At 44.4% G+C, this 144179-nt stretch overlaps 2 pseudogenes; both read left to right on the top strand.

The window, feature by feature from the left end:
• Nucleotides 1–4163: 4163 nt before the first annotated feature.
• Nucleotides 4164–5621, top strand: LOC147706175 (solute carrier family 2, facilitated glucose transporter member 10-like; annotated as a pseudogene).
• Nucleotides 5622–68949: 63328 nt separating this feature from the next.
• On the top strand, nt 68950–142779 carry LOC147706174 (solute carrier family 2, facilitated glucose transporter member 10-like; annotated as a pseudogene).
• The last annotated feature ends 1400 nt before the right edge of the window (nt 142780–144179 follow it).

Raw genomic sequence — 144179 nt, 5'->3', positions numbered from 1 at the left:
TGAGAAGAACCCTGTGATGTCACTGTGCATACCATACGTATTTGCAACTTGTGAACTAAAACTTCAAAGTTGGTTTGTTTCATATATCAGACTTGGAGCATCCGACGCATCTATGCACAAACCAGTCAACGATTCCTAGCAATGTATTGAGGAACTTTCAGCCAGACTTCTATTTTTCATCAAATTATTTAAATCAGAAGAAGACTTTCAATAAGTCACTGAATAAAAAATGGGTGAGTGATTTCTTTTGTTTATTTCAAGTTTATAGCTAAGTTTTAATTGCATTAAAATTTGCCACATTACAATTTAATAGCTGACTTTGGAATTGTAGCTGCCACTTGTTCAGATAACAACTTTGATGGTATAGGGTCAATCATATTACAATATCATGTGTGCTGGTGACCTTTTTCTACTCATGCAGTTCTTGGAAGAGAGGTCTCAGGGCAGGGGTGTTGAATTATTGTCTATTGGCAAAGGTCTAGAGACAGACAAGGTTGAATACGAGCAAGCCCTGTAAATGATCCACTTTGGCCAAAAGTTAACATTTTGGGAACACAGTCCTTCAAGATGGCTGTATGTCTAGAAGAAGACTTATACAATGTTTTATTTGTTATGGGGATGGATTTATTCCTTCAATCCACCTTGTAAAATTATCAGTCATCAAAAATTAATGAACTCTAATATGTTAATCAAGATACTTCAGGAGATTTTGTTTCTGGAAGGTATTGCCTTGGTTTGTTGGGAATTAAGATATTTGCCACAATTCATTTGTGCCATCTGATTGGTGTTCCATTCTTTTTTAGTCTTTCTATCCCAGTAATATAGAGTAATTGCTGAAGGCTGCTTTGCCTCTAAGTTTCTCTTCTCTTGCTGTCCCCTCTTCTCCTTCTGAAGCGAGTGTTGTTTTTGTAACTTATTAATGCAGCTTATGCGTTGTCCTGGTCCTTCCCATATCAAAATTGAATCTTTAAATTCTGTGAACCTGAGAGGTGCATACACTTCACTGTACATGTATTGTATTCTCAGTATAGGTGATGGATGGATAGATGTGAGTTCTCTTTATGAGCACAAGGCAAAAGAGACTAACGTTCAGGTGCAATAGATACAGAAAGTTTGTATGCAAGTTATTCTACAGTCAATCCATTACTAAAATGTCCAAACACTTAAAAATCTAATTTTGTTCAATTCCAAATTCTCCACTAATCATAAAAATATGTTTTTCATTGTTTCTAAGCAGTGCTGACCTTTGTATTGACAAATTCCTTAATTAAACAAAGCAGATTTTAGATTTTAGCACCAACGTCGGACATACTTACAACTCTTAATGTCTAGTAGGGGATGCTGTTGTTTTATGACAGAGTGCAGTTGGCAAATGTCAGTTGGCTATGAGGTGACTTAAGGGCCATGAATCATGGTATCTATCCGGGGAGCCTCATATTGGCTTGACATTTTTTTGACTAGCAATGACTTGGAGACCTGAACAGGAACAAATATCAGGATAGCCTTCAGCAATAGGCTCTCTACATTGTATGGTATACGAAGGAGTCACACGCCCCTTCCATTCTGTTTCCAATATTCATTTATGTATCATCTGGGATTATTGAGTGCTGTAATCTGCATTTTTTGATTTAAGCAGCTAGTACCCTGCTTTATTGGCATTCATACTGAGGAGTGATGCTCTATCATCCTCAAGCAGGCAGCCAGTAGGCACCATAGATGACCTAAATGACATACTGCCCAGTCATGGATTGAAAACCAATTTTCCGACCCTGAATGTAAGACTCAAAGCTCACCAAATGTTTCCCTACATTGTATCTAGATCTCAGGGCCCTGCTTTCACGCACCTTAGCTTCCTGAAGAATTAGTTGAAATTGTAAATTCAGTTAATGTCTACAATATGGACTTATAAGAAATAGCACATTACCGTGACCTCAAAAATTATTGGAGCCTCACAAGAACGTTGGTGCAATTATAAATTGAAGATTGTAATGCCACATTTCTTGAATTTTTGAACCTGATAATGAAGATAGTAATATTGAAATATGGGCAAAGACACTGCTTAGATATTTCATTAGCTAGGACACAGTGGGTACCAATACCATGAAGGGTTGAGGTTTAAAACTTAACTCACAAACAAAGTTTTTTTTTGCAACAATAAAAAAACCAAAAACCTCACAGAATTTAGAAAGGAACTTCTCGGAATGAGGGTAATGCCCTTGGCCATTCCTGAGGAATGGCTCTGCTTGTTCCTCTTCAGCATTTGACACTGTGATCCACAATGCACCAATTTACTGACCTGATGAAGTAGTGACATTGAATGGACTGGTGCTGAAATGCATGTGAAACTTGCATCACTTATCTTCCCTTCTAGCAACAGCATTATTCACCTATGCTGAGCATATTCTAAATATATAAAGTTAAGCAGACCGTACTTAGGTATGGACGAGGGCTCAAATGTATTTGACATCCCTTTTTATTCTGCCATCTTTTAACGTTTGTGCATTGAAAAAATCCTTACACTGATTCAGCTTTTCTCTCTTACTAATTATTTATTTATTTTATGTAATGTCTTTACGACAACAATTCTAATGATCCATGCAGATTTAATTTTTAACCAGTGCATTTCAGAGTTATTTGAACTCCTTCATCAGGGCAAGTACCTCTAGCAGTCACTTGACACCATATGAATGAAGTACACAATTATTCTAAATCTGTACACCTGAGTGTCGCAGGATGCCAACATCACCCAGGTACTCCTTAAAGTTCAAGAGGCTATTGGGGGTGGTCCTAAAATTTTGCCTTGTCTAACACATGTTCAGACATGATGCAAGACTCCTTTTGCTGCTGCTATTTATCAAAGAACCCACAGGGCTGTGAATCCTTTGCCCCTCTCTTGGATGTCCAGCTGACCTGGTCATTGCATACATACTGATACAAAATCTCCTGAAAATCAAATGGTCTAGGACTACCATATCGCCTCTTCAATCCCTTCACTGGATCGCCATCAAACAGTCCATCGATTTATAACCTCGTCTGAAAGACTAGCTCACAAATCTCTACAAGGCAACATGCTTGCCATGTGACTACTATAGTTGTGTCCAGAAGTAGAACTAAGAGGATAGGATCCAGCCAGATGGTATGACTAATCGCTGATTATGTATTCATTACTTACATTACATTACATTGAATATATATAGGGATTTCCAGAAATTGTAGAAAGGGTGCTTCCCTTCTGGATGTATGTTGAACACCCCTTCTCTGGGGAGCTTCAACCCTTTCTACTGAGCAGACTAATAGATTCCCCCTCTTGAAACCTGCTGTCCTCAAATCATGTAAGATAGAAGACCCCTGCCCCAGCCAGGCGTAAAACTTTCGAACCACCGTCCCTGCATCTCCTGTCAGTTTTATGGTAAAAGCAACTTTATAAAGTTCTGAAGAGCACCAAAACCTACCTGTTCCTCCCAGCATAGTAACCATTAACCCATAACTTTCCACTCCAGTGTAAAGGAGCCTTTCAGTGAATGATGTCACACTAGTCCACACAGAACAACCCGGCATTATTAAAGGGACATTACAAAGCCCTTTTGTTGATGATTGTTCATGTGTCAGGGGTAAGAGGACAAGCTTTCTTTTCTTTTCATTAAATAGCCACTTTAATATATTTGCTCTCCGACTCATCTTTTCTGCATTTCCTCCTCTCAAAAGCAATCAAAAGCAGTGACGTGAGGGTTATAAAAAATTGTAAGTAAATGAAAATCAATTAATAATTTGTAAATCTGATGACAGCTGATGACTTTTGAAGGTATTACAAAATCAATGTTGTAACCTGCTCTCCTTTTTAATTTGTCTTTTAGATCCTCAAATGGGATTGCTATTGTCCATTGTCGTGTATCTGCTCGTTATCTGGATTTGTGCATACATGTATGTCATGGTCTTACGAGACTGGCCTCTATTTCAGATAAACAACAACTACCTCCTGTTTTTGATAGGAAAGATCCTCGCACCTGCTTTGTCAATTGAAGGTGGCCTGCAATGGTTTTGTGGAAAATTCGTCTTTCATCGTCTGTTGTCCATTGTCATGTGTCTGGTCCTTGCCCGCATCATGGGAGACCAGATTATGAGGATTGGAGATGCCCATGTGTGGCATGCGAGAGAGATCTACCCTGAGTTGTGGCTAGACAACGTCGTCTTACCTGTTACAGCAATTGAATTTGCTGTGCTAGGTGCTTCTGGAATATTCGGCCCTCGTCCTTGGTTGTTCTTGGTTGTGCGTGCACTCCTTGGGTTCTCCTTGGCACACCTGTATACGATAACTGTAGACGTCCTGCGCCAGTCTCAGATAAATGTCCGCCTACTCGTGTTCATACAAGGGATCGTAAACTGTGCTTTCGTATTAGGCATTCTCAGTACATGGGTTTGGGTAAGACTCATCACTTATTTCCTGCAACTAGAACCACAGGCCACACCATCAGAGTGGAACCTTTTGGAGGAATTCTGCTCGTAAATTTGTTTGCTCTGTTCTTATGGCGGGCGCCTGGGGCGTCATTGTAGGGTTTGCCATATCCATCTCATGCACGTCATGCTGTTTCTCTGTCTCTGAGATGGTGGGTCCTCGTCAAAGAGGCATGCCAGGCCACATCATGAGACTGGCATTCCAATGAATGATATATTACACCTATGCATTGAAATTATTTCTTATGTGATGTAAAGGAGGGCTGGAAGTATGTTTATATTGGCTATTGGGGCAATCTCAGCCTTTCGGTATTCTGTTTCTCCCATCTCATCCACCAAAATGAAACATGCCGCACAAAGAAACCCATGAGGACCTTATTCCATTAGAGAACACTGAAGAAAGCAAGGAACCTCACCCTGAACTCAATTGTGAGCGCCAATATTCATGCATTGACCTCTTCCATTCTAAGGACAACATGAGGATGAGAACTTTGGTTGACATTGGTCTAGTCATCGTTCAGCAGCTAACTAGTCAGCTCTATACCCTACATTGCTATGCATCAGTGATATTTAGCTCCATGGGCTCCTAACCATTTTGGCCCCCGTTGGGCTTGGAGTGGAGAAGGCTGTTTCCACATTGGTCGCCAAGGGCAGGGCTGAGAAAGCTGGAAGGAGAGTCCTACTGCTTGCAGTTTGTGCTGTGATGTCGATATCAGTCACTGGAATTGGGTTAGCAAGATTCAGAATTTTACTGGAGTCCCACAACAGTTGCATCAGCATCACACAATCAAACCTTTCACTGTATATGGTGAGTGCTTCTGCCACACTAGTATCCAGGGACTCCGATTGCAGACCACAACTCACCGTCTGGAGGTCTGGAGAGACTTCATCAATCTGACTGTTGCAGTAACTTGATTTCATGCCCCTAACATAGATTTCATCAGCACTACAAGCTTGAGGTTGCTTAAAAACTTTTTTACGTTCAGAATGTGGAAAACCTCATCCAGTCAAAGGAAATAATGCTACAAAGGAAGCCTAAGTCATTCAATAGCACAGGATTCAATGAATATACAGCTCTGAACTAGATCACTTTATTAAGCAATATGGCAGTTGCGAGCCAGTTTTCAGTTAGATTTCGACCAAGTAAGTTCAAAGATTGCACACCTTGAGCTTTTTTTCTCTCGCAAATGGCCTGATTCGCTGAATAGGGCTGTTCGAGATCAAAAAAAGCTTTCTTCCATGTGCAAACTCTATTTTATGATTCGGTAACCTATTACTGAATCGCAAAATGGGTTAGTGATTTCGTATTAGGAAGTGGTGTGCTAAGGGCGTCCCTTCCTAATACCGACTTACAGTGCTATGTACGAATGTTTTGTGACCTAAATGCGGACGCCAAACATTTGCTTTTCAACACCAATTTCAATTTGGTGCTAGCGTATTCGCGAACAGAAAAAGGTCCCAAGGGACCCTTTCCCCTTTGTGAATTCATATGAAAAGTTTATGGGTGAGCAAGCAGTGGTCCCATGGACCACTGCCTATCCTTAAGCATTTAAAAGAATACTTTTCATTTTATATTTTTGAAATGCATCTCATTTTTCTTTAAGGGAAACGGGTTTCATTTAAAAAAAACTTTTCTTTATTCAAAAGCAAACACAGATATGGTGGTATGCTGTTCCCAGCAGGCCACCATCCCATGCTTTTTAGCGATTTCTAATGGATCGCAAATTGGGAACTATCTCATGAATATTAATGTGTTAGGTACTTTGAGATCCACTGAGAATCAAAGGCAGTGTTAAACACACTGTAGCACATAGTTGTTTGCGAATTTCTAATAGCAAATCTCAAGAATTCACTAATATGATATTGCAAATCCAAAACTACGTACATGTGGCCCCTTTTATGTGGCTAAATTCTATATAGTTACAAGGCTGTCTAGACCACAATTCTCATGCATTGCAAAGTTTTTGCCCTTTGAGTGTTTGTGTACAAATCATCATGATCATGAGAACTAGAAAGCCGCCTTTTTGTTTACTGTTCAGAACATTGATAAGAATGCGTGCAATTATTGTTACTGTATGTGAAAATCTCAATATTGGGGTGCTCACCTCATTGGGTCTTTCTAAGAGGCAGGACACATTGGCAGCACACATTGTCTGGTTACGAGAGACCTATTGTGGGCTTACTAACAACTTACAGTGGGCTTAAAGCTTTCCCATTGCTTGTGATTGGTTGGTTTTATTTTTACTCCTATTTGCTTGCGTCTAACTCAGTGGATTTCCTGGCCCCTTTTTGTCTGACTTGTGTGTTTCCCTTCCCTATAGCGTTACCACTTTGCTTGGCTGCCTTCTATCCTTCCATTGCTTGCTTTTAGAGGACTCCATTTTACTTTGTGGTTAGACACCGCATGGAAGCGCATATGCTTCCTTATAAATCACATGACACAGTGCTACATGTTGCTCTTTATTTCATGTGCTCCTCATGCCAATGCTGCTCTCTTCCACATGTGTATCTCTCACCGGAAAACACTCCATAATCCATGTTGCCCACTCCCTGGTATGTTTTTTCCATGCAGAACATCCAAGCCACTGTGCTCTGTGTTGCTTGAGCCCTGGTGGGCTTCTCCTGGCAAATCCCACAATCAGTGTTACTTTCTCTATTTTGTGCTTCTCCCCATGAAATCCACCCCATCCCACAAATAAAAAATGGGGTTAAGTGGTGCTTATTCCGATCCCTTCCTCACTTTCTTCAGTCGGTCAACATGTTTCAGTGATTCCTATAATGTACATCTGCGGGCTTTCTTCAGGAACAGAAGACCCCTAAACTATCACTATCTTTACTATTTACCAGGTGGAAAAAAGCAAAGCTTAAATAACCTGTCTACGTTGACCATAGGATAAAAGCAGGTAAATAGCATTGTATATTATAGACTGGAATAGCATATGACATATAGGCTCAGATTCACAAAGGTGTCACGCAGGCAGTACAGTACCCAAAGAGGCTGCCATGTGTTGCATGACATGGTAAGAGCAGAGAGAGCACCATATTTACAGAGATATGACACTCTCCTCCCCCTAGTGACGCCACTGATTTGGGCTGCCATGCGCCAGGCACACTCCTTAGCGCCATAGTGCTAGGGTGCGTGCCTGAGTTTACTCTGGGTTTTGTACAGAAAGGGTACTCTTCCTGTACAAAATCCTATTGCTAGACAATTTTAAACCCTTTTCTTACCTTGTAAGTGCAGCACACATGCAAAGCAAGGAGGAATGAAAACATTTCTCCTTTTAACACCTGCTTTTCAGCTGCGTTAGATTTTGGCACTAAACCATGTCAACTAAAGTTAGTAGATAGGGTTTGCATCAAACAGCATGGGTTGTTGCATGGGAATGTCTATGTAACACAAATGTAACACCCTCCTGACACACGGTAATGCAAAGCAGCCCTTTGTATTGGTTGGTTAATACCCAAACAGGTTTAACGTTGGGTGTGTGTTAAAAAAGTAACACTACCCCAATGCTAAACTTTTGTGAATCTGGGCCAAAGTGTTATCTGCAGCTTATCTGTCTCCTGGTGACAGAATAGTATACCTTGATAATCCTGTGCGATATATTCCTCACTATTTTAATTTAAGATCACAGGCACCTGTGGATCTGCTCAATACAGTGATGTGGTCCCTTTTCCCTATCCACAGATCTTGGCGAATCAAGATGTGAGGTCAGTCAGGTTTTAACACAGTTCATGCCTCGGGCTTAATGCGATACACAAGTAAGGGGCCATCCAGTGTCACCAAAAAAAACAATCAAGAGTTTCCTACATACTGAATTAAGCAAAGAGGTGCATGCATTTGATCATTACTTTTTCCCTTGAAAGTAAAAGTAAATGTCACGTTAAGAGGTGGTGATTGTGTTATTACATCCAGTAGAATATTTTAATGTTGTACATTGTCACGTGCAGAATTTCTACACACTAAGGGGCCGATTCCGATTTGGTAAAATCCCGTACGAATAGCTGTACGAAGCATTTTTCTCAAACGAATCGTATCCTCGAACGTCCCCGTAGTACGATGTAGTACGATGCGTACCCAAAGCAGTTCTCCATCCGGATCGTACCAAAGCACGTACGACTCAATAATCCATACGAATCGCATTCAGAACGCGCAGTACACGATGTCCGTATGGATCGAAGCATCATTTTCCGACCCAGCAAGTACAATTCGTCCAGTCAACATTCCATACAACTCTTTTTTTATGAGAGCTCAAAACGTCCGGAAGAGCAGAATTTGACTCGAAATGCGTGCGAAATGGACCCCGTACGGTGCGTACACCCCATGATCATAGGGGTACGGTTAGTACACTTACGATCATGGCGTGTGCGAACCGTACCCCTACGATCATGGGGTGTACTACGATCATGGGGTGTATGAACCGTACCCCTACGATCATGGGGTGTACGAACCGTACTCCTACGATCATGGGGTGTATGAACCGTACCCCTATGATCAAGGGGTGTATGAACCATACCCCTACGATCATGGGGTGTACGAACTGTACCCCTACGATCATGAGGTGTACGAACCATACCCCTACGGTGTAAGAACCATACCCTATGTGATTGTGTGGCTCTCCGTACAAATTGCTCATACGCGACGTTTACTTACGAATCGCATACTCATTCCCCGGTCCGGATTGTACTTGTCGGGTTGTACGGCATGTTTATGATTCGTACGGGTCGCTTTCAGGGTCCGTATCGTATGGATTTTCCCTTCCTTTTCGTACGGTTCGCAACGAATCAGACGTATTTTTTTACTACGGATCGTACTATCAATCAATCAATCACAGCATTTATATAGCGCACTACTCACCCAGAGGGTCTCAAGGCGCTAGGGGGGGGGGGTCCGCTACTGCTCGAACAGCCAGGTCTTGAGTTGCTTCCTGAAGGTGAGGTGGTCCTGGGTCAGGCGGAGGTGGGTCGGGAGGGAGTTCTAAGTCTTGGCGGCGAGGTAGGAGAAGGACCGTCCCCCTGTGGTGGTTCTTCGGATGCGGGGGACGGTGGCGAGGGCGTGGCCGGTCGATCGAAGCAGGCGCTTGGGAACGTAGAAGTTGAGGCGGCTGTTGAGGTATCTTGGGCCTTGGTTATGTAGGGCTTTGTGTGCGTGGGTGAGGAGACGGAAGGTGATTCTCTTGTTGACCGGGAGCCAGTGCAGGTCTCTCAGGTGTCCGGAGATGTGGCTGCGACGGGGGATGTCCAGGATGAGACGTGCTGAGGCGTTCTGGATCCGCTGGAGTATCTTCTGGAGTTTGGCAGTGGTTCCGGCGTAGAGGGAGTTGCCGTAGTCCAGACGGCTGGTGACGAGGGCCTGGGTGACCGTCTTCCTGGTCTCTGTGGGGATCCACCGGAAGATCTTACGTAGCATGCGCAGGATGTTGAAGCATGACGAGGAGACGGCGTTGACCTGTCTGGTCATGGAGAGGGAGGAGTCCAGGATGAAGCCCAGGTTGCGTGCGTGGTCTGTTGGTTTGGGTGCGTTGCCTAGGGCGGGGGGCCACCAGAAGTCGTCCCAGGCGTAGGGTGAAGATTCCAGGATGAGGACTTCCGTCTTGTCCGAGTTCAGTTTCAGGCGGCTGTTCTTCATCCATTCGGCTACCTCTTTTATCCCTTCGTGGAGGTTGGCTCTGGCGGTGGCGGGGTCGTTGGTGAGGGAGAGGATCAGCTGGGTGTCGTCGGCGTAGGAGATGATGTTGAGGTTGTGCTGGCGTGCGATGTCTGCGAGGGGGCTCATGTAGATGTTGAAGAGGGTCGGACTGAGCGAGGAGCCTTGAGGAACGCCGCAGATGACTTTGGTGGCTTCTGATCTGAACGGGGGGAGGCGGACTCTCTGTGTCCTTCCGGTGAGGAAGGAGATGATCCATTCCAGTGCCTTCTCCTGGATTCCGACGTTGCTGAGTCACTGCACTAGTGTACGGTGGTAGACAGTGTCGAAGGCCGCGGAGAGGTCTAGGAGGATGAGGGCTGCTGTTTCTCCGTTGTCAAGCAGGGCTCGGATGTCATCGGTGGCTGCGATCAGGGCGGTCTCGGTGCTGTGGTTGGCCCGAAAGCCAGACTGCGAGAGGTCGAGGGATCCGTTCTTCTCGAGGAAGGCGGCCAGCTGCTTGTTGACGGTCTTCTCGATGACTTTTGCAGGGAACGGGAGCAGCGAGATGGGGCGGTAGTTCTTGAGGTCGGTGAGGTCGGCTGATGGCTTCTTTAGTAGAGCGCTGAGTTCGGCGTGCTTCCAGCTCTCCGGGAAGGTGGCGGTGTTGAAGGAGGTGTTGATGATGTCCCGCAGGTGGGGTGCGATGACAGCGTCGGCCTTGTTGAAGACGTGGTGAGGGCAGGGGTCGGTCGGAGATCCGGAGTGGATGGAGTTCATAGTGAGGACGGTGTCTTCGGTGCTGATCGGGGTCCAGGCGCGGAGGGTGGTGGTGGGGGGCGGTGGTTCGGTCATGGCGTGCGTCGGTTGAGTGCTGAAGCTGTTGTGTATGTCCGCGATCTTGTTGTGGAAGAAGGAGGCGAGGGAGTTGAAGAGGTCTTGTGACTGAGTGATGTTGTTGTTTCCGGCGTTGGGGTTGGAGAGCTCTTTAACGATGTTGAAGACTTCCTTGCTGTTGTGTGCGTTGTTGTCCAGTCGTTCCTTGAATGCAGTTTTCTTGGTGGCGTGGATCAGTTGGTGGTGTTTTCGGGTGGCGAGCTTGAGGGCAGTCATGTTGTCCGGTGTTGGGACTCTGCGCCAGGCTCTCTCGAGGGCTCGGCAGTTCTTCTTGGAGCTCTTGAGTTTGTCGTTGAACCATGGGGCCGTCTTGCTGCCGGGTCTGCTGGGCGGGGTCCTCAGAGGGGCGAGGTCGTCTGCGCAGTCGCTGATCCACTTCGTGAGGTTGGTGGCCGCTTGGCTGGGGTTCGCTGCGCTGGTGGGTGGGTTCTTGCTCAGGGAGGTCGCGAGCTGGTCGGCTGTGATCTCGCTCCAGCTTCTGCGTGCAACTACACGATTCGGACGGATTTGTACGATTCGTACGGAAAAGGCTACGAATTTGAATCCTCGTACGGATTTGTTTCCCGAATCGGAATGGACCCCTTAATATAGAATCCCTTTTTGCTTCTCAAAAGCCCCCAGGACACTATTTTCTATTGTTCCAAACATGAAGATAAAAAACATAGCTACAGTCTATGCATTACCATTTTTTATTCTTGACAAAGTTTAACGAAGCCATAATTTTTTGGGATCTGAAACTATAATTCTGTGAAGGTTTGAAAATACTGCACACTTCCCAGAAATCCTCAAAGGCATTTCTGGCAGTAGTTTACTTCCGGGGGACCTTTTCAGTAATAATCGGTAGAAACAATGTTCCTTCCAGGTATTTCTCAAACCTCTGTAAAGTGCATGTCTTAAAATAGCTGCTGGTGATTATAGGGGCAGCTCTGTGCTCCTTTAAGTCTGTGTGAGCCATGCTAATAAAGGGACACAGGCATGCGGGGATGTCTGAGCTCTCTGGTGCATGGCTCGATAGGTGAAAGGATGGTAGGGCCAGGGCAGGTGCTGTCATGCATCTTCCTCACAAAGGCACACTCCTGACATCATGTGACTGACTCCCCCAGACTGACATTCAATAGCCTCAGCTTTAACAAAAGACTGACTCTTCCACAGCTATACTTGCCTTTCACAGGCACAAGCGTGACGGGATGTCACCCCCTCATCCACCATAATCCCAGCCTCTCATAAGCACCAATGTAACATGTGACCAACTCTGCCCATCCCCATCGTCCTTCCAAAGGCAGCAGCTTCACTTGACACACTCTACTCTGGTCTTAATACACCTTTGGAGGTCCCGGCCTGATTTGTGACCCACATTTCTTCAAACCTCTGAGCGATTCATTGGTATCAGACTGACAGAACACTGGCTCTGCCCCAACCCTATGGGCCCGATTCACAGAATGAACTTAAGACTCAATCCTAAACTTTCTACTATTTTGGTATTCACAGAATGCACTTAATACTTTTGGTATTCACAGAATGAATTTACTACTTTTGGGATTCACAGAAGTTAGGATTTTGTCTTAAGTTTGTCTTAAGACAACTTTAAGACAGACTTAAGACAGACTTAAGTTAGAATTTTGTCTTAAGTCTGTCTTAAGTCTGTCTTAAGTTTGACTTAAGACAAACTTAAGACAAAATCCTAACTTCTGTGAATACCAAAAGTAGTAAGTTCATTCTGTGAATGCCAAAAGTAGTAAGTGCATTCTGTGAATACCAAAATAGTAGTAAGTTTAGGATTGAGTCTCAAGTTCATTCTGTGAATCGGGCCCTTAGTATCCTTTCTGGGAAAGAGCTGGACATGTGACAGATTGCCCAGTCTTATATATGTCTTTCACGGACACTCTCCTGATGTTCGACTAACTCTACACTAGACCCAGAGGTCTCTCTAACAAACGGTTTACTTTTCACTATCCCTGCCTACTTTGTGCTGGCTCCAGCTGGGCATGATACTCTCTCCATAGCTGACTGGAATTTTATGACAACTACAATGAGATCGACTGACTCTACCCCTAACCTACATTGCGTCCACAGGTACGACTATGACCTTGAAATGTGACTGACTAAGCAGTGCAACCAACATGTCTCTCATTGTCACAAGAATGAGCTGCAACTGAACTGACCTTCCCCAACCTTAAAGGCTTTTCACTGAGACGGTCTCTGCAAGTGAGTACTTCTCTCCTAGCCTTCTGCTCCTTTCAGAGGAACCAACAGGTCATCACTTACTTGGCACCAGTCCTACCGACTTTAACAGGCTTAGGCCCAGATTCTGAAAACTGTCACAGAACACAGCGCAGCCCCAAAAGAGGCATGGAAGGGAGAGAGAGCAGGAAGGGAGAGAGAGCATGAGAGTGCCATGTTCACGTCCCCTCTCCCTACCATCTTTGCTGATTTACGCTGCTGCGCCCAAGCACACCTTAGCGCCAAAGTGATAGGGTGCATGCCTGGATCTAGTACAGGTTTTTAACAGGAAGGGTACCCTTCCAGTACAAAATACAATGCATAGACACCCTTAAAAGCTTTTCCTACATTGTATGTGTGCTGCACAATGCAGTACACATGCAAAACTGGAAAATAAAGGCGAAATGAAAACATTTCTCCTTTTAACGCCTGCTAAGCAGCAGCATTAAGTTTTGGCACTAAACCCTGTCTACTGATGTTAGTAAATAGAGCTTAGTGTAAAAAAGCATGGGTGGTTTCATGGGAATGCCCATGTAGCCCCCATGTAATGCCTTCATGATGCGAAGTTTTGCAAAGCAGCGTTTCACACTGTTTTGCATTACTTTTCCATACAAACCAACACTAATACCATTTAGCATTGGTTTCTTAATCCCCAAATAGGTTTAGCGTCAGGTTAGCATTACAAAAGTAACGCTAACCCAATGCTAAACCTTAGTGAAACTGGGCCCATTCTGTTGACATCTACCCATCTTTCTGCACCCCCTAAGGTCATGTGCCCCACACTGGTTCTGAGCAATTGAGTCAATCTTCAGGCCCAGAAGGCAAATTGCAGAAACTCTCTCTTACCCTATACCTTGAGTCACAGGCTCTTCAAAACACCATTCTGGGAAGGTGGCTGCCACCTCACCTCACTTGCCAGGAAACCAACACCCTGAGGTGCATGGCTTGGTGAGGCGTTGCAACCTGAAGGCCATCAACGTTTTGAACTGGTGCAGCACCACGGCTGAGAATGCTCACAGACTGATATACAAGCATTTGAAACCTTTTTGAGAAGGTTGACTCCTGTGTGCCTGTCTAGAGCATAGTGACGTAGACTTGGGCGAGGCTGTGCCAAATAGCCATGACTAGGTTACTGCAAATTCTCAATAGATGGACAAACCAAAGACCCAGTAAAAACATGTATCGTAGTGGCAGCAGCAGGCTTGTCAGGGTGCTGATGTGAGATGTCATCTAAGTAAGAATAGTGTCACAACTCGCATATTCATTAACTCATCCACCTAAACCTATAACCATTTCTCAGCCCCTTTGTTTTTAATCATCCGGTAGAAAGATCACACTAAAAACATTTTTAGCTCACCCACATAAAATTTTAATATAGATCTGACAGTTTAACAAAGGGAGTACATAAATGTCGGCATAAGTGGGGTGACCTCACTCAAACAAGGAAACGTAGGAGTAAGAGGCTGTACAACCAGTGTTTGTTAATACTCTTAAATGCTTCCCAGTGCATGATAAGGAACCCACTGATAAAACATACCATGTTTGGTAAGTGAGCATTCATCATCCTATATGATTACATGACTGTATGGTAGGTCTAGAACAGGTCTGGCTAGTTCTAGCTGCAGTTTTTTACTTCTTGGATGTTTGTCTGTTCACAAAAAAATATACAGCAGTCCTTTTATGCCTCTCACCCACTCAAGTGCGTTAGCTATGTGTGTTGTACCTGTCCTGTATGTGTGAGAGAATTGTGTGATGTTTTTTTCTGCTGCTGTCACCTGTCCTTAACTTATTTTTTGTGTTAGGGAAGGTTGCACTCCAAATGTTCATGTTTTACCTTTATTGGGTTGTGAACCTCGTTATAAAACTTTCCACTCCACATAAGAAAAAAGCAATTCACATTGCCAATGCTTGTATTAATGCATGATATGAGTGAAATAGTGAACCGTGACAAAATATGTGGGCAGAATGTACTTTTTATTTTATGCATGAAACAAGCAGTTTTTTAAATGACGTAGGTGATTGTAAAATTTTAAAACAGCTGACAAGTGTCCCCATGTCATTTATAACACCTATAGTTAATTGTTAGCATTTTAGAGAACAGCACTGTGCATGGTGGTATTAACTCATAATGAAACTGTTAAAAGAAAAACTACAAGCTCCGCAATGCAACATGTATTTGGCATAAAAAACATTGATGATTGTATCTTAAATTGTGAAATGCAAAATAAAATGTAGTTCCTGCCTTTCTGCTTTTTTTCCTTGCATGGGTCACCAGGGGTCCTCGCTTAGCCTCAGCTTGTTTAATTTCTATGTCATCCGCTTAGCAGAAGTAATGAGATTACATGGTGTCTCCCTCACATCTTATGCTGATGATACTCAAATCATCATCTCTTTGGCCAGGGACGAAAATGAGACAGGATCCAGATTCCATGACTGCATGGTGGCTGTGAGCACCTGGATGAGAAGGAACTGTTTGAAATTGAATGCCAAAAAAACTGAGGTTTTGCTATTTGGCTCTCATACGTCCTTTAGGGCCCCTAGTTGGTGGCTGCAGGATTTAAGAGCACTTTATCACCGGTTACTAAGTCCCGAAATTTAGGGGTAGTACTTGTTAGAACTGGGGGTCTCTAGTTGGCAGAGGTAGGTACCTTTGACCAAATAAGAACCCTTGTTTCTAGTCAGGGTAAGAGGGAAACACGCAGTTGATAACCTCTGCTCACCCCCTTTGTAGCTTGGCACGAGCAGACAGGCTTATTCCCAACGCAATGTGTAAAGTATTTGTACCAACACTCACTGTAACAGTGAAAACACCACAAATGGACACTACACCAGTTTAGAAAAATAAAATATCTTCATCTAAACTCAACAAGACCAAAAAGACAAAAATCCAACATACCGAACTCATGAAAATGTCTTTAAGAAGGTTGTTGCAAAAAATAAACTTGTAGAAATCAAACATCACCAACTGGGGCTATCACGACGTCAGGACTGTACCAAAATCCAAAGCACGACACCGCCTGCAAGGATCGCGGCGTCGGGCGCGGAGTCACAAAGATCCCTGAATAACAGTACCTTAAAAATGATGTCGGTGACGATGCACGGCATCGAAGAAGAACAATGTCATCTCCGGTGATGATGCAACATCAGCGGTTCTTGCAAGTCACCCTCAGCGGTTATCGGCACCGCACTAACAGGAGGCCGGCACTTGGCGAAGACACAGGGTCGATGCAAGCTGGCCTCGGTCGCGAACGATCACTGCCGGTGTCGGCGAGTGTCATATTGCGTCGGAGATGCAGAGCATGCCGGGTGCAGTGTTGTCACTTCACGAGTGGCTTCCCCGGGCCTCGATGAAGGTGGCGGCGTTGGAAAAAAGGATTTCTTCTTCTTCTTACTCTTGTTAAGCTCCCCACAGCAGAAAGGCCTCACACACAGTTTGAGGCACACTGGAACTCTCAGCAATGAAGTTCAGGGAAAGCTTGGGTGAAGTCATTGTGTGCCTGGGACTTCAGAAACAGGAGGCCAGCTTTTCTCAGGCCCTTGGTGACTTTCCTCAGATGGACACAGCACTCAGCAAAGTCCTTTCTTCAAGCAGGGGACACAGCACACAGCAAATTTCTTTAGGTTTCTCCTAAATAGAAACAGCAAACTGCAGGCCAGCCCTAGACACACTTGGGCAGTCCTTCTCCTCAGTCTCTTCAGTTGATCTCCATTGGCCGGGATTCCTCATGATCAGGAAGTAATAGTCTTGGAAACTTTGATATCATTGATTTCCACAACAGGAGGCAAGCTCTGCTCAGGCCCCCGGAGACTTTCCTTCCAGGACAAAGCACACAGCACAATCCTTTCTTCAAGCAAGGGACACAGCACACGGTAAAGTCCTTCTTCCTTTGGCAGAAATAGCAACTGCCGGCCAACCCTAGACACACTCAGGCAGTATTTCTCCTCCAGCTCTTCAGCTTTTCTCCTCAGCAAAGGTTCCTCCTTGATTCAAAAGTAGTCTAAAGTTCAGGGATTTCAGCTCTAGTACTTATACCCCAAAAGTCTTTGTTCTCCATGTGTGAGGGATCCTGTACCCAGTCCAAGCCAGTTCAGGGTGTATTCTGCCAGTGCACCTTTCTCTCCTTTGTGAGTGTGGGGCAGGGCCATCAGACACACCTCAGGAGCTGGAGTCAGCATTGTGGAGGGCAAGCACAGCCCTATTCAAACCCAGGTGCAACTCCTCCCACCACTCCAAATGCAGATAGGTCTATTCAGCCTAGTGCTGACTCACCCAGCCTCCTGCAGCCATCCCCAGCCCCTGTTACTCACAAACCAGACAGTCAATACACAACCAGACAGAGGCACGCTGAAAGGTTGAACAAGAAAATAGCCACTTTCTAAAAGTGCTATTTTCAAACACAGAATTTCAAAAACCATCCTCCCTAAAAGATGTGTTATTAATTTATGAGTTCAGGGATACCAGATTTTGATTTTCTATCTTGCTCCTATGGGAAGATATGCAGGTAAACATTATACAATGCATTCCCCTTTTTAGCCTATTGGCAAGATGGCCTTTCAACAGTGAAAAACGAAAATGGCTGTATTTCACTACCAGGACATGTTACCCACACTAGTACATGCCATGATTTCACCTTACAATGCACACTGCCCAGGGGGGTACCTTGGGTCTACCATAGGGGTGTCTAATGTGCAAGAAAAGGGAAGGGTCAGGCCTGGCTACTGTGTACACTGGCCAGGACAACATGGCAGTTAGCAACTGCACACAGGCACTGCGGTGGCAGGCCTGAGACACCATCTTAGGGCTACTCCTGTGGGTGGCACAATCAGTTCTGCAGGCCCACTAGTAGCATTTGAATCACCATCCCTGGCACACTCAGTGCACTTTACTAGGGACCTACTGGTAAAACAAATCTGCCAATCATGGATAATCAATCACAATTACAATTTACAGAGCATATGCACTTTAGCATTGATCAGCAGTGATAAAGTGCCCAGAGGCCTATAGCCAACAACCACAGGTCAGGAGAAATAAAGGAGTAGGGGCCATATGTATCAAGCCTTTTGCGATCCGTTAAGGCCAAAATTCGCAGAATTTCGGCCTTAGAGAATGGCAAACGGCCTTTTTTCCGATTTTCAAATGTATGAAAAATTAGCAAAATAAGGAATCGCAAAAAATTGTGATTCCATATTTTGCTTAAGCATTTAAGGAATCGCAATTTTGCGATTCCTTAAATGCTATGTATGAAGCTTTTCAAAATTGCGAATTCAGGTTTAGAAATTGCAAATTACCACCAACATGTAGTTGGTGGTAATTTGCGATTTCTTGTAAAAATGCACAATTGTGCATTTGTGAGGGTGGCATATGACGCACATACATGCCCATTGGGCATGTATGTGCGCCATATGCACACACATGTCATTTTTAGGGAAGCAGCAGGGTGTCCTTGAGACACCCCTGCACCCTTGAAATAATTCTCAAAATGCGATTAGCAAATTGCGAATTAGCAAATTGAGAATTATTTCACAGTCATTTCTATGGGCCTCCTGGCCCATAGAAATAAATGAGAAATTATTCCTTATTTGCGAATTCGCAAATTGCGAATTCGCAAATAAGGAATAATTGGAAATCGCTAAAAAATAGCGATTTTCTACATACATACCATTTTGCGATTTCTAAATAGCGATTCCTTAAAATTTGCTATTTAGAAATCGTAAATGGTGATGATGATACATATGGCCCTATGAATCAAAAAGTTTGGGGATAACCCTGCCTGCAAAAACGGACATTTCCAACAGTAATTGATAACAACTTCACTTTGACAGTTCTAATTAAAGCAGTGACATCCTCTTCTTGTCATAAATTAAGAACCATAAAATAGATCCTACTTTCTATCCCTTCAGATTGAGAGAATACGGTAGTACTAGTACGTATTAAAATAGACTACTGCAATGAACTGTATCTAAACCTGCATCAGCGCTTACTGAACAGGCTGCAGATCCTTCAAAACGCTGCAGCACAACTATTATTGAAGATTCCAAAAGATAATTCAGTGTCTAAATCTATCAGGAAATTACATTGGCTGCAAGTAAGACAGATATTTACTATCAAAGATCTATGTACGGCCTATAAAGCATTACACAACCAAGGTCTTAAAAACTGTTTTCGCTGGTGCTTCCCAGGTAGAACACTACGCTCCACAACAGCCAAATGTGCTGGAGTCTCCAGGTTTAAAAGATCTTCTTGGGGTGGAAGAAGTTTTGTAATTGGAGCAGCAAAGGCTTGGCACTCTCTCCCCTTGCAAATGAGTCATGCCCAATCTGTTTATGTTTGGGAAGGCTTTGAAAACCTTGTTGTTTAATGGAGAATGAGCTTCAATCCTCCTTGTGTCTCGGTTTCTTCTCGATAGCATCAAAGCTAGCACCAAGACTCCTCTGGGCAATTGAGCGCTCTCTTACATTTGATTAACATAACATAACATAACATGGGTGACCACAGATTGTGCTTTAGCTGGAAGTTACAGCATCTTCTTCTAATAGGCGAACGTTACCGCCCTATGCAAAACCAGCGTAATGAAAGGACCTATTTGCCAGAGCAATGCAAGCATCTACAATGGGTCTAGAGACACAGAGAAAAAAAATAACAACCTTTCACCCCCTCTTCTCTAGCCCATTCTCGGGCAGTTTGTATGATTTAGGTGGCATGCTCACAACACCGCTCTGATACACCCTGCCTCAAACAAGTGCGTCACAGGCTGCTGGTGCTGACACACGAGGGCCACCATTGATGGGACATAGATGAGGCCATGGGTTCCTGAGTACTCTTCAACCTATCCAACCATCTGCAATCTTCAGGAAACACAAACACGATTCAACCGCAACTCTGTTCATAAATATACTACAGTCATAAATTGTTTTCAGATTGTATTGCTACAACAATTTGTTGTATCTTGGCACAGTAAACTGCACTTCATAAGGAGACAAATTATATGGGTATATGTTGAGAATGAACTTCTTAAATCTTTTATTTATTTATTTATTTTTAACATTTGTTAAGCGCGAACAATTGCCCGCAGGCATCCAATTATTCTGCAACCTTCACCTCATGTTAGTGTGTGAGAACTATTACAAGTACATGTGTGTGCAGTAGGTGCAATAACACCCTGATCTATCCCATTACGTTTGGAATCTGTGACTAGTATGATACTTATGAATCTTTGCAGCAAGGACATAACACACTGATCCGTTTTAGTTATGTTTTGAATCTGTAACAAATATGTTGTGATCAAATCTTCTGCAGTAGTCTTATTTACATGCTAAGCTTTCACACTGGAGTTAAAATCTGTGACATAAAGCACATATCTCAGCAGTAACTGCATTTTCCACAGTTTTCTTTCTGAGATCAGAACATGCAACCAGAAAACTACACACAGATCTCTGCAGTTGGCATATTAACCCACTGAACTATCTCACAAAAATGATACCAGTGACTTATAGCAGATTACACATATAATGCTACAATAGGTATACCAAGCCCGATCCCGTAAAAATAGCATTTTAACACCTTTCACGTTAAACCTTTTCCCCCTAGAATGCTAAGCCACTTTTTTTGCTATTTGGGGTACTCCATAAATGTTATTTCCACATAAGGTATTCATGTCAAATTGCATCCCTTTTCCTCAACATTATAGGAATTCTAGGGGGCACAGGTTTTGTGTATTTCCCTGGAGGGGAAGAAGAAAATAGACAAAATGTATACAAATTTAGTTTTTCTTAGTAAAATTGGATAAAAACTGCTGCCCAAGAAAGAATATAGTTTTTTTCACTGACAATGGCATCACCAAAAGGCTTTCAGGAACAAGCAGAGCTGTATAAAAATATATTCTTTTACATAGTTGTGGTATTTTACTAAGCGGTAGGCCATTCTTTCCAAATTTTTGTGTCCACAGTGGTGTGACTTGTGTGGATCGCATCAGGTTGTTTTCCCCTAAACCCCTACAAACCTCAAACTTTGGCTAAAAACACACATTTTCTTCACATTTCAGTGAGTTTAACTTCAGGAATCAGTGAGAAGCCACACATTTCATACAAATCAGTGTACCCTCAAATCTCTTGATAAAAATGCTACATCACATGTGTGGGTGATCCTTGTGCCTGTAATAGGAAAGGTCCCAAAACACAACATAGACACATCAAATCTTTCTACTGAAAACAATATTTTTTTATTAATTTGAGTAGCTGAAGATTTTGGCCCTAGCTCAGCCGACACCAAAGAAAACCTACTAAACCTGCACATTTCTGAAAATTAGACACCCAGGGGAGTCCAAGGTAGTGTGACTTTTGCATCAGGTTGCTTTGCCCAGAAACCTTCGCAGACCTCAAACTTTGACTTAAAACACACCTTTTCCTCACATTTCTGTACAGAAAACTTCAGGAATCAGCAGGAATCCACTAATTTCCTGCCAATCAGCGAAACCCCTAAGTCTCTTGATAAAAATGGTACATCACATGTGTGATTAGCCTAGGCCCACAAAAGGAAAGGGCCCAACATGCAACATGTACACATACATTTTTTCCACTGCAAACAGATCCTTTTTTTTCCAATTTGGGTAGCTGTAGATTTTGGGCCCTAGCTCAGCCAGCACTTAGGTAAACTTATCAAAAATGCACCCAGGGCATGTTGCAGGATGGCATGACTTGCATGACTCTCACCAAGTTGTGTTACCCTGAAGCTCTTGCAAACTACTAGCCAACGTCAGTTCACACACATGCCAGCCAAATGCCAGTCCAGATATACTGCTGGTCAAACACCACTAAAACATCAACATAAAAAAACTCCCTGAATGAACAGATTAGACAAACACATCACATAGAGAAAAAAATAAAACATCCAACTAAAAGCAGCACCTTTTTTTCAAATTTAAAATAACCTACCTTTTGGTAAAACCAAATCCAGAGCTCTGCACTCGGAAGTCAGCTGCCCTGGCCGCTGCACAACACTTCACCTCTATCTAGAATATGAAAAAACATTTAGGATTGCATGTACAACAGGTGTAACTAAGCACAACAAACTATTGGCAACCTGCTGTCTAAACAGAAAATATATATCAATACAGGCCATAGTCATTTGACATTTACTCTGATGGTTGTTCCCAATATTTGAGTTGTTTATAGTACAGTTTAAAACATGTGGACAAACATGAACCAGGATCAGAATTTGTACTCCTTTTCGGACACAGACTCTACATCTCCGACAAAGAAAGTATTTTAGTTGCTGTTGGCGGAATGTATTCAGGAAAGTGGCAGTATTTTAATCTTGCCATCTCTTCAACCACTCTGTTTCTAGCAAAACTTGGTTGCTCTATTGCAGCAAGGCTGCCTACTAAGGAAAACAGCATAAACATTAAAGGATGCTAAATGAAAGAAACGAAAATTAATCTCTGGTACCAGATGTATGACTTTTGAGCAGCTTTGTAAGGCTCCAAACTTTTATCTCCTGTATCTACCCCTTCCATGTGCTTCTTGAAGTCTAGAATGCACTCTGGTTTGTACACATCTGCTACCTGACCCCACACAGTCATAGGTGCAGTACTTTCATCATGAATATGTTTGAGGAAGTGGATATCTCTTCTGTCTGAAAAATTCAACATGAGTAGCTCATTAAGATGCACAGCACTGCTCTCTCCCACTTTGAAGTTTCTTTCACAGAAGCTTTTTTTGATAACCTTCATAGAACTGCAATATTAAAATGTCTCAACCCGAATGACCCACAGCTTAATCTCTTATAATACAACTTTCAATCCACTGTGAGGAAGTATCAAAACATGGCTAGTGGCCATGCACAACAGCATTTTTGAAACTTTTGCTGTGTATCCTTTTCATCATCCTACACACTGTATAACGTACCTACTTTGCATACCCTGCGCATTTATGAACACAGATTAACTGTTATTTAGCAACATTATTTCTTTAGACAAGAGGAAGCATCATAACACGATTATGAGCGTAGCACAACTGAACTTTAGCGACTCCATCACACGTCCTTCTCTTCCATTATCCTATCTATTGCAAACCTACTTAAATTCCATATGCTTTAACTGAATGGTTATGGCACTGTTGCAACTTGAATTTTTTGTTGTTGTTATTTAATTAGGATTTTGCAAATGCATTACCCAGCCACATGAAAACACATGTTGAACTGAATAAAATAATACATGAGGCATATGACATATGAAAAATGTACATTAGAAGGATAAAAAAGAAAGGATAGGAAGAAAGAGAAGAAGAAAGAAGGATGAGAAGGAAAGAAAAGAAAAGGAAAGAAGAAGGAAAAAGAAAAAGAGGCAAGTCATGTATAAGGGGAATAGTTGCAAGAAAGGAAGAGACAAAGTCATCTGACGGGAGGCTTTAGAAGAAAGGTAGGTAGTAAAGGGAAGCCAAAGGAGGTCAGATTTAATTTTTAAAGTAACAGAAGAAGAGGAAGCAGCAGCAATCCTGTGTTCATCACAAATAACATTCCACCAGGTAAGTAAAGACAGTTTGGAGTTATCCTTCCAAGAGGATACAATAACTTTAAAAGCTAGAGCAATGAAAAGATCAAGTAATCTTGCATTAGAGGGTAAGATATCTAAATCAGATGATAAAGAACCTAAAAAAACAAAACATTCAATAGTGATAGTGAAGTAGTACAATTAAACATTGTCATACAAATATTCCAAACAGAGTTCCAAAAGGATAGAACAGATTAACATTCGTATAATTGATGCTTAAGCTGCCCGTTTCATTAGAACAAGACCAACAAAGTGGGGAAGAGGTGGGTGAGAACTTACAAATACTAACAGGAGTAATAATAGCTCTGTGATAAATAAAAAACAAAGATTGAGTAATACGGGCAGCAGCAGAAACTTTAAACAATTTAGACCATAGTCTATCCCATGTTAGAACAGATAGGGAAACGGACAAGTCAGTTTCCCAAGCAATCTCAATAGCTGACTTAGAAAGAACAATAACATTAGATAACAGCAATTTATATACAAGGGCAGCTTTAGGTTGTTGAGTCGAAAATAAAGGATATAGTGGAGTAGTGGGAGGGAGAGATGGTAAAGTAGAGGGTAGTGAAAATGTAGACAAATGAGTTTGTATGGCAGCAGTAATGATGGCATATTCATGTAGGAAGGAGTCAGGTAATTGATAAGTGGTTTGTAAGTCATGAAAAGGAATGACAGAATAGTTAAAAAGAAATTGATGGGCAAACGAGATATCCTTCTCCTTCCAGTACTATAGTAAAAAAATTTGCCTTTGTATTTCAGAAATTTGTTATACCACACAATAGAAGATAAAAAGCATTGGAGAGGAGTAAAATCCTTAGAGAATGCGTTATAAAGCAATGTTTGGGAGTGTTTCAAGATAGGAACCATGACCAAAAAAGAACAGTTCAACATAAAAACAATATGTTGAAAAGAAAAATCCTTTAACAGTGAGCGATCAAAAAGGACCCATCTGGGAACAGAGTTTTCCAAAAAGTCATAGGCTACAGAAAAGGATTGTTTAATCAAAAAAGCAGAATGATAAGTTTTAAAGTCAGGGAAGCGAACACACCTTCATTCTTGGGACGATAAAGTTTACTTAGAGCAATACAAGGGTGTTTATTATTCCATAGTAATTTGGTGCAAACAGAGTTTAAACGGGAAAAATATGCAATAGGAATTTTTGTGGAAGCATAGAAACAGTGTATAACACATGGGGAGCAATCATCATTTTGATAGTATCTAGTCTACCCCACCAGGAAAGATATAAGGGGGACCAAATTTGGAGAAGGGATTGAAGTTTTTTGCAAAAGGGAGTTGAAGGTAAATTTAAGCGTATCCGCTAGGGATGAGGAAAACCAAATACCAAGGTGCTTAATTTTGGAGGGACACCAAGAAAAATCATCAGTATTATTTAACATATATTGATAACAAATAGAATTTAAGGGTAAAACTTCTGTTTTGGATAAGTTAAGCTTATAACCCAAAATAGAGGAGTATAAACAAACCTCACCCAGAAAATGAGGAAGAGATTCAACTGGGTTAGCCATATAAAACAATATATCCCCTGCGTATGCAGACATTTTTGTTTCAACAGAGGACAACTTAAAGCCAGAAATCCGAGAGTTAGCTCTAATGCGCTCTAAAAAAGGTTCAAGGCAAAGAATAAACAATAAAGGGGAAAGAGGACAACCTTGTCTTGTGCCTCTAGACAATGAAAAAAACCTAGAGAATTGGTTATTGACAAAAATACTAGCTCGGTCGAAGAATATAAAAGTTTGATAAATGAAATAAAGGAGGGGCCACAACCAAACCATTTGAGAGTTTCAAACATTAATTGCCAAATAATACGGACAAAAGATTTCTCAGCATCTAAAGATAGGGCTTCAAGAGGAGCTTTAAATTGTTTACCATGGCAAATAATATTGGAAAACATACGAGCATTATCAGAGGCTAATCTGCCTTTCACGAAACCAACTTGATCAGTTTTAATTAATAGAGGGACAATAGAATCAAGACAGGATGCAAGAATTTTAGCGAAAATTTTACAGTCATAATTAATTAATGATATAGGACGATAATTTTTGCAATGGGAATGGTCTTTGTCAGGTTTGGGAATATTGACAATCAATGCATCCATAAAGGACCCAGAGGCCCTAGCATCAGCAATAAATGAATTAAAAAGTTGCAACAGTTTAGAAGCAAAAATTGAATGGAATGTAGAATAAAATTCAACAGGTATTCCATCAGGGCCTGGAGCCTTCGATTTTTTCAAAGAGTTAATGGCTTTAAGGACTTCTTGTAAAGTAATATCTTTCTCTAATTGGTCAAATTCATCAGGAAGCAATGGTGGTGATGGGAGACCAGCGAAAAAAGAAGTTAAGTTCTGGGTGGAGGGATGTGTATCATCAATGTAAAGAGATTGATAATAATCATGGAAGACCTCGGCAATTTCTTCATCTGATGAGACTAGTTTATTAATGGCTTCATTGAAAATAGGGCCAACATTTTTACGCTCAGATTTGATTTTTAAATAGTTTGCTAGCATTTTACCCGCTTTATTTTGACCCCCATGGAAATTAGACTTTATCTTGAGTAGGGTATTACATGCTTCAATAGTGGCAATGTTATTAAGCTCAGTTTTTGCTACAATTAGATCATGAAGAGCAACATTGGATTTAGAGGTAAAGTATGTATGTTCTAGACCATTGATTTTCTGTAGTTGATCCTCATATTTAGTTCTATTTGGTTTCTTTTTGTTCGAGACATAAGAAATAGTAAAGGCGCGAAAGGCAGCTTTAAAAGCGTCCCAGTTGTTAGGAATAGAGGTGTCTGATGGGTTATTGAAAGTAAAAAATTCATTAATAAAAATAGTAACTTCCTTTATTAAATCCTTATCAGACAAAAGAAAGGAATTACATTTCCACCGGCTAAAATTAGAGGAGGTATGGGAAAGGTCCAGGACAGCAGAGACAGGTGTATGATCTGAAATAAAATAGAACCAATTTCGGATTTCTGAATAGAGGGGAGGAGAGACTTACTAACCAAAATGTAATCAATCCTAGAGCGGGAATGATGTACATTGGAGAAAAAAGTGTATTCAAGAGAATCGGGGTTACAGGTTTTCCAAACATCATATAAAGGACGAGAGGTAATGGCAGATTGAAAAGATTTATGAGATTTATCTGGTTGAAATTTGGGGGACAATTGGGGTTGATATACTGCAAAAAGACAACTACAAAAAAAAACACAATAGACATAAATATTACATGTAGACAAATTACCCAAAACATGCATATTATTAGAATACATTACTCCTAAAACTGTAATAAAGGACAACAAGAAATATAGAAACCAAAAGAAACAAAAAAGAGATCGTTCAGGAAAAGAACAGAAGAAAAATACATGGACATTGAAATAGGACCAGAAGGAGAAAGAGTAGAGAAGAAAAGAGGAAGAAAGGAAAGAGATGAAAAGAGAAAGGAAGAAATAAGTGGACAGATCAAGGCATAAGAGCCAGGTCTGAGGAAAGATGGAAAACCAACGCAGCGTGAGAGTAATGACGCCAAAGAGGAAACAGACTCCAGCGATCGGTGAAAAAGAAGAAGATAAAACAGAACCTCTAGAGAGGAGAGGAGACACTTAATAGAAAATTACAAAGGAGACATAAGGATTACAAGTAAAGGAACAATCCCAGCAAGGATAAAGATAAATATCAAATGTTAGTACCCATGCCAGATGGAGAAATATTCTGCAGGTAAGAATGGAGCTTCTGTGGATCATCAAAAGAGCGAGTACACCCATTGTGTGTAATCTTACAAAAACATGGGTGAAGAATGCCATATTGGATATTTAACTGTCTCATTTGTGGACGGAGATTCAAAAATTCTTTACGCCGGGCATTCATTGCGTTAGAGAGATCTTGAGAAATAAAGATATTATGTCCAGACCATATGAGACGTTGTTTGAGCTTAGCAGCCTTCAACACAGTCATTAACTCTGTAAATTCAAGAAAGAGCATAATGATGCCACAAGGCTTAGTGGCATTGGGATTAACCCCTTCCATGCTCATGACGAGCTGAGCTCGTCATGAGGCACAGTTGAGCTGTGCTGATGACGAGCTGAGCTCGTCATGAATATAGCAGAATGGCAATTTCCAGCACAGGGGAAAAATAACCACAGCAGCGATGTGGTTAAGACGCCCTAAACGATGAGCTCTTTGAATGTTGAGAGGATGTGATGCAGGTTGAAGCTCCAAAAGTTCAGGCAGAAATTTCTGTAGGAATGATAACATGTCAGACCCCTCAATATTTTCTGGAAGGCCATAAAGGCGTAGGTTATTTCTTCGAATACGATTTTCAAGGTCCCCGGCATGAAGCTTCAGCTTGTGAATTTCTTGTTCCAATAAGGGAATCTTGGAGGAGGCATCTTGAATATCACTGACACGTTGTTCCAAATTCAAAACTTTACCTTCCATGACCACCCACTTTTCTTCGATTTGATTAAGTTTTTCATTGGTCGCAATCATAAAGGTTGTAGACCACGCACTTCTTCCAGGATGGAGTCCAAAACAGGATTTGGAGATGAGAGAATAGGAGAAGGTGGGTCATTTTTCGGTCTCTTTGATTTTGTTCCAGATACAGAAGATTTTGTATTAGTTGAGTCATGAGCCATGCTAAAAGCGTGAAAAGAGGCACTTGGGACAAAATTGGAAATGCTTCTCCAAGGTGTAGAAATGCAAAGAAATACAAATAGGAGAGCTCAAAATTATGCAGCATATATCAGTTCCAAAATGAGAGGTATGTATACTATGGCATGTAGAAAAGAGACCATTCCTTGAGGTAAGAAATCAGAGTCAGTCAAAGAAAAAAGAGTCTCCAAACAGAAAAAGAGTATAAAAAGCTTTCAAGGTATATAAGGCTTCTGTAGAAAAAACAAAGCCATTTCTGGGACACAATATTTTAGATGCCAATAAATATCATGACAGTATTGGCAATGCATCAAAAACGGGCTGTCAGCCATTTTTTCTTTAAATGGCGGCCGTTTAATTTATATTAACAGAGAGGCAGAAGCTGTTGACAAAAGCAGTAGCAGAAAATCGAATAAAAACATTGCGTTTTACACCACACTTGAATAGTTGAAGGAAACGAGGTGGATACGCAATATAATTACAGGCTGAGGAGGCAGCATACCAGCAACACACGCTGAGCTGAGAGCGACGCGGACGCAGCGGCACAAAATGGCGGCCGCCCACGTCCACAGCAAAGAAAAATTACCGGCAGCTGTAAATGGTGAGAAGCGCGTAGGTATCAACAAACGAAGCTTCCCTCATACGCAGCCCATCTTCCGACGACGGTAGGACTTCAATGCGGCTCTTCAGGGTGGCGAAGAGGTCTATAATGCACCGTGGAGACCCGCAGCACTGCGGAGCTCACAAGGAAGCCGCCATCTCCTCTCGGCGTGCAAGCCACGCCCCCCGCAACTTGAATTTTTTAATATGCATATTTTTGTCTATACTTTAATGGTGTTATGTATTTAGATTCATTGGTATATTATTATGGGTTTAATTAACTAATCAATAAATTCTGATTCTGATTCTTTATGGTTAGAGCAGACTGTTCACATGCCACAGTGCTCACTTAAAAAAATTATTTAAATAATTGAACTCCTGTTATAGGAATTGTCCACGTATAACTGTTACTTTTGTAAAAAAATTGTTTTACAAGTTCCTTCACAATTTTTCCACTGACTGCAAGAGTCGAAAGAGAGTAAGGGTGGTCAATTAAAGAATCCCTTACTGGTCTATAGCCTGAAATAAGATTGTGGCAATCTTTGTTTACAATATATTAGCTGCTGATTATCCCCAAAAACTCCTAAAATATTGTAATGCGTCATACATGCCATAAGCTGCGTGACTCCTCATTAATTGAGTATGCACTTTCCAGCCCTTCTTGAAGGAGACGGTGAGTTTACTTGTAATGACCCATATGGAGTGTCCATACTCCAGGAAACATGCTAGAGGGGGTCTATATTTTGTCGTGGGTTTGGAGATATTTGTAGCATCAATTATCCCTCGCTATGGCTTTTTTGAAAACTGCACATACAATTTCATTTTTTCCAGGTTTTATGTAAGTTTGAATCTGGCCGACATTTTTATGAGAGCTGTCATCCTAAAATTAGATCTCCTTTGTCTTTGCATGTAGGGTGTGATGGAATCTTATGTGCATTAGCACAATGTATGTATTAATATGCTCAAACCCAGACTTGGAGCATTGTTGCTTAAACCTGCCTCTTGTGGGTAGGTGAAACTGGATAAATTAGATCTGGAGTTGACGCCGTCTTTCTGTAAAGACTAGGAAATGAGTAAAAACAAAATTGGGGGCATATTTATCATTATATCACTTTGCTGCACTGCACTGAGTGATAGGGAAAGGGCAGGAATATGCTGTACTTAACACTATATAGCACATTCCAGGCTTTGTCTGGCACTGGGCCATAATGTGCTGTCTAGCACCAATGCATGCACCCTTGCACCATGATGCAAGGGTGCCTGTGTTGTCAGCAGGATTGCTTTTGTACAGGAAGAGACACCTTCCTGCACAAAAACAATTCATCAAGGCTATTTCCTCTCTCTATGTGTGCTGCAGAATGCAGTACACATTGAGAGAGAAAGTAACTGTTGTATTTTGTGCTTCATTGTGTTAAAATTGTTTACTCTGTACTTGTTCCCGCTCTGCCGCCTGCCCCGCTCTCCGCTTCCCGCTGCCGCCGTTCTCGCGGCCACGCCCCCTTTTTCCGTGTCCTCCCCACTCCCGCCTCCCAGCTGCTCCTCCCTCCCACTTGTCCATAAATGGGGATCGCGCGGCGCAGGTGAGTGTGACCTGTTCTCAGGACACCCCCGTGCCGCACAGCCCCCAGCTGTGTGTGTGCCCCCTCGTGTGCCCTAGCTGCTGCTCGCAGCCTCATTCTGCCGTCTGCCTGCCTCCCTAGCTGCCGCCTCACCGTTCTGTCCCCCAGCTGTATCGATTTTTTCTGCGTTCAAACTGTTGTATTTTGTACTACCATCAATACCTGGGTTCAGCTTAACCCATGGATCCACTAAGGAATTATTTGACACCATATCTGACAGTGCTCTATGGGTTCTCTTTTTTCTCCCTGCATATACCCTCCCTGTCTGTACAAATGAGCTACTGGGATCATGAATATTAAAGTCTCCACAGCATATGATTGGCTCGGGCCATAGTGCCAACTCAGTATCTAAAAATTGGAAAAGATCTGGTTCATCTTCTGTCGAGCCATACACAGAAACTATGGTACATTTTTCTCCCTTAAATTTTATTTCCAATATTACCCACCTTCCCCATTGGTCCTCCGATTTCCTTATTACCTCTACGTCAGCAGGTCTTCCTAGTACCACCACCCCTCTATGCTTCGTCCATTGCTTAGTATTTGCCAGTACAGAGAACCCTAATTGGTCCATAAGATAACCCTTAGAAGCTTCAACATGCGTTTCTTGGAGGCAAACCAAATCCAACTTAAGTGTCCTAAGCAATGCCGCCACTCTCAATCTTTTACCCGAGTCATTGAGGCAGCAGATGTTAATAGTTGCAATCCTACAAGTCATTAAAATATATCATAAGTTTTGTCCAACTCTGTATACCATACCCGATCTAACACTTTGCTTTGATAACGAATCCAATAGTTATCGTGTATCCTCATCCTTCTGGCTAGTACATACTGAAAAGTGTGAATTCCCTGTGCTCTGAAATGTGCTTTCCTGTGCTGCTTCTTACATCCTCCCACACTTTTTTTTGCGTTTTTAACCCTCTTTTTACCCCCCATTCCCCCTGCTGCCATCCCTACCCCCCTCTGGCTCCCTCCCCCCTACCCCCCTTTACTGGCAAATAGGTCCATAAGACCTATGTGTAGCCACAGTAGCTTGTGGGGATCGCTCCTCTCCCCCCCTTCACCCATCACCCTGTATAATGTATACCCCCCCTCTATGTATTCCCCTTATGTATTTCGCTATTTTGCGTGTGCTGTCCCCTTAACCATAATTCAAACAACGGTATATCAAGGTCTAGCATCTCCCTCTAGCCATGCTTACCCCCCGCATGTACTCCTTGAGAGAGAAAGTAACTGTTGATTTTTGTGCTTCATTGTGTTAAAAATGTTTACTCTGTACTTGTTCCCGCTCTGCCGCCTGCCCCGCTCTCCGCTTCCCGCCGCCGCTGTTCTCGCGGCCACGCCCCCTTTTTCCGTGTCCTCCCCGCTCCCGCCTCCTAGCTGCTCCTCCCTCCCACTTAGCCATAAATGGCGACCGCACGGACGCGCAGCGGTCACGCGCAGCAGGCGCGCCGATTGTGCGCCAAAGGCGCGCCAAAGGCGCGCCAAAGGAAAGCCCGTCTGCGCTCGTCTGCGTCTGGACCGCGCCCAGCACCAGAACCCCTGGCCCCTGAAGACGCCTGCCCACACGATGGACCTACGACGCCGCCACCCTCAACGCACTCAACGCCGGCCGAACCCCCGCCTGCTGCCGAGCCACCCCGAAACGCACCCACAGACCCTTCACCTGCCAAGCCTGCAAGTTCACCTGCATCCGGACCTGCACCGCACCCGCCAAGCCGAGCATCCGCGGCAACCACCTAAAGTGCATCCTGCTCAACACCCGCTACGTCCACAGACACGCCATCGAACTCTGGAACCTGCTCGACACCACATCACCAGGTGTCGCCTTCCTCACGGAAACCTGGATGAACGCCTCCTCAGCGCCCGACATCGCCATCGCCATCCCGGACGGATACAAGATCATCCGGAGAGACCGCGTGAACCATACTGGAGGAGGCATCGCCATCATACACAAGAACACCATCCGCATCACGACCGACTCCAGCGACGCCTTCCCCGCCGCCAAGCACCTCCACTTCCAGATTCACACCGACCCGAAGACAACACTCAGAGACACCCTCGTCTACAGACCCCCGGGACCACGCACACAATTCAGCGAAGACATCACAGACTTCATCAGCCTGCACGCACTCCCCTCCACGGACTACATCCTCCTAGGGGACCTCAACTTCCACCTGGAGAACAACAAGGACCACAACACCGCCGCCCTGCTGGACAACCTCGCAAACCTCGGACTCAAGCAACTGGTCAACACCCCCACTCACTACGCAGGGCACACGCTTAATCCCGTCTTCTCATCCAGCAAGCACATCACCTTCAGCCACTCTACCGACCACAGCTGCGTTCACTTCAGCTTCAGAAGAACAACGACCCACCACCACCCGCAACAGGATCCTCATAGGAGCTGGAGCAAGATCACCACCGAGCAGCTCACCACCTCCCTCAGCCAAAACCCGCCCACAAGCACAACGGACCCCAACGAAGCAGCCCGCAACTTCACACAATGACTGACCGACTGCGCAGATGAACTTGCACCACTGAAGAACCCTCCCAGCAGACCCAGAAGCAAGAGAGCCACCTGGTTCACCGACGAACTCAAGGACTCCAAGAAGAACTGCCGCACCCTTGAGAAAGCCTGGCTCCTCAACCAGAACAAAGACAACATGACCACCCTCAAACAAGCCACCCGCAAGCACCACCAGCTCGTCCGCACTACCAAGAAGAAAACACTGAAGGAACGACTAGACAACAACGCCCACCACAGCAAGGAACTCTTCAGCATCGTCAAGGAGTTCTCCAACCCCAGCACAGGCAACAACGACATCACCCCTTCTCAAGACCTCTGCGACTCTCTCGCCTCGTTCTTTCACCGCAAGATCGCCGACATCCACAACAGCTTCAGCGCACCATCCACGCACCCTACCATCGAACCAACGCCCCCCACCGCCACCCTCCACACCTGGACCACGGTGACCACCAAAGACACAGCCCGCACGATGAACACCATCCACTCCGGATCTCCGACCGACCCCTGCCCCCACCACGTCTTCAACAAGGCCGACTCCATCATCGCACCCCAACTGCGGGACATCATCAACATCTCCCTCGACACCGCCACCTTCCCGGAGAGTTGGAAGCACGCCGAGCTCAGCGCCCTACTGAAGAAACCAACAGCGGACCCCACCGACCTCAAAAACTTTCGCCCCATCTTGCTCCTCCCTTTTCCTGCAAAAGTCATCGAGAAGACCATCCACAGACAGCTTGCCGCCTTCCTCGAGGCGAACGGATCCCTTGACCCCTCGCAGTCCGGCTTCCAAGCCAACCACAGCACCGAGACCGCCCTCATCGCTGCCACCGACGACATCAGAACACTGTTCGACAACGGGGAAATAGCGGCCCTCATCCTCCTGGATCTCTCCGCAGCGTTCAACACGGTCTGCCACCGCACCCTAGTCCAACGCCTGAGCAACACAGGTATCCAAGAGAAGGCTCTGGAATGGATCATCTCGTTCCTAGCCGGAAGAACACAGAGAGTCCGCCTCCCCCCGTTTTGAGCCGAGGCCACCGAAGTCATCTGCGGCGTTCCGCAAGGATCATCACGCAGCCCCACCCTCTTCAACGTCTACATGAGACCCCTTGCAGCCATCGCACGCCAACACAACCTCAAAATCATCTCCTACGCTGACGACACCCAACTGATCCTCTCCCTCACCAGTGACCCCGCCAACGCCAGAACTAGCCTACACGAAGGGATGAAAGACGTCGCCGAGTGGATGAAGAACAGCCGCCTGAAACTGAACTCAGACAAGACGGAAGTCCTCATCCTGGGACCATCGCCCTCCGCCTGGGACGACACCTGGTGGCCCCCGGCCCTAGGCAGCGCACCCAAGCCAAGAGACCATGCACGCAACCCGGGCTTCATCCTTGACTCCTCCCTCTCGATGACCAGACAAGTCAACGCCGTCTCCTCATCATGCTTCAACACCCTACGCATGCTCCGTAAGATCTTCCGATGGATTCTGACCGAAACCAGGAAAACGGTCACCCAGGCACTCGTCACAAGCCGACTGGACTACGGAAACACCCTCTACACTGGAACCACAGCCAAGCTACAGAAAAGACTCCAACGCATCCAGAACGCCTCCGCCCGATTCATCCTGGACATCCCCCGACGCAGCCACATCTCCGGACACCTGAGGGACCTGCACTGGCTCCCCGTCAGCAAGAGAATCACGTTCAGACTCCTCACCCATGCACACAAGTCCCTCCACGACCTGGGCCCCAAGTACCTCAACGACCGCTTGACCTTCTATACGCCCACCCGCCAGCTACGTTCGACAAGCCTCGCCCTCGCCGCCGTACCACGCATCCAAAGAGCCACCGCCGGAGGTAGATCCTTCTCCTACCTGGCGGCCAAGACATGGAACTCCCTCCCCACCCACCTCCGGCTGACCCAGGACCATCTCGCCTTCAGGAGACAACACAAGACCTGGCTGTTCGAGCAATAGCAGTCCCCCCTTCCCCCAAGCGCCTTGAGACCCTCCGGGTGAGTAGTGCGCTATACAAATGCTATGATTGATTGATTGATTGATTAACAAGTAGAAATAAATGTATTTCTCCTTGTTACTCCTCACTTGGGGAGGTGTAGAATATGGTGCATTCCCAGGTTTACCAGTAATGATAAATCTGGGAGTGCACCAAAATCTATGGGTGGATGTGTGGGAACACCCACGTTCCAACCATGAAACACCTTCCCATGGCAGAGAAACACAGCGCAGCGATTTGAGCTGAATTGCAGTACTATAGATTTATCAAGCCAAGCAAAACCATGCAAATGGCCTTGCCTGGCTTGTAAATCTAATTTAAGAGTTGCGTCAGTCTTGCAGCACATGGCGTGGTGAAAGAGCGATGCAACTCTATGATAAATATCATCCCTGATTTATTCATTTGGCGAGTGGAATCTTTCATTTTTACCTTATCCTTGCTGAGTTTATTGTAGGCACACCAGCAGCCATGTCAGTAACATACTTGTGTTATCGATTTCACAATCCATCATTTTTAAATCACTCAACCCCATTCACCTCTGAGATTTTCAGACAAATTTTCCCTTTGACTGTGTACTCATCTCTTACGTATTCAATTATTTACATAATGTCTAATAGTGCTGGGCTGGTCTTACCGGGTGTCCATGTCCACAATTTCCATACAGATTCCGATGTTGGGGCAGATATCTGTAGTAAGGACTAGTTAAAGTCTCAATTTCAGTGCAATAATTGGACATCTTGTAATCTTAACCTATACTGCCATGGTGGGCCTTATACTACATGCAGGCATTGGGCCTACTGTACTAGTCATGGGTTCCAGCCAGCAATAAACAAAAAAATAAAACAAGAACCAGAAAAAAACATTTTATTATATTAGGAGCAGGAGCAGCAACAGTAACAGTAATGACTAGCCCACCAGGTACCTCCTGTAAGTGCCAGGAATCTGCGTTGCGGAGAGGTGGTCCAAGGCCACGTCCCCTTTTTACACCCCTCAGCAATGCAGCTCTGTGACGCTTACTGGTGCTAGCTGGTTGGCTAGTTGGCCCTCAGGGACCCTCAGGACACAAGGGTATTCAATCCCCCAATTTACAACGCACCAGGGGCCGCGTTTGCACAGCGGTGCAGGGAGGGGGCTTGGCCTGATGTGACAAGTGTGAAAATGCACGCGGTGGCACGTTTTAAGTTGGGGGATTAAGTCCCCTTGAATCCTGAGGGTCCCTGGGGGCCAACAAGCCCACCAGGTACCTCCAGTAAGCAACAGGGAGCTGTGTTGAAGAGAGGTTGTCCAAGGCCACGACCCCTTTTTACACCACTCTGCAATGCAACTCTGTGGTGCTTACTGGAGGGCTAATTGGCCCCCAGGGACCCTCAGGACTCAAGGGAACTTAATCCACCAATTTACAGAGCAGCAGGGGGTGTGTTTGCACAGTGGTGCAGGGAGGGGGCGTGACCTGATAGGACAAGTGTGCAAACACGCCCTGTGGCACGTTTTAAGTAGAGGGATTAAGTCTCCTTGAATCCTGAGGGTCCCTGGGGCCAACTAGCCCACCTGGTACGTCCAGTAAGCGCCACAGAGTTGCTTTGTAGAGAGATGTAGAAAGGGGCGTACCTGGGGGGCTAGTTGGCCCCCAGGGACTCTCAGGGTTCAAGGGGAATTAATCCCCCAGATTAAAACCTGCCAGTGGACGCGTTTGCACAGGGGTGAAGGGAGGGGGCGGGGCCTGATGTGACATGTGTGTACTTTTCCAATCACTCCGCCAAACCACAAGCACTTATAAATTCACCATGCACTCTGCTTGTAGCCCGCTAATCATCCAGTCACTATCCATACACTGATGCAATGACCCATGCACTAACTGATGCACTGCTACAATACCCTGAGCACTACCCATGCAGTCCAGCCATCGCCCTGTCACTACCCATGCACTCTCCTTGCAGTACTGTAATCATCCAATCAGTACCCATGTAGACATGCAATGACCTAGGCACTAACCCATGCACTGCTACAATCCTCTGAGCACTACTGATGCAGTCCAGCCATCTCCTTGTCACTAGCCATGCACTCCTTCAATCACGCAGCTGGCACCATGTACTTATCCAATCACTCCGCCAAAAACCAAGCACTTAGATATTCACCATGCACTCTCCTACTCTACACATCCAGTCACTACCCATGTACTCATGCAATGACCCAGGCCCTAACACATGCAGGGGTACAATCACCTGTGCACTGCCCGTGCAGTCTTCCAATCACCAAGCCAGCACCATGTACTTATCCAATCAGTCCACCAAAACCCAAGCACTTATAAATTCACCATGCACCCTCCTTGCAGTACTCTCTTCATTCACTCAATACCTGTGTACTTATGCAATGACCCAGGCACTAACACATACAGTGCTACCATCCCCTGTGCACTACCCATGCAGACCTCTAACCACCTACGCAGTACTGATTCATTACAATTCAATTCAATTCCTTTATTCGGTTTTCATAGAGGTGCAAAAACCATAAAAGTACAATTTAAAAACATTGAGAAAAATAATAAAAATGTCATACTCTACTTATAATAAATAGTTAAAAAGCTTTACAAAACAAAAAATGAGGATACATACCACCAATACTAAATGCCAAAATACCAGATCAATGTTAGAGGACGTTGAATACATAATCAAAGTGCAAAAGTGAAAAGACCTGTATTCTAACATGAAATATGCCGCACCAATCCTATTCTAAATGTGTCCTAAATCTAACACAGAGCCTCAAAAAAGGTGCTATATTTTTTGCAAAGCACTCTACTTCCAAAAATTGCATCGCAAGATAAGCTGGGCGGCATTGTCGCAATCCCAGAATTTTTAATATTGGTGTTACCCATTGTTTTCTCAGTTCCTTATAACATTTGCAAAACCAAACAACATGCATTGATGATTGCATTGATACATCATCACAAGGACAGGTTGATAGCGTTTTAGATCAATCATTCATTTTAGAAAAACTTATCAGATGGTGAAATATATTCATCCTAAATTGTACCAAAACAAATCTGTCATAACCACTCAAGTTAAACGTTAGATAGGGCTGTATGGTTAAAGTAGTTTGAATCATTAAAATATGTTGAACTGAACATTTGTTTGCCTCCTTAGTTAATCTGAGCCCTTCCAGATGAGTCAAGCACTGTTTTTTAAACCTTTTTCTGGGGATCTCTGATATCTGTGGGGGATTATGATAATACCTTATCAATCCTAAATCATCCAAAAAGTTTTTCACGTATGAGAGCCAACCAATCTTGTGTGCGTTTTCGAGGATGAGACAGTTGTTCAAAAGCCCCCGGTTGAGTAGGGTTTTGGGGGATGACCATATACGATGCCATAGCAGGATCGGTTGTAATTTGTACTTATTCAATCACTGGGCAGCGGTCTGCATTCGAAGTACTGAGATAATCCTGCGGGGTTCGATCATTGAAGAAGTTCTGGTATCTTACCCTCCACACGGATTGATATAATTGTGAAGCTGTGGGATGTTGAGACGGGTGCAAGATTTATAAAACCAATCTGTGAAAGAAATGAAATTACTATTGGATATCAGTCGTTGAGGAAATTACTTATTGTTGGATACAGCTCGAGGGAGACCAGACATAGACATTTTTGCCCTGACGAAGTTCCTCTCAGAACGAAACGCGTTGGCTGATGTCCACAAACATTTTAACTTGAAGACTTAATAAAGAATATATTTTGGATTACATCTGAGAATTTCTGACTTCATTCTGGTGCACCGTTCTTCCATTCTTGAATCTTCTTATCTGGTATCCAGTGGACAATTATTTGATTTGGCTTACTTGTGAAACTGAGGTGCAGAACCATGGTCAGCTGCATTGTGGTTTGCTGTATTGTGTCACTTATAAATTCACCATGCACACTCCTTGCAGTACTCTCTTCATCCATTCAATATCCGTGTACTTATGCAATGACCCAGGAACTAACACATGCACTGCTACAATCCCCTGTCCACTACCCATAGAGACCTCTAACCAGCTACACAGTACTGATTCACTCCTGCAATTTCCCAGGTAGTACCCATGCAGTCCATCCACCACCCTGTCACTACCCATACACTCCTCCAATCACCCAGTCGGCACCATGTACTTATTCAATCACTCTGCCAAAATCCAAGCACTTATAAAATCACCATACACTCTCATTGTAGCACTCTAATCACCCAGCCATTACTCATGCACTCATGCAATGACCCAGGCATTAACTAATGGCAAATACAGAGAAGAGGTCATGTTAATCAGAGGGGTACCCCAACTCATAGTGTTCCCTAGTGTATGTAGGTGTTTTCACTGTATTCTAAGTGTCTTTTAGCATAGCACTGGCTCTTGGCCGGGTTAGTCAGGGTCAGTTACCACCAGTACCGGTCAGCAAAAAGTTGGGGGCATAGGAGGACTTTCTGCTCCTCTGCTGGTTCTTTTTACACATCTCTTGCTTCTTCCTACCCTTTTCTTCATATTTCTGGATTCTGTAGCCTCTTTCTGCATTTGTCTTGCTTCTTTCTGCGCATTTCTTCCTTTTTCTTCACTTGTCCTACCTTTGTAGGCATAGTTAGAAATTAGCATTTAAAAACCCTTTGAAATTCACAGAAAAAACCATAGGGTTCAGGGCGATTATATGTAGAAATTAGCATTTGAAAAGCCTTTGAAATTCACAGAAAAAAACATAGGTTTCAGGGACATTATAGTTCAAAATTAGCATTGAAAAAACCTTTGAAATTCCCTGAAAAAAACACAGAATTCAGGAACGTTATAGTTAGTTGGACATTTCACTCGTACAAAACCAGAGAACTTCGTCCGTTATAGTTAGTTCAGCTAACTATAGCTCGCGCCTCCGCAATGCACTTCTGATGACATCACATATTACATCATTCATGACATGGTCAGTGACATCACTGATGACAGCACTGACATCTCAAATGACATCACTGATGACATCATCCAGTGACTGTGTGTTTCTGTAAAGTTTAAATATGTTTTATATATATGCCAAGATGTATTGAAGAATGAGCGGGTGAATAAATGTCTGGATAGATGATGTAGGAGGTACGTGACTGACTGTATAATGAGTGTTTAAATGTGTCTTACTGAATGCATGGGTTAGTGACTGATACAGACAGTCACACAGTTTAGTTTAGCAGTTGGTGTGTAAGCGGTTGCATGGGTTGGTGTGTAGCTGAATGAAGATCTATATGGGTTATTGATTGGTTGTCTGAGTATCTGTAAGGGTGCCAAAGTGTCTGTGTCAGTATGTGGGGGGGATGTGACTCTGCATAGATGTGCGAGTGGATGACCCCCTGGATGCATTAGTTCAAGAGTGCATCTGTGAAGGGCTGTATGGGTGAGTGAGTATGTGTATGGGTGACAGGTGTAAGAATGGATACAGGACAGCATCCTCTTTTTACTCTCCTGAATTTCAAAAAAACCAAACGCTGAGGAGACCCTACCTGGGACGCTGCTGAGGAGACCCTGCTTGGGACGCTGTTGCCGTTTTCCCTCTACCACCGCGTCAACGACTTGCAGCACCCGCTTCGCGGGCGCTGCTGCGCGGCTTGCTGACTGCCGCTATCTGGACACCAGCTGATCTGTGCCTGGGGCTGAGGAGACATCACATCAGGGGCGGTGCGCTGCAGGGACTCCATTTCCCAGGAGTCCCTGCCTGACCTGGGTCATCTGGTATGCGCCCCCTGGTAGCCACGCCCCCCAGACGGCACTATCTACAAATCCCCCAGCACTTCCTGAAACAGGCGGGAACCTAATTTAAAAAAAAACAAACGCTGAGGAGACCCTACCTGGGACGCTGCTGAGGAGACCCTGCTTGGGACGCTGTTGCCGTTTTCCCTCTACCACCGCGTCAACGACTTGCAGCACCCGCTTCGCGGGCGCTGCTGCGCGGCTTGCTGACTGCCGCTATCTGGACACCAGCTGATCTGTGCCTGGGGCTGAGGAGACATCACATCAGGGGCGGTGCGCTGCAGGGACTCCATTTCCCTGGAGTCCCTGCCTGACCTGGGTCATCTGGTATGCGCCCCCTGGTAGCCATGCCCCCCGGACGGCACTATCTACAAATCCCCCAGCACTTCCTGAAACAGGCGGGAACCTAATTTAAAAAAAAACAAACGCTGAGGAGACCCTACCTGGGACGCTGCTGAGGAGACCCTGCTTGGGACGCTGTTGCCGTTTTCCCTCTACCACCGCGTCAACGACTTGCAGCACCCGCTTCGCGGGCGCTGCTGCGCGGCTTGCTGACTGCCGCTATCTGGACACCAGCTGATCTGTGCCTGGGGCTGAGGAGACATCACATCAGGGGCGGTGCGCTGCAGGGACTCCATTTCCCAGGAGTCCCTGCCTGACCTGGGTCATCTGGTCTGCGCCCCCTGGTAGCCACGCCCCCAGGTCGCCTTAGTTAACAACAATAAAAGGACCAAATACACGCTCCGCGGGAGCGCCCGGGGCTAAGCCCGGGCAAAGGGCGGGCCCTCTACGGCCCTCATCGGCCAGAAGAGGCTGGGCTGGGCAACTCCCCTAAAGACATCCAAGACGTCGCGCTAACAAGGTAACTGGTTGTGTATTACAGCATCTGGCTTATTTAAGCTATTGACACTATATCCCTTTTGCCATACTATGAGGAAGCCAGTCAAAAAGTCAAAGATGCCCACACTTAGATCTAGTACAAAATTGAAATCGGCCCCACCGCAACCACTACCAACTTTAACTGCCATCGATAAGATGTTGAAACAAACAATAGGGGCGGTATCTAATGCCATCGCAAACACGGAGAGAAGGATGTCTCTACCACCAGTGACTATCATCCAAGACACGCAGGAAGCACCCATTAACCTATCAGTAGTCACTTTTGACCCCGTAGAAGACCCTGACATTAGTCTGGCTAGCACTCCTTCCTCCTTTGTTGAACTCCCGTGTGCCCAGGCTCCCACCGAAACTAGGAGGGAGCAAACGGCCTCACACAAAAAAAGAGGAAAACAAACACTATGGCAAATAAAGGGCCCAGGGAAGATCTGAATGGCGAAAAAAAGAAAAGCCAAAGTAAAAACACACATCACAACCTGGTGACACCTATAAACCCACCCACAGCGGGAATACCTTGCTGGATCACCAACATGGTGGCTGATCTAAAAACGGACCTTGAACATACCATCACCCCACTGATTAAACCTCTTATGGCCAAAATCGGCAGGCTAACATCGTTGTTAAATAATAAAGGTGTTGGCCTCAAAGGTCAACCAGCTCAAGATGGAGTACCAACAACAGTAAAACAGGATGGGGGCCTAACCAAAAAACCAACAAAAGATAAGGCTACCCCTACAACGGAACCAGCATCAAACAACCCCCCTAGGGCACCACAAATGAACCTAAAAGACGCACAAAATGATATCACAACATCGAAGATTGGCAAGACCAATAGTCAAATAACCCCCCAAACAAATAAAACATGTCAAGGACCCGCCCAAACAAAAGCTGGAACTATCGATCAAACCACAAAAGTCAACCCCAAGACAATTCCGACCTCACCAGTAAAGGCTACGGACAAAAAAACATCAACTCGCTTCAGGACAATCAACCTGCCCCCTGAAGCTTTGCCTTTTGTAGTAGTGCTGACAGGAGTCCCCCCATTAAGAGAAGGCAAAAGGGAAACACAAGTGGAGCTAAAAAACAAATGTGCACAGTGGTTACAAATACACAGACCACTACCCCCCAACATTTACGGAGAAATTCTGTCAGTAAGAAGGGGTGAGTGGATTGGTAGTGGAATAAAAACTATAGCAGGGGATATAATTACAGTGAATTTTAGAGATATTGCAGCAGTTAACTTCATTTGCAACGCACCCCCCAGTAGTGCCCACTCACAAATCCACCCTGTACATTTATCTTACTTTTATCCCTATGCAACTCAAAGACCTGTGCAGAGAAACAGACCCCCGACAAATAGGACCTATCAAATGGAACCCCAATATAGACCGGTCCAGTGGCAAATGCCATTTCATGTGACCCCAAATCATGATCCCTTTCTAATGCAGTATGCACACTGGAACAGGTTTAGTGCACTCGAAGAGGTCGATTGACATGTACGGGGACATTCCCCTGGCATACCAATAAGACCAAGGGAGGAAGGACACTCGATAATAGGAATGGGGGACCAGCAGCAGCGCACCTACCTGCCGCCGACGCCGCCGTGAGGGAAACGGCTGAGGACATCACTGCACCCCTTGCAGCGCCGTGAAAGCAACGGCCAAAACTACATTTCCCAGGTGCCCCGGGGATCACCGGCGCACCGGTGACGATAGAGGCAGCGCCCGGGGGCGCTATTAAACACGAGTGCGCCGAGCACTCTGTGGGGACCAGCAGCAGCGCACCTACCTGCCGCCGACGCCGCCGTGAGGGAAACGGCTGAGGACATCACTGCACCCCTTGCAGCGCCGTGAGGGCAACGGCCAAAACTACATTTCCCAGGTGCCCCGGGGATCACTGGCGCACCGGTGACGATAGAGGCAGCGCCCGGGGGCGCTATTAAACACGAGTGCGCCGAGCACTCAGTGGGGACCAGCAGCAGCGCACCTACCTGCCGCCGACGCCGTCGTGAGGGAAACGGCTGAGGACATCACTGCACCCCTTGCAGCGCCATGAGGGCAACGGCCAAAACTACATTTCCCAGGTGCCCCGGGGATCACCGGCGCACCGGTGACGATAGAGGCAGCGCCCGGGGGCGCTATTAAACACGAGTGCGCCGAGCACTCAGTGGGGACCAGCAGCAGCGCACCTACCTGCCGCCGACGCCGCCGTGAGGGAAACGGCTGAGGACATCACTGCACCCCTTGCAGCGCCGTGAGGGCAACGGCCAAAACTACATTTCCCAGGTGCCCCGGGGATCACCGGCGCACCGGTGACGATAGAGGCAGCGCCCGGGGGCGCTATTAAACACGAGTGCGCCGAGCACTTAGTGGGGACCAGCAGCAGCGCACCTACCTGCCGCCGACGCCGCCGTGAGGGAAACGGCTGAGGACATCACTGCACCCTTTGCAGCGCCGTGAGGGCAACGGCCAAAACTACATTTCCCAGGTGCCCCGGGGATCACCGGCGCACCGGTGACGATAGAGGCAGCGCCCGGGGGCGCTATTAAACACGAGTACGCCTCCCTGCACTGGACAGTGGACGGGCGGGCCACCCCTCTAACATTTCTCTCAAAGGTGAGCACTGCACTTAGATAACAAAATGGGTGATTGTACGGCTACCAGTAACAATATTGAAGTATTAACCCAGGGTGTTGATACCTCCGTCTCCCTCATCACATCCTTTGAGACTCTGATAGAAACTGCTTTTAATGAGATTGTGGAGACTGAGAGGAGGTTCTCCATGGGTTCACTTACCACCAATAACAAATCGAGTGTAACAAGTGGTATAAGTTGTACAAACGGAAATACACATATAACCCCTGAAGTCATCGTGGTTAGACCATTGCATCCTCCTGTTAATGTGCCCATTATTTTGGATGACGAAAATACCGTCACTTATGTAGCACCTGACCCCGCCTCTTCAGCACCAGCTGTTGTCATCTCCAAGCCGGTACTGATTAACACCCCCAGCATCCCTGCTGACAGAAAGCGTTTCTACTATCACAATAGCTTCCCAGGATGTTGCCCTTACCCTGGATAGTATTGATCCTAGTAGCAATAAACCGGGAGGGGAAAAACGCAAAAGAGGCACAACTAAGCAAAGTGCTAATAAAAGGAAACAACCTTTAATCCACAAGAATCAGCCTACTCCCCAAAGTATGTGGAACAAAAATAAATCTTCGGGGGCACAAATTGTTCTTACGGAAGACAATGATTCAGGGGACTTAGACAGTATTTCTGCCACAACTACTACTCAATCTAGTGGGAACTCTAATACTATATGGACCCAAACAACCTTAATGGGAGACAATTATAATCTCTCAAGACAGAATGGGAACCTCATTGAAACCATAGTGGATACTATTTTTAACCGTCTTGAAAAGCAAATGATCAATCAGTTTAATAATGTTTTTAAAAGACTGGATAGATTAGATAACCTGGTCAAAAATGGAGAAATAAAAAGGAAGGGGTCTGTCATCCTGGACCAAATCAGAGCTGACCGCCTCCTAAAAGAATTGGAATCTGTAAATAACACACTGTCATCAAAGAAACAGGAAACTACTACTTCCTTGGATGGGGTTTTGAGTAAGCCTGGAACATTATCCCCGCCAACTGCACCACCTACAATTCAACCACGATCCACCAATGGAGGGTCAAAAGTGACAAAAACTAATCTACCTACTAAACCGACCCCCACACCAGCCCCCAGAAAAACTACCATCCCCCCTATTATCAACAATCCTGCGTCTAAACGCAACAACGGTTCAACCCAGCCCACAACAGCATCAAGACCAACTGCTGCTAACAACAATGAGGGTACTGGCCTACTAGGGACAAGTAAACCTTTCAAACATCAAGGGCCCGCCTTACATTTACCACCAGATGCTTGTCCTTTTGTCCTGGTCCTTGCGGGTGTACCGCCGTTGAGGGAGGACCAGGGGAAATCAGGGGTGCAATTGCGGAACAAATGCATAGACTGGCTGACTAAGCACAAAGGTGTTGGATTTGATATTTCAAGAGAGATTTTATCGGCCCGCAGAGTATCGTGGGTTGGGCCCTTACTCAAAGATAAGGAAGGCGATTGCATAGTTCTTAATTTCAAAAACCCAGGGACTGTAAGAAACCTCCTTAACAGAAACAGCAACTGCTCTACCATTTCCACAGTTGCAACTATGTTACCTTTGAGTTATTTCTACAGACAAATGGCAATACAACCTCGTCCTCCCTTTATGCAATTCCAACCACCATTAATGCATTTCCAACCACCATCTATGCATTTCCGGCCTCCGCCTATGCAATTCCAACCTCCCCCATTCCCATTTAAGATGTTCAACAGATTTGCACCCTTGTCGGATCTGGACATGCAAGATTGACCATCTCTGACTAACTCTGTTGAATCATCTTTGACACCAATCTCCGATCCCCAGATCGTTTCACAAACTTTGCCTCGGACTGTTTTGATTCAAAAACCCCCGACACATAGTCAATTGCCTCTGGACTCCGGATTATCTCTTGTTAGCTGGAATATAGCAGGATTAAAATCCAAATTGAAAATTAAAGAATGGCTAAATTGGGTTGATAATAACTGCGATATATTGATGCTACAAGAAACTTGGTGTATAACGTCACCATCAATGGAGGGTTTTTGTTGTTATAATCTAAAGGCTTCCCCCTCTCATATGGGACGGCCCAGTGGGGGTCTATCTATTTGGACCAAAATAAAATCCGGGGTGCAAACTAAATTGATCCCTACACCGGGTAATTGTTTTATGGCTATGACGTACACTAACAGAATGAAATTATGCATTATTAATTTTTATAATAATGATTTTGTTACCCGTCCTAATGGTAATTTTATGTTATTGTTTACTTTTATTGATGAAATTATGGAAGGGCAAAAGTATGGGCCCTTTGATGGCATTTGCATTGGAGGGGACTTTAACGCACACATGTATCGCAACAGCCCACTATGTAAAAATGGTGAGGAGTTGAAAAACCATCTAGCCTCCCGAGATCTAGTAAATGTAATGGAAATTGCAGGTACTAGTGCAAATAATATTACAACTCCTACCTTCATAGGTCAGGGCTGTGCTTCTACGATAGATTATATGTTTACATGCCCAACTTTAATTGATATAATTTTAAAAGCAGAAGTCATCTGTTCCGCCTACAGTGACCACTATCCACTTAGAATATATTTACACAATCCACAGACCATGAAGGGTGCAGCAAAGTTAGAGCTTGGGCCAACAAATCTGGCATTATCTACTGATAGATTAAGACTAGTATGGAAAGGAGTGGACAATAAAGACATCCTAGCCAGAGTAATTACAAAACATCCTAAGACAGTAGAGATTTGCCTGTCATATACAAGTCCTGGTAGTGATGTGGTTGATGCCTTTGGCAATCTATGTGGGGCCATTAAAATAGAATCCTCCAAACCAGCTAGGCAGAACATATCTCATGGTCCCCGTTGGTTTGACTCCTCTTGCTCTAAGGCAAATAGGGACCTGAGGGCTGCCTTAAATACCAACCCAAGGGATGCTCCACTAGTGAGAGAACTAAGAGCAAAATATAAAATTGCCCTACGAACTAGATCTGAAGCCTTAGTGATTAATCACTGGGAATCTCTCTCGCGCACCACCACACTAAAGGACACAACAGGTTTCTGGAGAGAAGTTAAGTCCTTAAGATCTTTTGGTTCTAACATCAGTCCAATTAACAGTAATATAACGGGTGAGGCGTGGGTAGAGCATTTCTCCCAAATTTATGCTATATCAGCCACTCCCCCAGATACTGTTTCTTTATTTAATAGCGCTGAACCCCTGACCTTTTCACTATTGGAGGTCGAGGATGCTATAACTGAGAGCGCTAGCAATAAAGCTCCTGGCCCGGACGGTCTTTCAATTGACAAGATTAAATCAGAAATTAATTTTTGGGCCCCTCTATTATGCAACTTGTTTAACAACCTGAGCGACAGCTCAATTCCCGAATCCTGGTCGAACAGTGTCATCGTACCGATATTCAAAAAAGGTGACAGGTCGGACCCCGCCTGTTACCGTCCGATCTCACTGATCGATAATACGTTAAAGGTTCTTGGAAGGGTAATCTTTAAACGGATAAGGAATTGGGCCAAGGACAACAATGTTCTTCATTGTAGCCAACTGGGATTCAGAAGCCAAGTAGGCACTGTCGAACAATGTTTGAATTTAAATTTGATCATGGCCAAATACATCACTGTTAAAAAATCCCCTCTTTACTTAGGTTTTATGGATCTGAGTTCCGCATTTGATTTTGTTAATCGTTCTAGGTTGTGGTCACTTTTGCTTAATTATGGCTTGGATGACTCACTGGTGTATTTTCTTTCTTATTTACATAGGGATTTAAAAGCGAGAGTACGAATTAATAATGATGGTGATTTATCTAATGATGTTCATATTAGCAGAGGAGTTAGACAGGGCTGCGTACTTGCCCCACTGCTTTTTATCTTATATATCAATGGGTTAAGTAGCACTTTGAGCAAGATCACTAAGGATGTCCCAATTATAAATGGTTCCCCCATTACTACCCTACTATATGCGGACGACGCAGTATTAATGGGGCGTACCCCAAATGCTTTACGTATTTTAATCTCTGGGTTTGTTACTTTTATGTCCGACCTTGGTTTAAATATCAATTAAAAAAAATCTTTTATCATGAACTGTGGACCAAAAAAGTTTAATATTACATCAATTAAATCTGGTAACAACACTTTAAATTGCACCAGCACTTTCCCCTACTTAGGGTTGTTATTCTCCAACTCAGGCTCATGGCAGCCACATGCCGCCTATGCGAGAAATAAAATTGGCAAGTCAATCAATTCAATTTTATCTCTCCGACAACCCAAACTGGCTGATGTGGTTACCCTCCTGCTCAACATCTATCGTACTCAATGCCAGCCAACTGGGACATATGGAGCCGAAGTGTGGGGTTACTGTAACAGCACGGCTCTCCAGTTGGAGGAAAATAGATTTTGCAGGAGGGTGTTGGGGGGAGTTCCTTGTGCCCCTACATTTATTTGTCACAATGAACTCAGGCTGCCATACATTGTTGATTTTATCAGGTCTAGGCCTGCGCTTTTCTGGGTTAAAATATGGTTAAATCCTGCAGCATCCGCAACGCGCAGCATAATATCTGACTGTTTGTTAAGTGATAGATCCCACCACATACCCTGGTTAAATGCAGTCAAGCATAGTCTGCAGAGCGTGGGCCAAGGCTCTTTATTTAGTTCCCCCAATTCTATTGTACCCGCTCATAAGAATATTATTAAACGGGCATTGCTTGACTCATATAAAGAGGATCGGATGAGATCTGAATCTATCAAACCTGTTGTTACTAGATATATGCGTATTAGTGTCCCAGGCAGTGATAATTTGAATAATCTTTCAAGATATCTGACAATCCCATTAGGAAGATGGAATCGGAGCCTTTTATTCAGGTTTCGGGATGGAAGTATAGTCAATTTGCTCAGCTTCCCCCTTGGCTATAACAAAAAACTAGAAGAGTTGGAATGTCCCTGTTCTCAGGGCGGAAAACAGAGTTTACTGCACTATCTCTTCTTCTGTGGCCATTCCAAATTGTATACCTGTCAATATTTAAGGCCGATTCTCCGCAAATACAATCTCAGAGACTTCAATCTTGCATTAAAATTTTTGCAAATGTTGCACATAGATGAAGTTATATACACTGTAAGCTGCTTCATAAAAGTTTGTGTGAGATCGAGGGCTAGTATGGAACATGGATAATGGACAATAGTTCTACGTTATCTTATGTATCCTGTGTACTTTATCACTCTGTTACAAATTTATTACAGATTTAATTGTATAGGTGTTTTGATATAAACAATCACTTCACGAGTATATGAATTGAATTCTGTATTTAAGCACATTAACAGATTAATGTTTTTCCCTCTACTATGTATTTTGCACTTTACACTATGTACATTGCACTTTACGTTATATATGCTGCTTAAACCAAACTGGAAAATCAGTTTTTAATCTTTCATACATGTTTTTATTCTGTTTTTAATGTCTTTTCATTCTGTATGTACTTTTATGGATGCACTAAAAATCCGAATAAAGATCATTTGAACTTGAACTTTGAATAGGAATGGGAATAGGGGCTGTGAATAGCATAGGATCCGCAGACAGCAAGGGAAGTCACAAAAAGACCGCAGAAACTAGGAAGGAAAGATGCGATCTGACAGAACCCCCAGAGCATAGGATAATTAATGAACAAAGCAGACTTGACACTAATAGCAGCCCACAACCCCGTACTGATACATTAACCATAGAAGTAGATCAGGCAGTGCATCTATGGAGTGGAATAACAGAACAACACAGGGTGGACAATTACGAAAATTTACGAATTGTATCCTGGAATATAGCAGGATTAGCGGCCAAATTTGAATCCCAAGAATGGCTTAACTATATAAATAAATTTCAAATTATATGCCTGCAGGAAACTTGGGCTGCTGAGCCAAATGACTATAGCCTAGAAGGATACAAATGTTTTTTCGTACCGGCTAGAAAGGCATCATCAGGGAGAGCTAGCGGGGGATTAGTAATATATGTTAATTTACACATCCAGGGTACATGGGCAAATCTTAGCTGGGACTCACACAATTTACAAGTAATAAGGTTTCGTTTTAAAAGACTAAACCTTTTTTTGGTTAACTGGTACAATGCCACTGGTACAATGGCAAAGGGTGCAGCAGTTAATGAGCTGGACTCATGTTTAGAAAAATTGATTATTTCGAACAAGACACCAAACCCCCCAAGTTTAATACTCTTGGGGGATTTTAACTGTCACCTTTGTGACAAACTAAAACCATTTAATAAAGACTGGTCAGGCTGCACCACAGTGAAAGGGCCGCATTTTGCTCACGTAAAAGAGGGATGGGACCTTGAGAGATTAACTAAAAGGTATAATTTGGTCCACACCTTGGATCTTGTTGAGCTGGGTGAAAATGGAGACCTCAACCCAACATTTAGAGGTAGAGGTTGCCAGTCTTATATAGATTTTATCTTAGTCTCGCCCCCACTAAAAAGAAACATTAGTAAAATTATAATTGATGCAAGTATCTTTAGTGATCACAACCTGCTGATACTTACCATTAAAGGGTTTGATTTTAAAATAGGCCCAAAGAGAACGGACGTGATAGAAAAGGCAGTGGATCAAGGAAGGAGAATTAAGTGGGCCAGGACTGATGGGGATCAATTCTATAAAAAATTGATATCAGAGGGTCTAAAGGCAATAAACATATGCCTTGACCCCAGAGTGGAAGGAGCTTTAGTGGTCAGGGCATTTGAAGAAATTGCATGCCACGTAAATAATCTCCTGACGACCTCTAAATCTGGCAAAGTGTCCTCCACCCCTCGCTGGTTCGATTCCCTCTGTACCAAGGCGCATAAAAAGCTGAAACTCAGCCTTCATGCCAAACCAAGAGATAAATCTATAATAGCACAGAATAGATCAGAATATAAAAAAACACTAAACACTCGCAAAAAGAGCCTACAAACTCAAGCCTGGGAGGACTCAAGGGACGCCACAGAAAGGCGAGATACATCAGGTTTTTGGAAGATCATCAACACCCCATGCTTCCAGGACCAAGGAGCACCAAAAATAACGAACACTATCCTACCAGAACAATGGCAGAATCATTTTCAGGGCCTTTATAGCCATACAGGACATCCAACCCAGGGTGATGAACCAAGGTTAAGACAGCCCAGAAAACTGGATTTTTCCCTGAAAGAAGTCGAAATGGGAATAACAGGGCTTAGCAAAAACAAAGCACCTGGCCCGGACGGAATACCACCGGACCTCTTCCTAAGCAAAATCGAACTATGGGCCCCGTTGCTAACAAGGGTACTGAATGAGGCAGTGGTGGCAGGACTGCCTCGTTCCTGGTCAACAGCAACCATAGTACCGATTTATAAAAAGGGGAACCGTGACGACCCTCAATGCTACCGCCCCATCTCCCTCATCGATGTGACAGCGAAAGTACTGGGGCGAGTCATCTTACACAGTCTGCAGGAATGGGCAGTGGAGCACCAGGTTTTCTCAGACATCCAATATGGCTTTAGGGAGGGCAGATCCACCACAGACCAATGTCTGAACCTATATCTTCTGGCAGCAAAATATACCATCGCTGGCAAAGGGTCCATTTTCATGGGGTTCATGGACCTTTCCGCGGCCTTTGACCGTGTAAACAGAAGAAAACTCTGGTCACTACTGATAGAGTTAGGAGTGGATCAACCCCTTGTGGATACCCTACAATCCCTTCACTGGAATACATCGGCAAGCGTGAGGTATAACCAAGAGGGAAACAAGACCGACCCCTTTGCTTGCACCAGTGGAGTGAGGCAGGGCTGTATCCTAGCGCCTTTCCTTTTTTCCATTTATATCAACTCCCTGGAAAAAGAACTCCTCAAATTAAAGGTGGATTCGCCCCAAATTGGCTACCGTGCAGTGTCGGTACTACTTTATGCCGACGACGCGGTACTACTAGCCAGAACCCCCCTAGGTCTACAAAAGCTGATTGACGGTTTTGTCGAGTTTATGGATAAACTGGCTTTATCGACAAACCTGGAAAAATCCTATATCATGTCAACAGGGCCAAAGAAAAAGGGGAATTTTATTTACCATATTGGATCACATAAGATTGACCAGGTCAAAACCTTTACATATTTGGGTGTACTGTTCGACAGCCTTCTTAACTTTAAACCTTTGGCGGAGAAACACGCAACAAAACTGGCGGCCTCAACAGGAGCCATCATGGGGTACGGCCAAAGACTAGGAAGGTGGTCTCCTGAACAAATACTAAACTTGTATAGATCAATTTGCTGTGCAAAGGTAACCTACGGTGCAGAAATTTGGGGTTTTATCGATAACAAAATACAGCAAATACAGATAGAAGAAAATAAATTCCTGAGAAGAATCCTGAAAGTGCCACAGAGTGTCCCGGCCTATGTCGTTCACGAGGAAGTCGGAGAGCCATTTATAGAAGATGGTATTAAAGTCAAACCTCTATTGGCTTGGGTCAAAATATGGACCAACCCTGAGGCGGCTCTAACTAGACAAATCATTAAGGACAGCCTCAAACGTGATAAAGGACATAACATCCCTTGGCTAAAGTATGTTAAGGACTCTCTAGAAGAAATCGATTGTATAAACTTTTTCACATCCCCAGAAGCCCTAACTGTTGAAAGCAAAACAATGGTAAAAAAACTTTTTCCAGAACGGTTACGGATGATCAGGACAGAGAGAGAAAGGTATAAACCTACTGTTTTTTCTTACTGTCAACTCACTGCGAAGCAGGGAATGGAACCATACCTGAGGGTCATGTATAACGCTCAGGACCACTATCATATGACTCGTTTCAGACTCAACATGCTCCATCACCTATTTGCGGTTCCTCCTGGATTCACTCACACCGTGGCAGAGAAGGGTACCTGCGGCTGCGACAACAGGTCTCCGCAGGATACCCTTCACTTTGTTTTATTGTGTTCCTTTTACTCAGTTCCAAGACGCAAGTTTTTAGTGGGGATTCTTAAAGAATCAAAGTTAAGACAAGCAAAATTGGCTGTGAAGTTCCTACAAGAAGCAGAAGATGCCCACACTCTATTTTGTATTATAAATTTTATTCGGGTAGCACTTCGCCTAAGAAATACCAGAGAAATTGGACTCTAACATTATCAGATCCCCGAAAAATTAATTCTTTTTCCCCACCAGTCTAAATTGTAATACAGTTCTAGCTAATTTTTAACATTTATTCTCTTTTTAATAGAAATTGTTTTTATTAATGTGTGTATAATGTACATGTGCTTTTATGGTGTCTTTTTAAGCATCGAATAAAGATTATGAATTGAATTGAATTGTATGGGTGTGTTGGTGAGTGAATCGATGCCTCAGTGGTACTTGTGTGAGTAACTGTATATGTGAAAGGCAGTATATGTGAGTGTTGGAGTGTATACATGACTATGTGAGAGTGAGTGATTGTGAGAGTGGCTGTATGGATCAGTATGTGCTTGTATTAGTTATTTTATAAGAGTGTAAGTATGTGTTAGTATATGTTTGAATAAGTGAGGTGGTGTGTGTATAACTTTATAGGTGACTAAATGGGTGTGTGATTGATTCTTTGCATGAATGATAGGTGTGTGAGTAACTCTATGGATGAGTGGCGGTGTGTGAGTGTCTGTATAGATATGTGAGTGCATATGAAAATGCTGTATTGATGGTTGACTGCATGGGTGAATGAGTGGATGTGTGTGTAGACCTAGGAGTTAGTGAGTGGGTACGTACTAACTAGTATTGGTGTGCCTATGGTTTCGAAAATGGTAGTCTGTATTTTAGGCAACACAGCCGAAACGTGTCATGCTGAGATGACTGAAATTGCAATAAAGCACTTTATTTGAATTTGCACATTGGTGGTCCGTACCTGTGTTTGTGTTACCGGACGAAGAGGTAATCCAGGATTTCGTGGTTATATACATATAAGGGGGCAACCTTCTTTGAATGGATGTTAAGCAGCTGTGCCCAGCCGCGGAAGAAGCCTGCCACGCAGCGGACCTGTAATGAGGCCACACGGTGTCATTACTCATGGGAGGTTAGTTTCCTTAATGACATCAGGCATTCAAGCAGGACTCAAAATCTAACCCATTTGGGCTTAATCGTTTTTTATTTTCTGCATGTCAAGACGGACTCACTGGAGAAAAACGTCGTAGCACTACAAGGTCCAGAAGGCTGTGAATACAGCCACGCCCACTGAGGCAGACTCTTTGAAATGCACAGTGCACGAGGGAAAACCGCCATTGACACACAGAACGCCATTGAGGAAGGGAAAGGATTCCCGAAACCAGTCTGACGAAGTGAACTCTGATGCTTGTTTCCTTGCGCTCACCTGTATGCAGCTGCCTTTGAATAAATTGTGGAACATCTCTACTCACCTCGTGGTTTCTTCCAAGGGGGCAACCTTTTTTGAATGGATATTAAGCGGCTGTGCCCAGCCGCGGATGAAGCCTGCCGCGCAGCGGACCTGTAATGAGGTCACACAGTGTCATTATTCATGGGAGGTTAGTTTCCTAAAGACAGCTGATAATGACATCAGGCGTTCAAGCAGGACTCAAAATCTAACCCACTTGGGCTTAGTCGTTTTTTATTTTCTACATGTCAAGACGGACTCACTGGATAAAAACATTGTTGCACTACAGGTCCAGAAGTCTGTGAATACAGCCACGCCCACTGAGGCAGGCTCTTTGAAATGCACAGTGCACAAGGGAAAACCGCCGTTGACACACAGAACGCCATTGAGGAAGGGAAAGGATTCCCGAAACCGGTCTGGCGAAATGAACTCTGATGCTTGTTTCCTTGCGCTCACCTGTATGCAGCTGCCTTTGAATAAATTGTGGAACATCTCTACTCACCTTGTGGTTTCTTCCAAGGGGGCATCCTTTTTTGAATGGATATTAAGCGGCTGTGCCCAGCCGCGGATGAAGCCTGCCGCGCAGCGGACCTGTAATGAGGCCACACAGTGTCATTACTCATGGGAGGTTAGTTTCCTAAAGACAGCTGATAATGACATCAGGCATTCAAGCAGGACTCAAAATCTAACCCACTTGGGCTTTATCATTTTTTATTTTCTGCATGTCAAGACGGACTCACTGGAGAAAAACATCGTTGCACTACAAGGTCCAGAAGGCTGTGAATACAGCCACACCCACTGAGGCAGGCTCTTTGAAATGCACAGGCTCTTTGAAATGCACAGTGCACGAGGGAAAACCGCCGTTGACACACAGAACGCCATTGAGGAAGGGAAAGGATTCCCAAAACCAATCTGGCGAAGTGAAGTCTGATGCTTGTTTCCTTGCGCTCACCTAATAATGATAATCTTTATTTAGATATAAAACAAATATATTTAAAAGGGAAATTTCCGGTTCATGTTGTTTACAAATATTAAAAACAATACAGACAGTCAAACACACAGCAGAAATATAAATATTCATCTTCCTCGGTCTCTTAGTTACAAATATTATTAAAACTGCTCCCCTAATCTGTGATTACATACATAAGAACCATGATCATATAAACTGTTTAGCTATTCTTGTCTATAATTACCTAATGGTTTGGGATTTTTTATTTTAAAAGCGTTGAATAATTTAAAAAAAGGATAGGGGAAAGATGTAACTTGGTCACTTTTGTTTAAAATTGCGATATGCCTGCTGGATCAAGTTTGTCAGTCCTATGTTTAGATCTGTGTTGTCTGGCTCAAAGCCGCAATGATAGCTTGCCTGCAGGACCGGACACCCAGCCGATTCCATTCCCCCCTCAGTTAAACCTACGTTGGAGATCAAAGGCTGGACAAATGCAAACCACATGCAGTAGCGTTTCTGCTGCTTCGCCGCACCCTCTACATATTGTATCTTCCTCCGTACGACGCCAGGGGGGTACATTTTCCAAAAATCGCCAGTCACATATTCTAATTGTTATGAAACTACGTTTTAAGTACAGTGAATAAGGGCTGGAGAAGTAGGAGGCAGGGGTTAGGCGATTATAAGAATTAATAACCGCCCATGAATGACTTCGTTTTGCAAACAGTGCTTTGTCACTAATAAGTGATCGCGTTCTTACACATTTTTTAATTGCAAGCTTAAACGCTGACTGACTGGGGTTAAGGGCCCAGAGGCCGTCTGCTGACATTTGTTGAATGTAGTCCTTGAAAAGATGGCCAAATGTTCCTCCTTGGTTTTTCACACTTAATTCTTGCCAGACTAGGGACTCTAGTGTACCTGAGTTAGATTGTCTTAGTTTGTGGCAAAGGTTAAGAAATACCCCAATACTGGAAGCATCATAATTCAGTAACCCCATCTCTAGTCTAATCTGTGGAGGGGAAGCAGAGTATGGCAACTGAAGGACCTTTTTTATAAATTTTGGTTGTGTGCTGATTTAGAACGGTGTTCAGTTTGCCCTTAAATATTCCTATGCCATACGACAGAGTAGGGGCTATTTTCGCTTTCAGGACTTCCAGAAGGGGTGACAGAGTAGGACCTGACAGATTTTTTGAGAGCTTAGTCAATGACACCGCGAGCGTCGTTGCTTTGACCGCGATCTCATCACGCTGCTTTTTGAGGTCCCCTAGAGTCTAAATGAGTTCCCTAGAGTCTAAATGAATCCCCAGATGTTTATATGACTTGCCTGTGGCTAGGCCATTGTTATTAAATGACCATCCGCCACCGACTTATCGCTTCTTCCCAAACGGAACTACCTGGGTTTTCTTCATGTTGACTTCTAATTGGTTCTTAATCGTATATTGCAGCAGTGTGTCAAGGAGCCTTTGCAACCCCACCCTTGTGAGGCTGAACAGCACCAGGTCATCGGCATATAAGAGATTACTTAATGCCGTGCCCCCTACCTTTGGTGGGTGGCTTTTAATGTCATCCAGGGTGCTGGATAAGTCGGCCAGGAACAGGTTGAAAAGGAGAGGGGCCAGCAGGCATCCCTGCTTAACGCCTCTCGTTGTTGAAATTTTTCGCGAGAGATGCGTGCCGGTCCCTAACTTTACTCGAACCCAGGTACGTGAGTGCAGTTCAATAATTGCATTCAATAGTTTGTCTGGTATTCCCCACTTCCTCAGCTTTTCCCAGAGGGCCTCCCTGGGGACCCTATCGAAGGCGGCTTTGAAGTCGACAAAGCAACAAAACACAAACCTAGATGTGGAGAGGGCGTTGTCGACAATGGAAGACACCACTAATAAATTGGTCATGGTCCCTGAGTTGGCAGTGAACCCGGTTTGGTTCATTGGCACCCGATTATGATCTTTTGCCCAATACCTCAGGTCCTCCAAGAGAAGTCCTGCGTAGTGTTTTGCCTCAATATCCAGAAGGGCTATAAGTCTGTAATTATTGGGGACAGCATGCGAACCAGATTTATAAATAGGGTGAATTATTGCACCCCACCATGAGTCTGGGATTGTAGCAGTTCTCAGTGCATAGTTAAAAAGGTTTGTTAACAATCAAGACCAAAAGATTATGTCCGATTTAAAAAGGTTTGTTGGGATGCCGTTAGGCCGGGATGCTCCGTCTTGTCTGGCCTTTGTCACTGCGGTGATGACCCTGTCTTCGGTCACCTGATAAGCCTCGTCAGACAGGTGTTGTGGCTCGGTAGGGGTACACCCTTTGGGGCCGAGACCGGTGCCCGTTTCTCCTTGCGGTCTATGTCCTGCGGAGTCTAGTTGAGCTTGTGACTTGAAGTGGTCTGTGAGTTAATTAACCCATTCTGCTTCTTCAATCGCCGTCTCTAAGGCCTTTTGGGTTCTGTGATATGTGTTTAGGATCTCGCTGTTCCCAGGGAATGTAACGAGTAGCCGTAGCACGTTGTTTCTTGCTTTTTTAAGCGATTTTGTTTTTAAAGATACTACAAACTTACGAGACTGAGTTCGGCTATGACCCTGCGTTTTAGATGGAAAACTGCTGGTCAGATGGGAGCAGTGCCTCGTCCATGTAACGGTCGGTGAGGCGTCAAAGTTGTTACCGCCATTTATAAAATCCATGCTCACTTGTAGAATTTTGGGGCTGATGTCATCGCTCCACTTCAGTCCCTTTAGATTTTCAGTATATATTCCCTGACAGGTTGGAGGTGCTGGTTTGTGAGACTCTGGCCTTGTATTGAGGGAAATAACTTGAGGCCTTTGATCGCTTTCGATACGTGGGAGGATGCTAAAGGTATCTAGGTAGTAGAGGAGGTCAGTGTTGCAGATAGTATAGTCTAGATGGGAATATTTGCTGCCATTTGACCAAGACCAATTTGACGGAGTGTCACCTGTGGACCTGCCGTTCATTACCAGGAAGCCTGCACTATAGAGTCTCGACACACAGAGTTCTCCCAGTTGACTATGGGCTTGGTTAGGTGGTCTGGTTTGGGTTACGGCCTCTGTGATGTTGAAGAGAAGGTGCTCATCGGTTTCTGCAGTTTTCCCTAAAATAGGTTGGTGTTGAATCCCCCGTAGCGATGCAATCAGAGTTTGGATGCTCAGCTGCTATGTTGCTCATAATTTCTATTAGGCGGGCCAGATGGACTTTTTTGGTACGGGAGTTTGGATTGATATACACATTTAAAAGAAATTGGGAACCCAGAGGTCGCCACCGATTGATTTTTACCCCTAGTATCCAATCTTCTTTCATGGGTAGTTGTTTAATTGTACCTTTTAAATTGGTGGATATGTAAGTTGATAGGCCACCTTTTGCTTGGCCGTAGGGGCTGTCCCTAAGAGCTGGATTCCAGAATTCAATAAATGCAATAATAGGGTGGCCGTCAGTTGTCCAGGTTTCCTGCAGGGCTATTGCTGTGTGCTCACATAGGAAAGATGAGGTTTCTTGGTTCTCGATTTTTTGGTGAAGCCCGCTGATGTTCCAGGAGCACATTGAGAATGTAGCATATCTTTGATGTTCATCAATGATGGGAAAAACTAAAGGCCGTGTTGGTACGCCCAGAGGTTTGTTTGTCGTGGGTGGATTCCCTGCTACTGGGATTCATTCTGGCCTTTAGATGACAAGATGCCTGGAAGCCACCACCAGCCCTGACTAGGATCGACCTCATGGACCTCTGTTTGCAGAGTATTACAATGATCTAATGGCCCTAATGCGTTTTTTAAAATCGAATATGGTCTAACTTTTGCAGACTGTCTAGTGCTGGCGCCTTGCTGGGGCAACAGCGATTGAGGAAGCAAGGAGGTGGAATAGCCAGGGGTGGAGTATGAATAGACTCTGATACCCCAATTTCGCAAGGTAGACTTGTGTTCCAGGAAGGCTCCCACCCATCTGGCCAGCGTAAATGACACCAAGGTTACCTCAGATGGTTGGGTGCCTCTGGGGGGGGAGGAACTCTATGGATTCAATGTCCTCCGAGGTCAGCCCTTCAAGCCCCGGGATGCCTACCACTAATTTCAATATGTTTGATCTATTAAGAATATCTTGGCGGCCCTTTGATTTGTATTCCGGGGCCAGTAGGAGCTGATGATGTGGCGTATCGTTGTTTGTCTTGTGCTCAGACGTGTTTATTTCATTGGGTGGCTGCCCTACATCTATTTCATGCTTCTGGTCGGTCTGCCGATAGGGGGTCTTCCACGTTTGTTGTGCGGGGCTAGGCTGCTTCACATGATCGTTGTGTATTGTTTTTTTGTAGGTCATTCTTGGTGTAACATTGTTCACTCCAGAGAGGGTTGGGGCCGGCGCTAGATTGTTTTTTTCTTGTTTCGTCATCGGCCTCATTGGCTTAGCCTCGTTGGTTTCGTTGATTTTTAACCTTAAGATTTCTGTGGCTATACTGGACTTGTCTGTTGCTATCTGTATTGCTGGTTTGCTTGGGGCGGGTGCACTCGTCATGCCCTGTTGGGTGGCGGGCCCAGTCAATTCTTCTTGACGATTCGTTGGGGGTGGCGAGGCACCCGTCTCACTTGGGGTCCTGTTGTTTGCTGTTTTCTCAAAAATGGGGAAAAACTGCCGATGGACAGTGTGGGTGGGGGCCCTGATTTTGTTTCTATTTTTTCTTAGGCGTTTGCGCTCTCTCTTGCTGCGGGGTGGAGGGAGAGCTGATAGTTCTTCCCGTGTGGACCCATTCAAAGAACCTGGACTGTCCTTCAGCCCTGTGGCTAAATGCTCCGGGTTGATTGTGTGCCTGCACGAAGCACCGCCTTTTTCGATCGTCGGTTTGGCACTTTTTGGTAGGGTTACTGATTGCCCGCTATTTACCTGCCCATTGTGTTGGATTGTGCATGGGGCTGTTCCATCCAATAACTCTGTTTCTTCATTTATGGTGGGCCAAGGGTTGGCGGGGTATTGGAGTGGGGCAGACTGGTTTTGATGTTGCTGGCTGGAGTTTGTGGGTGGATCGGCTCCCTTCATGCACTTAACTTCCTTCATGATGCTGGATAGAAGCTCTGGAAGCAAGGAAAGAGAGTCGATGATTAGGGAGCAACAACAAATTGATTGAACGAGCTTTGTGGATGCTTGCGCCCCTAATATTAAGTTATTTAATTTATCGAGTTTGTTGTCGATCCCAGACGTAAAAAGTGCTAAAGTGTTTAAAAGGTCAACCTGGACCTCCCGTTTTTCCGAATGGTAATTTAGAGCAGTGACTAAGCATGGGCGGAAAATCCGTTCCACTCGCAAATTTTGCGGATTTTCAGTAAATTCGCAATCCGCGAGATTCACGAATTTCCCGCAAAATCCACAAATTAGCACGCAGCGGATTTTTTTTCTTGGTGATGCAATTTTGCGGCGTGCGGCGTTCACTTACCGTCATTCAGTGTTTGCCGAGTTGTTTTTCTCGATATTTTTGCGAGTGCTGCGCCATTTTGGATCTTGCTGCGGGATCCCGCGGGAGTTTGGCGACGCATCGCGAGAGTTCGCAATTGCGAACATGTAGGTGCGGCGGGCAGCAACAATCTCGCACTCACGAAATTACAAAATTTGCAGTTCTGCACAAGAAATCCACTAGCAAGCAGCATAGACCTTCTGAAAATGATGATTGTTATCAGAATAACTCCTCAGGTTGACATTTGCCTGCACTTTTTTAGATTTGAGGCCTTTTGACTCTCTTTGGATCACTTTTGGATTAGAAATCAACTTTCATAAGTAAGTTTGTTTGGGGCATTACAGTTGCTGTTCTGCAGAAAGCACTCAGCAGGTGCAACAGTTCACTCATCATTAGTAACCATTACCTGTAGTACTTCCTGAGGGCCCCCTCCAGAGTTCAGTTGCCTATGTTTGTTTGGGGCATTACAGTTGCTGTTCTGCAGAAAAACGAATTTTCAAAAATGAAAGTACTCAGCAGGTGCAAAAGTTCAAACTCATCATTAGTAATAGTAACCATTTCCTGTAGTGCTTCCTGACTGGGGCCCCTCCAGAGTTCAGTTGCTAGTTGCAACAATTGTATGACCCTGCTCTGACCCTCACAGTAGGCTCATAGAATAGCTACAAGTAGGCCACAAAGGTCCTGGAAAAAAAAAGTTGCACTGCAACAGAAAGCAAATTACAGATAAGGAAGCAGGTGCCAGACTGGAATTTAAAAACAGTGACACATTAATAAACCAACCCCAAATTAATTCATGTCAGTTGAAGCAGGGCAGGTGTGCTTGCTTTCCCCCCCCCATAATCTACAGTGATGATGAACCAGAGGGTGGCATTGATGTACCAGAGGGTGGCATGGGTGAAACAGAGGGTGGCAGTGGTGAAACAGAGGGTGCTGGAAATCTGTGATGATGAACCAGCTGTATAAACAACATAGTCGTGACCGTTGCGAGCCGACAAGTAAGTTCGCAATTGCGAACTTGTACCAAACCCTCGCGAACTGGCAGAAACCCTTGCGAACACAAAAAAAAAATCCGCAAATTCGCGAGATTTCGTGGATTTTGCGGATTGCGAGTTCGCAAATACGCAAATTTGCAAACGCCAGATTCGCAAAATTCGCCCATGCTTAGCAGTGACTGTGTGTTCGAAATTCTGAAGATGTTGTGGCCAGACACTGCTTGCTACATACTCTTCTTTGTGAGGATTTTTATTAAGCGCTGAATTAGGTGTTGAATTGGGAGAGTTTTTGGTGTTTTTGAAAAAGATTGATAAATCCGCTAAAAGCTGCTCGCGTGGGTCAGGCGTTTTTAACTGTTTTTGTGGTGATAAAATAATGGCTCCAGGTGAAGAAAATGAAATATGCTCGGAGAGTTGTGCAGCTGTCTGCTCCATGTCCACCGCGGAAGGCTTAGGCAACTGACCCAGTGGCGGCTGGGCTTGATGTTTTATGATAAGATTCTGGTTAAGAGTTGCATCTCCTCCGTGGTCCCTGGGCTGAACGCTGGGTGAAGATCCAAAGATATAGACTCCAGAGGGTTGGGCCAACTTTTTGATTTCAAAAGACGAAGGTTGGGAAGAGGACGAGTGCTGAGAGAATGCACTTGGTTCAGCTGGTTCGGTCGGGGCTCCAAGCCTCCTTCCGTCCGAAAGTTGGGACTGCCGCTGAAGAGATGAGTTGCTGGTTGTTGGATCTTTTTTTAAAATAATTCAGCAAACTCGAGGATTTTAAGACTCTTGACCTGTCTGCGATACTGTCTTTGTGTAGGTTTATACCATAGGGCGATGGTGGTTTTGCCGCTTTTGCTATTTCTTGTGGGGTTCTGGGCGGTTTTTGACTGTCCAGGTGGGGCTTCTCTGCCAGAACAGGCTGTTTGGATCTCCTCCGTTTAGGGGCCGCTACAGCCTTCCTTACTTTTCCTGATCTCATAGTTCCTGGTTAAAAGGAGTAGCTGGAGCTGTGCAAATTCCAAATTTCGAATTCTGAATTCCAAATACGGGGCACGGAGCCCTGCCAGGGGGATAGAGTTTAAATTTGTCCTATCCCCAGCAGACTGAGTAACAAACTAGTAGGTGAACTCGCTTCCCCTTGGAGAGCTGGAGGAGTTCAGCAGTGTGGCGTAGCTTTTTCCCCACCCGCGCCACTGTGGGTGCCAATGGAGGTACTAGGTCTAAAGGCGCACCCCCGCTCAGCTATACCCTCCCTCCCAGAGCACTGACCTGCAGCGGCCCTCACACGCCGCTCCCCTCACGCCCTATCCGGAGCCAACCAACGACCACACAATTGAGTAGCATGACCAGGCTGACTCACAGGATGGGCAGAGGGGGCAGCGGAGCTGGACACCACTGGACCGGGCTTGAGCAGGGCACAAGGTAAGAAGGCAGGGGGAGCAGCCCCAGAGCTGGAGGCGACGGCCAGACGGCAGGGCTGGCTGGCTGGCAGACCAAACTACCAAGCCAATTCTTCACCAGAAAGGAGACAAGCCTCCGGGGACCGGTTTCTGGCATTTCAGCCGTCGTCGGCCCGGCTTGCTTGAACCCTGATGGTGCAGTGAGCAAGGGACTCATGTCTGAGTATACCCTGCCACACCTATATGCCAGAAACCGGTCCCCGGAAGCTTGTTTCCTTCCCAGTGTAAGAATTGGCTTGGTAGTTTGGTTTGCCCTGTTCCCATCATGCACTGGGACAGGAACAGACTAATTTGCATATAGCCAGGTTCTGAGCTGGGATGGTGCAGTGAGCTAAAAAACGGTGTTGGATCTAGCCCTGATCTCTTGACTGGGTGAGAGTATTCTGCTTAATTCAGAAACTCTGTCCATCACCACCCCTTGTTGTTAAATATTTTGTCACCATAAGCGTGGAAGGGTATACTCAGATGTGAGTCCCTTGCTCATTGCACCATCAGGATTCAAGCAAGCCGGGCCGACGACGGCTGAAATGCCAGAAACCGGTCCCAGGAAGCTTGTTTCCTTCCCAGTGTAAGAATTGGCTTGGTAGTTTGGTTTGCCCGGTTCCCATCATGCACTGGGACAGGAACAGACTAATTTGCATATAGCCAGGTTCTGAGCTGGGATGGTGCAGTGAGCTAAAAAATGGTGTTGGATCTAGCCCTGATCTCTTGACTGGGTGAGAGTATTCTGCTTAATTCAGAAACTCTGTCCATCACCACCCCTTGTTGTTAGATAATGACATCAGGCATTCAAGGAGGACTCAAAATCTAACCCACTTGGGCTTTATCGTTTTTTATTTTCTGCATGTCAAGACGGACACACTGGAGAAAAACATTGTTGCACTACAAGGTCCAGAAGGCTGTGAATACAGCGATGCCCACGGAGGCAGGCTCTTTGAAATGCACAGTGCACGAGGGAAAACCGCCATTGACACACAGAACGCCATTGAGGAAGGGAAAGGATTCCCGAAAACTGGTCTGGCGAAGTGATCTCTGATGCTTGTTTCCTTGCTCTCACCTGTATGCAGCTGCCTTTGAATAAATTGTGGAACATCTCTACTCACCTCGTGGTTTCTTCCAAGGGGGCAACCTTTTTTGAATGTGTATATATATATATATATATATATATATATATATATATATATATATATATATATATATATATTTTTATCTCCTCGCATCTATATGTAATTCAGAAAATGATTGTTTATACAATTTCTTTTAGTTTTCACTCTTTCTTTTAGCACTAATTTGCACTGATTTATGATCGACTGAGTGATTTTTACGCAGGGTATTTAGTGATTGACGTACTACTTTACAATGGCCCACTTGAGTTATAGTATAACAATATATGTGCGCACTACAAAACATTGCACTCAATGGACTATATACCAGGATGGCAAACATACTGAATGTTAGTGGGTATTTTTAGCTATTTATAGATCCATTGGATTATTGTATAAGATTTTAAATGCCATGCGTCATCCTGTGTGCAATTGATATTGACTCTCTTTATTTTAAAGATGATTTTCCATTGCTGCTATGAGTTATTTAACAAATTTGATTTTATATACTTTGTGTATACTTTTAGCATTTGTGAGCATATTTATATATTTATATATTTATTGTCTTATTTATCTTGAAATGCGTAAAGTTTTGCACAGACATCGATAACTCACACTGCTCTCAGTAACTCTTCAGTTACTAAGCACTTGCACTTTGACTCAATGATGTAATTTCCTGCTTGTATCACTTTCAATGTCGTTCAGACTTTAAGCAACGTGTCATGTGATCAAGACTCGAGTTGGGGTTGAAACACGTAATGGCGGACTTGCTGGGCACGAAATAAAAGTCACTTGACGGGCACAAAGAACCTTGGGTCTGCTCTTCGTGTTTTCTCTGCAAGAGGCAGCTGTTGGTGGCGAATTTTGCTCATATACATATATATATATATATATATATATATCACATTATCCCCTCGCTTTTGCCAGGTATTACAGCGTGCACCAAGCAAGAACTTCGCCAATGCACTTACCACTCAGGTGCATGATGGGAGTTGTGGTCTATGGCACTCTGACTGCAGCTGCCAGTAATTTGGCGTGGTCAGCTGACTCTCCCTTGTTTAGGGGAGGAGCGCAGGAGGACAAAAGGAGGAGTTTGGTAGTGTTTCCTGTTTGCTACAGCGTCTGAAGAAGGCTTGAAATGCCGAAATGCATTACGCTTTGCATCCTGTTATTAAAGTTTCCTCCAACAGTTCCCCGCAGTGGCCTCTGATCTCTTACAATTAAGTGGCCCATTGGAAACAATATATATATATATATCGACTCCAAGCTTCCCCAGTGCTTTTGGTGCACAAAACAGAAACACGGACTCAAGAATTAGCCGAAATCAGATTTCTTTATTCATATTATATAGGTGGAACGGTGCATGCCTCAGACGCGTTTCGAACACGAGGATGTGTCCTTGCTCACTAGACAAACAAGGAGGCTAAACAGTGAATTTAAAACACCCAATTGGCGCCAATACACAGTAGGATATAGACATAAAAAGCGGACAAAACCTGTTATGCTGTTTTACATATAGGTGTGGCCATCTTGTAATGCCTGTCCTTCTCCTCATTAAATATAACACCGTATGCACTTTATACAATTATGCAGAACTCAGATATCAAATGGAAAATACCGTAATTTGCCCTTTATAACAATAATTTAAGCAGCACTATATACAATACATATTTCCCAAATAGTTATATAAATAGATGGTATTAAAGTGCAAAGTGCTTGTATGTATATGAAAAAAACAGTGCATATATGCAATGATAAAAACGCAACTGCTTGTATAAATACATTTCATATATAATACACAAATGTTAAAAAGGCAACTGCTAGCCCTCTAAAATGTTAATGATGTACTAAAAAACATTTGATTAACGGGCAAATAACAATAAATAATACCCTTGATAGTGCAAAATGCAGTGCAAAATAGAGCAAAATTAACGATGTTGGACAAACATGTTGCTACCACTGTACTCGTGCAAATACGCCATTAGACATACGTAATGGATATCCCCTCATTCGTTAATATTTAAACATGTTGAAATATTGATCCAACAGTAATATGTGCAAATACGCTAAAATATAATATCCCATATCTGTAGACATGTCTGTACAAATACATGGAGAGACATGGGATTTCATGGCCTAAATAAAGAAAAATACAGGGGAAAATGTATATCATCTGATGTACGAATGCTTAGCTAGATTGCTCACATCATAATCTCCTACTTATATCTGTCTTAATACCCTTATGGCGCAACCCTGTGAATAGACTAATTGTGATGTGTGGTGCTGTGATAAAAACTGTCAAAAGGTAAAACCCAAATATGAAAAAACCAAAGTGATTAAAAAATGTATAACTGATTGCCTGCGCTGGAGCAGAGAGGAGGCAATGTAACCATCAGAAAAAACGTGGATTGTGTGCAAATAATTAACTTCATAATGAATGGTCAGACCTCGGATTAGTGTAGGGAACGGTGAATATATGTCGCATAATAGCATCAAAAAGGTCTGGGCAAAATGACGGTGACTGTATTTACAAAAATTGTAAAGATCTTCCCCTAAGTTCAAAACTGTTGGTGCTTTGCAGTTCAAATTGACTATATATCTAGATTCGAGTTGTCTTAGGCATTTTTCCCTATTGCCCCCTCTCTTGTTCAAAGCCACTGCATCAATGACAAAATATTGTAAATGATTTAAATCATTGTCATAGGTGGTTTTAAAATGCAGAGCGACCGGATATGCCGGATCAGAGTTCACTATCGCTCTCAAATGCTGCAATATCCGCACATGAACTTGTAGCTTGGTGCTGCCTATGTAGATCATGTTGCAGCTGCATTTTAAAACGTACACAGCAAATTCTGTGCAGCAGGTGTAATGGGATTTGAGAGCTGCTGGAATGCTGGAAAAGGGGGTCAAATAGGATGTGGTATTGACACCGAATTTACAAGCTCGACAAGAGCTACATTTAAAGAAGCCCTTACGAGGGGACAACCAATTGCCTATTTGTCTAGTCTCTGGACTGCTAGTCATTAATTCATTACACATAAAATATGCTCTTCTGAACGTGACTGTAGGGGTCATTGGAACTACCTCCTTAAGTACCTGGTCTGTTAGAATAATAGGCCATTCTTTTTTCACAATTTTTTGGATTTGTCTGGCCTGTCTACTGTAACCGGTAATCAGTCTGTTCTCCCCCATGCTAGCTGAATTGTCATCCATTACGTGTGAATCCCTGTTTGGATCCAAAAGGGAAGGGCGACTGAGAGCATTTGCTTTTTCTATGGCTAAATCTAGGCGACTAGAAGTGAAACCTCTCGCCATTAGTCTGTTCTTAGCCTCCTGCTGATGATGTTGTCTTGTTTCGGGAGTGCTACATGCCCTATGGATCCTAAGGAATTCCCCAAATGGAATGGTAGCTATAGTGTTTTGAGGGTGGAAACTGCCAGCATGCAATATGGTGTTTCCTGAAGTACTCTTTCTGTAAAGGCATGTTTCAATCTTACCATCCTGTATTTGAACTTGTACATCAAGGAAATTGGCCATTCTGGCATCTATATTGGCATATATATGTTAGATTGTATATAAATGTATCATATAGGGATTTCCAGAAAATCTGGCAAGGGTCCTGTCCTTCTGGAATTATGTTGGACACCCCTGCCCTGGGGAGCTCCTAACCTTTCTACTGAGGAGACTAATAGATTCACCCTCTTAAAGCCTGCTGTCCTCAGGTCATGCAACGTATATGGAGATGGAAGGAAGATCCCTGCCCCAGCCAAGCTTAAAGCTTTTGAACCACCCTCCCTGCATCTTCTTGCATTTTTATGGCAAAAGCAACTTTATTAAGTTCTGAAGAGCAGCAAAAACCTACTGTTCCTCTCAGCTTACTATCCCTTAACCCATAACTTTCCACTCCTGTGAAAAGGAGCCATCTGGTGAATGGCATCACAATAGTCCGCACAGAACAGCCAGGCATTATTCAACAAAGGTACATTGCAGAACCCTATTGCATGAATCCCAATCCTCACGATTCAGGCGGGAGAATACCGATTTCAAGGCTAGTTTCTCGCCTCCTGATTCCTGCATTCAAAAACCTGATTCCTTGGAGAGCTTCAGTCAGGATTGGTCTAGTGAGACTTGTAGTATTCACTGCCAGTAACCAGCTACTGCAGGCCAATGCACAACATTTGTGTCATGCAATATAGCGCGTTCTCCATGTTCCTGACAGGTAAGGGGGAAAAAAACATGCATTTCTGATATCCAATCCTGCAGCAGCATACTTTCAAGTCCCATACACAACAATGGACGCCATTCAGGCCTCGATAGAAGTCAATATGAGATGAACAATCTCTGTATTATTTTCCCAAAATCTCCCACTTTTCTCTTCTAAAATGTTCGCAGGCATGCTTTTGTTGATGATTGTTCGTGTGTCATGGGGAAAGAGGACAAGCTTTGTGTTCTTTTCATTGGATGGCCCATTTAATGCATTTCCTCTCCTTCTCCTCTTTCCTGCCTTTCCATCCCTATAAAAGCAATCAAAAGCAGTGACGTCAGGGCTATGGAAAAATGTAAATAAATGAAAATCAAACATTAGCTTGTAATTCAGATAACAGTTGATGACTTTTAAAGCTATTACAAAATTAATTTTAGGGCCTGGTGCGCGAGTCCTCTTGTTTGTCGTGAATCTGCTCCTTGCCTGCGTCTGTGTATATGTGTACACAATCATTTTAAGAGCCCTTCTTCAGCTTCAGATAAACGCCTACTTCCGGTGGTTTGTAGAAGAGTGCCTCTTACCTGCTTTGACAATTGAAGCTGTTGTGGCATGCCTTTTTGGAAGAAACATCTTTTATCATCTGATGCCTGCAATGGCGGATTTTATAGTTGGGTTCATGCAGGGAAACTTGACGATGTGCACTGTATTCGCCCTGCATGGACTTCTAGGATGTTCCTAGAAAAGATCCTCATATGTGTTTTGGCAATTGGAGCTCTTCTGGCAAGAATTTTCGGAAGAATGATCTTCTAGCATCTGTTGTCCAGGGTCATGTATTTGATCTTTGGATCCATCTTTGTAAACTGGTTTGTGACCATTGTACGCTCCTTGTGTCAGCATAGATACATGTTTACCTCCAGTTTTTCCTAGAAGGGATCCTAACTCATGCTTAGTATTAGGCATTCTCATTGCATGCGGTTTGGAAGGAATCATCATTAATCATCATGTTATTAGAACTTCAATGCTGACCAACAAAGTAGTACTTTTTGTGAGAAGCCTAATTTACATTTTGTTAGGATCATTTGAATGGTTTGTGACAGACGCGTTATCTTAGGGTTCACAATATCCATCTCATTCATGTCATGCTGTATATCTATCTCCGAGATGGTGGGTCCTCATCAACAAGGCATTTTGGGGTCACTTCATTAGACTGGGACTTTGACGATTTATATTTTAGACATAAGTTTTGAAATTATTTCTTGTGAGATGTAAGGAGGGCTGGAAATATATTTGGTTTTGCTATCGTAGCAACCCTTGTTCAGCGTTTAAGTATTCTGTTCCTCCCATCTAATCCCCCAAAATTAAAGATGCAGTGCCAAGAAATCCATAAGGGAGTTATTCCATTAGAGAACACTGAAGAAACCGAGGAACCAAACCCTGAACCCAATTTTGAGCGCCAATATTCATTTATTGAACTCCTTCTCTCCAGAGACAACATGAGGATGAGAACTTTGGTTGACCTTGGTCTAGTGCTCTTTCAGCAGTTAGCTGACCAACCCAATGTCCTTTACTGCTATGCATCAATGATATTTACTGGTGTGTGTTTCCAGCGTGATTCTTCAGCCATGTTGGCCCCAGTTGGGCTCGGTGTGGTGAAGGTTGTTTCCAACATGGTCGCCATGGGCTGAGCTGACAACGCTGGTAGAAGAGTCCTGCTGTTTACCGGATGTGCTGTGATGTCAATATCGATCACTGGAATAGGTTGAGCAAATTTCTGAATTTCACTGAAGTCCCGCAACAGCAGCATCCGAATTTTTAACCTTTTACTGTACAGGGTGAGTACTTCATTAGTTTCCAGTGACTCCCAGGGCAGACACTACTCACCTTCTGGACGTCAGGAGAGTTTCCATCAATCGGACTGTTCCAGTAACTGGATCACATGCCCCTAGCATAGACTTAACCAGCACTACAAGCTTAAGGTTGTTTGTAATCTTTTCTTATACTCATAATGTGGGAGACCTCATCCACTCACAGGATTGGCTACAAAATACGCCTATGTCTTTCAATAGCACACAATTTCCTAAGTATACTGCTCTGACCGGTATAATTTTATTAAGCACGATGGTACTTGTGAGTGCATTTTCGATTGAGTTTGGGCCAAGTAAGTTCAACGTTTGAAGACCTTGGGCCCCATCAGGATGGCCGGCAGATCACCTCTGCTGGGCCGGCAGTAGTCTCCGCCAGCCCGGCGGAGGCGATCTGCCCGCCACCCCGCAGAAATGACCCCCGCCATATTACAATGGCTGGGGGGTCAACGGCGAACGGAAAGACCGTATGCCGCTTTCCCGCCCAGTTGACATGTCGACAGGGCGGAAAAGGGTGCAATTTGTTGGCGGTGTCTGAAAGATACTGCCAGCCATATTAGAATGTGGCCTTGGAACGTGCAACTTAAAGTGCGCTCATAGCTTTCCTATTGCTTGCTATTAGTTGGTTTTATTTTCACTCCTATTTGCCTGCACCTAGAAGTGGCTTTCCTGTCCCCTTTTGGTCCATCTTGGGTTTTCCTCTTCCTCATAACATTGCCACTTTTCCATGCTTTTGCTTGGTTGCCTTCTATCGATCTATTGCTCACTTTTAGGGAACTTCTTTTTACTTTTTGGTTAACCACTGCATGGAAGCGCATTTGTTTTCCTGTGTGTTTTTCCTACTGCCGAAACCTATGCCCCTGTGCTGTATGTTCTCTTTCTTTCATGTACTCCTCACTCCCAGTGTTTCTCTCTCGGATGTCTGCACTCCACAGTCAGCGTTGCACTGTCCATTGAGTGTTTTTTTTAATGCAGTGCATCCCGGCCCCTGTGCTCTATGTCTCATGATCTCTGCTGGGCTTCATCTGGCAAATCCCACAAGCAGTGTTACTCTCTCCATTGTATGCTTCTCACCATGAAAATCACCCCACCCCACAATAAAAGAGGGGGTTAGGTGATGCTTATTTTGGATACCTTCCTCACTATCTTAAGTGGAGCGACATGTTTCAGCACTTCCTATAGTGTAAATGTGTGGGCTTTCTTCAGGAACAGAAGACCCCTCAGCTATCTTTATTTTTCCTATTAACCAGGTGGAAAAAACAAAGGTTAAATAACCAGTCTGTTAATGTTAGCAACATAGATCTTCTACATTAACCTATAGAATAAAAGCAGGAAAATAGCATGGTACATTGTATACTGGCATTGCATATGAAATAGAGTGTTATCTGCAGTTCATTTGTGCCCTAGTTCCATCCTGGTGAATAGAGTACCTCGATAATCCTATGTGATATGTTCCTTACAATTTGAGTTTCAGATCACAAACACCCGTGGATCTGCTCAATACATTAATGCGGTTCCTTTTTTACTATAAACAGATCTTGGGCAACCAAGACGCCAGGTCGGTCAGGCTTTAGGCTAGTTTATTCCTGGGATTTACTTAAATAAAGGAGTTGGATGACATTATGCCATAACCAGCTCATAAATTCACATGGTTCTGTGTTGCATTGGAACAATCTGGAAACCCATATTGGACACCACACTGGTGAAAACAAGCATTTATACCACAAACTTCCTGGGGTGTTCTCCCATCATGAGACACATACATCACTCTGGAAATAAACACCATTATAAACATTTCAGAAAGTGAAAGTCTGTGTGGTGGGTCCAGACAACAGTGGGACACTGTTGATGGTTGGAAACTGAAGCAAGGTCAAAATACATGCGAGAAATAGGACAATCAGACTGCAAAATAATACATCAATGCAGTTCATTTGGATGAATATGTCTTAACAAGGGATGTGAAATCAATCAATCAATCAATCAAGAACTTTTATAGCGCGCTACTCACCCGGGAGGGTCTCAAGGCGCTTGGGGAAGGGGTTCGCTACTGCTCGAACAGCCAGGTCTTCAGTTGCTTCCTGAATTCAATTCAATTCAATTCAATTAATTTATATAGCGCGCTACATACCCAGAGGGTCTCAAGGCGCTTGGAGATGGGTGGGGGATTACTTGTCGAATATCCAGATTTTAAGTTGTTTTCACAGTTAATGTTTTAAGGTGGTCCTGGGTCAGCCGGAGGTGGATGGGGAGGGAGTTCCATGTCTTGGCCGCCAGGTAGGAGAAGGATCTGCCTCCGGCGGTGGCTCTTCGGATGCGTGGTACGGTGGCGAGGGCGAGGCTAGCAGACCGTAGCTGGCGGGTGGGTGTGTGGAAGGTCAGGCGGTCGTTGAGGTACTTGGGGCCCAGGTCGTGGAGAGACTTGTGTGCGTGGGTGAGGAGCCTGAACGTGATCCTCTTGTTGACGGGGAGCCAGTGCAGGTCCCTCAGGTGGCCGGAGATGTGGTTGCATCGGGGGATGTCCAGGATGAGACGGGCGGAGGCGTTCTGGTGCTTGGAAAGATTTGTAGAAACAAGTAAAACTGTTTCAGGGCCAGACTGATAGACATCCGGTGTCACACTGAAAATCAAATCGAGGGAATTGACCATAGTGAATCAAGAAAGAGGTGCATGCATTTTATTATTACTATTTCCGTTGAAAGTACAAGTAACTGTCATGTTAAAAGGTGGTGATTCTGTTATTACAACCAGTGGAATATTTTAATATTGTACATTGTCACATGCATATTTTCTTCACACTTAATGAAGAATCCTATAGAAGATGTCTATTTGCTTCTCAAAAGCCTCAAAGACACTATTTTCAGTCGATCAAAACATAAGGGTAACAAATAGCTACAGTAAAGGCAATACCAAAATTTCTATCCTTGGCAAAGTTGAATAAATCTACACTTTTACAGGATGTGATGTTATCATTCTGAGAGGACTTTGACAATACTGCACACTTCCAAAATTCCTCAAAGGCGTCTCTGGCAGTAGTTTGCTTCCTTGGGGACCTCTGCAGTAATAAGAGGTAGAAACAATGTTCCTTCCGGGTAGTTGCCAAATCTCTGTAAAGTGAGTGCCTTAAAATAGTTGCTGGTGATTCTAGCAATAGCTCTGTGCTCCTGGAAGTCCCTGCGGTCCATGCCAAGCAAGGGACACTGGCTTGAGGGGATGTCTGAGCCCTCTGGTGCCCGGCTCGGCAGGTTAGAGGATGTAAGGCCCAGGGTAGAAGCTGATCCTGTCACACATCTGCCTCACAAAATTACACACCTGACATCATGTGACTGACTCCCCCAAAAGACATTCAATAGCCTCAGCCTTGACAAGAGACCGACTCCTGCACAGCCATACTTGCCGTTCACAGGCACAAGCGTGACGTCATGTGACCACTCATCCACTATGAAACCAGCCTCTCATAAGAACCAACCTAACATGTGACCAACTCTGCCCCTCCCCATCGCCTTTCAAAGGCAGCAGCTTCACTTGACAGCAGGGGTTAATTCGTAGAAATATAAGGGCCAGGGCCCATGGTCTGCTGCTGCAGCTGTTCCCCATCCAGAACACCTGCCACTGCTGCAAAATGGCAGGTATAGCATTGCTTATTAATCATAACACATAAACAAGTATGTCAGTTTTGGACAATTGAAGGTCACCACAAGCTTTAGGCAAGGCCTAGAAGTGCACGCTGTATTTTTTTTTTAATAGATTGATTGGATTGATTTTTTAAAACACAGTTCTGCCGTCCATTGCTCAAAAAAAGAGGGTCACCTTGTGGTTTACTCTGAATACTTTGTGCTGGTGGCAAGCGCCCACACTTATTTCTAAATACCGGCACAAACAAAGCACTGTTTGACACACTGTACTCTAGTCTTGATACACCTTTGAAGGTCCCGGCCTGATCTGCGCCCACTTTTCTTCAAACCTCTGCGCGATTCATTAGCATTAGAATGACAAAACACTGACTCTGCCCCAACCCTATGTATTCTTTCGAGACAGCAGCCGGACATGTGACAGATTGCCCAGTCCTATATGCCTTTCATGGACACTCTCTTGAAGTTCGACTAACTCTACTCTAGACTCAGAGGTCTCGCAGACAAACGGTTGACTTTACACTATCCCTGCCTACTTTTTTAAGGCTCCATCTGGGCATGATACTCTCTTTCAAACCCTACTGGAATTTTTTGGAGGCTACCATGAGACCAACTGACTCTGCTCGTACTCTACATCCCGCGACAGGTACGACCTTGACATGTGACTGACTATGCAGTCCTACCAATGTGCCTTTCATTGCTGACTGCACAGTGATACCATGTCTCTCATTGTCACAAGAATGAGCTGCGACTGACTTTCCCCCACCATAAAGGCTTTTCAATGGGACACGCTTGGCAAGCAACTAATTCTCTCCTAGCCATGTACTCCTTTCACAAGCACCAACAGGTCATCACTTACTTGGCCCAAGTATTACCAACTTTAACAGGCCTAGGCCGAGATTCTGTAAACTGTTGCTGAATGAGGCTGCGCTGCGTTGCGTGATAGGGAGAGAACAGGAGAGCGCCATATTCACAGAGATGCAGCACTCTTCTCCCCTCTCACTAGCACCGGCACTGATTTCATTTGCCCAGCGCGAGGCACACACCTTAGCGTCGTAGTGCTAGGGTGCTCCTGAATCTAGCATAGGTTTTGTACCAAGGGTACCCTTCTATGCCTAAACACACTTCGAAACATCTCCTACTTTGTATGTGTGCTGTACAGTGCAGAATGCATGCAATGTCGGAAAATAAAGGAGACATTAAAACATTTCTTCTTTCAATGCTTGCTTTACAGCTGCTTTAAATTTTTGACGCGAAGCTATGTCTACTAATGTTAGTAAATAGGGTTTGCGTCAAAAAGCATAGGTGGTTGAATTGGAATGTCCATGTTACACCCAGGTAGCGCATCCTTGATGCGAAGTAATGCAAAGCAGCATTTTGGGTTGCTTTGCGTTGATTTTCCATACAAACGAACTTAGCATTGGTATGTTAATCCCCAAATAGGTCTAGTGTCAGGTTAGCGTTACAAAGGTAACCCTAACCCAACACTAAACCTATTTGAATCTTACTTCTTCCCACGTTTCTGCACCTCCTAGGATCATGTGGCCAGCACTGCTTCTGAGCAGTGGAGTCACCCTTGCGCCAAAAGGCTATTTTTAGAAATTCTCTCTTACCCCATATCTTGAGTGACAGGCTCTTCTAAACACCTTTCTGGGAAGGTGGTTGGCACCTCCCCTCACTTGCCAGGAAACCAAAACACCCGGAGTTGCATAGCTGGGTGAGGTGTGGCAACCTGGTGGCCATCAACATTGTGAACAGATGCAGCTCCGCGTCTGGGATTGTACACAGCCTGATATAGGAGCATTCAAATGCTTTTCGAGGAGGTTGACACCTGTGAGTCTGTCTAGAGCATAGTGATGTAGACTGGGGTGAGGCTTTGCCAAATTACATTGACCTACTAGGTTACTGCAATTTCTTAATACATGGAAAAGCCAAAGACTCCGTAAAAACAAGGATCAGAGTTTTCATGCAGCACTTTTGTACTTCTTGATGTTTATCTATTTACAAAAAATATAAAACAGTCGTTAAATGCCTCTCACTTACCCTAGTGCGTTAGCTACCTCTGTTGTACCTGTCCTGTATGTGTGAGAGAATCGTGCTGCTGCCAATTGTCCGTAACTTATTGTTTGTGTCAGGGAAGGTTGCTCTCCGACTGTCCAATTTATACCTTTATTGTGTTGTGACACTCGGCATAAAACATTTCAATCCACATAAGAAAAAATAAATCCACTTTTCCAATTCTTGTATTAATGCATGATATGAGTGAAAGAAAGAGTAAACTCTCACAAAACATGTGGGCAGAGTTTACTTTTGATTTTCTGCATGAAACAAGCAGTTTTTGAAATGAAGTAGGTGACTTTGTAAAATTATAAAATATAGCTATCAAGTGCCCCCATGTCATGAACCCCCCAGCCAATTTTTGGAATCTTAGGTAACAGCACTCTGCATGCTGGTGTTTCGATCTCTGCTGGGCTTCCCCTGGCAAATCCCACAAGCAGTGTTACTCTCTCCATTGTATGCTTCTCCCCATGAAAATCAACCCACCCCACAATAAAAGAGGGGGTTAGGTGATGCTTATTCGTTTACCTTCCTCACTGTCTTAAGTGGATCGACATGTTTCAACACATCCTATAGTGTATATCTGTGGGCTTTCTTCAGGAGCAGAAGACCCCTCAACTGTCTTTATCTTTCCTATTAACCAGGTGGAAAAAACAAAGGTTAAATAACCAGTCTGTTAACCCCTTCAGCACGGCGCGAATTTTCTCGCTGTGCTGAAGGTTCTAATGAGCCTATTGGCTCATGACGGAACGGTTCCGTCATGAGCACAGCTCAACCGACGCTCATGACGGAACCGTTCCGTCATGAGCATGGAAGGGGTTAATGTTAGCAACATGGATCTTCTACAGTAACCTATAGAATAAAAGCAGGAAAATAGCATGGTGCATCGTATACCGGCATTGCATATGACGGATGTATGACGTTAAAACGCATACTTTTACATCGCATACCATTACAACGCAATTTTTACAAAGCAGGATCCTTTACAACGCATGTCATTACATAGCAGATGCCATTACAACGCATGCCATTACAACATAAGTATAGGTAAGTATACCTTTTTTTAAAAAATTGTAATTAATAAATATTTAATTAATTTAATTAAATTAATTTAATTTATTTAAAGTCGTTTTTTTAAAAACTGAACCCTTAAAATACCCCTGTACCCCTATACCCAAAACCTATCCCTAATCCCTAAAGCTACCCCTGTACCCCAAAACCCAAACCTAGCCCTGAACCCTAAAAATACCCCTGTACGCCATAACCCAAACCTGGCCCATAACCCTAAAAATACCCCTGAACCCTAAAAATACCGCTGTACCCCATAACCCAAACCTAGCCCTGAACCCTAAAAATACCCCTGTACCCCATAACTCAAACCTAGCCCTGAACCCTAAAAATACCCCTGTACCCCAAAACCCAAACCTAGCCCTGAACCCTAAAAATACCCCAGTACCCCATAACCCAAAGCTAGCCCTGAACCCTAAAAATACCCCTGTACCCCATAACCCAAACCTAGCCCTGAACCCTAAAAATACCCCTGTACCCCATTACCCAAACCTAGCCCTGCACCCTAAAAATACCCCTGTACCCCATAACCCAAACCTAGCCCTGAACCCTAAAAATACCCCTGTACCCCATAACCCAAACCTAGCCCATAACCCTAAAAAGACCCCTGTACCCCAAAACACAAACCTAGCCCTGAACCCTAAAAATACCCCTGTACCCCATAACCCAAACCTAGCCCATAACCCTAAAAATACCCCTGTACCCCAAAACCCAAACATAGCCCTGAACCCTAAAAATACCCCTGCACCCCAAAACCCAAATTAAATAAATGTTTTAAAAAAGATAAACTTACCTATCCTTACATTGTAATGGCATGCGTTGTAATAGCATCTGCTATGTAATGACATGCGTTGTAAAGGCAGGCGTTGTAAAGGATCCTGCGTTGTAGTGGTTGCGTTGTAAAAGTAGTCCGTTGTAACAGTTGCGTTGTAACTGTTGTTTCCCCATATGACATAGAGTGTTATATGAAGGTCATTTGTGCCCTTGTTCCATCCTGGGGACAGAATAGAATACCTCGATTATCCTGTGCGATATGTTCCTTACAATTTTAGTTTCAGATCACAAACACCCGTGGATCTGCTCAATACATTGATGCGGTTCCTTTTTCCTATACACAGGTCTTGGGCAACCAAGACACCACGTCGGTCAGGCTTTAGCCTAGTTCATTCCTCGGGTTGAATTAAAGATACGAGTCGGGTGACATTAAGCCATAACAAGACCATAAATTCACATGATTCTGTGTTACATTGGAACAATCTGGAAACCCATATTGGACATCACACGAGTGAAAACAAACATTATTACTACAAACTTCCAGGGGTGTTCTCCCATCATGACACACATACATCACTCTGGATATAAACACCATTATAAACGTTTCAGAAAGTGAAAGCCTGTGTGGTGGGTCCAGACAACAGTGGGACACTGTTGATGGTTGGAAACTGAAGCAAGGTCAGAATACATGCGAGAAATTGGAAAATAAGACGTCAAAATAATACATCAATGCAGTTCATTTGGATGAATACGTCTTAACAAGCGATGTGAAAGATTTGCTCAAACAAGAAAAACTGTTTCAGGGCCAGACTGATGGACATCCGGTGTCACACTAAAAATTCAATCAAGAGAATTGACCATACTGAATTAAGCAAAAGGTGCATGCATTTGATCATTAATATTTCCGCTGAAAGTACAAGTAACTGCCTTTTTAAAAGGTGGTTATTCTGTTATTACATCCAGTGGAATATTTTAATATTGTACATTATCACATGCATAATTTCTTCACACTTAATGTAGAATCCTATAGAAGATGTCTATTTGCTTCTCGAAAGCCCCAATGATACTATTTTCAGTCGTTCAAAACATAAGGGTAAAAAATAGCTACAGTAAAGGCAATACCAACGTTTTTATCCTTGACGAAGTGGAATAAATCTACACTTTTACAGGATGTGATGTCATAATTCTGTGAGGACTTTGAAAATACTGCACACTTCCCAGAAATCCTCAAAGGCGTCTCTCGCAGTAGTTTCCTTCTGGGGGACCTCTGCAGTAAAAAGTCTTAGAAACAATGTTCCTTCCGGGTAGTTGCCAAACCTCTTTAAAGTGAATGCCTTAACCCCTTCGATGCTGATGACGAGCTCAGCTCGTCATCACCCACGGGGGTCGTGTGCTGATGACGAGCTGAGCTCGTCATGGTGCCACTAAAATGGCATTTTCCAGCACAGGGGGGGAAAACGCCTAGCAGCCAAGTGGTTAAAATAGTTGCTGGTGATTCTTGGGTTGCTTTGCGTTGCTTTTCCATACAAACCAACACTAACACCAATTAGCATTGGTATGTAGATCCCCAAATAGGTCTAGTGTCAGGTAAGCATTACAAAGGTAACCCTAACCCAACACTAAACCTATTTGAATCTGACTTCTTCCCACATTTCTGCACCTCCGAGGATCATGTGGCCAGCACTGATTCTGAGCAGTGGAGTCACCCTTGTGCCAGACGGCTATTTTTTGAAATTCATTCATACCCCATATCTTGAGTGACAGGCTCTTCTAAACACCTTTCTGGGAAGGTGATTCGCACCTCCCCTCACTTGCCAGGAAACCAAATACCCTGAGGTGCATGGCTGGGTGAGGTGTGGCAACCTGGTGGCCATCAACATTGTGAACAGATGCAGCACAGCGGCTGGGAATGTACAAAGCCTGATATACGAGCATTCAAATGCTTTTCGAGGAAGTTGGCTTCTGTGTGTCTGTCTAGAGCATAGTTATGGAGACTGGGGAGAGGCTTTGCCAAATTACATTGACCTACTAGGTTACTGCAATTTCTCAATAAATGGAAAGACCAAAGACTCAGTAAAAACAGGTATCAGAGTTTTAGCAGTTTTGTACTTCTTGATGTTTATCTATTTGTAAAAAATATAAAACAGTCCTTTAATGCCTCTCACTTACTCTAGTACGTTAGCTACCTCTGCTGTACTTGTCCTGTTTGCGTGAGAGTAAATGTAAATGTCACTAGTCCATTACTTATTATTTGTGTTAGGGAAGGTTGCTCTCCGACTGTCCAATTTGTATCTTTATAGTGTTGTGACACTCTGTATAAAACATTTCAATCCACAGAAGAAAAAAAAATCCACATTTCCAATTCTTGTATTAATGCATGATTTGAGTGACAGAGAGAGTGAACTCTCACAAAACATGTGGGCAGAGTTTACTTTTGATTTTCTGCATGAAACAAGCAATTTTTGAAATGAAGTAGGTGACTTTGTAAAATTTTAAAAACATAGCTGACAAGTGCCCCCATGTCATGAACCCCCCAGCCAATTTTTGGAATCTTAGGTAACAGCACTCTGCATGTTGGTGTTTGGATCTCTGCTGGACTTCCTCTGGCAAATCCCACATGCAGTGTTACACTCTCCATTGTATGCTTCTCTCCATGAAAATCACCCCACCCCACAATAAAAGAGGGGGTTAGGTGATGCTTATTCGTTTACCTTCCTCACTGTCTTAAGTGGATCGACATGTTTCAGCACATCCTATAGTGTATATCGGTGGGCTTTCTTCAGGAGCAGAAGACCCCTCAACTATCTTTATCTTTCCTATTAACCAGGTGGAAAAAACAAAGGTTAAATGACAAGTCTGTTAATGTTAGCAACATAGATCTTCTACAGTAACCTATTGAATAAAAGCAGGACAATAGCATGGTGCATCGTATACCGGCATTGCATATGACATAGAGTGTTACATGCAGGTCATCTGTGTCCTTGTTCCATCCTGGTGACAGAATAGAATACCTCGAATATCCTGTGTGATATGTTCCTTACAATTTTAGTTTCAGATCACAAACACCCGTGGATCTGCTCAATACATTGATGCAGATGTATGACGTTACAATGCATACTTTTACCACGCATGCCTTTACAACGCGTTTTTTACATCGCAAACCTTTACAACGCATAGCGCTTTGGGGTGCTTGATAGTGAAAAGTTTAATTTACTATTCCAACTCCAGTCCCCGTGGACACTAGGGAAGGTGTTGGATAGTAAATTAAACTTATTCCCTATCCTAGAGCGCCCCCCCAGCGCAATGCGTTGTAATGGTTTGCGTTGTAATGGTTGCGTTGTAATGGTAGTGCGTTGTAAAAGTTTCGTTGTAATGGTTGTTCACCCATTGATGCGGTTCCTTTTTCCAATACACAAGTCTTGGGCACCCAAGACACCAGGTCTGTCAGGCTTTAGCCTAGTTCATTCCTCTGGTTGAATTAAATATACGAGTCGGGTGACATTAAGCCATAACAAGACCATAAATTCACATGATTCTGTGTTGCATTGGAACAATCTGGAAACCCATACTGGACATCACACTAGTGAAAACAAACATTAATACCACAAACTTCCAGGGGTGTTCTCCCATCATGACCTCATACATCACTCTGGATATAAACACCATTATAAACATTTCAGAAAGTGAATGCCTGTGTGGTGGGTCCAGACAACAGTGGGACACTGTTGATGGTTGGAAACTGAAGCAAGGTCAGAATACATGCGAGAAATTGGAAAATAAGACGACAAAATAATACATCAATGCAGTTCGTTTGGATGAATATGTCTTAACAAGCGAGGTGAAAGATTTGCTCAAACAAGAAAAACTGTTTCAGAGCCAGACTGATGGACATCCGGTGTCACACAAAAAATTAAATCAAGAGAATTGACCATACTGAATTAAGCAAAAGGTGCATGCATTTGATAATTAAAATTTCCGTTGAAAGTACAAGTAACTGTCATGTTAAAAGGTGGTTATTCTGTTATTACATGCAGTGAAATATTTTAATATTGTATATTATCATATGCATAATTTCTTCACACTTAATGTAGAATCCTATAGAAGATGTCTATTTTCTTCTCAAAATCCCCAAAGATACTATTTTCAGTCGTTCAAAACATAAGGGTAAAAAATAGCTACAGTAAAGGCAATACCAACGTTTTTATCCTTGACGAAGTGGAATAAATCTACACTTTTACAGGATGTGATGTCATAATTCTGTGAGGACTTTGAAAATACTGCACACTTCCCAGAAATCCTCAAAGGCGTCTCTCGCAGTAGTTTGCTTCCGAGGGACCTCTGCAGTAAAAATTGGTAGAAACAATGTTTCTCCCGGGTAGTTGCCAAACCTCTTTAAAGTGAATGCCTTAAAATAGTTGCTGGTGATTCTTGGGTTGCTTTGCGTCGCTTTTCCATACAAACCAACACTAACACCAATTAGCATTGGTATGTTAATCCCCCAATAGGTCTAGTGTCAGGTAAGCGTTACAAAGGTAACCCTAACCCAACACTAAACCTATTTGAATCTGACTTCTTCCCACATTTCTGTACCTCCGAGGATCATGTGGCCAGCACTGGTTCAGAGCAGTGGAGTCACCCTTGCGCCAGACGGCTATTTTTAGAAATTCTCTCATTCCCCATATCTTGAGTAACAGGCTCTTCTAAACACCTTTCTGGGAAGGTGATTCGCACCTCCCCTCACTTGCCAGGAAACCAAATACCCTGAGGTGCATGCTGGGTGAGGTGTGGCAACCTGGTGGCCGTCAACATTGTGAACAGATGCAGCACCACGGCTGGGAAAGTACAAAGCCTGATATACAAGCATTCAAATGCTTTTCGAGGAAGTTGGCTTCTGTGTGTCTGTCTAGAGCATAGTTATGGAGACTGGGGAGAGGCTTTGCCAAATTACGTTGACCTACTAGGTTACTGCAATTTCTCAATAAATGGAAAGACCAAAGACTCAGTAAAAACAGGTATCAGAGTTTCAGCAGTTTTGTACTTCTTGATGTTTATCTATTTGTAAAAAATATAAAACAATCCTTTAATGCCTCTCACTTACTCTAGTACGTTAGCTACCTCTGTTGTACTTGTCCTGTTTGCGTGAGAGTAAATGTAAATGTAACTAGTCCGTTACTTATTATTTGTGTTAGGGAAGGTTGCTCTCCGACTGTCCAATTTGTACCTTTATAGTGTTGTGACACTCGGTATAAAACATTTCAATCCACAGAAGAAAAAAAAATCCACATTTCCAATTCTTGTATTAATGCATGATATGAGTGAAAGAGAGAGTGAACTCTCACAAAACATGTGGGCAGAGTTTACTTTTGATTTTCTGCATGAAACAAGCAATTTTTGAAATGAAGTAGGTGACTTTGTAAAATTTTAAAAACATAGCTGACAAGTGCCCCCATGTCATGAACCCCCAGCCAATTTTGGGAATCTTAGGTAACAGCACTCTGCATGCTGGTGTTTCGATCTCTGCTGGGCTTCCCCTGGCAAATCCCACATGCAGTGTTACTCTCTCCATTGTAGGCTTCTCCCCATGAAAATCACCCCACCCCACAATAAAAGAGGGGGTTAGGTGATGCTTATTCGTTTACCTTTCTCACTGTCTTAAGTGGATCGACATGTTTCAGCACATCCTATAGTGTATATCTGTGGGCTTTCTTCAGGAGCAGAAGACCCCTCAACTATCTTTATCTTTCCTATTAACCAGGTGGAAAAAACAAAGGTTAAATAACCAGTCTGTTAATGTTAGCAACATAGATCTTCTACAGTAACCTATAGAATAAAAGCAGGAAAATAGCATGGTGCATCGTATACCGGCATTGCATATGACATAGAGTGTTATATGCAGGTCATCTGTGTCCTTGTTCCATCCTGGTGACAGAATAGAATACCTCGATTATCCTGTGTGATATGTTCCTTACAATTTTAGTTTCGGATCACAAACACCCTTGGATCTGCTCAATACATTGATGCGGTTCCTTTTTCTAATACACAATACACAGGTTTTGGGCACCCAAGACACCAGGTCTGTCAGGCTTTAGCCTAGTTCATTCCTCGGGTTGAATTAAAGATACGAGTCGGGTGACATTAAGCCATAACAAGACCATAAATTCACACGATTCTGTGTAGCATTGGAACAATCTGGAAACCCATATTGGACATCACACTAGTGAAAACTAACATTAATACCACAAACTTCCAGGGGTGTTCTCCCATCATGACACACATACATCACTCTGGATGTAAACACCATTATAAACATTTCAGAAAGTGAAAGCCTGTGTGGTGGGTCCAGACAACAGTGGGATACTGTTGATGGTTCGAAACTGAAGCAAGGTCAGAATACATGCGAGAAATTGGAAAATAAGACGACAAAATAATACATCAATGCAGTTCATTTGGATGAATATGTCTTAACAAGCGATGTGAAAGATTTGCTTAAACAAGAAAAACTGTTTCAGGGCCAGACTGATGGACATCCGGTGTCACACTAAAAATTAAATCAAGAGAATTGACCATACTGAATTAAGCAAAAGGTGCATGCATTTGATCATTAAAATTTCCGTTGAAAGTACAAGTAACTGTCATGTTAAAAGGTGGTTATTCTGTTATTACATGCAGTGGAATATTTTATTTTGTACATTATCACATGCATAATTTCTTCACACTGAGGGCTCGATTCCGATCCGGTAAAATGCGCTCCGAATCGTCGTACGGAGCAATTTTCCCCGTACGAATCGTACCCATCCCCGTACGTACGACGAAGTACGATCCGTACCAGGAGCCAAGGACCGTACGAGTCGTACAGGACTCCGTACGACTAAAATATCCGTACGAGTCTCACTTGGAACGCGCTGTACGTGACATCGCTACGGGTCGCGGCTGGTTTTTACGACCCAGCAAGTACGATTCGTGTCGGGTACGCAGCCTTTTTTTTACGGGAGCTGGAAACAGCAGTAAACGCATAGTTCGCGCCGAAACAAGTACAGAATGCCCCTCCCCGGGGACGCCGCGTACCCCACATGATCGCCGGGGTACGTGCCGTACCCCTGCGATCATGTGGGGTACGCGCCGTGTACCCAGCGTACATGGGGTGCGCACCGTACACCCACCGTACATGGGGTACGGTGCGTACCCCATGTACGCTGGGTGTACGGCATGTACCCCACATGATCGCAGGGGTACGGCACGTACCCCGGCGATCATGTGGGGTACGCGGCGTACGGTGTGTACGTGATTGAGCGCTTTTCCGTACGGATCGCCCTTACCTGACGCGGACCGTACGAATAGCGTCCTGATCACCCGGTCCGGATCGTACTCGCCGGGTCGTACGGTGTGTTTACGATTCGTACGGAAACGGCTCCGGATACGAATCGTACGGGGGATTTTTTTTACCCGATCGGAATCGAGCCCTTAATGTAGAATCCTATAGAAGATGTCTATTTGCTTCTCAAAAGCCCCAAAGATACTATTTTCAGTCGTTCAAAAAATAAGGGTAAATAATAGCTATAGTAAAGGCAATACCAACGTTTTTATCCTTGACGAAGTGGAATAAATCTACACTTTTACAGGATGTGATGTCATAATTCTGTGAGGACTTTGAAAATACTGCACACTTCCCAGAAATCCTCAAAGGCGTCTCTCGCAGTAGTTTGCTTCTGGGGGACCTCTGCAGTAAAAATTGGTAGAAACAATGTTTCTCCCGGGTAGTTGCCAAACCTCTTTAAAGTGAATGCCTTAAAATAGTTGCTGGTGATTCCTGGGTTGCTTTGCGTTGCTTTTCCATACAAACCAACACTAACACCAATTAGCATTGGTATGTTAATCCCCAAATAGGTCTAGTGTCAGGCGTTACAAAGGTAACCCTAACCCAACACTAAACCTATTTGAATCTGACTTCTTCCCACATTTCTGTACCTCCGAGGACCATGTGGCCAGCACTGGTCCTGAGCAGTGGAGTCACCCTTGTGCCAGACGGCTATTTTTAGAAATTCTCTCATCGCCCATATCTTGAGTGACAGGCTCTTCTAAACACCTTTCTGGGAAGATGATTCGCACCTCCCCTCACTTGCCAGGAAACCAAATACCCTGAGGTGCATGGCTGGGTGAGGTGTGGCAACCTGGTGGCCATCAACATTGTGAACAGATGCAGCACAGCGGCTGGGAATGTACAAAGCCTGATATACGAGCATTCAAATACTTTTCGAGGAAGTTGGCTTCTGTGTGTCTGTCTAGAGCATAGTTTTGGAGACTGATAGAGGCTTTGCCAAATTACATTGACCTACTAGGTTACTGCAATTTCTCAATAAATGGAAAGACCAAAGACTCAGTAAAAACAGTTATCAGAGTTTCAGCAGTTTTGTACTTCTTGATGTTTATCTATTTGTAAAAAATATAAAACAGTCCTTTAATGCCTCTCACTTACTCTAGTACGTTAGCTACCTCTGTTGTACCTGTCCTGTTTGCCTGAGAGATTTGTGCTGCTGCCACTAGTCCGTAACTTAATATTTGTGTTAGGGAAGGTTGCTCTCCGACTGTCCAATTTGTACCTTTATAGTTTTGTGACACTCGGTATGAAACATTTCAATCCACAGAAGAAAAAATAATCCACATTTCCAATTTTTGTATTAATGCATGATATGATCGAAAGAGTTAACCCTCACAAAACATGTGGGCAGAGTTTACTTTAGATTTTCTGCCTGACACAAGCAGTTTTTGAAATGAAGTAGGTGACTTTGTAAACTTTTAAAACATAGCTGACAAGTGCCCCTTGTGCCATGAACTCCCCCTCCAATCTTTGGCATTTTAGGTAACAGCACTCTGCATGCTGGTGTTTTGATCTCATATTGAAACAGTTAAAAAGAAAACTACAAACTCCACAATACAACATGTTGGTTGCAGAAAAAACATTGATGATGGCATCCTATGTCATATTACTGCGGAGCTGAGTTTTGAAATGGCAAATAAAATCTCGTTCCTGCCTTTCTGCCATTTTTCCTTGTAGGGGTCCTCGCTTAACCCCACCTTGTTTAATGTCTATGTCACCCCCTTAGCAGAAGTAATTAAATCACATGGGGCCAGATGTACGACCATTGAAAATTGAGAGTCGCAATTTGCGAGTCGCAAAATTCAATGTACAACAGTGTCTCAAACACTGTTTGTGATTCCCAATGGGGTCGCAAAATGCGAGGCGCATGAATATGAATGAGCCACTCGCAATTTGTGACCCCAATGGGAATGGCTGGACGTCCCAGTGATGGTGGCCTGCTCGGCTCAGCAGACATCCATGTCTGGGACTGCTTTAAAATAAAGCAGTTTTTTTATGCAGCCCGTTTTCCTTAAAACAAAATAGGATGCATTTAAAAATAATTAAATTAAACTTTTTCGTTTAATTTTTCAAGGGCGGGCAGTGTTCCCCGGGACCACTGCCTGCCCCTAAAGAATATTTTCCCCTGCATTTACAAAGGGGAAGGGATCCCCTGGGGACCCATTCCCTTTTGCGAGTGCATTACTACCCTCTTGAAGAGGGTCGTAATTTGCAAGTGTTTTGCAACCGCAATTGCAAAATATTCATACATGGCTTTTGGCTCACTATTAGGAAGGGAACTCCCCTTTCTAATAGCTAGTCCCAAAACACTATTTTGTGAGTCTCAATTTCTTTGGGACTTGCAAAATAGTGTTTGTACATGGCCTCAAAAGGATTTAGCACGCACAAACGTGTTGCAAGCCCCATTGTGCATGCTAAATTCCTTTGTACATCTGGCCCATGGTTTCTCATCTTATGCTGACAACACTAAATTTATCAACTCTTTGGTCAGAGACGAAAATCAGACAATATCCAGATTCCATAACTGCATGATGGGTGTGAGCACCTGGATGAGTAGGAACTGTTTGAAATTTATGTCAAATTGCGTCCTTTTTCCTCCACATTTTAGGGATTCTAAGGGTACACTGGGTTTGTGTATTTCCCTGGAGGTGACCAAGAAAATAGACAAAATGTATCTACATTTTTTTTTAAACGAGATAAAAACTGCTGCCCAAGAAACTATCGTTTTTCCCCCAAAAGGCTTTCAGTAACAAGCAGGGTTGTATAATAAAATATATGTTTTAACAAAGTTGTGGGGGTTTGCTAAGAAATAGGCCATTGTTCCGAATTTTTTTGCTTGAAACCTATTTGTGGTGAAAACAGGTTTCAAATCCATGGGTGCACTAAGCAAACTATACATTGCTAAAATGTAGGCAACATTCTGAATTAGGCAAGGGATCATTTGTCAAGGTACCTGGTTTTTCTGAAGAAACTAACTTTTGAAAATGAAAAAATATCGAAAATGAGTAGATTTTGGGCCCTCGCACAGCTAGCATCTAGGGAAAGTTACCAAACGTGTACATTTTCCAGAACTAGACACCAGTGGGAGTCAAAAGTGGCATTACTTGTGTGGCTCACCCAGAAGCCCATGAAACCTCGAACTATGATTGAAAACATATCTTGAGGAAAACGTCTAAATCTGGTGAGAGCCAAAAATTTCCTATCACCCAACATTCCCCTATATATCAAAATACACATGGTACCTCATGTGTGTGGGTATGTCTAGTCCCCCTGACAGTAAGAGGCCCAAAATGCAACATGGACACATCAAATTGTTCCCCTGAAAACCAACACTTTTTTAAATTTGGGTAGCCGTAGATGTTTCCATACAAATCAGTGTACCAACAAGTCTCTTGATAAAAATGGAACATCACATGTGTGGGTGATTCCTACTGCCTACAACATAAATTGGTCCCAAAACACAACATAGACACATCAAATATTTCTACTGAAAACACTTTTTTTGTAATCTGGGTAGCTGAAGATATTGGCACTAGCTCAGCCGACACGAAGGGTAGATCCAAACCTGCACATTTGTACAAACTAGATAACAGGGGGAATCCAAGGTGGTGTGACTTGTGTGGTTTACATCAGATTGTTTTGTCTAGAAATCCTTTGCAGGCCTCAAACTTTTGGCTAAAAACACAAATTTTCCTCACATTTCTCTACAGAATACGTCAGGAATCAGTAGGAAGCCACACATTTCCTGCCAATTAGCTTACCCCCAAGCCTCTTGATATAAATAGTACATCACATGTATGGCTAGCCTAAATGGATAGCCTAGAGCCCGCAAACGAAAAGGGCCAAAATGCAACATGGATACTTCATTTTTTTCAACATAAAACAGACCCATTTTTTACAATTTGGGTGGCTGTAATTTTGGGCCCTAGCTCAGCAAGCACTTAGGAAACTCATCAAAAATGCATGTTTCTGAAAGGTAGACACCAGGGGGGAGTGCAGGGGAAAGACTTGCGAGGCTCTCCCCAGGTTGTTTTACCTTCAAGCTTTTGCAAACTACTAGCCAACAACAGTTCAAACACATACCAGTCAAACACCAGTCCACATACACTGCTGACTAAACACCACACAGACATCACCATGAAGCTCCACACCACTTCCTTTCTAAAAAACCTCCTGAATGAACTGATTACTCAAACAAAGCACATGCAGAAAAAAATAAAACATCCATCTAAAAGCAGCACGTTTTTTTCAAATTTAAAATATCCACCTATTGGTAGAAGATGAAAAAACATTTAGAATTGCATGCACAACAGGTGTAACTAAATACCTATTGGTAACCTGGTGTCTAAATAGAAAATATATATCAATACAGGCCATAGTAATTTGACATTTACTCAAATGGTTTCTCCCAATACTTGAGGTGCATATAGTCAATTTTAAAGCATGTGGGCAAACGTGGGCCAAGATTAGAAACACACTCCGAGCAGTACAAACACCTCTCCTTTTGTACTCCTCTTCAGACACAGACTACACATCTCCGACAAGGAAAGTATTTTTTCCGTGTTGGAGGAATGTATTTAGGAATGTGGCAATTTTTCAATCTATCCACATCCTCAACTACTACGTTTCATTGGTGGATGTGTGGGAACACCCACACTACACCCATGAAATGCCTTTTCATGGCAGAGTAACGCAACATAGCAATTTGCACTGTATTGCGTTACTCTAGATTTATCAACCCAGGCAAGACTACGCAAGGTGGCCTTTTCTGGCTTGATAAATCTAACTTAAGAGTTGTGTCACTCTTGCACCACATTGCATAGTGAAAGATCAATGCAACTGCTTGACAAATATGACACCGGATTTATTTGTTTGGCGAGTGCAATCTTTAATTTTTACCTTATCCTTGTTGAGTTTATTATATGCACACCAGCAGCCATGTCAGCAACCTACTAGTATTATCAATTTCACAATCCATAAATTTTAAATCACTCTACACCATTCACCTCTGACATTTTCAGACAAATGTTCGCTTTGAGTGTGTACTCAACTCTTACGCATTCAATTATTTGCACAATGCGCATTTTTATTGTGCCTAATAGTGTTGGGGTGGTCTACTTGGGTGTCCATGTCAGTGATGTTACGAAACTTGAGGGGGCCACCCCATTCTCCATGCCAGTCAAGAGCTCTTAAGCGAGCGACCCACCATACTGCCCATGAAACACGTAAAAACATGCCTCCCTATGTTTTTAGTTGACCCTCTCTGAAAACCAGGACATGTTCTAAAATTGTCGAAATCTAATGGGACAGCTGGTGAAAAATCTGGACTGTCCTGGTGATTCCAGGACACCTAGTCATCCTAGGCCCTCCAGAGGTTGGTGGCTTGTGCTCTTCTCTAGTAGTCAGTTCTAGCTGCGAGGCAGGGGCTCCTAGTGAGGCACTGCAGCAGATGCAGGAGTCAATGAAAAGTACCAAGAGGAAGGATGCAACCATGGACTATCATTTAGAAGTCACCAGGGATCTCACCTGCGACACCTTGCTACCAAGGGCCCTCCCCTTGCGACCCATGGCCCTCCCCTTGCGACCCTGGGAACTCCCCTTGCAACCCATGGCAGGTAGATCAAAATGAAGAGCAGAGGGCAAATAGGATGCCGATAAGAACTGTTTACTTTCAGAAACTTCTCGTGCTTGTGTCAGCTGCTTTCTGTTTTGTGAAATAAATATATTCATCCTGGCAATGTACGCTCTGATAAACTTTCCTCGGTTGTTTTGATTGCAAAGATTAATACAATATACGATCCTTAAAATGTAAAGCCTTATTTCTCTATTCTGGCCAGATAGATAGCTTCCAAATTACAATGCTTTGTAAAAGGAATAGATGGCCCTGAATCGGGTGCTCCTGGTGACATGGACTACCTGGTAAACTTACTATACATTAATACCAGCCTAAGGGCCTGAGGAAGAGGAGATTGTATATCTATCTGATAGATTTGAGAACAGAGCCAAACTTTGCATTTATAAAAACTTTTTAAAAATAAATTATGTGGCCACCTCCCCGAGAAGACTATTTCATTAATATATAAGAAGCTTATTAACCATATGGAGGACCCGCTGGTACTTCTAAGAACACACTGGAGTGAGGATAGAATGGGGTTGGATGATGAGGACTGGCGGGAGGCGGTCTCCTCTCCACAGGTGGTAGCGATACAGATGAGGCTTAGGTTAGTAAAACTAAAAATCCTTTATAGGTCATATGTTATGGGGCCCCGTCTGGTCCGTATGGGTCAGTCGGAGGGTGGGGAATGTAGGAGGGGGTGCGGGGAGCTTGGAACGTTCATGCATATATTATGGCACTGTTCTGGGGTGCAAATGTACTGGGAGAAGATTCACAATACGTTACTAGTTGTCCTGGGGGTGGAGATACATCCGGAGGCACGCAGGTGTATTCTGAATGTCTGGGAACCTACGGATCAGACTGCATATGGAAAGCAATGGGTAGCATTGGCTTACATGATAGCTAAGCGGAATATTGCCCAGTTATGGGGTGCCAGCCAGCCGCCCCGGGTCGAGAAGTGGGAGGAGGACCTGGATTGGTGCATGTTCAGGGAGAGGTCGGTATATGTGGCTAGGGGGTGTCCGGCGAAATGGGGGAGGGTCTGGGAGGCTTGGATCATTACCACAGAGATGTTTGTAGGCCGCCGATGTGTCCTCAGGAAGTGGAGGCGCATGTGTCCCCTTGATCCATTACCTACCATCTTGAATGTATGAAAATGCACTATATAACTTGCAAGAGCTGCTGATGTCACCTGATGTTTTTCTTTGTCGTTTTGTTAATAAAAAGATTTAAAAAAATAAAAAATAATGATGTGACACCCCACCAAATCAGCTATACCAGGTTTGATAAACTCCAGACAGTCCTGACCTTCGAGCCAATAGCATGTTGCATTTTTGGAGATGTTATTAATTTCCCTAAACAGAGTCGGTAAAATCAAGAACAGTTACAAAATTAATATAATCAAAATGGCACAATACATCAGAGCTAGTGAAGAAGACATCAAACACCTTTCTTTGTATTGAGACAGCCTAATTAACTAAAAGCAGACCGGAGCCTAAATAACTAAAAGCAGACCGGCTGTGTGCTTGCGTTATACAAAAAAATGAGTAAATCTATATACAATTAAATGGTTAGTTTTGCTTTTTGTGCTCTGTAAAAAAAGAGAATGCACATACTTCTTTTAGAGAAATGTGATCCACTTGACTCAACTAGAGCTTGGGTGACCAACCGTCCGTAAATTTCACAGACCGTTCGTATTTTGGATTTCACGTCCGTTGTCCATGACGATCCCTTTTACGGATGCCTTTTGTCCGTAGTTTTGGGCATTGGGGAACTTCACTGTTACCCTGCCAGAAGCCTCACCTCCCTGATGGGGCTGCCACACACTCATCCTCTGAGCGCACTGAGAGCAAGGCAAGCCCCATCCACCCATTGTCTTTCTTTATGGGGCTGATTGCCACATACATAATGACAATGGACATTCTGGGCTCTTAATGCATGTGTTGGCCTCCTGGAGGTTCAGTCTAGGGTTAGGGCATTCAAACAGGTGGAAGAAATGCACAAAAATGCCAATGCTGCAACACGAGAATCGGGTTCACAAAAAGAAGGCAGTGAAACAGGTAAAAAGAAAAAAAAAGGGTTATGGTTCTTTCACTGTCTCATCATTTTAAAACGGATGCATTTTCAGTGTTATATTCAACAAAGCCACGCTTGCTGCTTTTTTATTTTATGCAACTGACAACCATTGACAACGTCAATAGTTCCAGCTTGTAGGTGTAACTCTATTTGTTGTGTCATATATCTGGATGCAATGAAAGAAGCAGCAAATTACCAGTTGGGCGACAAACTATGCTAAGTACAGATTTTTAGCTTAGTTGTTATAACCCATGCCCTTAGTTACATCGAACACCCCCTTTGGAGATACCCCCCCCCCCCCCAGTTTTTTCATCCCACTTATAGCCCTGAAAACAACACCATGTCACAGTGGCACTGTGCTTCATGCATGACTCATGACTTCCACCTTTTTTGGGTTACCCATGTACAGGGGTATAGTGAGCCCTACCCTGTCCCACCCCTTGCTTTAGGAAATACAGCAGGGGTGAAGCACTTGATGGGCCCTTTCTGTTTGAAAGGGTATAGTGAGCCCTACCCTGTCCCACCCCTTGCTTTAGGAACTACAGCAGGGGTGAAGCACCTGATGGGCCCTTTCTGTCTGCAGACAAAGACTCAGCTCATAGTTAATGTGAAAAAGTGAATAAGTGAAGGGATAGATGGATGGATTAGTGAAAGGGTGAATGGATAAATGAAAGGGTGAATGAATGGATAATGAGAGAAAGAATGGACGGATAAGTGAGTGGATGGATGGATGGATGGATGTGAGAAGGTAAATACATGGATGTATGGGTGGAGGGGTCGATGGACGGATAAATAGATGGATGAGTGGATGTATGAGTGAAACGGTGGATGATAGGTGAGTGAATGGGTGGATGGATGAGTGAACTGTGGGAGGATTTATGAATTGATAAGTGAAATGATGAAATGATGGCTGGATGAGTGACAGGGTGGATGTAAGGCTGGATGAGTGAGTGCAAGGGAGGGTAAATGGACAAAAGGGTGGATAGATGAGTGAAGGAGTAAAAGGATGGATAGATGAGAGAAAGGATGGATGGATGAGTGACGGAGTGAAAGGGTGGATGGATGAGAGAAAGGATGAATGGATGAGTGAAAGGATGGATGAGTGAAAGGGTCAATGGATGGATTCATGAGTGGATGAGTAGATGGATGGATGGATGGAAGGATGGATGACTAAGTGAAAGGGGATGGAGAGAGAAAGGGAGGATGGATGGATGACAAAGGGTGAATGGGTGGATGAATGAGCAAGTGAAAGTATGGCTGGATGGGTGAACGATTAAATGGTTAGATGGACGAGTGAATGGATGGATGAGTGGAAGAGTGGATGGATGAGTGTACGAATGGATATGATGAAATGATGAATGGAGGTATGGATGAGTGAAAGGGTGGGTGGAGGGATAGATGAGTGGAATGAGACCCTCAGGGGTGAGTAGCGCGCTCTACAAAGGCACTGATTGAATGCACTAATTGAATGATGGATGGATGGAAGGATAGATGATGGATAGGCTTGCAAATGGTTGAATATTGATATGGATGGGCACACAGATGGAAGGATAGAATGAATGGTGAAAGATTGAACGATGGATGAAAGAATGATTACACCTTGTAACCCCCATTATCTTAAGTAACATTTCCTATACATTGACTTTCATGTTTATATGAGTCATTGTCTCTGTATGATGTGTGTGATGTAACGCACCCAATGCCCTGTCCTACTTACTTAGGATGAGTAGCACTATAAAAGAAATAAAATACACATGAGAGAGGGTCTTTGTGGAGATTAGGGGCACCATTGGAGGGTGGTTGCAATGCCGGACTGGTTGACCCGGCATCATGCGTTTCCCTGGGAGGCTGGAAAGGTGGGGTGGGGACGGTTCTGTTACCACAAAAAGACCTGCTCATTTGCTCAAAGCTGCGCATACTGAACAAAACCATGAAGTGCACAATTGGCTCAATCTAATATAAACCTATTTTCACTTGTACTTAAGTGGTTGTCGATGTACTTACTGATATACTTTTGCGCAACCTCCTCTGATGTGTCTGTAAAACGTACCTTTTGTCCTGAATTCCGACTTCCTGTCCTTAATTTTTGTCCTGAATTTTAACCTTTTGTCCTGAATTTTTACATTCACTGTCCTGAATGTGCACTCATGGCAGTCCGTCACCCTAACTAGAGCTGATTAAGTGGGTTGCGAAGCGCTATAAAAGACTTCACATACAAGAATCGCGATACAGCAGAGGAATGTGTAGGGACTCGCCTAAAACAGAATGATTCAGCCAGTCCCATGCAGAGCCTTCTTGACGCCACTGAAAAGGGCTTTACGTAGGGGTCTCTGAAAGGGGAGTGGTCTATGTAATTAAGGGTGTGACTTAAAAAAGAAACTTAATTTCTGTGATTCTGATAGTGTGCCAGCCAATCGAATTTTGGTTCCTCTCTGAGCTTTCTGTACTTGTATCCAAATATATAACATAACTGACAACCGAAAATCACCCAGGACTATTGGCTTTATAAATGATCGTTAGCTCTTCAAGATAAATTAGTAACAGCAATTATTTTGCTATAAATAATTAATATTGATTTTTTTAAATTATGGGACCAGTGGAAGCTGTAGTGATCATCAGAGTGTTTAATCGCTCAAACACACAATGCAACCACTCACCTATAAACACTGTATTTTATTTTGCCTAATCAAACTTTAGACAGCTGTGTATCTCCAGCGCAAACATTACACAAAATGGCAACTGGAATAGCGACCAATTGCTCTGTGCTCTCTACAGAGAGGCCAACGATTGGATGGCTGTCTTCTGAACAACTTTTTTGACCCAGTAACCAGAAGGCATAGGATTATTAAACCGTTTATGATGAGGAGGCATGAGGTGAGTGGCTGAGTGCTCCTGCAGCTGGTACCTGGGCGGCTTTTGTTGATTGACCGTCTTCGTTTTCCTTAAAGGCATCTCCTAGTTACTGATAAGGACCTGCATAGAGTGAGTGGGTAGCACCTCTCTCACCCTGGGAATAAGGGAGGAGCTATACCTGGGGACCACAGTGTGTCTCCTGCTCCCTGTAGGCAGGGGACATGCCATAAATTTGAACCACAGGTGGTGGCCGGGGATGCAGTCTCAGGTAGGGGTTCATGGGTAAGACACATGGGTACATGCAGGTAGGTGCACGGATGCAGAGACGTTTCAACGCATGGGCAAAGTGGGCTCTTGCCCAGGGCCCCAGCCTTTCAAGCGGCCCCCTTACAGAGCCAGTTCTGTTCTGCAGAGTCTTACCCTGATGACTGACAAATTTTTAAACAAAGTCTTTTAAATACAGTTTACCTTTAATTTATTTTTAATAATGTGGGTAATGTGTGAGAGTCTATTACGGGCATTTTGCAGACAAATGTTGTGTTTAGGTTTCATCAAACATCCATAAATATTTTTCTTTTAGATCAAAACCAGACCCCATGTATGAGAAATGGGAGGGGGTCTCGAGAGATTATTTGCAGTAATATTAGTGAGCTGCTGCTGTGTTACAATATTGAAAACACACATCACTGTTACTGAATTTTTAGAAATAAACACATTTAAGAATTTAGATGAGCGAGTCTGTGCATTTTCATTGACCTGGCCAAAGATGGCATAATAGAGCTGAAATAGGATCAGAAATTCAAAACTGTTCTGAACAGGGGCTCCCAAAATCCGCTTGGCCCTGGGCCCCCAAATTCCTTAAGATATCCCTGATTACTAACAAACACTCCTACTTACAGAGCCCTCTAAATGCACATCCCAGGCCTGTAACTCAGAGACCCCCACCCCATCCTTGTTCTGGGCCTGGCTGGTCGCTCTGACTGAAAGCAAACAATGTAAGTTGATACTTTGTTTCTCTTGAGTCAGAGGAGGAGCTCAGAGCAGGCTGCAGACTGCACCTGTTTTAGAGGGAGAAAGGCTTGCTTTAGCGCAAGCAAGCCTCTCTCCCACAGCTCTCTACCGAAGAGCTGAGGGTGCCCCCTTCACCTACTGAAGCCTGGGGGCAGGGGCGGCCTTAGGCATGTGCACCTGCACAGGGCCGCCAAACCCCAGGGGCCGCCACGCCAATATACATCCTTGATATAATAATTCTCTGAGGATGGATACATATTTGGGTGGTGGCCCCTGGAAGGGATTTAGCGGCCTCTGGCTCTGTTCCACTTCCAAACACCCTGACCCCACTCCCCTTCACTGGCCTCCCCGCCTGCGTTCCTCCAGGGGCCCCCTACTTACGCTCCTTGCCAGGGCCGCCATGGGCCTAGGGCCGCTCCTGCTGGGGGCCTCCCGCACTGCAGGGGCTGCGGGGGTGTTTGTTACACCCCTGGTCCATGTCTACAATTGTCACACAGATCCCGATGTTGGGACAGATATCTGTAGTGAGGCCTAGTTAAATCCTCAATTTCAGTTCAGTAATGGAGATCTTGTAATCTTAATCTACACTGCCATGGTGGGCCTTACACTGCCTGCAGGCATTGGGCCTACTGTACTAGTCATGGGTTCCAGCCAGCGATAAACACCAAAATTAAAACAGGAACAGGAAAAAAACTATTTATTGTATTAGAAACAGGAGCAGTAACAGTAATGACTTCTGGAACTCAGCCTTACATAAGCCCACTGTTGGCTACTCTTGTTTTAACACACTAAAGATGTCCTACTGTTTGTTGAAATGCTTTTTCTTTTTTTATACTCGTTGTGGCTTGACCAGCTTCTGCAAATGAACAACAGACACCTAGATATGCTCTGCCGAGCAAATAGTGATCTTGTAAAACTGGTTAGGAACAAATGTTTATGCTTTTTATGATTTGGAGTTTCCCTGTAGCTAGTGGGTGTGAAGGAAAATTGCCATATAGCTAAGCTTAAGAAAGACATGCATCGACAAACGATTGGTGGAGTGTTTTTCAAAATTGTACAGCCAATTGATAAAAGATCAATTGGCCTGCATGTTACATGCAAAATATGCAGTGGGAACGTGGTTTGACCACAGAATCCTGTTTAAATGATATTCAAACAGGATCAAAAGACCATCAATTTACATTCAATTGAGCTAAGAGGGGATGCCTTCTGTGACCATAGCAACATTACGATTTGAAGATTAAGAGCGTGCTGGCCTGACCCTAGCCATATGCAAATCAGCCTTAACCCTGCTACCCAAGGGAACAGTTCAACCCGAACTGCCAAGCCAGGTCCTCCCTGGACCGGAAGCAAGCATCTTAGGGCCGGTTTCAGGATATCATCAGTAGCAGCCAAGATTAAATAATTATTAGTTCCCTGTACATATCATTGTTCTCAGCACATTTTTGACATTTTACAAACTATTTACAGGTTTTTAAAATGTTATAAAATATTTGAAAGTATTCAAGTAAAGTGAAAGTGTGTAGAAACGTCAGCAAAGAAAGTGAAATGATTGTAGCTAAGGAAGCAGAGCAAGGTTTAACTGTGACTAATAAAACTGCAGGCACTGGCCAACACACCCATTCATTTTAAAAAGAGCTTAGCAGCGTTTTAGGCTCAGCTAAGCAGTTAGCAGCTGCCTAATTATTCTTTACAGGGAAGCCAACCAGCCCACATCACCCAGTGACCCCCAAAGAGGCTTGCATTTATATTATTATTTTATTTACAAAGCCTTTAAACACTCGTTAGCCAGGAGGAAAAATAAAATGATAATAACTATGGGCCATATGTATGAAGCAAATTCGCATTCGCAAATGCTGAAATTCGCATTTGTTTGCGAATGCGAATTTGCAAAATGGTATGTATAAAAGAAAATCTGGTGCAGAATAAGGAATCACAAAATTTTGCGATTCCTTATTTTGCAATTGTATTTAAGGAATCGCAAATTTAGCAATTCCTTAAATACAATGTATGAAGCAAAAAAAATTAGCAAATTGTCTCTAAGGAATCGCAAATTACCACCAACTTCAAGTTGGTGGTAATTTGCGAATTCCTTGAAAAATGCACTTAGGGCATGCATGTGCACCACATGTGCACCCATGCTTATTTCAGGGGTGCAACAGGGTGTCCTTTGGACACCCCTGCACCCTTGAAATTATTCTCAATTTGCGATTTTCAAATTGCGAATCGCAAAATTGAGAATACCTTCCTATTCATTCCTATGGGCCTCCTGGCCCATAGAAATGAATGGGAAAGTATTCCTTAATTGGGAATCGCAATTTGCTAATGGCAATTAAGGAATACTAAGAATTCGCAAAAAAATGCGAATTTGTACATACATACCAATGTGCAATTCTGAAATACCGATTTCTTAAAAATCGCTATTTCAGAATCGCGAATGGGTACCTTGATACATATGGCCCTATGTTATTATCATTTTATTTTTTGCAGGTTCGGGGCTGGGTTAAGGCGGGCGTGTCTGCAGGCACCAGGGGAGGAGTGGTTTGCACACTCCAAGTGCATATTACTGCTTGGCCGGCTGTCTTGACCTGGTCAAACAGTCATACAAATGCCTGTTCCCCACCAGGTTGCATTACACAGCCTGGTGGGGGACATGTCCAGGCCTCCAGCCACATCTGAGCACCGATCCATGGAGCTCAGACCAATCACAACTCTGCATTGCAGGCTTGTGAATGACTTTGTGGAGCCAATCACAAAGCTGCATTGCAGCGTTGTGATTGGCAAATGGAGAGCCTGGGTGTCTCCTAGTTCCCCTCGCTGGAGAAGTGGAGGAGAGATGAGGCCGGCAGAAAAGTTAAGTGGAATTTCTTTTTATTTGATTTTGTCCCCCCCCAAAGCTCCACCCTCATTCCCTGCCAGCTGCTACTGTCTCTAGCGAACTATGGCGCTGATATACACGTTTTGCAGGATTTCCCCTAGGCAGAGGGGGGTAGGAGGACAAAAAGGCTAATAGGACAAGAGGGGTTAAGTGTTCTCTTAAAGAGGAAGTAGTCCATCTGCTGATGGAGTGTAAAAGGTATAAAGTTACACATTTTGGGCCCAAGATAGTAAAGTGAGCACCCACATCCACAAGACAACAATGCTGCTCTCTGAAACTGAATGCAGCTTGCACATGTGCCCTGTTACAGTATAATCATCAATGTTTGGGCTGAGAAAAGGGTGTAGGAGGACAGATACCCTGACATGAGGACTCACAAAGGCTTCTGAGAAGTGTGTGGGATGGTAATGTATAGGATAAATGCAAATATTAACATCAGTACCTACAAAGAGTAATCGAAGAAAGTGCACGTGGTAGAAAGAGACCCTGTTTGATGTACTTTTCTCATTTTCAGCTGTGATCTAAGAAACTGCTTTTTTATTGTCATTTCTGCAGATTTCAAAGATATCCTATACAAGGTTTTTAAAAACATTATCTGCAACGTTTCACACATTTTTTTCTTCAGATTGAAACTTCCTCTTCCTGACTGCTTCCTCTGTGTGGGAGGGGCTGAGCCCCACAAAGTTGTCGCTGCAGCATTCAAGGTGCGGAGTCCTTATGAACTGCATGTATCCATTTATTGTGCGACTAGAAGGAGCGGCCAATCTGTTGTTATGGCCCAAAAATATAGGACTGTCTAGCAAAAAATGGCATTGGTCCTAGGCCATCAAGGAAGAGGGATCACCTGTGGCTTGTATATTTGGTGTAGGATTTGTATATGTGCCTATGTCTCTTAACAGGATTTACTGCATTTACTCCCTCAGTCTTTCCAAAGAATATTCCTTGTCTATAATTCAATACCATAACTTACTTATTAAACAACCAGTGGGTTCTCATACAAAAGGAAACAGCACAGACCCCCAACTTGACCTCTGTGGATGCCCTGTCCTTCGCACCAATTAGAGAATCACCCTGGCATTGTTCACTGCTGGGTGATGTTATGTAGAGTAAGTATCTCATCCACCCAGACACTGCCCAATTTTTTCTTTTTCCCTGCTTGTACAGGGCATCAGAAATGCTCTAGATAATGATTTTCTCCAGGGTTTTACTTTAGAATGGCACCCAGATGATTTCGCACCTGCTATTGCAGTTGGTTAAGGCTCCTTTTTTTTAAATCTTGATGGTAATTCCTTGGTACCATTTATCTGGTACTTTCCTTCCCTCCCAAATTGTTATAAACAGTAAATGGAGGATCTTGGCTTATATTTCAGGGTTTGCCTTGACCATTTTTGCATTGAGGTTGTCTTGGTACTGAGATTTTCTGTTGTTGAGAGATTTCACAACAGTAACAATTTCTTCTTTCTGTGGTGGGACAGTTTCACAGTCAACTCTGTCTCTGCATCTTGGATGGCCTCTTCTTAGCTGTTTGGGACTAGTCTGTTCAAGACTTCTTTGAAGTGCTTGTCCCAAGGTGCTTCCATCTCTGTCTCAGTTGTGCATAGTCTGCCTTGCTCGTCCATGATAGGGGTGTTGTATGTTGTGCAAAATTTAACACTGACTATTTTTGTGATCTTAAAGACATTCCCCAGTTCTTCTCATCTGGCTGCCTTCTCTGCTTGACTGACAAGACTGTCGATGTAAGCCTGTTTATTTGCATTTGTTTGACTGCTCTGTTTGCTTTTATGTACACTTGCTTGTACTTCTTCTGCAACCTCTCAAATTTGGCCTCCATGAGTTTATTTTTGTTGAACTAATCCTGGGCACACATAAAACATCAATAGTAAATACACGTACGTAACAATGATACAGTCGACACCGGTGGTTATTTTCTTAAGGGATCTTTATGTTTCTTGGGGAAAGCAAAAAACGCCCGCCGACATGTGTTTCGTCAACAGGTCACTGTGACTCTTCAGGGCTGGGAACAGTATGACATAAAAGGAATGTCTTAATTTAAGACCAAAGTAAACATACATGGGGACGGACCCCCAACATAGTTGAACCAAAAGTGACATATGTGGGGTGACAATTGCAACACCCTAAGTAGCCGTGGAAACCCTATGGAGACCTGAAAATAAAGGAGGAGGAGACAACACAATAACAACAGGGGTTGAGTGGGTACACAAGGAAAAAAAAAGGGGGAACATTTTAGAATGAGGAGATTCACATTCACTTGGAAGGTCTACAGGAGTAGTATAAAGAGGAACCTGTAATCACAAAGTTGAATCCAGGTATTGGTTGGGCGAGGTTTCAAGGAGACGGGGCTGAGAGGGTGTCCGAGTTATTATTTAGAGAGACCCTTGATGTAATATGTATCGTGATGTTGTTAATGGTGCTCTTATTCCTTGAGAAGCACTATCGCTGTATGCTATCCAAGCGAATCGTTCATCTCATTTTTGTACCCTATTCCTTGAGAACAACTACTCCTGTAAGTCTGGACAGTGTAATACAGGGGCAGTGCTGATGGTGTTTTTTAATTCACAGAAACTCTTTTCATGATCAGGGGTCCAGTTAGGGTATTTCTTTGTTAGGAGATCTGTGAGAGGGCTCGCCATGAAGTTTGGGGGAAACCTCCGGTAGTACCCGATGAAACCCAGAAAGGAACAGACCTCTCGTTTGGTTTTAGGGACAGGGATCGCCTTGATTGCATCAACTTTATCCATTTGGGGTTTTATAAGGCCTTCTTGTATGGTGTACCCTAGATAATGGATGTTGTTTGTGCCTAGTAGAGATTTCTTTGGATTTACAGTGAGGCCTGTGGACTGAATGGTGGGGAAAACAGAGTGAAGATGTCGCACATGATCTTCCCAGGTTGGATTAAAGACGACGATGTCATCGAGATATGCAGCAGCGTATTCACTGTGGGGTTTCAGGATTTTGTCCATTAGACGTTGAAAGGTTGCAGGAGCCCCATGCAAACCAAAATGAAGCCCCTTAAAATGGTAGAGACCGGATGGAGTTGAGAAGGCGTTTTTTTCTCTGGCTTGGGGTGTTAGGGGTATCTACCAATAACCCTTGGTTAAGTCAAGAGTTAACATATATCGAGCCTTCCCTAGCCGTTCAATTAATTCATCCACGTGGGGCATGGGGTAGGTGTCAAATTTTGTTATGGAGTTAACCTGTCTAAAATGTATACAAAAACGTATACTACCATCAGGTTTTGGCACGATGACCATCAGGGAACACCAGTTGCTTTGGGATGGTTCAATAATGTGTGCCTGTAGCATGGCTGTCACTTCATTCTCCACTGCTTCTCTTTGGGCTGCTAGGATTTGGTAGGGTTTTTGTCTTATTACTTTCCTATCAAGTGACACAATGTCATGTTGCACTAATGTGCTCAAACTGGGAACGGAGGAAAAAAGACCTGGAAAGGAAGTTAATCATTCCTGCCGTTTGTGGGGGAGATAGGATTGTTTCTGTTCTGGCTTCTTGAGTGGTCAGGGGTGGAATTTCTATGGGTTTGTCGACACGCACTAGGTGTACGGGTGTTCCTATTATATCTGTCCTATGGGGGTCCTCCCACTTTTTCAAGAGATTGACGTGGTATGTCTGTCTGACCCCAGCCCGTTGGGGTAAAAGGGTGCTATATGTAAACGGGGTGATTTTCTTTTCGATGACAAAGGGTTCCTGCCACTGAGTCAACAATTTATTCTCGGGGAGGGCAATAAAAGCAATACCTTATCCCCAAGATTGAACTCCCTTAACTTGCTATTCCTTTAACTTGAACTCCCTTAATTGCATTTTTGTTGTGCTTCCTCTATGTGTGTATGTACCAGTCCCCACAACTTGGTTACTGTATCTTTAATATCAGCAGCATACTTTAGTAGTGGTTTTCCCTCCTCGTCTTCCCCCTGCCACTGCTCTGCTGCCATATCCAGCAAGGACAGGGGTTTCCGGCCAAAAAGTAACTCAAAGGGTGAAAAGCCGGTAGATCTTTGTTCATGTGATCTTATAGAGAACAGGACCAAGGGTAGCTTATGGTCCCAGTCCCTTCCAGTGTAGGAGTGTGGCTCAATGGTTAGAGCAGCAGACCCTGATGCAGAGGTCAGGCCCGGGACCAGGGTTCAATTCCTGATGCGGCAGGGTCTTGGGCTCATTTGTCCATGGACTCGATAATTCTCGTCTCGGCGCCTACTCTAATCGTGGGGTCCCACGTTTCAACTCTGGGCAATAGCTTACTTAATCTCCACAATGGCCCCTACAACACTGGGATGCCTGGCTTCACCTTGGGGGTGCCCAGGAGGGGCATCTCACAGGGAGAGCCAGGAAGGGTTCCACAGCGTTATACAGCGCCGGGACGCCCCGGTGATGGGCAGCTGTGGGCTTTACAAGTATTTTACATTTACTGGGTATGTTTTTGTATCCCCATGCACATATGTGACGCTCTCTTGTTCTTTTTCTATCATTTGTGAGTGGGGTATTAGTGAACTGTCTACTATGGTAACATGACACCCGGTATCTAGGAGAGCCTCTTGTTTGTTTCCACTGAGGAGGATTTCCTTCCTAAACTGTGACCTTTTCCTGTCATATAAATGCGTCCTCTTGAGTAAATGATCTCCATAGGCTCACCAGAAGGCGTCTGATGGGGGCTTTGTCGAGCAATGTGTCCCCATTCGACGCAGTTATAGCATTGGGGCCCTTGTGCACTGGCTGTGGGACTAGGCAAGCTAGGTTTAGGGGATACTCGGGGCCTTACTTGGGGTTTGGGTTCTGATCGACCTATATTACGTGTGGGTTGAAGAGGGGGTTAGGATGCAGTCGCAAGCAAGCTCAACCGCAATGATGGAAGTGATATTGGGATGTTGCTTAACCCAGGCCCTGGATTTGGGAGGTAAGGGGTCTAAGAACTGCTCCAGATATATTTTTTCAGTGAGTTCCTCCACGCTGGACATATGGGGTGTCAGCCACCTGTTGCCCATATCCGGTATCCTATAATAAAGGGCACGTGGGTTATCCCCTGGGGTTCATACGTTTTTTCCTGAATTTTGTTCTATAGTATTCTGGGTCAGAGCTCAGGCGTTCCTAAAAGGCTTTCTTCACATCTTCGTATGCTGCAGTACGGGCTCGGTTGGCTGCCTGGTACGCAGCCTGTAGTTCTCCTGATAAGGGGGGGGGGGCTATGTATTGGCCCCACTTCTCTCTCTGCGGTTTCTGCCACCCTCTCAAAGTTAATAGAAAAATAGTCTGGATCGTCCCCATCCTGATATTTCTGGAAGACGGATCCCAGAACATTCAATTGTGTACTCACTGTGGTGTCAGTGAGTCACAGAATTGCCATATCTTGGACCTGCTGATTGTTTTTAATGAGAGTGGCTTGCTCTTTTATTGCCTCCTGTAAGGCTTCCCGGTCCCTCTGAGCTGTTTGGCCTTCCTGTTCTAGTGCTAGCTGCGGGTGCCGTTGTCCCTCAGCTAGTTGGACTATTATACCCTCTACTGGCAGGGGTTGTGTCATGTTTCGACGCTCTAATTATCCCACTTCTGACACCAAAATTGTTGGAGTGTGGGACAGAGGGACCACAAAATGGTACGTTTTGAAGAAAAGAAAATATTTATTGCAGTTTGTTTTATTTTCTTTAGGAGGGAACTTTTAGGTATTTATCTGACACTGCAACAAAAAGAGGTATAAAACAAATGTCACTAATGGTATAGTTGTGGACAGTCTCTCCAAGTCCTCCGATTTGGGTTCTTGGGCAATGGAGTTCCTGGTCGTACTTGTCCTCTTCCGCTTGGAGCACGGTCAGTTGGCATAAAGAAAGAAAAAAAAGACCAAAAGGTTACCGTTATGTCACGGTCCTTTTCTCTAGGTGCCACTGTCACCAAAAAAGTGAAGAAAAAACAGGTAGTGAGGGAAGGACATGAGGGAGAGGGGGGGGAAACTGTTATGGTGTAAGCGCACACACAAAACAAAATACAGTGATAGTCCACGCACATGATTCACTTCCCCATACCTCCCCACCACCCCCACCAGAAGGATCCCCCTATTGGTACTCGCCTTGAGCCATGGTCCGAGTCCTGGATCGTAGTAAAGGGACCCGGGGCACCTTCTCTCCTGCCTGAGCCACCGGGCTGGGTCGCAATTAAAGCGGCTCTCTCCTGTATCCTTCTCTTTCTCTCTGGTGTTCTCCTCTCGGTCTTCTGGGTCGGTTCTCTGTCTCGTTTCCTCGCTCATTTCCTCTGGGTCAGCTCTTGACGACGATGACTCCGTCACAGCGACTCTTCTTCTGTCCTCAGGCAATGACGTCAGGCGGTATTCCGGGTTCCTCCCTGCCGATGCTAGACCGCATACTTCATCTGGTCTACGCAGCGAATCGGCACCTCCTGTGATGTAGTCCCGGTGTATCTCCTCCTCCTCACAGGCTGAAAGCCCGAAACCGGTCCTAGGATGATTGTTTCCAGTCCAGGGAGGACCTGGCTTGGCAGTTCGGGCTGGACTGTTCCCATGGGGCACAGTGTCAAGACTGATTTGCATATGGCTGGGTTGAAACTGGAATGGCATGGTGAGCAAAAAACGATGGATTTAGGCCCAGATCTCTGTACTGGGGTGAATGTATGACATTGTTCTGTATTCTGTCCATCAACTATTGTTTTTGCATTTATCACCCTGAGTGGGACGGGTATGCTCAGACGTGAGTCCCGTGCTCTCCATGCCACTGGAATCAAGCTATCCTGGCTGATGAGGGCTGAAAGCCTGAAACCGGTCCTAGGATGCTTGTTTCCAGTCCAGGGAGAACCTGGCTTGGCAGTTCGGGCTGGACTGTTCCCATGAGGCACAGGGTCAAGACTGATTTGCATATGGCTGGTTTAAAAATCGAATGTCATGGTGAGAAAAAAAACAATGGATTTGGACCCAGATCTCTGTACTAGGGTGAATTTATGGCATTGTTCTGCATTCTGTCCATCAACTGTTGTTTTAGCATTAGTTTGAACTCAATCATCGGTTGAGTGTAATAACCTACACATATTTAGGTAAGTTGCTGTATTTGTGATTTCTAATAACGTCATACACAGACCAGTCGCTCTGGATTTGTGTTTTTTGCACTAATGCACGTCTTTGCACTGTTGTTTTTGTTTCGTACACTAAATGTCACCGATAGAATTACTCATCTGGTTTTCATTCCGCCACAATAACGCACATTATTGGCAGGATGACATGGTTTCACGTTTTTGTTTGCGTTTTCTCTAGTTATACTTCACAGTTGATAATCTTCCATACCAACATGTTTTCAGCAAAGCAGCATGCTCATTTTGATTCAGGTATCACCTTCATGATACGCTTTGTTTTTATTTAATGCATGTCACTTGGGCCCTCGTTTTAAAACTTGCTACCCGGTTGCACCTCGTTTGTTTGTTTTAGTCATCTTTTTACCTCATGACTCACCCGGCACCGTAGTTCTCACTTTATTCTAAGTAGGCACCCAGCCTTCGACTGCTCACTTCGCTACTCACATCAACTACCTGCAGGAATTTTTGTCTCCTCATTTTCGTCTTTCCTATCTCTCTAGGAATTTACCCCCCTGAAGAAGGGCGATATCACTGACCGAAATGCATTGGGGCTAATATTACTGTGCCTAAAACATTATGGATAACCACCGATAGATCAAAGAAAATTATGTAAAGGTCTCATGAAAACAATGAGTATTAATCATTGCACAATACATTAAAAGGAAGTATTGATTGTAACTTTGGACTACCCTGAATTATTTGAGTAAATGTGTACCTTTGGACCTCTGGCAGTGCGCATTGTGGGACACTTCCCAGTGGGGAAGTGCTACCTGCAGATATTTTTATCCTACATCAAGCACACATCAAGGGGCAACATGTCACCCCATTTCAGCCATTTGCTGACTTCAATGTGAGTTATTGCATGCTGGCCTTTCACACGGAGCAATCCACACACAAAGTAGTTCCATTCAGTGCCGGAGAGTTCAATGCTAATGTATGCTTTTTTGAGACCAAAAACATTTTTGCTTTGAGGAAACATTTTCTTTTTTTTGATTGACAAATGGCAGCTTTCCAAACAATAACGTTTTCCAAAAGTCATGACAAAACAAAACAAAAATCGCCAAAAGTCTGGTGGGCAACACCAGACCTAATGGATTTGCCAATGCTTTTTTCGTTAGCCCCTTCCCAGATCATGTCAGGTGAACTTCTCTAATTAAAGGGTGTGCCTATTCTGTGTTTTTCTTTAGTCAGTCTGGTTAAAGTATGCCAGATTGGCATTATCAAAAGTAAAAATTGATGGACGGAATGCTGAACAATGAAAACATTCAACTCCAGTCACAAACACCTGGGTTTAATTCATTGTTATTTTGCTCACCACGCCACCCCAGTTTGGACCCAGCCATAGGCAAATCAGTCTTGACCCTGCTCCTCATGGGAATTGTGCAGTCCGAATTGCCAAGCCAGATCCTCCCTGGACCGGAAACAAGCATCCTGGGACCGATTTCGGGGCATCACCTCTCATCGGAAAGGCTAGTTTGAATCCAGTGGCTCAGTGAGCGATGGGCCCGGGTCTGGGCATACCCTTCCGACTTAGGGCGACACAAGCAAAAGCATATGGCTGAGTCCAAACTTGGGTGGCGTGGTGAGCAAAAGAACGATGGATTAGACTCAGATCTTTGTGACTGGGTGTGGATGTTTACCTTGTTCAGCAATCTGTCCATCATTTGTTCCTTTTGCTTTTTATTGGCATAGCAGACACAGCATTCGCACATCCAGCTCCATCTGCTCTTTTAAAAAAAAATGTTTTTATTGGCATTTCATACAAGTTCACATACAGAATATGCATAACAATAGAAAGAATCGTAATATGAGGAAGAGTCCAAGTTATGCAATGCAATACTACCAACAGTAATTCACTGGTACTGAGACAATCTTACTTTTAGAATAACAGTGCTCATAGGGTCATGTAATGGCTAACTACAGGATCACCAACAGACCCGTGCCCACACCACATATTTAACAAGGCAGACGCAGCCATCGCACCCCAACTACGGAAGATCATCAATATCTCCTTCGAAACAGCGACATTCCCGGAAAGCTGGAAGCACGCCGAAATCAACGCCCTCCTCAAAAAGCCCAAGGCGGACCCCAAGAACCTCAAGAATTTCAGGCCCATCTCCCTGCTCTCGTTCCCGGCGAAGGTCATCGAGAAAATTGTCCACATGCAACTGACCCGCCACCTCGAAGACAACAACACCCTGGACCCGTCCCAATCCGGTTTCAGACAAAACCACAGCACCGAGACAGCCCTCATCGCCGCCGCAAACGACATCAGGCGCCAATTAGACAACGGCAAAACATCTGCCCTCATCCTCCTGGACCTCTCGGCCGTCTTCGAAACAGTCTGCCATCGCACTCTAAAAACACGCCTCCAAGACGCTGGTATCCAAGAGAAGGCCCTTGACTGGACCACATACTTCCTCTCCTACAGATCCCAGAGCGTCCGCCTCCCACCTTTCCGATCTGAAGCCACTGACATCATCTGCGGCATCCCCCAGGGCTCCTCCCTCAGCCCGACGCTGTTCAACATCTACATGGCCCCCCTCGCACAAGTGGCCCGCCACCACAACCTCAACATCATCTCCTACGCTGACGACACTCAGCTCATCCTCTCCCTCACCAAGGACCCAGACACTGCCAAAACCAACATACACAATGGAATGAAGGCCATCGCCGACTGGATGAGGAGCAGCTGTCTGAAACTGAACTCAGACAAGATGGAGGTCCTCATCCTCGGACCCAACCCCTCAGCCTGGGATGATTCCTGCTGGCCAACCACTCTGGGGACAGCACCAACACCCACCGAACATGCACACAATCTTGGATTCATCCTCGACTCCTCCCTCTCCATGTCCAAACAGGTCAACGCCGTCTCCTCCTCCTGCTACAACACCCTCCGCATGCTCCGCAGGATCTACAAGTGGATCCCGACCAAAACAAGAAGAACGGTGACACAGGCCCTCGTCAGCGGCAGGCTGGACTATGGCAACGCACTCTACGCCGGAATCCCAGCCAAAACACCTACGACGACTACAGCGCACCCAAAATGCCTCCGCCCTACTGATCATCAACGTCCCCCGCTGCAGCCACATCACCCCCCACCTGAGAAACCTACACTGGCTTCCTGTCGACAAGAGGATCACCTTCAAACTCCTCACCCACTCACACAAAGCACTCCACAACGCCGGACCAGCCTACCTGAACAGCAGACTCAGCTTCCACACCCCTCGCCGCCAGCTCCGCTCCGCCAGCCTCGCCCTCGCCGCCGTCCCCCGCATCCATCGAACAACCTCAGGCGGCAGATCCTTCTCCTACCTCACCGCCAAGGCCTGGAACACCCTTCCTACCCAACTACGGCAGACCGAAGACCTACTCGCCTTCAGAAGACTCCTTAAGACCTGGCTCATCGAACAGTAGCGAAGCTTCCACGCCCCCCTCCTCCCCCCCCAGCACCTTGAGACCCTCACGGGTAAATAGCGCGCTCTACAAATAGATTGATTGATTGACTACATCATCGAGTGGTGGTGACTTTCAACAGTGCTTGCTCCACTATTACAATCATTTTACATCTGTTATGTAGGGAGAACAGTTTCCTGCTCACCTGAGTGCTTGCCACACGGAGACCGCCGGACACCATCTCGCACCTGGGGCCCTGACGCTGTGGTCTCGCCGCTCCACGCCATCGCAGCGGCAGGAGACTACAGCTCCCAGAGGGCAGTGCGAAGACTTCCTGTGCTCCACTTCCTGACGCTGCGCGCCCGGAGGCGCTACTTAACCAGGGAGTCCCCTCGGTGGAGCGGGGAGAACAGTTTCCTGCTCACCTGAGTGCTTGCCACACGGAGACCGCCGGACACCATCTCGCAACTGGGGCCCTGACGCTGTGGTCTCGCCGCTCCACGCCATCGCAGCGGCTGGAGACTACAGCTCCCAGAGGGCAGTGCGAAGACTTCCTGTGCTCCACTTCCTGACGCTGCGCGCCCGGAGGCGCTACTTAACCAGGGAGTCACCTCCGCGTCGCGGACGCGCGCGGACGGCGCCGGGCGAAGCCCGGGCAAAGGGCGGGCCCTCTGAGGCCCTCAGAGGTCAACAGAGGTCGGGCGGGCCACCCCTCCAACATCACTCCGAAAAGGTTAGCCTCCAAATTGGTTAATACAATGGCTGATTGCACTGTTATAAGCAATAATGTTGACATTCTTACTCAGGACTCAGAGTCCCCTGAATCACTGATAACGTCTTTTGAGACATTGATAGATACCGCGTTCAATGAGATCGTTGAGACCGAAAGGAGATTCTCTATGGGTTCAATGAGTATTAACCAACTACATGTCATGAGTGGTATAAACGGCAATACCCATATAAACCCAGAAGTTATCGTGGTAAAATCTTCACATCCTGCTGTTGATGTGCCAGTTGTCCTAGACGACGAAAACACTGTCACATACATAGCCCCAGAAGTAGTTCTTGACCCTGCTTCGGTATCAACATCCACAGAGGCTACTACTAAGGTGTCTGAGAAAGCAGCAGCTAAGAGAAAGAGGGGCCCCGCCAAATTAATCCACAACAAAAGGAAGCAGCCACTAAGGAGTGTAAACCAACCAACCTCACAAAGCATGTGGAATAGGGGGAAGAAACAGAAGCTGATTCAGCAAATTGCATCCACGCAGGAACAATCGCATCTGGGTGACGTCGTTGTTATAAATAACGACGATTCAAATTCTATATCCATTTCCACCCAGACTGAACTCCCCAATGTAAATGACAAAAATAGTCACCACTCCAAATCAGAGGGGAACCTTATTGAGACTATTGCAGATACTATTTTTAAAAATCTTGAAGGTCAAATGATCAAACAATTTAATAATATTTTTAAAAGACTTGACAGACTGGAAAACCTAATTAAAAACGAGGATGCCAAGAGAAAAGGCACAGCGAACTAGGACAAAATAAGAGTAGAACGTCTGCTAAAAGATCCAGAATCCACCGCCCGTGTCCTTACTAGCAGTGACCATGGCACTAACAGGGTTGTGGGACAACAGGCTGTCATAAATCCACCACCGTCTGTTATACCCGCGGTGACTAAAAGCAAATGTACAAGAGGCAGCAACCCGCCTGATTCTTTAACCAATACCCCCTTGCCATCACGCAACGTTACATGGGGTCCTGACACCTCGACCAAATCTTCTGCTTCTGTTATCGCTGCAAACGGAACATTAACAAATAATAAAAAGAGTAATTCAGCGATACAGACCACCACAGCACAGAAGGTCCCCGCTAACTCCATCCAGCGCTACAATAAGACCTCGCATGAAGACACCAGGCCGGTAAAACATCAAGGCCCTGCCCTACACCTCCCACCTGAGGCTTGTCCTTATGTTTTAGTTCTGGCTGGTATTCCACCCCTTAGGGAAGGTCAAGGAGAATCGTAGGTTCAACTGCACAACAAGTGCATAGACTGGTTAACAAAACACAAGGGGGTGGGATATGATATTTCTAAAGAGATCATATCCACACGGCGAGTAACCTGGGTTGGTCCTCTTTTCAAAAACATCAATGGGGACGGTATCGTAATTAACTTTAGAAACCCGGGCACTGCAAAATTCTTGCTGAACAGCAACTTTGCTCGACACGGTCCATCTACTGTGGTGACCCCCTTACCATTAAATTACTTTTACCGTCCTCCCCACAAGATGATGCAGCCCCCACCTGTTTTTCCGTTGTATAACAGGTTTGGAATACTTCAGGATCTGGAAACATTGGACTGACTGCCCTCCAGTAGCACCGTATTGCCTCCTACGTGCTCTGCCACAGTCCAGCCAGTGGAAACACCTCCTGAGGCAGTTCCGTTAACACCTAAGATCTCTCCATCTAGCACATTATGTGAACAACAGGGGCATATTACAGCTAAACCTGTCTTAGGATCTGACCGGGGCCTTTGTCCGAGGAGAGATAACAACTTAAAAATTCTCAGTTGGAACATTGCTGGTCTGAAGACCAAGATGGAAATTTCTTCCTGGAGGGACTGGGTCAATTGTTACGACATATTAATATTCCAAGAAACCTGGTGTGTTGAGGACCTGTTATACGAGGGGTATAGTTGCCATAACAGGACTGTTTTAGCCCCCTTGTTTGGCCGTCCAAGTGGCGGGTTGTCTATCTGGATAAAAATCACTGCAGAAGTAAAAGTTGATACATTACTTACTAATTGTCCTAGCTTCATGGCATTATCATATACTCAGAGGACAAGACTATGTCTGATCAACTTCTATAACAATGACTTTTTGTCCCAACCTAATCCAAATTTTATTCTTTTATTTGATTTTATCGATGAAATCATGGATGGACAGAAATATGGGAAATCTGACGGTATCTGTCTAGGAGGGGACTTTAATGCACATATACATCCAAGAAATCCCCCATGTAAAAGAGGTACAGAACTGTCAAATTTTCTCGCAACCAGAGACCTTGTTAACTGTATGGAATATGTAGGTATGGAAAACAGCGCCGCCCCATTCTCCACTTTCATTGGTCATGGGGGCGGCACCACAATTGATTATGTTTTCGTTTCACCTCCTGTTGCCAAGGTCCTAATAAAGGCTGAAGTGGTATGTAAAATTTATAGTGACCATTACCCGATTGTCATTCACCTATCACTCTTGAGGGGTAAACATTCAAGAAATGAAATAGGCGCAAGGGATTTGAAAGTCTCAACCGATAAATTGAGGGTAATCTGGAAGGGCGCAGACAATAAGGGAATCCTAGCAGGAATTTTTAAGAAACATCCAACTTTGATCGAAAATTGTCTCACTATTGATGACCATGGGGTTAACATAATTAAATCATTTTCTGAACTCTGTTCTGTAATTAAAGGTGAGATTTCCATACCTGCTTCTAGTAAAGCTGAGGAAACACCTAGATGGTTTGATGCCCTATGTTCTAAAGCAAACAGGATGCTTAGAGCCGCCCTAAAAGCCGAACCTAGGGATATACCATGAATAAGGCTGCTCAGAGCAGAGTACAAATGTACCCTACGTACTAGATCAAATGAACTGCTTAAAAACCACTGGGATTCCCTGGCACGCTCAGCCGACCTGAAAGATACCACTGGGTTCTGGAAGGAGGTAAAGGAGATAAGATCAATTGGTTCTAACTTAACCGAAATTAATTGTAACATCATCGGTCCCACCTGGCTTGAACATTTTGAAAAAATTTATGCAACACCAGACAACCCTCCTTTGACCCCACTCCCTTTAAACCCACTTAATATTTCTGTATCTGAGGTAGCTGATGCCATATTAGAAAGTGCTGGGAATAAAGCGCCCGGTCCTGATGGACTCTCAATTGACCAGCTAAAGTGTGAGCCGGATTTTTGGGCCCCATTGCTTTGTAATGTTTTTAACAATTTAACAGACGGGCAAATTCCTGAAACATGGTCTCGTGGCATAATTGTTCCCATTTTTAAGAAGGGTGATAGGCTGGATCCAGGGTGTTACCGCCCCATTTCTTTAATCGATAACACCTTGAAAGTGTTGGGACGGATTATATTTAAAAGGATTAGAACTTGGACGGATGAGAATAATATCCTACACCCTAGCCAGCTTGGTTTCCGCAGCAGTGTCGGAACGGTGGAACAATGCTTAAACTTGAACCTGATCATGGCAAAATATAACATTGCTAAGAAATCTCCCTTATACTTTGGTTTCATGGACTTGAGCTCGGCTTTTGATTTTGTCAACCGCTCCCGCCTATGGTCCATCCTTCTCGAGTATGGCTTAGATGATCATTTGGTACACTTTTTAGCCTTTTTACATCGCGATTTAAAAGCATGTGTGCGTGTAAATCAAACCGGTGAAGTTTCTGACGACATCAGCATCGGTAGGGGGGTCAGACAAGGGTGTGTGCTGGCCCCCCTCCTGTTTATTCTGTACATCAACAAGTTAAGTGGCTCCCTGAGTACTTTAACCAGAGATGTACCCCACGTAAATGGAGTTCCCATACCCACCCTCCTTTATGCTGACGATGCGGTCCTGATGGGCCGCACCCCAAAGGCACTCCGCATTTTAATTTCAGGATTCGTCCTTTTTATGGCCGATTTAGGCCTGACAACTAATTTTAAAAAATCCCTAATCATGAGTTGTGGCCCTAAAAACTACAAAATTCCCGAGATCAAATCAGGGTCAAATGTCCTAAAAAGCACTAGCACTTTCCCCTATTTAGGGTTGCTATTTTCAAACACCGGTACGTGGCATGCACACGTATCTTACGCTAGGAACAAGTTGGGTAAAGCCATAAACTGTGTCACTTCTTTGAGACAACCCAACCACGCTGATGTAATAACACCCCTAGTTAAGATCTATCAAACCCAATGTATGCCAACCGGTACTTATGGCGCCGAGGTTTGGGGTTATACTAACTGCTCCAATATCCAAATAGAAGAAAACAGGTTTTGCCGGAAGGTGCTGGTGGGGTTATTTGTTCGCCCAACTATGTATGCCACAACGAATTAAATATTTCATACATAGAAGACTTTGTGAGATCTAGACCAGTACTCTTCTGGATAAAGATATGGAATAACACGGCTGCCACCTTGACCCGTGAAATTATTTTGGATTGTCTAAAATGTGATAGGGGACACCATATACCATGGTTGAAAGCGGTAAAAGATTGCCTTGTAAGCGTGGGGCTGGGTTCTCTGTTTACTACACCAAGCTTAATAAATCGCTCCCATACAACCATTATTCTTAGGGCATTGTATGATTTGTACAGAGAAGAGCGGGAAAGAAAGAACTTGACTAAATGCACTGTTGTAAAATATTTGGCTCACTCTGAACCACACATTAAAAACCCCGGCCCACCATACAGGTATTTACGTTCGCATCTTGGCAGATGGGTTAGGGGTTTATTGTTTCGCTTCCGAGATGGGAGTATAGTAAATTTACTAAACTTCCCCTTGGGTTACAATAAACACCTTGAAACTTTAAATTGTCCATGTAACCCTAACATGAAACAGAGCCTTATGCATTTCCTGTTCTTCTGTGGTTTTTATAAAAAGCTTTCCGGTCATTATTTAATGCCTTACTGTAGAAAAAATGATTTGACTAATTTTAAATTAGCTTTGAGGTCTTTTCTATTATTGGGATCAGATGAAGTCACATTCAGGGTGAGCTGTTTTCTTAAAGCTGCCGTCAGATTACGAGCCACTCTTTATACTGAGGTATAATCATTGCACACTGCACTTTCTCTTATGCACTTTATAGAACCTTTTACTTGCACGCCCTACTTTTTTGCAATAGCTTTTTATGTGGATATAATTACGATGTTGTTTTACCCATCCTTTTTAAATCATGGTCGTCAAAATTGTGTGTTTTTAAACTGTGTTTTTAAACTTCTTTTTAGATTATGGAGGGACAAATTGCGTTTAGATGTGAAATCGCAAATGAAATTTGATTATGCTTGATTGTTCTCTGATTCATTTTCCAGATGTCATTATTGCACTGAATGTTTTTATTGTATTTTGCCTGTACTTTTATGGATGTTTTTATTCCGAATAAAGATCTTTTGACTTGACTTACATCTGTTATGTGGGTAGCCATCCAAAATTGGTCCAACATATGGGTATGCTTGGTTGTATTCATGGTCCCAGCAAATTATAATCAAAATTCAAGCCAAAGAAGTGAAAAACAAAAGTAGAAAAGAAAAAAAAGGGAACAACCACAATTGAAAAGCCAAAAGAAAAGACCAAAGGTAACTTGTGCAGAGGAGTGGTGCCTATGCATTAAAGCCGGTAAGATCCCAAGGGAGAGGCAGTAAACCTGTCCCACAGGCAGGTCCAAGAGCAAAGGGAAAATCCCCTCTATTAAGTATCCCATCTGTAAAGCTAGCCTATCCAGGGTGGGCCGGGGTCTCCATGTAGTCCCCCCACACATCAAATCACCAGAGTTCTGGGGGGATCCCAGGAAAACGTCAAGTGCCATGGCACCGGATGGGGGCCCGTGAGCAAGCCCATTTTCCTCACCACTGGATCCCACAGGTTTCTCCAATTTCGTTAAAGCCACTTTCCACTGTTTAGCAATGGGACGCTTCCTTATTCCGCGAGCCTCTTCTCAACTCAGTATTCTGCCCTCCGCTTCGGCCCATGCAACCACATCCCTATTCCAAGTTGCAAATTGTGGCCCCCTTGCAGACTTCCACTCCATCATTATTTTACGCTTAGTGAGACCCAATGCAAGATTAATCAACCAATTCCCAACCCTACGCTTAGGTGACCTGGGGAAGATGCCCAATAAGCATACCTGCATCGTGGGGGCCAGCACCCTACCTAGCACAACCTTAATTTTGTCCAGCACAGCTTCCCAGAAAGGACGCAATCCTTGAGGGAAACATCATTAACAACGCGGACAATACACCGCGATGCTGTTACATTGCAGTTGTTACAACGACTGCATGTTACCACGATATGGCATTACAACGCAAGTCTTTACATCGACTTGCGCTAGATGGCGTGCTAACATTAGAAAAAGTGTAGTTTACTATCCCAACACCTTCCCTACTGATAAGTGGACTGGAGTTGGAATAGTAAATTACACTTTTCTAATGTTAGCACGCCACCTAGCGCAAGTCGATGTAAAGACTTGCGTTGTAAAGGCATTGCGTGGTAACATGCAGTCGTTGTAACGACTGTGAAGTAACAGCACGGGTTGTAATAACATGTGTTGTAACATCATACAACCATCCTTGACATTCCCAGGTTAAATGACCTTAATTCACACCTGGGGCATTGTCGCACCTCCCCACCATATGTCACGTTAAGTCTGTGGGGCGTCATATAAGTCATGTGCGTGTAATTAAACTGAATATAATTTAGACAGATATTCCGGAAAACCTTTTTGGTATACCGCAACGCCCTGCACCACTCGGAAACAGTGAGGACTCTGCCCCTGATCCTATCCCAATTCGCTGACGCCTCGACCAGAGGGGTGATGGAAGCTTCTATTAGTGTAGCATATAGCCATTTCACCAAATGTCCTACTGTGCCAAGCATGAACAAAGCGTGAAGAACTGGGTGTATGCCAGGCTCTTCCTCCCACTGCCCAACAACTGCTCTAACGTACGTACCAACGCCTCGTAGCACAGGACCTGGCCTGGAGGGAGCCCGCAGTCATCCTTCAGGTCTGCGAATGGGATCAGAGCTCTGTCTGAGGAACAATCCATTACATTGTCCAGTCCAATATCAAACCATAGCGCTAGTTGGTCACACGTAAATATAGATTGTGGATTGCCATGGGGCAACCCCATTAGGGGCAGCATGGGGGACTATTTAATGGGCTGACGCCCCCCTTCTTGGCATCTTTTCCATGTCTGAAAGGCTGTGCGCTGTAATAGGGAGCAGTAAGGGGTAGGCATAGCCGGCAGCAGTAGTTTTGCCATCACCAGTTTAGGGCTAGACACTGGGTCTGATAGGCATGTTCCCTCTTTGTTTACACCCTCCACCCATTGTGCCAATCACTGAAATTGGGCAGCCAACGTATAGAATTCAAAGTTTGGGACCCCCAGTCCATCCTCCAATATGGGGCACTGCAATATTTTCAAGGACAACCTTGGGCGTCCGCTCCCCCATAGCAGGTCCCCAAGAGGGCATTCAGGGGGCGGAACCAGCTGCTCGGCATCAGGACTTGAAAGTTTACAAAAAATTACCAGCCCCAGCTGCTCTTACTGTAGTATTTTGTGAAAGGGATTTCACTGTGTTTGTTTTAAAAGCAAAAATGTGCCACAACCTGTCTGACAAAAAAAGTGTCATGTAGCTGTACATACCATACTTATTGTGCAACTTGTGAAATAAAACTTTAATGTTAGTTTGTACTTTGAGGATTCAGCACGTCTTCGCAAAACCCATCAGCTTTTCCTCACAATTTATTGTGGAACTTTAGATCAGTACTCCTATATTTCATCGAATTATCAAAATCACCTTAGAACAAGAGATCTTTGTCACTGAATAATAATGGGTGAGTGATTTATTTTGTTTATTTCAAGTCTATAGCTACATTTTAATTATATTACAATTCACCAGATTACAATGTAATATCTGACTATGGAAATCTAGCTGCTTCTTTAGACAACTTAACTTTGGTGGAAGGGGGTGAATCATATTACAATATCCTGTATCCTGGTGACCTTTTTATAGTCAAAGCATGCGATTCATGGAACAGAGTTCTCAGAGCATGTGTTTGGACTCTTGTTTGCTGGCAAAGGTCTACAGATAGTCAAGGTTGAATATGAGCAGGTCTTGTAAATGTAAAGTAAATTCACTTTAACCAAAGGTTAGAATTTCGGGAACCCAATCCTGCAAGATGGCTGTATGTCTTGAAAAATACTTAGTTAAAGTTTTACTTGTTATCAAAATTCCTTGGGAATGGACTGGCTCCTTCAATCAATCTTGTAACAGTATCCATTATCATAAATTAAGTCTAATGTGTTAATCAAGATATTTCAGAAGATGTTGTTTCTAGAAGGTACTGTCTTAATTTGTTGGACATTAATAGATTTACACATATGTCTGTATTCGTCCGGAGGTTTTTCTCGAGACAGGACAAAAATCCAAAATATTCTTTTAGATGTGTTTAACTTTTACAGATGTATGTTTTACCGCTATAAGCACTGCCATCCAACCCTTAGCCATTCCTGATGCAGATGGAATCGCTGAGACACAAAAAGAGCGGTACCCATTTATAAAAAATCATTTGGGGACAAAGTTTCTCGTAGGCAGATTAAGTCACAAGAACCCACAAAGCTTAGCCAATCACTGTCCCCTAGTTTTGTACATACTCCCTCTATATGATATGATTCTAAAGGGAGTAGTCATCTTTCCATGAACTGCTTGCCCCATTTTAGCGTTGGCAGGTGTGTCAGTGGTGCAGGCGAGAGTAGATGGTGCCACTATATAGGCCGCCCCCTCAGGGTTTGCTACCAGTGAGGCATTACTTAGTTCCTGCTCTCTTTCTTGGCATGCAAAGGCCAACTGTCAATATATATCTGTCAAGCCAGAAAGAACTTCAAAACGATCTATCTGCTCAAGGGACTGTACGGTGAGAAAGTTAGCCTGTTTGGTCTGATTATGGACTTGCCGTTGGTGATGGGTAGGACTTATATGGGGAGGATAAAAGAAACCTAGGGGACTCACCCTAATAGAGCCAGCCTCCCCAGGAACATCAATCAGGCCTATTAGCAAGAAATACACACATCTGGGATCTTTAAAATGTAGGACCACACAATCGCCCTCCACTGATTTTACTGTGTGGTCTACCCATCCATCCCTACATGCCATTATGATGTTTTGTATTATTTTCACCTGGCAACCTGTTTTGTAATGCACAACTGAGTTGATTTGTTAATGAAACTGCAGCAGACCTCATACTGATCTGTCGGCAAAGGTGAAACTCCTGTTAATATCAGTGTGTATGGGGTACAATCTGGGGGGAAGATTGAGCAAATCTTGTGCCCCCTTGGGCGAGTATAAGTTTTATGTGATTTTGATTAATAGCAGATTGTCTGACATGATAGGGGTCATGGCCAGTGCTTTAAATGGGAAAAGAATAGTTCAGGTACTCATTTAAATGGGGCGAGTGGGTGGGGCTAGGGGCGGGACTAAGAACAAGACATGCTGACACCTACTGACATTAATACTAGTTGCCGCACATACTAAAACACGTGTCAAAAGCATTTCTATGAAGAATAACAGGTTAATTCATTACACAATAACGACAGCCAAACGCGGTAATGTTTTAACATTTCCTTGTTATATAATATTTACAGGTTCCATACTGTTATTTGCTATTGCTTGGCACAACACAATATATTCTGGAGCGTGTGCGCACACACACACAGGAAAAAATCAAGCAGACGTGCACAGACAAAGCATTCCAAACATTTTCTTTAATATACCTCCCAACGGATGTATGACGTTACAACGCATACTTTTATCACGCATACCTTTACAACGCAGTATTTACAACGAATACCGTTACAACGCATAGCGCTTTGAGGTGCTGGATAGTGGTAAGTATAATTTTCTATTCCAACTCCAGTCCCGGTGGACACTAGGGAAGGTGTTGGATAGAAAATTAAACGTATTCCCTATCCTAGAGCGCCCCCCAGCGCAATGCGTTGTAATGGTATGCGTGGTAATGTCTGCGTTGTAATGGTAGTGCGTTGTAAAAACTTTGTTGTAAACGTTGCATACCCCTCCGAACAGTGTATCGAAGCTCTCCCTTTCTCTCACTTTTTCCTCACACTAAAAAGCACTGACAAACGGACAAACATAAGCCACTCTCGCCCAAGAATTAAAGGATTAAAGCCATTTTAACCTCCTCACCTTCCTTTGCTTTCTTAATTGCGCTGTCACCTCGCTGCCTCGATCTTGTGTTTGCAACACAGCAGGATGGTGAACACTGGACGTTATGAAAATGAGCCCCCGATGAATAGTTCAGCGGGGGCTCAGCTCGCCAGTCACGGCTACAGAAGTGCCTGGCTGTCAGAGACAGCTCATCAGCACAAACAGCCAATGCGCCTACTGTTTATGAGTACCGGTACTCTCCTCTGCAGTGGAGAAGTGCCGGTACACAGAGTGCTAAAAATAAGAAGTGCTGGTACTCAGAACCGGTGAGAACCGGCCCATTTAAAGCACTGGTCATGGCCAAATCGATGCTCCAGGTCTAAACTTTCATCCACCCCGCTCTAAAATCTTTCCTTTTAGCCATTGGCTCCCCGATATCCTCCCTAGCTCGTGTGATCGATTTTTGCTGGTGGGTCTCTGACATTTTGGGGATTAATGGTGGTGCGGGGGTTTTGCCCCTTTTTTAAATGGGCACTCTACTAATTGCTTGTATAGGCAGTATCAACTGTATGAGTAGTGACCTCCCTCCTAGTTTTACAACTTGTACAACGTGTACCTTATTCGGATTTCTCCTTCAAGTAATTTAGCACAAGACGGAGTTGCTCTTCATTGCAGCCTAGCCCGACTAGAATGGGCTTCAAAGCATCCGAAATACATTTGATGACCTGGGAGAGAAGAGAATCCTCATGTGCGGAGAGTATCCCCCTCCCTCCCCTTCCCACGGGCCTGATAACACCCTCTTTTGAGAGATCTTGCCGGGTCTTTTTTGGCACAGAGCACTGCCTTTTGGATTTTGAGGCAGCCTCTGTCCTTTTCCTTTTTCCCCTAATTGCTTGCGGTCGTGCAGCCGCTTTCTCGGTCGTAGCAGGGACTTTTGAATTATTTGCACTATCAATTACTGATATGTTTTTAGTGTTAATGATATTAAATATTGGCGATAGACGGGTCTGTGGATGAGGCTCAATTCCAATGTCAATAACCTTGTGGGCCCCACTCAAGTCAAGGGAAGAGAGCGAAGGGGGCGGGACCAGTAATAATGTTCCCTCCGCCAGTCCAATTTCTTTACTAATTGGACCCTCTGCTTTTTGTAGAAAACCATCCAGAGTAGATCTCGTGGATATTGGGGCTGGAGTGTTTTTTACGCCTCCACATATCAGCAGGGCACCGCTCTCGCCATGCAGAACGTGCTTGGCCTTTTAAAGTTTTTAAAGCATATGCATTAGAGGACGGGGTACAGTTCCAAACAACAGTCTTTAGTGCTTTACCCATCACAAAAGGCCGTGCTATTTCATAGTCACATCAGGGCCACATGAACCCCCGCCCCACATGCCCAAACCCCCAAATAACACAAAGACACAAGTGTTAGGTTTGGGAAAAAATTGCTGCAGGTTTATTACATACAACATATGTAATGACGGTGGGTTAACTTACGGGCGATCCTAGGGCAGGCCGCATTCTCGCCACCTGCCCGCCTGTTGAGCCAAACAACACAGTGGCGAACCGCCCAACTGTTGCACAATTACCATAATTATACTGACACGGCCATTGCCGGGCGTAACTAGGCAAACCCCCGGTTGCACAGGCCCACAACCGCCCGAAGGACTACTGGGGCGCCGACACGAATTCCTGCACCTCCCATGAGGTTACAGGTTAGGCTCTGAGGTTATGCTCTGGCACCCCTATGTGCCCGCTGACGTCCAGCGTTTGCACCTCTCTTCTTCCGGATCGCCCAGTAACTCCGCCTGCAACGAAAAAAGGAACACATTAAAAGCTCCCCCCGGAGCCCCCTCAAGCAGACACTCTGGGTTCGAGGAAGGGCGGGAAAAGAGTGTCCCAACATGGAACTGCGACGTCCGGAGCGGCAAAGAGGCCTCCCCAGCGGGGCAGAGGTCTGAAGTCCTCCAGACGGCTCCTCCCAGCCGCCCCGGACGTGCATCACTTACCAGTCTCCACCAACCAGGGGAGACTGCCTCAGGTGAGGAAACTACCGCGTCATGCGGGGGCGGGACAGCCCTCCGTGACTAGGAGCCCGCCCTCCTTATGGCCACTGCGTGGCCTCGGGCAGGCGCATAGTCACATCAGGGCCACATGAACCCCCGCCCCACATGCCCTAACCCGCAAATAACACAAAGAAACAAGTGTTAGGTTTGGGAAAAAATTGCTGCAGGTTTATTACATACAACATATGTAATGACGGTGGGTTAACTTACGGGCGATCCTAGGGCAGGCCGCATTCTCGCCACCTGCCCGCCTGTTGAGCCAAACAACACAGTGGCGAACCACCCAACTGTTGCACAATTACCATAATTATACTGAAACGCCCATTGCGGGGCGTGACTAGGCAAACCCCCGGTTGCTTAGGCCCACAACCGCCCGAAGGACTACTGGGGCGCCGACACGAATTCCTGCACCTCCCATGAGGTTACAGGTTAGGCTCTGAGGTTATGCTCTGGCACCCCTATGTGCCCGCTGACGTCCAGCGTTTGCACCTCTCTTCTTCCGGATCGCCCAGTAACTCCGCCACAGCCCGTGCGGTGGTTCCCGCTGCCGCACGGGCCCCCCCACCACTGCTACTGCTCTTTACCTGCAACCTTCACCTAGAATTGCTTCCTTCAGATAGAGGAGGAACAGGGCAACACCCGTAGGCGTGGGGTGACACCATCAGGCACCATTAACCCTGTCCTACAAAACTAGCTCGGCCGAGCTCCTCGTCAATCCCGGGAACACGACCACACCAGGTGCGGGCACCCTATCCACCTTGAAGAGCCCAAGGCCCCTGACATGACCTTACATGCCCGAAGGAAAGAAAGGTCCCTTCTGCCACTAATCTGCAGGTCCCCCCGGGTCCTTTCACAAATCAGAGAAACTAAAGGGATAGGAAGGGCCCCTACTACTGAAAGCCCTTTGTATCATGAAATAGGCTGTCCAGCACATGCCGCTGGGACGCCAACATATCCCTTCCCACTGAGCGTCAGAAAACTGCGCCAAGGAAGTCACTGCTACAGCTGAAACGCCGTCTTCTACACAATCTAGCAGGAAGTGTGCTTACTGAAACGCTGTCTTCTGCACAATCGAGCAGAAAGTGTGCTTACATGACGCTTGTGCTGCTAACCTCAATAGAGGACCAGGGAATTGGAGGGGACAAGACATACTATAGAGCTTGGACGAGTCCCAGGTAAGCAAAATACCGGGTCCACAGGCAATTACAGCCGGCATCCCCTGCCCCTTGGGTTTTAGGCTGGAAGCAGCTTCAGCCATGATACCAATAAGGTAGCTAGACTGTAAGCCGACTTACGACCACCTCCCGGGGACAGCTGCGCCTGCAACGAAGAGCCCCCTAAGCTCCTGACCTGCGCAGGGACATGCCTGGAGAAATACAAGCCACTCCGACACCAATAGGCATAACCACCCGGGTACAATCCCTCTACCGCAATAGTGAAGACTATCCCAGGCCAGAGACCAGGTGATGGGGAGGGCCCCCCTGCAGAGAATCCCTCCCATTATACAAGCGCTGACACAAAATTTCAATCAAACTGCAAGATTACGCTTGAGCAACTAATCCCCCACAGGATACAGAAGTCTATTGCAGTGCGCAAATGCATATATTGGTATAACTAGCGACGTGGTCTTACAAGTGAAAAACAGAAAACCACGGGGACAGCTGAAAACACATGCCCCCCCTAGTTAATACATGCCCCCCAGTCCAGCCTGTCGGCTGCAGGTCTATCCTACCACGGGGATAGCTTGTCCTTAAGGTTAACTAGGACCCCCCCCAAAAGGGATAGAGAACTGACACCGGGGGGCGGGGGCACTGGGTAATATACCAGATAGAATATTCTCCAAAAGACTTCTAGGGGCCCACCTCAAAGGATTATTGGCAGTCCGGGCTCGGGCTGTGGTAGCCACAGTTGTTCTCCTTATACCTGAATTAAGTGTTACACTGAAGGCTGCAGACCGCGGGTGGGCTGCCAGCGGGTACCCGAGCCTAGGATGAAAGATAGACAGCAGGACCAATGGAAGGGGGGAATGACTATTGACATATGACCTTCCCTACACATGGTAGAGCAACACATGTGCCGATATCAGGGGTGTATAGGTAGGATTTCTCAGTTTCAAGTGGTTGCCATTATTGCAGTGCACTCTATGTACCTGTGTTTGGTACTCTTTGTTGCATGCCACGCCACTTCTCTTAACGCACTGTTTGCTATTTCTCACGTGTTTATCTTTGCACTTGCACCAGTGCAATCATTGCCTACGTGCGTTTGTTCTTGTGCCTGGGTGTCTGGTGTGTATTGCGTGCTATACCTATTGAACCCCACACAGGGTGGCAAGTTTGCCGACCAAGCATGGCACAATCGCTTGTGCTGCACCCCCTTCGCCTGCCCAAAATACTAGGGGGGTACTATCAACTCCCAGGGTTCTAAGCATTTATGATTACCCTAGTTAGTAATACAACACTCAGAAATTTGCTTTCAGGTTCTGCTCAGAAGTAGCCTATGATTGTTACAGCGGATTTGATAAGTGTGATTAGGAAAATTCATACCCACCCATAATGTGCTAAGTACAGTCTGGGTAGCTGGTTCATCCCAGGAGGAGGTGTCTGCCCACAGTTTAGTAGATTAATGTTGCAAGAAATTGGTTGGTTTGCATGTAAACAAAACATTTGGGAACAATACACCTTTACTAGCGCTAACTTCGACTACAGGGCACGCCAAGGCAGTTCCATATGGCATTGGCTTATTTAACATGAACACTCACTTGTTTAGCATAAAACTTAACTCCGGCTGGGGAGTTTACGCCAGTCCGCATACTGCCAGGTGCAGGTTGCTATGTGAGCCATTTTATAATTTGAGTGTAATAATGAGTGACAGTTCAATAGCTTAAAGTGATGCTTTCTCGTGAAGACGAGGGAAAAAGCAGTTGTTCCGCAAGGCTCGTAATTATCAGCTCATTATGACTTGTGCCCTAGCGCATACACTGGTTGTAGGCTTGTATATTCACACCTCATGCACATACATACATAATATTTATTGTAACTGTAAAACAATTAAAGCCCTAGTATTTCAAATAATAGCAAGCCTCCTGTTTAACTTACTGGAGTAATAACGGGGACCTATACATAGTTGACAAACTTTGAGACTAAGTATGTGTGGCATGTCCAGTCTTTTTACGTGTGACATATGAATGTCTTATGTCTAGCACTTCGCCGCATGTTGGAAAAGGACTGAAAAGAGATCGGCCGTTGTGCCTATCTAGTAGGATGATGACCTCTTTTGTGGTAAATGGGACCAAGTTATAACGTAAGTACTTCGTAATTAATAATTAACATAAAACGATACTGGATTTTCTTTGGAGATTACCTGCGTGTCAGTTGCAAGGCAGAACTATCAAATTAACGTAGTCGTGCGTTGCCAAGACGTCAGGTTACTTTCCGTAACATGGCCCGGAGTGCAGCATTATCTATAGCTGCATTTGCCTTGTTTTCTTTGAGCAGGAATCGCAAGGTTTGGGTGCGGGGTGCATGCCTAATAGAGTAGTTGGTGTGTCATAGGCACTGTTACAAGAAAGAATATGGGCCCCAGGATGGAGATAGAATGATAAAATTGCAGCCATGATCAACTACAGCAATAAGGAGGATTCAAGTGTCCTAGGTGCCACTGCACCCGCTGCAGCTACGCTCTTTTTTATGCCTGTCTCAGTGAGGGAGTTTCTTCATATAAGAAACAGGTGTAGGGTTTATTCTCAATTCCTGTCCAGCATCCAGCTATAATATTATCAGACCAGTTCTATCACATGCTAAGCTGATGACATACTCCCACCCACACCATTGTAGATAACTACCTGCAATGCTGATCTATAGCTTGATAAGGGAGTACCAGGGCTACATTAGAGTAGAGTTATAAGCTATAGTATAAAGCTGTAAAAGAAAACCCGATACATGTACAATATGACGACCAGTGTCACTACCACTTCCACAATTTACAAGGGGCAAAATCAGTCATTAAACCTCCATTACTAGTACGAATGAGCAGGTCATACTTGGATCTCTTCGGCAACTCATGCTAGAATCCCAAAATGAAAGATCCGATAAAAGATGGGCAGAAAGCGGGCGGGGCATCATGCCCTTATCGTGCCTGCATCATGCCTCGGTGAGACAGCGCAAGTGCTGCCTGGGAGAGACCTAAGGCCTATACACTGCATGTATAAGAACTAAGTATAACCAACTGTTATAATCTGCAGGAAACATAGCTTCAGATTTGCTAATCACAAGAAGGAAATGTTTTAGTAATATGCGAAATCAAAGACTATATTGGACAGTGATCTAACACAACGAATAACAAAGTGTTTGGTAGACACACACCAAATGCAAGCAAACAATGCCGCTTTGAGTAACTCACTGGTTGGATTCAGGTACTGAACAGGGTAGGTGTAACTACAGTAAGATCGTAATGTCGAACAGGCCACCTATCCACTATAGTTCCCTTCTATCAATAATTGGGTCGCGTGATATATCCGATTTAGACCTCTGCAAGAACTTGACGTTGCCTGTTAGGGTCTCATTTTGGACTCTACTGGTACTGCGAACTCTTGCACCAGGGGGTCTTATGCCGGGAGCAGCAATACCAGGTGGGCAGTTAGCACACATCACAGAATATTCCCTGGGCAGCTTTTGCTAGCAAAACCTGGCATCCTTGAGTTCTTATTATCTAAGTTACATAAGACAATCAGGAAACAAGGTGTGGTAATGAAATGCATCCATAGCAGTAGACAGTATATAGACAGTATATTTTTAGAGTGTTTATGGAAAGCACAAACTCCAGACTCTGAACATACAACAATGGTTGGAATTGGCATTGCTAATAATAGTGCATTCCTAACCAAACAAACCCTTTTTTGGAACATTAGGATAATGAGACTGGTGAAAACATAAGGCTCCAATCCTATAACTTGCAGTTCGCAGGCAACTCTGTGATGGAAGTTAATAGCTCACAGTACTACATTAGGATTGTAACTTATAAACTGAAGTAACAACAGTATCTGTTACAAAAGCGGAAACCCACTGAGCTTATCCAAATAGCAAGATAAGAAATTTTCCGGTATCTAATGGCACGAGCGAGGCGCGGCTTAGGCAACGCGGCCAATACCTAGCTCCAGTTTGTATTACATGGCGCGTACATTTTGGCACGGAAGAAATGCATCGCGCACAAATCACAGGAAGTTCGGGAGCATCGCCGAGGTGCAAACCCGGGACCCATAAATCCCCTCTCGGGCACAGGATGGAAGCATCCCCGAGCTGAGTCAGACCCACGCCGAGGCACAAACCCGGGTCCCTAAAGTCTCCTCGCGGGCACAGGGTAGAAGCATCCCCGATCTGTAACTGACCCGGGCCGCGACCCCCCCTCACCCCGCAAAGTTCTAAACTGTAGCTCCCGCAGACTGGCTGCCGACCAGGGAAAAGCTGGCGAAAGACACCATGCTGCAGAAGGCATTTTTTCTATCCATGAAATTATATTCTGGCCTTAAAGCATCGCCGCAAGCACACGGTTAATGCAGAATAAAAGCAACAAGCTGAGCTTATGCCAAAGTAGTTACATGAACGTGTAAAAAGACCCCACATAATATGCGGCAGGCAGCATCTCGCATGCAGGATATACTGTACAACGCAGGCTAGAATTGACTCGCGGCGGACTAACGAGCTGAAATAAACACAGTCACTTGCTGACGCACCCAGAGATTACTGCCTGAACACGTAGATACCTGGGTAATTGACAAGGCCGACGAAATTGTGTGAGCATACACATACAAGAGGAGCCGGATACCGCACTACCCTCGGAATCCTTACCGCGGCAGATTGCAAAATGTAGCGGAAGAGTGCACGCCTAAGGAAACTAGAAATTGTTCAGTATACCAACATAGGCAACATAATGAGGTAAAACCCGTACACCGTTTCCCCTTTAAACCATGCATTCCAAGGAAATGCCCATCAAAATGTCCGAACTTACCCACATGCGCAGGTATGAAGAACCGTGCCCTTAAGTTCACCGCCCCCAGGCGCCAACACGTCTTGCGCCGGACAAAAGAGACAAGCCGCCCCAGAAAATGGCCGCACTGGACACCATTACCCTTAAGGGCCGAACATCACACCATGGTGTCCCTAAAATGGCCGCACCCGGCCGCTATTGCACACGTGCACCAGTATAGTCGAAAACAACTGCCAGGGACCAGCACCATGCCCACGTTTGCCCATATATGCGTGCACTTTAACAAACCACACTGCGTTATAGAAATCGCGCCGCTCTTTAATCGTTGGGAGACTGACCCAAGTGTGTCAGCACAAACAACCTGCAACAGACATGCTGCGAAAGGCCCGAGGATAGCCGCCACCCAACAATGATATGGCTGAATAACCGGTTAGGAATGAATACACTGATGTCGCCGAGTTTGAATTTATTACCCGTCAGTGACGAGTATGTATGCTGGGAAGGCCACGTAATTCGAATATCTAGCTGAATTAGCGTCGCGGTCGGATGCGTATCAAAAGAAACCACAGCAGGCACCGCCGCATGTCGGAGCCGGTAGCCCAGGGCTAGAGCAATGGAAAATGACCTCATGCCTCTTACAACCACCCCTACGCGCCAAGTCCGGGACAGCAACAATAACAACATGCCGAAATTAATTCCGTATTCCACGGGCGGTGAGCAGCATAAAACCGGCGACGCCCGCCTGTGCCCGCCTCGTACCAAGGTGCTCAGCACAATACCACCACCACCCGTGCTCCAGCCGAACACCCGACAACTTGCCCCAAAATTAAAAAGGCCGTAACCCATATGCGCAACACTTGCTGGCCCCAGAAGGGCAAAACCGCCCGACGCACCCGCTGCCCTACCTAGGATGCGCTTGGATCCGTGAATCCGCCGAGCCGCGACGGGACAATGCCACCGGCAGCCAAGGCCTCAACGCCCACGGGACGGGGCCCAGCAGACTCCCCCGACAACTACCGCACCTGCAAATGACCCCCTGCTGCCATCCAAAACACACCCCGTTACTCGCGCGCAAACCAGGCACTTATGGAAGTGCCACGACTCCACAGAGTCAGACTGAGCAGCAGAGGAGGAGGAAGCCAGTTGAGTCACAGTGGGGCTGCGCCTGTAAACGGCAGAAATTTATCTCCCGCGCCCGGGTGCTGCTACGATCGCGCCGCCCTCGCAGACTTCAAACCTCGGGACCTGCTGTTCTCCCGCCGCTGCAGGTAAAGGGGGGCGCAATGTAACTGGCGTATCTCACGACAGAAGACGCAGGGCAAGACTCACCGCACACGGAAGAAGCCAACAAACACGACGCCAGACCATCGAGGTGCCCCCTTGGGACCTCAGACTGAAAGGGGACCTCCAGCAGCGACAGGAAACAGAGCATCCCCCGCGAGGACACTACCACGCGTCAAGAGTGTCCAAAAAGAGTGTCCCAACATGGAACTTCGACGTCCGGAGCGGCAAAGAGGCCTCCCCAGCGGGGCAGAGGTCTGAAGTACTCCAGACGGCTCCTCCCAGCCGCCCCGGACGTGCATCACTTACCAGTCTCCACCAACCAGGGGAGACTGCCTCAGGTGAGGAAACTACCGCGTCATGCGGGGGCGGGACAGCCCTCCGTGACTAGGAGCCCGCCCTCCTTATGGCCACTGCGTGGCCTCGGGCAGGCGCATTTGCCCAAATGCCTCTATCAGCTGCCCTGGCTTTCAGCTGATTGGCGGAACATCCAGTTCATAGGGCAAAGAGGACTAGCCCAGCCTCCTCCCCCAAACAGCGATGGATTCTGGGGTACCGCAACCCACCCCAGAGAAAGTTACCACGAATTACGTCGCAGGCCTCGGCTCATCCACTCTGAGACACTTTTTACTTTCCAGAAGCTGGCTCAAGTAGGGTTGGAGGCACGATTGTGAATGGGCCCAGCCTAGCCTCAAACAACTGCGGACGGGCGCAATTGGGCCCGCTCCTGGCCCTGTCTATACCCGGGACAGACCTGTCACGTGCTTTGGGACGCCTCTGTGCAATTTAAGCGCTCCACTGCTTGATGATGAGGCTCTGCCCAGGCCGAGAATACTGGGAAGCAGAGTCTAGTGCTCCAAAAGTGCTGGAGTGCAGGATGAGGATCCCGCGCTGCAGGACGCCTCTGTGCAATTTAAGCATTCCGTTGATTGATGATGAGGCCCTGGCCGGGCCATGAATGCCGGGAAGCAGAGTCCGGTGCTCCAAAAGTGCTTGAGGCAGAATGAGAGTTGTGATGTCATGAATGATGTAATGTGTGACGCACCATAAGCAGTGCATTGCAGATTATACAATTCTCATCCTGAGCAGTTACCAAAGCATTATCTTAGAATTCATTCACAAGAAACATCCAAATTATATCAAAACAAATCAGAAGAAATGAATCCAGTATATTTCAAAAACTTCTTCTTTATTTTTCTTCTTTCCAGTCACTCAGTACTTTTTTCTTTTCTTTTTCTTTGCCAACACGTGTTTCGTCCTAACTATATACAGTTAATGGACTTCGTCAGGGCAATGAATATCTTTTATCTATGATATTGACGATACCTCGGGTGATCAAAACTTGAAAATTCCTTCATTAATTTATTGAATCCACAAAGTTCCACATACTCTCATGTTTTTTGAATTTCAAAGTCGAGATGTCTAATATCGGATGAAACGTGAAAGAACCTCGGTTTATGGGGATCCTGGCGTACTCGGCGTCATAAGCAGTGCATTGCAGATATATATATATATATATATATATATATATATATATATATATATATATCGATATATATGTTTTCCAATGGCTCTGCAGCAAGGACGCACTCCTGAACAGATGGTTTCAAAGAAACATTTATTTCCTCAACCGGCAAGTGCATTCCAACCAATTCCATTGCCTGACGCGTTTCAAAGCATTTCAGCTCCTTTTTCGAAGGCAGTGCTGGAAAGTTCACAGTGTTACTGACGTGATGCGTTTGAAGTTTTTTAAATGGTCATGCCTGCTCACTGATTGGTCTCCTGTAGTAGGTAAGTAATCAGTGCAAAATGGGCTCTGTAGTGCACGACAGTTTTAAATTGTTCCTCTTAGTGAGTTCTGTGAATCTTCACATGATATATATATATATATATATATATATATATATATATATATATATATGTTACTCAAAGTGATCCTTCAGCCTCTGGGACGCGCTCAGCAGTGTGTGCTCTGCCTGGGGGTCGGATCCTAAACCCAAGAAATTTTAAAAGACAAAAGAGGCGGCACAATCAGGATGTCTGAGTTTAAGCCTTTATTTCAAGACTATTCACCCCACCAACGCGTTTCAGCCTTACACGGCCTTGCTCACGGTCGGTTAGTCCCTCTACTGTGTTTCTATATATACTGGCCCATAAGCAGCCAATTATGAGGCATTATGGGATATGTAGTTTTTTGTTACATTTTAGTGAAGAAAAAAATAATTAAAAGAAAAGAAAGACTTGGCATGCTTATAATTTCAACATGTTATGAGTAACTTAATCAATGTTAAATAATACAGGGTCTAGTACCCTAGTCTATATGTACCTATATATATATATATTAAAGCTCCATTTTACCAGTGATCACGGGGCACTCGTCGGCGGGTGCTCTACCGCGCTGGTAATCGCGAAACATATGCAGGCTCAGTAATCGATTTCGATTCTTGAAAAGGATTTAAGCACTCCAGGTAGGTGGCAAAGTTTGTATTTCACCAGCAGCAACAGTGATGTAGACAAACGCGTTTCAGACAAAGTCATTCTTCAGTGTCAACATTATTCTGTGCGAGGCTCTTTTTGTGTGCGTCTTCACTGCAGTAAAGTGAAGACGGACTATACTCGAATACATTTTCATTACGTTAAAGAGCGCTGGTAAAACGTGGCGGCCATTATCTAATGGTACATCATGCATGAGAGCGATGTTGCAGTTTGGGATCAATCCCTATTAAACATGCGAACATCACAATTGGCCAACATCCACTGCCAGTCAAGACTATGATCTTGCCGTGTATCGGCATAAGACTGGCATAATTACCTTGATTGATTGATTGGCTTTATTTCGATATATGCAATATCTTAAAATAAGTACAACAGATAAAATGGTCACAATATTTACAATATGTACAACACCTTCACAATGAAAAGAAATAAAAACAGTGACATAATTGAGAACCATATATACAATTAAAATTAGGATTAAATTGAGAGAGAAAGCCTTTTTGCACGAATCAACCAAGACCACTTTAAAAATTTAGACACGCCACAAACCACCAAGGCGGATGTGTCGGACAATAAGATCCGTAGGGCCACAGAGTGCTGGCGGGTTCCTAGGAGTCTGCACAATGGTTTAAGCCATTGCCTCCTAGGAGCAGAATAGTCGGGGCATTCAAAGAGGATATGTGCTACTGTCTCAACCCGTTTGGAACAAAGGGCACAGTAGGGGGACAACTGGGAGGACGATTTCCACCGGGATACCAAGTCACTAACAGGTAGAGTCCCCACTCTAAACTTGAAATATAAAGCCCGGTCAAAGGGAATGGAAATCATGTCGAGGTACGGTTCATAAGCCACCAAGTTTTTGATCTTCAGGAAATCTGAGGTGGAATTACAGCGACTTCGGTCAACAATGAGTTTGGAAGTAACCCAATCCCAGTAAATTTTCTTTAGCGTGGCTTTAGGAGGGGCAGAACGAGTAACCCAGGCATCACCGAGTCCCAGCTCACCCAAAAGGCATTTAACATCCCTCAGCCATTTAATCCTATGCCAGCCTCCCATATCCATAACCTCAGACAATGCTATAGCATAGGAGGCAAGTTCGGGCACCCTCCAAAGCCGAGCCCACAAGAGCAAGGGACGAAGTTGTGCCTGGTCCACAATTGATCTACAGCCTAGATCCAGCAGCACGGGGACTGTGGGTGTGCTCAGAGGGAGAGCCATCAGATCTTTCAAGAATTTGGACTCAGATTTTACTAGTACATCCAAATTACCTTTACCCCACAACTCCGCCCCATACAGAGCTGCACTGACCCCTCTAGCTTTGTAGATCTCCACAACTGGGGCGATAGGTTTTGTTGTGGAGGAACGTTGTTCCCTAAGCAGCACTCCTCCCACCCTTTTGTGGTTAAGCAGCATTTTGTGAATGTGCGGAGTCCAACTCAATGAGTCACTAAGACGGATTCCCAGGTAATCGAACTCCGATACCCTCTCTAGGGGAGCCGAGTTCAACACCGGGGGACGCCCCAGTTTCCCAGGAGGATTCATGATCAAGTATTTGGTCTTATCAACATTGATCACCAATCCCCTAAGGGAACAAAACTCCTGGAAGCGATCAAGCAGTTTTTGGAGGCCCTGGGGGGTCTTTGCAATGAGGAGGTTGTCATCTACAAAGAGCAGTGTTGGAATTTGTGTCCCTGCCAGGGAAGGTGCGTCTGCAGGTTCTTTAAGCAGATACTCAACCACACCATTCACATACAAAGAGAATAGGGTGGGAGCTAGCACGCACCCCTGGCGCACACCCCTTCTCACTGGGATCCTGTCAGTTTTTTCCCCGTTCATACCCCACCACACCTTCGCATAATTGCCTGTGTGTAATTTTATCAGGAGCAATAGGATATAAGGGGGTAGCCCCAGACCCTGTAAAACCCTCCACAATTCCTTCCTAGGTACCAGGTCAAAGGCAGTCTTGAGGTCGATGAATGCCAAGTAAAGACTGCCTTTGCCCAGCACCACCACCTTCCAGTACAGTAGGACTAATCTAAAAGCCTGCTCAATAGTCCCAGTGCCTGAGCGAAATCCAGCCTGGAAGTCTGACAAGATGTTATTGTCATCCGCCCATTGTAGAACCCTCCCCAGGATCACCTTCCCTGCCACTTTCTGAGAAGAATCGATTAGACTTATAGGCCTGTAGTTAACAGTGTTGTCCCGACAGCCCTTCTTAAATATCGGGACAACCTCCGCCCCTTTCCAAGATTCGGGTACGGGAGCTCCCCTCATGATGGCATTTAGTAGTGTAGAAACCAGCTTGCCCCATTCCTTGAGATTGGCATGTAACAAGTCACTGGGAATCCCGTCAGGCCCTGCGGCTTTAAGGGGCACCAGGGACTTGATTACAACCTCCACTTCTCTGGCGGTAAAAGTGTCTCCCTCTATATCCGTTGCGTGGTCCGTTAGAGTCCACGGATTGGTAAGGGCCCCTTCAGAAGCGGTATAGAGAGACAGGAAGTGGCTGAACCAGTTCTGGGCTGGGATACTACACGTCAGCAGAGAGTCAACAGGCCTATCCCTAGATCTTACAAAACTCCAAAATCCCCTAGCATCCCTTGCCGCACTTGCATCCAGGAGGTCCGCCCAAAATTTCTCCTCCCACTCTCTTTTTGCTACTTTGATGGTCTCAGAATAGTCTTTCCTAGCGAGCCTAATTCCAGCCTGGGATTTAGATTTAACAGCACCAACCAGTGCTTTTTTCTTCTCCCTGCATTTCTTAGTAAACCACCCCTGTACTTTGGGCGGCTTCTTCCTATCGTCAGCCACAGGGACCATGCTGGGGAGAATGAACAAATTGCTCAAGGCGCTGGTTAGATCACAGAAGGTCATGGAGACCTCCTCAGACCGTCCAGTCAAAGAGTCCAATTTGCACAATGCTGCAGCTAGGAGCACCCCTATATCTGCCACTTTCTCTTTGGACAAAGTAAGCTTAGCCCATTTCAGCCTTCTGCCACAATTAGATGGAAAGACTTCATGGGAGTGTGGTGATATATGGGAAGGAATTCCCCCCCTGGAAGCAAGCCACTGAGGAGGAAGGACAAGTGAGAGAAGATTGTGATCACTCTCAATAGACGGTATGACCTCCATATCATTCAGGAATTTCCATAGCCTTACGTCAAGAAGAATGTAGTCTATTCTCGACGTATGGTTTGGCCTGTTATAGGTATGGGCTCCCGCTACGTCAGACTTCGTCCTCCCATTAGTAGCCCTAAGATCAAATTCCATATTTAAGGAATTGATCTGTACTGCCACTTGGGTCCACCTCCTGATTGGGGTCAAAGTTAGGGCAGGGATCCCCCTCCTGGAGTCCTCCTCGTTGATTCCCAGGGTATCGTCCAGGCCCAAGGGTTCGAAAGTACAGTTCAGGTCTCCTGCCACCAGGGTGCGGGAATTGACGGGGTGCTGTCTTAGCAAGCCTTCTAATAGGGAAATTGTAGGTGACTGTATACCTCCCTTCATGCCTCTGGCATAGATATTAAAAATGTCCAGGAGCAAGCCACCCCGTGCACCCTTTATCGTAATATTGAGGAGATCAGGTGAATTAGTAAAATTCTGGACTACCTGGCAGTCAAGTGAGATCGCAACCCATATAAGGAGTCCTCCCGAAGGGCGACCCCTTCCCGATGCAGGGGATACAGCGGGGACAAAATAAGTTGAATAGCCTACCTTGTGACAGGGATCCCTACTCCAAGTTTCCTGGAAGATACAAATAGAGTAGCCCTCCACAAGGACGTTCCAATCCGGTAAGCCCAGCTTCCTCAAGATACCCGCAACGTTCCAGCTGAAAATCCTAAAGACTGCCCTAGTGACTCCCCCATCGGATCTATGGTCCCCAGACCACTGTCCCCACTTTGGGTTCCTGTACACAGGTTAGTAACCCGATCTAAATTAGAGGCTATTGCTTTTAATACTGTTGCCTATGCATTATATGTATTTGGAGGTCCTTATCTCTGTTATGATCAAATGACACAAGAACTTAGCCAGCTACATATTATTTATGAGAAGGTTATCTCTGGCCTTATCTAGTCCAAATGTTTTGTAACTTATCAGTGGTAGTTATCTCCGGCTGGAGACGCTTATGGTTCTGTAATGAACAAAAATTAGATTCGGGGCAATGCCGATTCACGGCTGTATTCTAAGACGTCCCCCCAGAATTGATTGTTCATATTGTAGCAATATTGGGTGCTTTGTTTTAAGGGTGCAGGTTTGGTAATTATGCCAGTCTTATGCCGATACACAGCAAGATCATAGTCTTGACTGGCAGTGGATGTTGGCCAATTGTGATGTTCGCATGTTTAATAGGGATTGATCCCTAACTGCAACATCGCTCTCATGTATGATGTACCATTAGATAATGGCCGCCACGTTTTACCAGCGCTCTTTAACGTAATGTGAATGTATTAGAGTATAGTCCGTCTTCACTTTACAGCAGTGAAGACGCACACAAAAAGAGCCTCGAGCAGCATAATGTTGACACTGAAGAATGACTTTGTCTGAAACGCGTTTGTCTACATCACTGTTGCTGCTGGTGAAATACAAACTTTGCCACCTACCTGGAGTGCTTAAATCCTTTTCATGAATCGAAATCGATTACTGAGCCTGCATATATATATATATATATATATATATATATATATATATATTCACTGAAAAAACCATAGGTTTCAGGGGTGTTATAGTTAGCTGGACATTTCACTCATACAAAACCATTGAAATTCCTCCGTTATAGTTAGTTCTGCTAACTATAACTTGCGCGCCCGCAATGCACTGATGATGATGTCACATATTACATCCTTCATGACATGGTCAGTGACATCACTGATGACATCACTGATGACATCTCAAATGACATCACTGATGACATCACTAATGACATCATACAGTGAATGTGCTTTCGTTTGAAATTTAAATCTGTATTATATATATATCAATCTGTATTGAAGATTGAGTAGATATAGAACTGTCTGGATGGAAGATTTACTAGCTGTCTGACTGTCTGTTTAAGTGAGTAATTAAAAGTGACTCACTTAATACATGGATTAGTAACTAAACTATGTGAATGTGTGCATCACTGTCTCTGTTGTATAACATACTGCATCAGTTGGTCACTAACTACATGATTGTGTATATTCTGAATCTGAATCTGAAAATGCTTTATTCGATTTTTAAATATCGTAAAAACCATAAAAGCCACAAATATCATAAAAAATACAATTCATTTCATTTCATTTACAAGATAAAATACATACGTCAGCTATCCTCAGAGTACATATATATGGTTAAAATTATTTCTTTTAAAAAGTTAAACTTTTCCATTTTCTTATTGTACTTTTCAGAAGACCAGCCATAATTGCAATTACATAAACATTTTCCAATAACTGTAATAATAAAAAGGCTGGGCGACATTGCCTCCATGCTCTTTTTTTAAAAAAAAGGCATAATCCATTTAGCACGTTCGTTAGTATAGAATTTACAGAAGAGAGTTACATGCATTGTAGTCTGTATGGAAAGATTGTCACATGGGCATAGACAGAGCTGTCTGGACCAATTATTGGTGGTAGGAAAGGATATTAGGCTATGAAAATTATCGAACCTGAACCTAGTCAGGACGTATCTGTCATAACCACCAAGACACACTACTAAGTATGGTTGAATAGTGTCGCAGATCAGGGTCATTTGATGCCTCAGGACAGTGCTCTTATTGATTTCAAACCCAATTTGTAAAGACTCCGGATGACTTAAGCAGATTCTCTTTAGCTCTTTTCTAGACATAGTGCTCATAACACTGGGGTCAGTATAAAAGTCTGTTCTCCCTAGATCATTAGATAATTTTCTTATATAACTTAACCATGGGATTTTTCCTGCCTGTTCTAGACCCATACAATCAGTTACAATCTCTCTGTTTAGTGCTAGGTGTGGCGATGTCCAAACTCTGTGCCAAAGTAGCATGGGCTGCATTTTAATCAGATCGGCAATGTGTGAAATCCCTAGTTCACTGTGGCAGTTAAAAACCGATGTACTTTGTGGGACAGCTAACAAGAATCTTTAAAAAGCATTTTCTATGACCTGGATCGGGGAGACATCATAAAGTCCCCAGATACCTGCCCATACATTGCTATACTTAAGCATTTCGCTTGATAGATTTTTAGCAGGATCCTAGGGGGCCTTTTGCCCATTTTCTGGGAAATAACATCACTGCTACAGTTGATCTTTTAAACAGAAGGGACCTATTCTTAATTGCGGATCTCCCAGATCCCATATCCTGTAGCAAAATGCCCAAATAAGAAAACCTTTTTGTCTGTTCAATTTTCCCTTTGTCCACAACTAGGTTGCGTTGATTATTTCTCCCCTTACCGCAGGACATAACAACGTTTTTCTTCACGTTAAGCTGCAAGGCCCTATTCCCCATAATGTCAATATAGGTAGAGAGGGCTTTTTGTAGGCCCGGTTGAGTTCTAGACATCAGCACGGCTTCGTCCGCATAGAGAAGGGAGACAATCTGATTGTGTATATTAGTAATTGATTAGTTAGGTGAATATTTGTATGGAACACTTAGTTTGTGTATGCAGTGGGATGGGTTTTGTGTAGCTCTATGCATAGATGTGTGAATGGTTGATTAACTAAGTGCATAGGTTTAAGAGTCCTTGTCAAAAGAGTTGTTTGGGTGACTGAGTGTATTTATTTGTGTGTTGGTGACCGAATATATGTTTTAGTTGTACATCTTCAACAAAGTAAAAAAATAACAAGCATTGTATGTGAGATTTGGTGTATTTAAATAAGTATATGTAAGAGTCAGTGATTGTGAGAGTAACTATATGAATGAGTGTATAATTGTAATGGGGATTTTTTTTTACATATTAACTAGGAGTTACTATTTGTTTCAATACATGAGGTGTTGTGCGTATAATTGTGTAAGTGAGTAAATGTAAGTGTGATTAATTTTTTTCATGAGTGAGTAGGATGACTGCATAACCCAATAAGATGACTCCTGATGTGTCAATGTCTATATATGTGTATAAGTGCATTTCATAGTGTTCTATTAATTAGTGACTGCATGTATAAGTGATTCTGGTGTTAAATGGGTAGTTGTGTGTGTAAACTTAGGAATCAGTGAGTGGGCGTGTAGTAACTGGTATTGGTGTGTCAACAGTTTCAAATATGGTACTCTGTATTTTACAGTGAGTGATAAAAGGTTATACTAGTGTATGATGAGGTGTATAAGATTGTCACGTGGATGATGTCATCAGTGATGTCATTTGAGATGTCATTAATGATGTCATCAGTGACAGTGATGTCACTGACCATTTCATGAATGATGTAATATGTGACATCATCAGCAGTGCATTGCGGGCACACGAGTTATAGTTAGCAGAACTAAGTATAACAAAGGAATTTCAATGGTTTTCTTTTTTTTTTTTTTTAATATTTTTATTAAGATGTTTTGCAATTATATACAGGGCACGACAATATTAATGAGAAAAAGAAAAATAAATGCATGACATTGAGGAAAAACAACCAGTAAAACATCAACAGGCGAGATGATATGATATGATATGATACGGTTTTTATAGAGCGCGACTTACACTCCAAGGAGCATCTTGGCGCTAGTGGTAAGAGTGTCACAGAGGAGGGGAGAAAAGAAATGTGCGGGCGACTAGAAGGGGGAGGGGGGGAGAGGGGGCTGACTGAGTTGTGTTAAGTTAAATTAGTTTTAGGACGTGGGTGTCAGATGCATTAAAAATCCAGGTTTTGAGAGCCTTGCGAAACAGGTTTTCTGAAGGGATTAGACGCATCTGGGTGGGGAGCTGGTTCCAGGCTCTAGCTCCCAAAAAACCTAAAGATTTTCCACCTTTGGTTGAGAGCCTAAATCTGGGGACCACCAGTAGGTTCAGGTTGGAGGACCTGAGCGATCGAGAGGGGGTGTATCTTCCAAACCTTTGGGACAGATAGGTGGGACCCGACTGGTGGTAGGCTCTGAAGTAGGATTTTAAATAGTACTCTCTTATGGATAGGCAGCCAGTGTAGGGTTCTGAGTGCTGCTGAGGCAGAAGACTTCCTGGGCAGAGATAAAGAAAGCAACATCCAGTTAAAACAAAGGAGTGAGGTAATTTGATCCAAAATGTTATTCCAGATTGTATAACCTAAGTGTAATCAAACAGAGTTATCCTTTCCTAATCTTTCCACACAATCAAATAAATGTCTCCCATTATAACCAACATACCCATTTATATCTCATATATGACCCTCATTTAACCAAATTTCAGACAAACCTCAATTTTAAACTGTTAAATCATCTTTCCACCGCGTTATAGGATCCCATATTATCTTGCCCAGCTTCCTTCCCCTTTTTCCCTTCTTCGCATAAATCTCTTTCTCCACATTGTATGTTGTTAATAACTTAGCCAGCCATTTATGAAAAGTAGGTGGTATAGGGTCAATCCATGCAGAGGCTATACATAATCTCATAACAGATATTGCAACAAATAGAAATTCCCTCCCACAAAATGGTCGTACATCCTCAACATTGACTCCTAATAAAATAGTTCCGGGAGTTAACATAATTTCAGTTCCTAAAATATTGTTTATGAAACGTTCAATGTCTTTTTTTAGTAAATCTAGATGAGGGCATGTAGCAAATACGTGTTGTAAATCGGCATCTAAGCTTCCACATCTATAGCACTTAATACCCACTGTACCTCCCCATTGTGCTATTTTAGCGGGTGTAAAGTATAAATGATATAGCGTTTTATAATGTTGCGCCTGCAATGGTGCTGAACATAACAAAGAATAACCCTTTTCTAAAGAGATACCAAAACTTTCGGAACTAATATTAAGATTATCCTTCCATTTTTCGCTCCATTTTTGGTAGTCATCCTGTTTTGATTTTATCAGTTCAGCATATAGCCTTTTAATTGTGCAATCTTGCCCCCTTTGAATTATCTCCATAATTGAGTTACGCCTAAATCCCAAAACGCCTCCTTTTTTGTTCAGCAGAAAACTCCTGATTTGTAAGTATTTAAAGAATTGCCTAGTTTCTAGGTTAAATCTAGCTTGTAAATCTGAGAATTGAAGAATCCCCTGGTCCCCCTTTACATCCCCTATAGTTCTAATTCCCCTGATTTCCCACTCTGCAAATATAGGTCCCGAGAAGATATCTTGTGGGAGATTTAGATTATGTGAGAGTCTAGTGTACGAATTATATTTCCCCAAACCTATTTTTTTAGCGAAGCTTTTCCAGATTTCATATGCTGCTATAAGCGTCTTAAACTTTGTCCTCTTATAATAGCTGGCCTCTGTGAATTTCAGCAAAACATCCTTCACTTCCATTCCCAAGGTTAATCCATAGATTGCTAGTGATCCGAATTTGCTCCACTCTTCTGATTCTTCCCCTCCCATCATACCAATCATATTCTGTAGAGCCGCCGCCCAGTAATAAGATTTTAAGTCTGGAACTCCCCAGCCTCCCCTTTCTCTCTGCAATGTCAAGAATCTAAGGGCTCTTCTCGTTTTCCCCTTTGCCCAAATGAATCTATTTATTATACACTCCAGTTTTTTAAATATTTTACCATCAAATAATAAAGGTATTGCTCTAAATAAATATAAAAATTTTGGGAGTATCAACATTTTTACTATATTCGTCCGTCCCACTATACATTCCATGTTACAGCCCTAACACCCATCGTACACATTCTCACATATCTTTTCCCTCCTACACTCTCTTCTGTACACTATCCATTTAGTTATCCAGCATCTTATCAACACTCCATTAGCGTTTTTTCTTATATTGCCTCCTTTAAATTTTCGCCACCCCACCTGTTCCCCCTGACTTGAAAATGCCCTTTTTGAACTCCATCTCTCTATTGTGTATCCTGCCGTGCCCTGTTCCCCCCCTGAGTCCCACCCCACTCCCCCTTCTCTCTCCCCTCCCTCCCCCCCTCTCCCTTACTGGCAAATAGGTCAATCCTGACCTATATGTGACAGCCGCACCCCCCCAGGGGAGTTTCCCCCAGCCACTCCCCCTTAATACATCATTTTGAAAAATTAAATCATATTTTTCGAAGAAAAGAAAAGGCTCAGTTATTTCTTTGTAATAGAAGCTACTTGTTTTAAGCTCTCTATAAGATCAGATTATATATTTCGATCCCTGTGTGTTCTCTCTTCTCGAAGAAAAGTCAAGTACTCTTGTGCAACGATTTCAGAAAAGAAGATTCTGAACTGTCCATTAAAGCCTACTTTGAGGCGGGAAGGGAACAGCAAGTAGGCTTCACAGTCTATATTCTGAAATGGTACTATGAGTTGCCGCATACGCCATCTTCTTTCCACTGTTGTGTGGCAAAAGTCTGGGCGGGCAAAAAAGGTTATGTCTTTATAAGTTTGTTTCTTCATGGGTTTAGCCTTCATTATCACTTCCTCTCTTAACAGATAGTTTCCCACATAGACAAGAATTGCCCTTGCTCTTACGCCCGCACTACCCTTTTTCTGTACAAGGGGAAAACGGTGCGCTCGTTGCACTTCTTTGTCCCAGTCCCATGCGTCCATCTCTGGAAACGCGCCTTTCAGCAAATCTACAACAAAGGCTCTTATATCTCCTCCTTCCTTGCCTTCCTCCACTCCAAGCAGTCTTATATTGTTTCTCCTCTGTCGATTTTCGAAGTCTTCCAACTTCCAAAGTATGTCAGATTCTGTTTTCTCCTGCACCTGCCTGAATTCTTGCATCTTTACCATCTCATCCTCCATTTTGCCAGT

This window comes from Lissotriton vulgaris, chromosome 7, assembly GCF_964263255.1.
Source record: "Lissotriton vulgaris chromosome 7, aLisVul1.2, whole genome shotgun sequence".
Taxonomy (NCBI): domain Eukaryota; kingdom Metazoa; phylum Chordata; class Amphibia; order Caudata; family Salamandridae; genus Lissotriton; species Lissotriton vulgaris.
Note: the sequence above shows the minus strand (reverse complement) of the source record. Positions and strands in the feature narration are given on the sequence as shown.